The sequence below is a fragment of the Papio anubis genome, chromosome 3, assembly GCF_008728515.1.
Source record: "Papio anubis isolate 15944 chromosome 3, Panubis1.0, whole genome shotgun sequence".
Taxonomy (NCBI): Eukaryota; Metazoa; Chordata; class Mammalia; order Primates; family Cercopithecidae; genus Papio; species Papio anubis.
This window is the reverse complement of record NC_044978.1, coordinates 37,425,773-37,569,951: the sequence shown is the minus strand read 5'-3', so window position 1 is coordinate 37,569,951 and position 144,179 is coordinate 37,425,773. Positions and strand designations below refer to the sequence as shown.

Here is a 144,179-nt window from a genome sequence, read left to right as displayed (position 1 = left end):
ATGAATAAATGGCTTTTGTATTTATAATATTTATAAATATTTATAAATGTATAAGTAAACTGGGAAACTAAAGTTTAGCCATTAAAGTTCCTATCTTAGGAGAACATTTGATGGCATGGTAAAATGCTCCCAATCTATTGATACATTTAAAAGTAGGTGATAAGAGATAGTGAGTTTAATCTAAAGTTTGTAAAATCTGTACAATATGCATGGAAGAAAGACTGGAAAGACACACACCAAAATGTTGACAGTGGTTACCTCTGAGTGCTTAAATGAGTGATTTTACATTTCTTCTTTATATTTCATATTGTCAATGAGAATTATTGCTTTTATAATCAGAAAAAGATGATTAAAAATAGAAAACTCATTTGTTCAAAAATTCAAGACAAAAAAGTTACCAAGGTGGCATGTAACAAATAGGAAGGGTTGGCCAACTATGGCAAGCCTAGCAAAGATCCTTGGGACAGCTTAGGAAAAGAGTTACGGTTTTGGATCAGAGGAAAACTGGGTTGAAATCCCAGTTCTGCCACTTGCTAGTGGCATATTATTTAATCTAAGCTTTAATTTTCACTTCTGGATGATTGGGGACAATAAAATCCACCTCCTGGAGTTATCTAGAGGATCAATGGGGAACATTAAAAAATAATAGTGGTTATTTTTAGTGGCACAGTGTTCTGGTTCTTCCCAGTTACCTCTGCCTAGACCATCTTAGTTACCTATGAGAGTCACACTGGCTATGGATTTGCCCACTCAATTATACTCAAAGGTTATTGTTTTAAAATGTAGATTCTATTATAATTCAGGAATGACAAGGCTAACAGATGAGGGAACAACTGGCCATTGAAAAGATAGTTTGTTACACTTACAGATCCCAAGGGGAGGGGCACACCACACCATGGAGGGCCACCTGGAGTAGCACTGGGATCAGTCAGGAGGCAGAGGGAGGGGGGAAGATGTGGGCGAGAGCCTTTATTGTGGTTTCTATGAAGGAACAGGCATGCAGGGTAAGCAGGCTTAGGACTAGCTGGTTTGAACCATTTTAGTGGCTCCGGGGCACAGGGGCTGTCTCTAGTTGCCTTGGCTCCTGGCCCTGGGGTGATTAGGTGGACAGTGACCCAGAGTGTGAGAGCCTAATAAAAGGGGTGTTTGGGGGTATAGGTTCCGGATTGGTTGATCTGCATTTGAAAAGGAAGTACCCATGTTTACTATCTTTAGGCATGGCTGTCCCTGGGAGGAGCAGTCCCTTCAGGATCAGCAAGGCCCCAAGATATCAAAACATCAAAAATACAGCATAAAAAGATGATTAATACAGTTATAGGTTGGGAGTAAATTAGCTATACCACCTTTTATCATCCCCACAAGGAAAAGGGTCAGACCTTTGACATATAATACAATCCTTGCAACCTCTGTTTTATAGAATCATACTTGTCTTTCCTTTTTGGCTGTCTATTTTCTGTGTAACAAATCATCCCAAAACTTAGTGACCTAAAACAATAACCAGTCTATTTGCTCACGATTCCGCAATTAGAGCTGAGCTCAACTGGGTGGTTCTTTTGCTGGCCTTGCCAATGGTCACTCATATGACTGCATTTAGCTAGCTGGACAGCTGTGGCCTAGGCTCAGTGCGAGTGCTGGCATGGCTGGACCTCACTCTCGCTCTCTCTCTTTCTCTCTCTCCCTTCTCTTGTCTTGAGAAGTCAGGGGCCTGGCTTTCTCCAAATGATCGCTCCAGCAGAGAGGCTGGACATCTTCTATAGCACCTCAGGGTTTCTAAGAATGCAGAAGTAGAAGTTGCCAGGTCTTATTAAGGCTGAGTCCTGAAACAGGTGCAGCATCACTTCCACTGCACTCTCTTGGTTAAAGCAAGTCACAGCTCCAAGCCAGAGGGGAGTACATGAGGTCCTGACTTCCAGGAGTTGTGTACACCAGGAGGGGTGTTTCACTGGGGGCCATCAATGTAATGAACTGTCATAGCAAGTGAGGCAGAGCATTGATTCTAGCAATTCTTTTAGAGACTCTGAGACCCGTGGAGACAGAACCGTGGAGATCATCTAGCCCAGCTCATTGAGGAAATGGAGGTCCTGATGACTACTGTCCACAGGGGCTGTGTGCATGCTCTGGGTTTTCTCTTAAAAATGTGACAAGTTAAGGAACCATATATATTTTGTAGAGAAAAAGGTCTTGAAATGGTAGCGGCCAATTTTCAATAATCAGGCCCCAGAGAATGAGGATATGCTATGTTTTCAAACAAAGTATACTAGGTCACCACTGATCACACAATCACTGGAATGACTTGACAAGAGGACCAGAGTGCCACTTACCTGAATTCTCAGTCAGCCAAATGGGAGGATGTTTCTTTTCCTTTATAGGCTTATTGGTAAAAGGTGTTCTGTACCACCAAATAATTTCCCTCTAAAGAAATAAAAGAAATCCTGGGAACCAGTAAGATTCGTGACTTCTGCAAAATCCTACATTTCCTTCAACAATTTCCCTTTTCTAAAAAGAAAAAAAGTCGCTGGATGACCAAGATGGTTATAAATTCCTGGGTTGGTATTTAGGCTCACGGGGTAGTTTCTTCAGCTGAGGTTTCTGAGCATCTTCTCAGGGAGATGGCGCTGCCTCAGACTTTCCCAGCACAGTGCCCCTAGTGGCAGAAGAGAAGGATGCGTGCTGCTGGGCTCTAGTTCTAAATGTACCTGAAAATACTTTTTCTTGAATTCTCTTAGTCTTTAAAATTTATGTTAACCTTTCATTCTGCTCTGTGATATATTCATAATTGTTTTAAAATAAAATATAATGTTTTAGATTATTCATCACTTACCCAAGGGATAGTCAAGGCTATCCCTGTCTCCCCCTCCCCTCCCCTCCCCTCCCTCTAATTACTGGACATCTTTGAAACACTTGACAAAACCAATAATTTTTTAAATTTTAGATTATATTATTTTCGGCAAATATTTTAAATCCCTCCCGTTTGACCTCCGTGGGACGAATATACAATCATATACTCCATAACAACGTTTCTGTCAACAACAGACCACATACAGAATGGTAGTACCATAAGATTATAATGAAGCTAAAACGTTCCCATCACCTAGAGAGGTTGTAACTGTGGGAAAGTCGTCGCACAACGCATTACTCATGTGTTTGTGGAGATGCTGGTGTAAACAAACCTACTGTGCTGCCAGCCACATGAAAGTCTAGCATATGCAATTATATACAGTATGTAATACTTGATCATGATAATAAAGTGTGTTACTGGTTTATATATTTACTACACTATACTTTTAATCGTTATTTTAGGGTGTACTCCTTCTACTTAGAAAAAAGTTAGCTGCAAAATAGCCTCAGGCAGTTATTTCAGGAGCTATTCTAGAAGAAGGCATCGTTAGCATAGGCGATGACAGTTCCATGCTGCCCCGAAGACCTTCCAGTGGGACAAGATGTGGAGGTGGAAGACAGTGAGAGTCATTGTCCTTACTCTGTGTAGGCCTAAGCTAGTCTGTGTTTGTATCTTAGTTTTTAACAAAAAAGTTTAAAATGTAAAAAAAAAATACATAATTTTAAAAATAGAAAAATACTTTAAAAATAGGATATAAAGAAAAAATATTTCTTGCTCATTGGTACAATGTGTTTGTGTTTTAAGTGTTATTACAAAAGAGTCAAAAAGTTTTTAACAATTTAAAAATGTATAAAGTAAAAAAGTTACAGTAAGCTGAGGTTAATTTATTATTGAAGGCTGTAAGTTAATTTATTATTTTCTAGATAAATGTAATGTAGCTTACACCTACAGAGTTTATAAAGATTAAGGTAGTGTGCAGTGATGTCCCAGGCCTTCACATTCACTCACCACTCACTCACTGACTCACAGAGCAACTTCCAGTCCTGCAAGCTCCATTCATGGTATAAGTGCCCTATAGAGGTGCACTGTTTTAAATTTTTTATAGTGTATCCTTACTGTAGCTTTTCCACATTTAGGTATATGTAGACACCCAATGCTTAGCATGGTGTTGCCACTGCCTACAGTACTCAGTACAGTATCATGCTGTATAGGTTTGAAGCCTAGAGCAATGGGCTATTTCATATAGCCTCGGAGTGTAATGGACTATACCATCTAGCTTTGTGTAAGTACACTTGTGCTAGGCCGTTCTTGTGTTGCTATAAAGAAATACCTGAGACCGGGTGATTTAATAAGAAAAGAGGTTTAATTGCTCATAGTTTTGCAGGCTGTACAAGAAGAATGTGCCGGCATCTGCTCAGCTTCTGGGGAGGCCTTGGGGAGCTTTTACTCATCCATTTTTATCACCTGACTGAACACCTCTAAGCAAATACTTGGCGGCACCTCAAAGTTAAGTGTCCAAAACTGAACTCATTACGTTCTCCACAAAATCTGCTTCTCCTCCTGTATTCCCAATCTCAACACAACCATCTTCCCAGTCACCCATGTTAACAACTTTGAAGATATATTTGACCTCTCCTCCTCATTTCCCAAGCCTACTCACCAAAATCCTGCTGAATCTAGTTCTAAAACATACAGAAAAACCTTTTCTCTAGTCCAGGACCACACCATCTCTTGCTTGGGCTTTGCTTAGCTCAGGTCACTATAACAATATACCATAGAATGGGAGCTTTAAATAATAGACATTTATTTCTACAGTTCTGGAGACTGGGCAGTCCAAGACGAAGATGAAGAAAGACTTGGTTCTTGGTAAGGGCCTTCTTCCCGGCTTGCAGACAACTGCTTTCTTCCTGTGTCCTCACATGGAGGAGACGGGATGTTCTGGTACCTCTTCCTCTTCTTATAGGGGTAATAATCCTATCATGAGTGCCCCATCCACCCTCTTGACCCCTGCTAAACCTAGTTATCTTCCAAAGTTCTGCCTCCTAGTCCCATCACACTGGGGGCTGGGGCTTCAGCATGTGAGTTTGGGGAAGATACAAACATTCATTCCGTAACAGGCTTTTACACTGATGTCCTAATTTTCCCTCTCACTTTCAATCTTTTCTCCCCTCAACTACACAGCTTTCAGATTTTTTTTCCCTAAAATACAGTAATGGCACATTGCTCCCTTGGGTAACTTTTCAGTAGCTCCCTGTATTATTTAGCCATGACATTTGCAGCAAGGCAGAATCAGGCCCAAACCATCCATTTCATCTCCAGTTATTCCTTCCTTTGCCCCCACCCTCTCTTCTTTGTTTCTCTTGCTAATACCCTTTCCTCTGCCTCTATCTGTTTGGCAAGGCAGACGATACTCATTTTTTTTCTGGCCCACCTCAAACGTGATGGCTTTCGTGAAGTCACCACCGCAGACAGAATTAATCATTCTCTTATCGGTGATTTATGGGTCAGTGGTTCTTAACACTGGTTGCATATTAGAACCACCTGGTGTATTCATTAGAGTTCTCCAGAGAAACAGAATCAACAGAATGTAGATATGAGAGAATATATAGGATAGATATTTATAATAAGGAATTGACTCATGTAGTTACAGAGGCTGAAAAATCCCAAATCTGCGGTAGGCAAGCTGGAGACACAATGGAGCTGATGGTGTGGTTCCAACCCAAAGGCCAGAAGGATCAAGACCCAAAGAGAGCCAATGTTTCAATTCAAGTCCAAAGGCAGGAAAAAAAAAAAGAACAAAATTCAGCATCTCAGCTCGACGATAGTCAGCCAGGAGGAATTCCCTTTTATTCAGGGGAGGATCAGGCTTTTTGTTCTATTCAGGCTTTTCAGTAACTGGAAGAAATCCACTCACATTGGAGAGAGCAATCTGCTTCACTCAGTGTATCGATTTGAGTGTTAATCTCACCCCTAAACACCCACACAGACACACTCAGAATAATATGTGACCAAGTATCTGAGTACCCTGTGGCCCACTCAAGTTGACATACAATTCATCATTACACCAGGGAAACTGTTAAAATACACGCTGATTCTGCTGGGATCCAGCCCAGCAGAATGTGGTTTCATTGGTCTGGGGATTTTTCCTGGAGCCAGGGGAAAACTGCCAACTAAATTTTCATATATATATATAAATAAATAAAATATGAGATAACATTACATATATTACACTACATATGTAATTACATTACATGTATTACATTATGTGTAATATAATTATATGTATATATGTATGTGTGTGTGTGTGTGTGTGTATATATACATACATATCTTTCCATAGAGTGTGGGATCCTTAACGGCAGGGTCTGGCCTTAGCCATGGTTGTCTCGACACCGGCCTGCAAATTGAACCACACTGTGGCATAACTGTTACGGTTATGGTTATGTTATGGGTTGAATTATGTCCCCCAAAAGGTTGAAGTCCTAACCCCCATTGCCTCAGAACGTGACCTTGTTTGGAAATAAGGTTGTTGCAGATGTAGTTAGTTAAGGTGAGGATAACGGATGCAGATAAAAGATGAGATAATGGAGTAGGATAGACTTCTAGTGTCCTTACAAGAGGAGAAGAGACACTGAGACACACAGGGAGAATGCCATGTGACAATGAAGGCAGAGATTGGAGTTGGTAGCTATAAGCCAAGGAAAGCCAAAGGTTGACAGCAAGCCAGCAGAAGCTAGGAAGAGGCGAGAGTGGACTCCCCTATGGGTTTCAGAGGGAGCACGGCCCTGCTGGCACCTTGACCTAGGACTTCTGACCTCCAGACTATGAGAAAAGAATACACCTCTGGTTTTAAGCCACTGAATCGTAGTACCTTGTTAAGGTAGCCCTAGGAAACCAATCAAATAACCAGGTAGAGTGAAGCTGTGCTTGCAGGAGAGTGGGGTGCACGAAATGTATGGGAAGGTAGAGTGGGATAAACAAGAATTGGTCATTCTTTCACTATGATGTGAGGAAGGAGTGTTTTGAGAATTACTTTCTTGTTTTTCTGTTTGAGCTTTAAGGTTTGGGATCTTCCACGTGCTGGTGATCTTCAGATATCTAATTGAGTCCCTTGAGTTGAACACCTTTCCAGAAATGATCACCCAAACTGATAACTGTTCTTGTTTCTCAAGCTACCCATAGATCTACTAGAAATTAACAGGCAGGCCCCTGGCTTATCCATTTCTTCTTTTTTCACTAAAGCTTGATCAACTCAGGGCTCATTCATCAGAGCACATTTCTGGATCTGTAAGATTTGGGATGAGTCAGGGGCTCACCAAGGTCATTGGGAGGCACTGCCTGCCCAGCCATCTGCCCCTCACCCTTTGACGTCTCTTTAAATTAAACACCACGTCTCGTGGTAAAATTGTTCTTGCTCTATTAATAACCAGCTTGGCTTGCGTTGCACTGAAAATCCACAGAGGAAGGGTGTCAGAGAGAAGAATGAGGCTACAGACCCAAGGGCATATTTCTTGGTCAGATGACTCCAGTCTCTGAGGAATCCCAAGAATTCTCTGTGTAAAATTCCTGGGCCTTCTCCTCCGCTTCTCCTGTGAGTTCTTTTTCTAAGATCTCATCCACCAAAGTGAATGTTCCCCTTTTCCTTTCCCAATATTTTCATGTTTGAATTTATGTTTGATCAGGAAATGCTACAAGGTTACTTTAAGAAAAGTATCCAAACCCCTTTCTGTGGACTCATGAGACATTTCTAACTTCATCCCTGTCATTACTGAATTAAAACGGAAACCTTCCACTCCTGATTGTTACTGATGCTTTCTGCAGGCACATCTTTATAACACTGTGATATAATTTTACAACTGATTGGCCTACAATTTTATAGGGCTGTCACAACCTCACATCTGCTCCCCGAGATGGGCCCTGGTAGCTTCCTCACTTCTCTCTGTACTATTTTCTCTAGATTCCCCATCCTGGCCCGGACCGAGTGCTCTTTCCTTCTGCTGGCTGCCACACTCGGGTCACCCCTCACAGCTGTCACCACTCCACAGTCAGGAAGTCCTTGCCAAAGCTTCTCGGGCTATTTTTCCAATGTTTGACCTTTGCCCATTCCTGACGCACCCACTACTCACATTCTTCCTGCCTCCTCTCTCTACACACTGATTTCTTGGCCTTTGTAGTCCCCAACTTCCTACCCCGGCCCTCCTTACTGGCCGTGTGTCAGCCTTTAAATCCAGTTTCATCATTGTGCCCCGTGGTGTAAAGACAGAGAAGTGTCTCTCTGCCTAGGGACACGGGTCCTTGGTGCCACTAAAGAGGCTGTCTGCTGGTCCCCACCCTTCCATCTTGGAAAAAGCTCCAACTCCAAGACCTTCATAATGGTGGGGTATGGCTTGCTCTAGAAAAACCCCAGGTGATTTCTCTAAAAGACAGGTGCAAAACACAGAGGGACTGAGGGTGGAGCTATTCCTGGACTCCTGTTTTTCTCTGAAGCTGGTTTTGATCAGCTTTGACGTTAACCCTAGCATCTGCACAAGGTCCTGCTTGCTTGGTTCTCTTCACTGGTAGTTCCTAGGGGATAAGAAAAGCAGGCTGGAAAGGCCAGCACATTAGTAATGTCCTGGATGTTTAGAGTTGCTCTCCTGTACCCAACCCAGGCCACCTCCTCGCCTTACTCCCTGGGTCTGTGTCCGGGGCTTGTGCAATGTTACTTCTCAAAGTGTGGTCTGGGGATGAGCAGCGTCAGCCTCATCAAGGAGCTTGTTAGAAATGCAGAATCCCAGGTGCCATCTGTGACCTCCTGAATCAGAATCTCATTTTAGCACGATCCCCAGGTAGTTCTTACACACACACATTGCAGCAGGCGCAGTGGTGTTCCACTTGTGTGTGCAGCCGCCCAGGGCAGCAGGAGCCTGCCCAGTGCCCCTGGAGCAGCTGAAGGAACACCCTCAAGAATGCAGCAGGCTAAGTGCATTTAGAGGTTATCAATGTGTCAGCGAGGCAACCTCTTTATGGGGATCGTTTAATTAATGTTAATTGCTCTTGGCCTGTTGTGTGACTCTGGCAGGATTTACGGAAAATCACCATAATCTAAAACCCTATAAAAGAGTCATTGCTTTTAGAGGCCTTGTGACTCATGCCGGGAGACACCTTCTGATACTTGATGCATCACACAGATGTATAAATAATGCCTACATCTGCATAATCCTCAGAGGCATCAAGGCACTTCATTTTTGGTGGGGGCAGGTGCGTCCAGGTGAAGAGCAGTGCTCCTCATATGTTATGATCTGGGTGGCAGTTGGTGAGAATTTGCTTTACAAAGAGAAATGATTTATCCAGTTTTATTACCCCATTCTGTGCTTTCATGGATTACATAAATTTTGTTGTTGCCATCAGCCCAGTGGATGTTTAAAATGGTTTCCATATTGCATGACACCCCATCCCTCCTCCTCTTAGCATCTCACAGGTCAGGGAGAGGAAGAGGTAGGCTTGAAATACAAGTAGTGACAGGTGACGGCTCTTGAGGCGCAATCCCAGGAAAGCTCACAGAGCGTTTTCCAACGGCAGGAGCCTGTGCAAATACAGTGACTAGGTTCGAAGGGGAATTACGGGGCTGGGGCACACCTGTCCGCGCTAATCCCACGTCTGAGGTCACACTCATTTGAAGAAAAGAGCATGTTTACCTTTTTAACATTGATCTTTACCTCCTTGCCCCTTCCCTCTTTTCTTAAGCTCTCTGTTCCCTTCCATTTGAAAGGGATGTAGGTGCATTTTGGACTCATTCACCCTCTGTTTCAATTAATTACCCTCAAGAGTAACTTCTTTTCCATACTTATCCTCCTAAGGGGAGCTGGGCCTCTGAAACTTTCACTCTTCAAGCTTCAAACAACCATTTCTCACAGTTATTTTTTTCCTAATATGAAGGATGTCTTACTTTCAACTTTGAAAACCATCTCTTTCATGATCCTGAAGGTTTCTTTATCCTCACGCATTCCATCCATTCTCCAAACCCCGAGCATCATTGACTTGCTTGAGATGAGACCAAATCCTACTCATCTTCCCTGAGTCATCCTTATTTTGGTTGAGGACTGACAGTTTTTGGTTTGTTTCTGCACTTGCTGGTTCTCTCAGTCCTCACTAAAATCCTGTAACCTAAAAAGTAAGTATCTCAGTACCCATTTCATAGATAGAGAAACTAAGGTCAGGAAGCCTTTTTCAGGGAGCAGAGTGGGGGCCAGAATGAAGATGTCCAGCTTCCTGTACAGAGCAATTGTGGTCACCCCAGGGCCACGTCAGCACACTGGGTTTTCCACAGACTCTAGCTTTCTGGCACCATGATGGCAGCAGCACTGTGCTCACAGGCCAGCCTTGACAAATGTCCTCTGCTGTGCGGAGGGGCTGCCCTCATTTCATCCAGGGAAGGCCATGGCCACAGACTGCACTGGGCGTGGCACTCTCTCTTGAGCTTGGTTTATCATCCTGTGTGGGCACGAGCCACGTGGGTGCTGTCGTAACAATGTTGGAGTCCCTACAAATCTCCCCTAATTCTTCCCTAACCAGCCTGCAGCACAAATGCTCTGCTCTTCTCACAGGTCTTTTAGGCTATGGTAATTGCTCTGGGAGCAATGACCCATTTTTCCACACCGAACAGCATGTGCCATCTGTGGGCTCTCTCGTCCAAATGATTCAAATTCTCTTAAATCCAGTTTCACTGTCATTTGTCATTTGCTCTGCGTCCCAGTCTTGCATTGTCTGCTAATCTGGAGATCTGAATTTCTGTCATTTTCCTTCTTTCCACCAGTAGACAAGTTGACAGGATTCAGTGATTCCTAAAAAAGAGAGATTTAAAAAATGCTTCATTCACTCACTCATTCATTTGTTATTTGAGCACTTACCTTGCCCAAAGCCCAGTTTGAATACTGGAAGACAGAAAGCTGGTCAAGGCCAGATGATTCCTTCTGGCCAGCCACAAATATGCCAACAACTAACCCCCACAGTGAACCAGAGCCAAATGAGCAAGAAGGGGTAGCATGGAATATTAAACCCCCTCCACATCCCGTTAGAATTAAGCTCCTATGGCAAGGATGATAAGCAGTCTTGCTTGCTGACAAATCCCCAGGACCTAGAAGAATGCTTGGCTGGTGTGGTGCTCAGTAAGTATTGAATTGAGTTTAAATTTACATTATTGACCCAGGTTTTCCACCCTCCCTTATTCACATCTTTGTCGTATGACCAGGCAGCTCCTCTACTGAAGGAGAATACCTCCCCACTGCTCCACTTTGGGATCCCATATGTGGCTTGCTTTGACTAGTGGCATCCAGGGGAAGTACGTGACAAGGTGTTAGTTCCAAGTCTAGGCCCCTAACAGCTGTCACATATTTCCACTCTTTTTTGGCCTCTGTCACTGCCACAAGAAGAGCATGTCTTGGCTAGCCCACTGGTCCAAAGTCAAGGATGAGGCAGTAAAGGGGATCCAGACCCACAAACTTGCAGTGTAGAGCCAACTTCCCCAGCCTAGCGCAGCCTGTGTTGACTCCCTCATCCAACCCACAGATGCAGGAGCGAGTCAGCCAAGATCAGCAGAGCCTCTTCAGCTGAGCCCAGCTAACCTGCAGATGTATGAACATTGTTATTTTAAGACGTGGAGAATTGGGATGGTTTATTATGCAGCACTGTTGTGAAAATAGCTCATTGATACTATCTCAGTTTGCTACCTGATTTCTTTCAGGGACTGGATCTCTAAGGCATTATTTGCCCTCATGGTTGCTCCAAAACCAAGGGTTGGCAAAGGCTCAGACAGCAAATATTCTAGGTTTTGTGGGCCATATACAGTTTCTGTTGCATTCTCTCTCACTCGCGCTCTCTCTTTTCTCCCCAGGCTTTGGTTTGGATTTGGCTCATGAATTATAATTTATCTACTCCCATTATAAACCACCAGAAACATACTTGTTGGTAAAGGTTTTTGTCTAGACTTCAGCTTCAAATCAGAATTCCATCCATTTATTGAGGGCTTACTATAAGCCAGGACTCTTCCAGGCACTTTAAAATTCATTGTCTTATTTTGTTGTGTGAAGATTACTTTCCCATCAAGGAAATAAGCACAAGGGACTTCAATAAAATTATGGCAGACACAAGCTAATTCTTCTCTCTCATCAAAGAACCTATAGCCTGTGCTTCAGTATTGCCTGTGTCTCACTTTTATAGGTGAGATTGACCCTGGAAATCAGAGGCAGATTTGAGGTTCTGTTGACTTTCAATTTAGACTATAAAGCTGGTCACATTGTGATTTTTAAGCTGGGATACTCAATAGGGTGTTGGCAGCACTTGAAAAGAAAGGGTAACAGGATGTGCCTTCCTGGGTCACCACTTTTAATGAAAGGTTTTTGGCAAAAAGTTTAATTAACATAAGTGATAAGTTAATTTCAAATGTTTTAAAATATGAAAGGACATTATTAAAAGAATGGGAGAAAATCACATGAAGTTTCCAGATAATATAAGACTTAAAGACATTTTGAATTTTTAGCTTTGGACTCATGCCCAAGCCTCTATTACTATCTCTTCAACCCTTTTTTGTTATTAAGGGACTTTGTCAGGAAATTGTTAGAAAAGTTAGAGAAATATCTCCCTCCCTCCCTCCCTCCCTTCCTTCCTTCCCTCCTTCCTTCCTTTTTTCTTTTTTTTTTTTTTTGCAAGAGCACAGGTGCTAGAGTTTTTTTTTAAAGAGCTCAATAATAAATTTTTTATTTGATTACATGTTGAACTAATATTTTAGATATACTGGGTGAAATAAAATGCATTATTAAAGTTAATTTTACTTATCTCTCTTTACTTCTTTTTCATGTGGCCACTAGCAAATTTAAAATTATACGCATGGCTTGCATTTGTGGTGCGTATTATATTTCTGTTGTCCGGTGCTGATCTATAATATAGTATCCAAGTTTATTGTCTACAGAGTTCTTTTTTCATGGAGCCTCTTGAATAAACCTAGCTCGTTTTTCCTTCTTCTTCTTCGTCTTCCCCTTTTTTTAAAATGGAGTCTTGCGCTGTCGCGCAGGCTGGAGTGCAGTGGTGCAATCTTGGCGCTCTGCAACCTCTGCCTCCCAGGTTCAAGTGATTCTCCTGCCTCAGTCTCCCGAGTAGCTGGGATTACAGGCACCATGCCAGGCTAATTTTTGTATTTTTAGTAGAGATGGGGTTTTGCCATGTTGGCTCAGCTGGTCTCGAACTCCTGGCCTCAAGTGATCCGCCTGCCTCAGCCTCCCGAAGTGCTGGGATTACAGGCATGAGCCACTGCACAGGTGCTAGAGTTTTATGTAGTCTTTTTGGCCTCCTGTCTTGCTAGCAGCAGTTTCGTTATAAGAAGTGGTACAATCCACAGGGTCCTCTTATTTAGAGAAAACTGTCCCACCAAAGATAATCGCCCAACTGGAGTCCAGTGTCTCTCCTTATAGACCAAGCTCCAAATTCTTGGGCTTTGAGCATCCAGAATTTGTTGTCCCGAACTTCACCTAGTGTGCATATCCCAGCCTTATGAGGTGGCCTGGGGCAGCTCTTTGTACAGGATGGTAATAGGGCGGACAGAGTTTGGACACCCAGGCTGTGGTGTCCACATGCAGGCATGCCAGCTCTCCTGGTGCTGCAGGGAGTGGGAGTAGGAAGAGAAGTGTGTGAGCCATCAGCTGAGGCCTCTATTTGCACCCTTGCTGGGTCCCACAGATGTTTAGGATGACCCCAGTTCTAAGTGCACCCAGGGGGTGCTACGCTCTGCTGATCTGGAGGTTCTTGGGTATAGAAACACTGATTAATGACAAAATTGAGGAAGTGTCACTGGGCCTGCTTTCATGTGTTCACCTGTTTATTTTCCCTTTTGAAAAATCTTTAGGTTGTGAGGCGATTTTAAAAATTTAAGGCAAAAGTTGTAAAAAGATCAAAATTTCCTCTGTATTTAAGGAGGTTTCTTGTCCATATACCCCTGCACTTATGAAGATGCTCACCTTTTTAGTCCAGGCTGTTATTCTGCTGTTGGTACAAGCTCTTTTCATCAGCTAGAGGTCATCTGATAAAATATGCTCAGAACCGGCAATTCTTTTAATTTGGAGAATATTAAGCACTGATTTCAGGACTGCTCTAGTCATTTCTTTCAGCATTTAAACATTAAAAATGAATATATTATATAAAAAATAGCTTCATTTAAGTGTTGCAGTAGTCTAAAGGTACAAAATAGTATATGGTGAAAAGTAAGTCACTTGCCCACTCTTGTCCTCTAATTGCCCCCTTGGATGCAACTACTGTTACACATTTCTGATATAGAGGCGTATATGTATATAAAGTTTTCCTTTATAAACACAAAGAAAGGTCTACTGCACACGTGTAACTTGGGAACAATGTCAGTACATTCCCAGCCACATCTTTCTTTTTAATGAGTACACGGCATAAATGGAAGAAATTTGGGCTTGAATTATGGAAGATACGGTAAAGTTTGGAATTCAGTACTGTGGTGTTAATACATATATTATATATTACATATATATCTTCTATCTATCTATCTATCTATCTATCTATCTATCTATCTATCTATTTTTGTCCCTGGTTTCTGGCTCATGACTCCCATAAACCCTGTTACAGGCTTTTGTTATAATGATGGGTGTGTTAAGCCTCAGAAGACAGAATCTATCTGAACTTCTCCTGCTCTCCTTTCGCTTTCCCCAAGGCAGGACTCTAATCTTCCCTGCCTTTATGATTGCCAGTTATAACCCCCTCATTCTAGAGAGGGTCCAGCCCTATACCCTGGGGAAGCAATGCTGACATCATGAAGCTTCCATAAAAATCCACGAGGACTGGGTTTGGAGAGCTTCCGGATAGCCAAACACATTGAGGTTCCTGGAGGGTGGTGCGCGCAGGGAGGGCACGGGAGCTCCGCCCACTTTCCTCATACCTGTCCTGTGCAGCTCTTCATCTGTATCCTTTGTAATATCCCTTTTATAGTACATTGGTAAACGTGTTTCCCTGAGTTCTGTGAGCCCCTCCAGCAAATTAATCTAAGAAGGGGTCATGGGAGCCCGAAGTTGAAGCCAGTGGGTCAGAAGTTCTACTGGTGTCTGAAAGGTGGGGGCCAGTTTTAGTGACTGAGCCTTCAATGTGTGGAATCTGAAGCTATCTCCAGGTAGTGTCAGAGATGACTTGGAGGACACCCAGCTGGTGTCCGCTGCTTGGTGGTGGGGAAAAAAAACCCATGCATTTGGTCACAGAAGTCTTCTGTGTTGATTGGTTTTTGTGGTGTGAGAGCAGAGAAAAAGCATAATTAAGTTTTTCTGAAATAAATGTTATATGCTAGTTAGTGAAAACTTTTCAAGAAGCCCATCCCCAGTTCACCTAAAGCAGGGATCAGCAAACTGTCACCCCCGTCTAAATCTGGCCCACTGCCTATTTTTATATGACCCACAGACTATGTCATTTACACCTTAAAAGGCAAAAGAAGAATAGTATATCATGTCATGTAAAAATTAGATGAAATACCAATTTCAGTGTTTATAAATAAAGTTTTATTGGAACACAGTCACACTTGATCACTTGTGTATTATCAACGGCTGCTTTTGCATGATCATGACAGAGTTGAGGTGTTGGGACAGAGACTGTATGGCTGCAAAGCTGGAAATATTTACCCTCTGCCTTTTTAGGGGAAAAGTTTGCTGACCCTTGACCTAATTGTAAATATAGTTTAACACTTTGATCACTTAAAGTCTGGTAATGGGAGTATATGGTCAGCACGCATGTGGGGAATTAAAAAATTCCCCAAAGTGTTTGTCTTGCTGGGAGAAATTCTGGAATCTTTTGACTGGGCTAAATCTGGCATAATTTTAAATCAAAAAGAAAACTGATTCTTTTATCTTATTTGAAATCCAAAAGACAAGATGTACTAATTATCAAAAGTTATTTAAAAGTTCAATCAAAAACAGACTTACTAATGGATTGAAGTGAATAACTTCCTAACCCTTTTTGTAAGCATGGTCTTAATTTAGAAATTAGCTGTGCATTAGAAAATAAAATATGAAAGAGAGTTTGTACCAAAGGGAACTGACTTTTGGTCCTTTTCATTCTCGGGGATGAATCAGAGAGGCCAGACAAATGGCCTTTTTCAGATCTGGAGCTGAGTAGAATTTTTCAGACACAGTGAACCCTTACTCCTGTGTTATTTAGGGGTATATCATGGCTAATGGTTTTTTTCTTTTTTCTCTCTAAACATTTAAAAATAAAAATACTGTATCTATAAGAAATGAAGTTTTTCCTTTTTGGCAATAGAAACAATAATAATATACACACTCACAGTTATTTGCATCCAAGAGACACAAAGTGCTCCCTCAACTTTAAATAAATAATATTAGGATCTTTTAGATGGACAAAAAGAAAGCAAGAAGCGCCTAAGTCATGAGGAAATTGATGTTTCAGATCACATATCTATTCTAACAATAGAGAAAAGCAATAAATTAAGAGGAAAAACGTAACCGCCAAGAAACATAACTGGAAAAGAAAAATTTTTGGCCAGCCTCACTCATCCTTGACTAGCATTTCAGAACTGTACATGAGAGTAGCAGATGGAAATTGGCAACAGTAAAGATTATAGATAAGAGAAGAGAAAGAGTAGTATACCTTCTGGAAAGCTGTCCATCTATGATCTTAAGAGCCATCACCTATGAATTGTTTCATCAAGCACAAAATGATCAATATTTGTTATGTGAAGTTTTGGGGGAGTAAAGGCAATGTAAGTGTTCTTCTTGCTCTAAAGAAAAGGAAATTGAGGATCCGAGAGGTTAGTACTTCATCTTAGTGCTCAAAACTGAAACCATTACCAGACATTTTGAAACAGCTAACCAGCAATTCCTTTTTCTTCCTTAATCATGGATTGAGCACCTCCTATGTTGAAAGCCTTGTACCAGGCATAATAGCAAAAAAAAAAAAAAAAAAAAAAAAAAGATATGTAAAACAAGCTCCTTGCCTTTGAAACCCACAGTTTAGTGGAGTCGTAGAATCCAAGCCATCAAGCACTCTTGGTAACATTATCCACAATGCTGGTTGAATGATCCTAAGAAAGACTTGTAGAAGTCAAGCATGTGATAAACTATTTTAACATTTTATTTTCAGTAAATAGAAGAGAAGGGTTTCAACTGGAGGTCAGATGCAAAATTAAGAGTGGGGCATGTGAATCTGTTTTAAGTGATGAGCTGTAGACCTCTCCTGTGTTTCCAGAACTGGAAGAGACACCATTGGAAAACACACTGAGCTTAAATTAACATCCTTTCCTGGTGGATCTGGGGGCTGAATTGATGGGCACAGTGGGTCAAGTTATTTTTTACAGATTTACATCTTTGATTAAAAAGTCTCCTTTTAATCTTTGACCCAGTTGGATTTATTTTGGTGAATTGTAGATTTTTTTTTGTTCCAAATAACAAATAGTCTCAGCACTGTTTGTTGAATAGTGAATTGTTCCTTTCCCCCGCTGATTTGTGAAAATATCAATTGTCACCATTTCCTGAATGTCTGTTATGTATCAGGTGCTTTGATATGTTTTATAATGGAGTTGCGCCTTTTCTAGGTGACCCAGAATCTGAAATTCCATCCTGCATTTGATAAATTATCTATCTTATGCATCTTGCTAGGGAAGGAGAGGTTGCCTTCACTATAAAACTCGAAAATGCCAAGAACTTATTTTCCCAGACTCCTTTGCACTTAGGTTAGGAGCAACCAATCAACAGACCCTCTCTGGAATTTACAACTGGATCTATTGATTCGAAGAGGGTGGACCAAGCCAACGCCATTCTGATGAGTGATCCAGCAACAACTACTGTCTAGGAGCATATGTGGCCATGCCAGCAGTGACATCCAGGATTCCATGGTAGGGCTGGCAGTCCTCACATGTTCTTTGGGGGCCTGAATTTCTGTGGTCCTGGTTGCTGCCTAGTCTTCCTTGTTCTTCCCTTTTCCGAAGACTGTTTCTCTCCCCTTCTCAGAAATTTTGTAAGCAACACAAGAGCCTTGAATAAATTCCTCATCTGCCCAGATTAGCCAGAGTATGTCTCTGCCACTTATAACTAAAAACCTTGACTAATACAGGTAGGATATCATTTGATTTTCAAATCCCCACACCTTAAAGATACATATCACCATCCTCATTCCATTTTAGGTAATTAATATTCAGTAAGAGTATTAACTTGCTCAAGAGTGCATAGCTAGGAAGTAATAGGACTGGAATTCAAATCCAGGTTTGAATTTGTCTGATTCTGAAGTTCATACTCTTTCTACTCTATCACACAATTCCAACATTATCATAAACTATCTCTCTCTCTCTCACACACACACACACATATGAGTGCTCTTTCTCTCTCAAGGCAGAAACTATGTGTAATTTTTTGGTGTGTGCTTTCATTATGCTCCATTGGTATAGCCTGGTGCTGCCATCACACTGTTTGATTTATTGCACCTTTATAATAAGTTTTAAAGTTGAGTATAGCAAGTTCTCCTTTATTCTTTTAAATCATTTTCTTGCCTCTTCCTGAATGTTTCTTTTTCTAGATGAACAATTGGATAATTTTGCAAAGTTTTCCCCAAATCATGGGGGAACAAATTAGCAGCTTGAATTTGAGGTGCTTAATGTTATTTTCACTTAACAGGGTTACATGAAGTAACCTTCATTGCTCCCACATGTGTATGTGTGCACACATTCATGCACACACTCACAAACATGTACCTATATAAAGACTTTTGGTTCTTTTATAAAGACTCCTTGTTTGTTAGCTTCAGCATATTTTCAAATTCTGTAGAGGCAGAAAGTATGGCAGTATTGGTCCAAGAAACCATTGGACATTGAGACTGGCCAAAAAATGGAAAGAAGATGCCTTGATAAGAGAGTAGCAGTGGGGAGTAAAATAGTTCTTCGCAGGCTTTATTTTTTATATTGCTTTGTTCCTGCAAAAAGCAGCGTGGTTCACTTTGATTCTTCCATTATTTTTCTCCAAGCATAATTTTTATGCTGTGGGAATTCTCTCCAAGCAACACTCGACAAATAAATCCCAGGAAGATGTCTGATTTGCATGTGCACATAATTTTCCTGGTGTGAATTCTAGGTAATAGAAAGCCTAAATAATGTCCTTGGTCCTGGAAGAATTTCTGTAATTATGGCTTTGTTGAGGCTCTATTAAGAACCAATAAGACCCACAATCCTTGCCTGGTCCAATAAACCAAGAGAGTAATTTCCACCTTTTTAAGTGGATGTGGATTTGAAACATAGGTGTTCATCACGAATTAATGAAAAGCCCTTACTTTTGATCCAGGAGGACACCAGGCTCTTCCTTCTCTCTTGCAGAAAAACATTCAAGTACAAACATCCTTGTGAGAATCCCCCATAGGAAATTCTATGCATCTGCTCAGATTAAAAAGGCATCAACTTATTTATTTCCTCTAATAGAGAGGGACTTCTCTGAACAGTGAGTTCTCTCCTGAAAGGCCAGTGGCTTGGTTCTGGGAATTGAGAGATGCTGGTAATTGGCGTGATGCTCTTCATAGGAGATTCTGAGGGTGTACAAATGCTGATACCCACATGTAAACTGTGCTGTGGAATCCAGCTGTCTTTCTTGCAGCACAGACTCAACAATGCCAGGAAATTTCTGAGACTACACTTTTATTCCAGATCCAGGGTTATTCTTTTCTACCGTAGTCTACACAGGTATTTCTAGTCTGTCTCAGAATTGTGGATAACATCAGAAATGGAATGCAGCTTGTAGCAAGCCAGAGAGCTAACTTCTAAAATTAAATTAAAATTAGACATGGAACCTCATATCTTTGAAGATGTGCTGCATAATAAGGTGGAACTGAATGTTGTGCCCAGGAAATTTATGCCATATTTGCAGCAACACTTATGATAAAAAATTGAATTGATGAGCAGAGAGTTAATCATGTTGTAACAGCATATACAGTAATCTCATGAACCACTCTCCACTAGAGTTAATAATTAACTATTGCTGTGCACTGGGCTACCCAGTAATGTGGCCTGGCTTGGCTTTCCATCAGCAAAGACCCGGCAACCAGGGGCAATGGCTTCTGAGGAGAGTCAGTCAAAAATTGCATTTGCCTATATAAAATCTATGCTTTTACTTTCTCCTGATTTGGAACAGAGCTGGTTTGCTAGCTAAAGTTGTGGTGATAATGACTAGAAATGAATTTCTCATCTAGGCACGTTCTGAAAGGCCAGTTCTGGGCATCTATAAAGAAGAAAACTCGTAAGGTAACCTAAAAGGGACAAAATGATAGCTGCTGTAATTCAACTGTCTTTAACAGCAGTCTGCCAGCCTGCCCAATTAGGTATTATTGGTCCTTTTGCACATAGTGTAGTGAAAAAAGAACTTGCTTTATCTTTAGAGGAACTTAGTTTTACTGCTGATTCAAACAAATTAAAAATACAGATTTGGTCTCCTTTCAGTTTTTTGAAATTTCCAATACTGAGTATTTGGTAACCAGTAGTACGCATTTGATTCCTCTAGTGATCATGAGCGCTGATATTACTATGTATACAAAATGCTTTAGAAATCAGCTCACAGTGCAATTTCCTACTGTGGTTTGAGTGAATGATTCATGACTACAAATTTAAATGGTAGGTAGATACAGAGAAAAGTCATCTGAGTTTTTAAATGATGACCCCTTTCCAGGTAAAGTGTCAAAAATAATTATTTCTCTTCAGTTTTTCTAGACTCCAGTGAAAATCTACCATGCCATTTTTCTCCCTCCTTAAGGGAACAGTTATCCATTGCTCAAAGACTAATGCGAGAGTCTGAAATCTTAATTGAACAAAACATATTTATCTCCCCCCAAATTTAAATTTAAATCCAAAATTTAAAAAGGTTGACCAACATTGCTTAAAATATTGTTCACCAAAGCTAGGAAAAAGTCCAAGCAACTATGAGTTACTTATGTCATAAGTAAAAAAGCATTTGGTGGCTTCACAATTTTTAATGTAGCCAAGTAGTGTTATAAAATTATGGTTCTTCTGACAAGGCGAAGGTTCCCCAGAGGTCTGTCTCTTGTGAGTGAAAAGGCAAAGGCATTTCATATCAGATGTATGCTATTTAGAGAACTGTTCTGGGTGCTAAGAAAGTTAACAATCATCCAAATGGTGATAACTTACTAAAATAATGCACACTGGTCAGCCCCAGAATACATGATTCACAAAAGGAACTGAAATATACTCATTAATCCTAGAGGCTGAAGATCCAAGAACAATTACTGAAAGTTCTACATAACTTGCCATTTCTGTAATTTCCCAATTTGAGCCTTTTAAAACCTATGGAGTCCCTTAGACCTATGCTGTCTGAAATAGTAGCCACTAAGCAACATGTGACTATTTAAATTTAGGTTAATTAAAACTATATAAAACAAAAAATAATTCAGTTTCTCGGTTGGCAATAGTCCCATTTCAAGTGCTCAATATCCATGTGTGGCTGTTGGCTGCCATATTGTACAGTTCAGACACTGAATATTTTTGTCATTGCAGCAAGTTGTACAGACACACCTTGAAGATACTGTGGATTTGGTTCCAAACCACTGTAATAAGGCAAAGATCACAATAAAATGAGTCACACAAATTTTTTGCTTCCCAGTGTATATACGAAATGTATGTACCTTAATTAAAAATACTTTATTGCTCAAATATGTTAATGATCGTCTGTTTTTGCTGATGGAGGGTCTTGCCTCGATGTTGGCGGCTGCTGACTGACTAGGGGGTGGTTGCTGAAGGTTTGGGTGGCTGTGGTAGTTTCTTAAATTAAGACAACAAGTAAGTTTGCTGCATTGATTGACTCTTTCATTCAGGAAAGATTTCTGTATAGCATGCAATGCTGTTTGATAGCATTTTACCCACTGTAGAAATTCTTACAAAATTGGAGTCAATCCTCTCAAACTTTGCCACTGCTTTATCAATCCAGTTTATGTAATATTCTAAATCCTCTGTTGTCATTTCAGCAATGCTTAGAGCATCTTCACTTTCTTTGCTCATCCTGAAGAAGCACCTCCTCATTTGTTCCAGTTTTATTATGAGATTGCAACAATTCAGTTGCGTCTTCAGGTTCCACTTCTAAATCTAGTTCTCTTGCTATTTCCATTGCATCTGCAGTTGCTTCCTCCACTGAAGTCTGGAACCCCTCAAAGTCATCCATGAGAGTTGGAATCAACTTTTCCCAACTCCTGTTAACGTTGGTATGTTGACCTCCTCCCGTGAATCATGAATGTTTTTAAAGACATCTACAATGGTGAATCTTTTCCAAAGGCTTTTAATTTACTTTGCCCAGATCCATCAGAGGAATAACTGTCTGTGGTAGCTGCAGCCTTATGAAATATATTTCTTAAATAATAAGACTTGAAAGTGAAAATTACTTCTTGATCCATGGGCTGTAGAATGGATGTCATGTTAGCAGGCATGAAAACAACATAAACCTCCTTTTACATCTCCATCAGAGCTCTTGGTTGATGAGTTACATTGTCAATGAGCAGCAATATTTTGAAAGATATATATATTTTTTCTGAGCAGTAGGTCTCAACAGTTGCTTAAAATATTCAATAAACCTTGGTGTAAATAGACATACTCTTGTGTTGTTCTTTTGAGAGAGCACAGGCAGAGTAGATTTAGCATAATTCTTAAGGGCCCTAGGACTTTCAGAATGGTAAGTGAGCACTGTTCTACTTCAAGTCACCAGCTGCATTAGCCCCTAACAAGAGAGTCAACCTGTCCTTTGAAGCTTTGAAATCATACATTGATTTCTCCTCTCTAGCTAGGAAAGTCCTAGATGACATCTTCTTGCAATAAAAGGCTACTTCCTCTACACTGAAGATCTGTTATTTAGTGTAGCCACCTTCATCAATTATCTTACCTAGATCTTCTGGATAACTTGCTGCAGCTTGTATATCAGCACTTGCTGCTTCACCTTGCACTTTTATGTTATAGAGACAGTTTCTTTTCTTAAACCTCATGAACCAACCTCTGCTAGCTTCCCACTTTTCTTCTGCAGCTTCCTAACCTCTCTCAGCCTTCATAGAGTCAAAGAGAGTTAGGGCCTTGATCTGGATTAGGCTTTGGCTCAAAAGAATGTTGTAAGGTTTGCTCTTCTCTCCAGACCACTGAAACTTTCTCCATATTGGCAATGAGGCTATTTCACCTTCTTATCATTCATGTATTCGCTGGAGTAGCACTTTTAATTTCCTTTGCATTCACAACTTGGCTAACTGTTTGGCACAAAAGGCCTAGTTTTGGCCTGTCTCAGCTTTCAATATGTCTTCCTCCCTAAACTTAATCATTTCTAGATTTTGATTTGAGGTGAGAGACATGCAACTGTTCTTTTCACTTGAACACTTAGAGGCTGTTGTAGGGTTGTTAATTGACCTAATTTCAATATTGTTGTGTCTCAGGGAATAGAGAGGCCTGAGGCGAGGGAGTGAGATGGGAAATAGTCAGTTGGAGCAGTCAGAGCCACACATTTGTGAATTTTTACCATCTTATATGAGCATGTTTCATGGCACCCCAAGACAATTACAATAGTAACATCAAAGGCTGATCATAGATCATTATAACCAATTTAATAATAATGAAAAAATTTGAAATATTATGAGAATTACTAAAATGTGACACAGAGACATGAGGAGAGTACATGTTGCTGGAAAAATGCTTGAAAGATGCTTGACGTGGTGTTGCCATAAACATACAATTCGTTTTAAAAAAAGAGCAATATCTGCAACATGCAATAAAGGGAAGTGCAATACAATGAAATATTCCTGTACTGGATAGTGCTGCCTTAATTAAAGAAGAAAATAGCTGGGCGTGGTGGCTCACGCCTGTAATCCCAGCACTTTAGGCGGTCGAGACGGGCGGATCATGAGGTCAGGAAATCGAGACCATGCTGGTTAACACGGTGAAACCCCGTCTCTACTAAAATATACAAAAAATTAGCCAAGCGTGGTGGTGGGCGCCTGTAGTACCAGCTACTCAGGAGGCTGAGGCAGGAGAACGGCATGAACCTGGGAGGCGGATCTTGCAGTGAGCCAAGATTGCGCCATTGCACTCCAGCCTGGGCAACAGAGCGAGACTCCGTTTCAAAAAAACAAGAAAAAAAAAAAAAAAAGAAGAAGAAAATAAATATTTATTGAGAAATTACAATGTGACAGATATCATATTTTTCTTTTTCTTATTTCACTGTGAAGAAAAGCTTAAGTCACTTGTCCAAGTCATATAACTGATACGGGGCAGAGCTACAACTCAATCTAGTTTCTTTTGATAAAAGCCCAGTGTCATTTCCAAGCATGGCCAAGTGTTGGCTCATCCATTCATCCATCTAACACATACTTACTGAGAGAGTGACTGTATATTTTAATCATGATGTCAGGACAACATGTGAAAACTGTTATTGAACAAACTGGACCCTCTGCTTACTGAGCACCTTGCTAGCAACTGGAGCTGTATGGTTAGAAATGCCTAATGTAATTCTACCTTCATAGAACTTATAGGCTCATGGGGGAGTCAAACTAAATATATAATCCCCAAATTATTTAGCAGCCACAATTGTGAAAGTATCAAACATGAAAGCCCATCCGTTTTGGGAGAGGCTTCCGAATCCCATTAAATAATGACAACAATCATAATTAACAATCAGGATTTAGCTTCCAATGCCTGGGAAGTTCAAATGAGTAAGGTAAATCTATGACACTGGTGGCCTCCTGATTGATGAGTCCACTGTAATCTCTTTTGCCTGGTAAACAGAGAGATCTATTTCCTTCAAGGTCATCCTGGGTTGGCATGACCAACTTCAATTTCATCTGATTCTCCTTGGGTAGAAGTATTTTTGAGACGAAGAGCTGAGATCGGCTGATTTGTCAACATTACAAAGCAGGAGACTTATCCTCGTAACTCTTTTCCCTCATTGAACCTTCCCAGCAGCAGCTGCTGACATATGAACCTCGCAGATGAAGATGCCATAGCATGGCTATTTCTTGACTGCACTGCTGAGGGTAAGATAGTGAGAAAATGTTTTTTCCTAGCAATTTCTTTGTCATTTTTAACAGGATCAAACTCAAATACTCATAAAAGGAGATTGAGAGCCAATATGCTATACCATCAAATTTAAAAAGTAAAAAAACAAAGCCATAAACTGTTATCATTTCCGGTATTTTATTCCTTCTAATGCTAGCCCATTAGTTTCAATAAAAGAACAACAGAATGTCCATTTCACCGTAACTTGACATGCTTATTATGCCAATATGATTAGTTTTTGCAGAACACTCATGTACTGGTTATAGTTTGTAGAAAAATTGATTTCACAGAACCAGATAAATTAGAATTGGAAACATTCTATTAGGTCACAAGGGGCATCCCCTGGGGCTAGTATAGAATTAATCCCCAGTTCCCAGTGTATTATCTAATGGAGTTTTCTATCAGGTTTTGATGGGCTTACATATTTATTATAGGCTGGCAATACATACCACTAAAAATTATACCAATCCATCTGAGAAATAAAATTCTAGAAAAATAAGAGTCTGCTGAGCACTAATTTTACTTTGGTGAATACATTTTTAATATACTGGTGTTTATAGCCTCTCATCTTATAAGAGGCAGGGTAGTAGCACTGGATCATGGGTTGGCATTACAATCAAATAGTGAATTTACATATCTTAAGTTGCAAGAATTTCCCCAGACAAAATTTCCCATCAGATTTACACAAAATGTGGTATGAATTTTTGATTCCCAAGAATGGCTTATTTTGCGTAAAGGAAATTGAATCCTGTACCTCAAGCAAGTGGCTGCAATCAAGCACTTGACTAGCCTGACATTTTCGTCTTCTTAGGCACTGTGTAGTGAGCTATGACTCCGGGACAGATATTTGCGAGAGGATGGTGCGTGCAGCTCTATAACTAGAGGGCTGGGAGTGCGGTGCGGTGAGGGAGTTGGCTGGTGGTGCCCAAACTCCACATGTCCCGCTTTCTTCCTCAGCATGGCTGCTTCTTGGGCAGTGACTCAGAGAGGGAGAAAAGCAGAGAAGAAGGAGATGGTTTCTCCAAATAAAATTTACATACACTCTTCTACACACAGTCTACCCAAAAACTCCTGAGATCTCCCAGGTCAGGGTAGGATTGCCTCTCTGCTTCCACATGTAGCATTCGAGAATTCTCTTCCCCTATTAAGACCATCCTTGAAGTTCATTGTCACTCGCCTATTGAAGATGTTGGAGAAAAGTACATGATGTGATTTTCCTCAGTCCTACTAGGTGGTTTCTTCACCCTTTGCTCCTTCACAGAGATAACAAGCAGAAAGTTGGATGTGGGCTCAGTTGTGGGGGGGTGGTGGGGAAGGAAGTCAGGTTTTGTTTGTAAAAAAGCAGCGAGGGAGGCACAGAAGTGTAACGTTCAGCCAAATAATGCTTTGTTCCACTTGTTCACGTTCTCATGTCCCTGTGTGAAAGCCTAGATGAAATTCTCGTTGTTCAGGATGCGGCTGATGGGTATTATGTCTGGAGAGCATCCCAGTGAAGGTCTTATACATCTTTTATACACCTGCATGCTAAATGAGCAGGAACATCCAGATGCTGAGGAAGACTTATGAATTTGGTGTGAATTATGCAAAAAGTAATTTTTTATGTCCAGAAAGTAGCACTATCAGTAGTACAGTTTTTCTAAACTCTCCATAATTTAGGAGAATACAAACCGAAAGGCTGTCAAACAGCCACGAGGCCTAACTGCTCAGCACAGTGTATCAGCTTCAACAGGTGCCAGTCACAGAGAAGGCCTTGCCCACTAGGGATTCTTTTATACCCAAAGCAGAAGCCAGTAAAACTGCTCCAGGAGGTTAAAAAAGGCAGGGACCTTAGCCACGTTAACTCTCAGATGGTGGCAGTAAAGATAGCTTTATCCATGGGCTCTGGAAAAGTGAAGATGGTGAAACAATTCTGAAGAAAGGAAGCCAGGGAGCTGTGCTCTTGGAGTCAGACAGAATTTCAGTAGTGATCAAGGTCCACCTTTGCCACTCAAAGTGTGGCCCATGAACAAGAAGAATCAGCATGACCTGGAAACTTACGCTACCTACAGAATCTTGAGCCCTACCTCAAACTTACTGAATCAGAAATACGCATTTTTCGAAACTCCAGGTGATTTGTTTGCACATGAAGATTTGAGAAGCACTGGTATAGACCATTTCCCTAGTGGTTTTCCCACTAGTAGAAGCCTGAACTTACTAAGAAAGGACACAGATTTTCTAGCCCAGTGAAAAGTTAATCTCATTCTAATTTCAGTAAAAGCCAATGAATGACTGACTATGCTTTCCTTCATTACTTATTTTTAATTTTTTGACCACTCCCATTGTTTCCTTTTGGGAACAATTCCTCACTGCATGTGATTCTGGCAAGGCTGTCAGTCATATAGGCTGGGCACTTGATTGAGGTTGGCTAGAAACAATTTGTTTTTCTCCTGGGAATCGATCTAGAGAAGGGTGTCTTTATTCTTCTGCAATCCTAAGGTGCAGGAAAAATATAGGCTTGGGACTGGGACTGGCAGGAATATCTTAGCTACCATATGTAGAGAAAATCTGCTTGAGAATGAAGCCAGAGGAGCCAGGCAGAGCAGAAAGGTAGAGACAGAGAAATCATTTGAGCACCTGAGACCGGTTGTGCCCAAAGGCAGACAACCCTGAGACTTTCGAGTTGAGCGAGCCAATAAATTCAGTTTAGCTTAAAGCAGGTTTAAGTTAGTTTTTTTGTCATTTGTAGCTTTAAAAAAAAGTGGTTCTGACCAATATATTCCTGAAATTGGATCATCAGATCTTCCAAACCAGAAACTTTGACATCTGGAAACCTGGAAATAAATGAAGAGAATAAGTTCATTATAAAGTTCACAACCTGTAATTTGACCACTGTGCGAGTGAGTTTGTGTGAATATCTGTAAGAATAATCTGAGTATAAATGTAGAAGGTTTAAAACTTTTAGGCACTCATGAGCCCTAAATACCAGTTATCTGGATAATTGCAGCAGGCTGTGTTTATTTTCTGGATTTAGAGACAATGCCTATTGAAATTAATATTCAAATTTATGCCAACTAATATGCAAATCAGGTTGGCTTTGGTGCTTTAAAAACAAGAGAATAGGATTGCAACACTGGCATTTCAATGGTGCTGATGCTTTGATGAAAGAAGACAAAGAGGGCTAGAATGCAGATGAAACATGTTTCCTTGGACTACCCAATGCAAATGGGAAATTTATAGCTCTGTAAACTGTTTTAAAACATAAAACAATACCTCAATTTAATATAGCAGCTTAACCATTCATTAATTTACTCAGTGCAAACACTGCAACTTTCAGAAATGACGCTACCCATAAATACAATCTACAACCACAAAAAATTGAAAAAAACACAAAAGAAAAGATGTGCTTTTACTCCTGCCAAATTTCAAAATCTAAATCTACAATTGTTTGTTCCACTTGAAACACTGAAGCCTGCTTCTCTTCTATGATCAATTGATATCCACTCTTGGACATCTATTTCACCCTTATGTGTCTAGTTCAATATGATGCATGGTATGTATACATATTTTTAAATTATTCATTAAAATTAGGTTAAGTTATAACAGAAACTTGAAAAGTAGTAGCTTAAATAAGGTAGAAATACTTTTATTTCTTAATAAAAAAAAGTGCATGGAGTTGGACAGCCCCGGGCCAGCAGAGTGCCTCCACGGTTACTGAGAACTAAAGATTCTTCCAGATTCTCAAACAGAGAGTATAGAATGTGGTGCTCATCTTCTATGTTCAAGGCAACTGCTGGGTCACTCTAGCCATAAAATCCAGTTTCCCAGCAGCAGGATGGAAAAAAAGAAGAGTTTGCCACCTTTTTTTTTTTTTAGAAAAAACTTGCCGGAGGAAGTTCCAAAAGGTTATACTTTTACAAAGTATATCTGCTTACATCTCATTAATCAGAATTTATTTCTATGCCATGCGTAGCTATGGGAGAAGCTGGAAAATGTGGTCTTTTAGCTGGGAGGCCATGTGCCCTGATAAAAAAATCATTATTCTGTTAATTTGGAAGAGAAACAGAGAACAAGAATGTCATTCGATAACTCTGCTCCAAATATTAAATATGCATGTGTTTATCAATTTATTTTGTGTTTCCCCCACTGGAAACTAGCTCCACATGGGCAAAGACTTTGTTTTCTTCATGGTTGTAGCCTTAATATTATTTTATATTTCTCTTCTCTGAGTTTTTTCCAGTAGTTTAAGAACGTTGATCAACCAGACTGCTGTGTTGAGAAGAATACAGACACCGCATTCAGATTCAGTGAGAAAAGGTGCTTTGATCAACTAATATTGTCTGCAGTGGACCATCCATGTGTGTCAGGTTTTACTATTCCTGGCTTAAGCATTCTCTGTAACCACGAGCTTGCAACTAAAATGCTTAGAAATGTATGGCTACCGTAAAGCCAGTTTAAATCTATATGCCAAAAGGCCTTATTTAAATTTGTTGTGTCCAGTGTTTTATTCTAAGTAAAGATAGTATTCTCTGCAAGTTTGTTTGTTTGTTTGTTTGTTTTTTTCGTATGTGGAACTCTCTTGTGTAGTTGTAAATTTCACAGGGATCCAGAGTGTTGCTAAAGGAATTATATGCAAATTCCAGGTTACACTTAGTTGGCAAATTCTTACTAGAAAGTTGCTGGGAAAAGAGAGTTTTGCTTTTCTTTAAAAGACAAAATGGAAAAACAGGTCATGAGTCTTATGCTCTCAGAGCAGAGATGCAATTCTATGACATGTGTATCTTCTGATTCATTTAGAAAGCAAGAGGGGGCCTGGAGGAGTGATAAGGACTTTTCAAGTGCAACACAAATGCTGGAAAGAAAAGCTTAGCTTTCTCTTTATTTAGCTCCAACAAGCCAAGCATGGGGACAAAAAGGGCAGAGTTAAATTAAACCACAATTAAAAATAGCTAAGACTATTGAGTAAAGCACCAAATTGCATCTAAAAAATGATGTCTTTAAAAAGCTGTCATTGCAGCAACCTTCTTTTTGTGCCCCACACAACACATTTCATCAGCATTGGTGACAAGACAGTGACTTGGTGAGGCCGTGATTCTTTCAGAGGGAGGGAATTCTGCAACCCCCTACAAAGATAAACTGGAATTTTCAGAGTATGGTTTGAAAAGGCCCCTTAAAGACTCTTATACACATCCCTTGGGGCACGTGTCCCTCTCTCTGATGACTTACCCACTTGTGAATCAGGAATTACTGCCTTATTGGAATGATCTGCATTGCTATTTAATTTTTGTCTTGTTTAGCTGCATCCATGGAGAATGGCCCATTTGTATATAATATCTGGTAATTCCAGGTCTTAGTTTGGATTCTTTCAAAAACAAAGTTTAAGGGTCTTGGAAGCAGATTGTTTATCTGGTAGGTGGTCTCAGAAGGAGTGAGAAAACAGATTAAGACAGGGAAGGAGGAAAATATATGAGTGTGTTATTGAGGTCACACTATGGGCAACAGGGTCTTCATTATACCAGGACACAGAAAAGTATACAAATACATCCCAGAATTGTCCCTCTGAAGTATGGAAGTTTGGTGCATTTCTGCACTGACACCCTTCCTATTGGTTGTGTGTTGCCCCAGGGACGTTAGCATATAGCAGCCCCCGACTTTGGGGCTGTGCACTTGTGTGGACAGAGTACTCCCTGGCATCAGAGAATCTTGCTCATTACTGGCTTGCAGAAAGGCTCATGAGACCTTGATTTGAGATGGACAATGACAGAACAAGGTGAGTCTGGCATTTACTTGGGGCTGTCTGCTGCAGCTACAGCTAAAGTCAGAGGTGGATTGAGGGGGAATGATGGGGAGGGAGAAGGTGGGTACCAGAGGTGTCTGCTGCAGTCTCTGTCTGTGAACTGGAACTCAGTTAATGCTCAGCAGTTTGATTTAGGCCTCACGGCTATCATCAATGCATTTTCTTTTTGAGATGGAGTCTCGCTCTGTTGCCAGGCAGGAGTGCAGTGACACGATCTCAGCTCATTGAAACCTCCACCTCCCAGGTTCAAGCGATTCTCCTGCCTCAGCCTCCTGAGTAGCTGGGACTATAGGCTTTTATTAGAGATGGAGTTTCACCATGTTGGCCAGGATAGTCTCAATCTCTTGACCTCATGATCCACCCACCTCGGCCTCCCAAAGTGCTGGGGTTACAGGCATAAGCCACTGTGCCCTGCCCATCAATGCATTTGATTATACATTTTTAACTAAGGAGACAATTTAAAATTGGTGCTAACCTAAAGTTAACAAAGTGAGGACTAACATCACAGTAGCCATCTTACATCTTATACAGATGTAATTTAAATCCTTGGAGTCTCCTCTCTCTTTCTTCCTGCTGTTTAACTTTCAAATATCCCGTCTGCAAGCTACTCTCTACCCAAGGTAGGGATGGAAAAGCAAGGTGGTGAAAATAGAATCTGTCAAATACTGTCACTTGTTAGAAACTCTTTTAAAAGTCCTTATGGAATAGGAAGCTGAGATTGTTGGCCAAAATGAGATTTGGGGATTACATGCAATTTGAATTTCTCCATGCTATTCAATTTCTATAGTTAATTGGGACATGATTCATAAGTCTAAATAATTGGCATAGAACGCCAAAAAGAAAGATGCATGAACTGCTTATTATTGATGCATCTGCATTTCCTGTGTGTGGTGGCCATGGTGGGCAAAGGATGCAGGGGAAGCAGAGCCTGGTGGAGCCTGCAAGGCTTTGGGTCTGAGCCTGCCCTTGGCTAGCCATGAGACACAGGGCAAGATAACCATCCTCACTGAGCCTCTGTTTCCTCAGCTATAAAACAGAAGCAGTAATAGCTTCCTTGCAGGGTTATTGAGAGGATTAAGTATAATTATGCAAAATGTCTGGCATATTGAAACTGTAGTGTTAACAAGCCAATGGATAAATAAATGAAAAATCTCATTTCTATTTTGTATCCTACTTTGACTTAGTTTCTGGGTAAAGTTTTCATTTACTGAAACCAACTGCTTTGACTCATTTTGACTTAGTCATTGAATGTAAAATTAGCAAGTCCCTTGGGTTGATATTGAGCTGAAAATACAGATGCCAGGAGGTCAGCACTTTCCCCATTTTACCCATTCCAAGAAGATGGAGCCATCTCAGTGAACAGAACGACTGCTCCTAAACCCAGAGTATCCAGCAGTAACTGGTCCCACAGCGGTCCCCCTCCTGTGGCCACTGCTCGTGTTCTGGACATGGTGAGAAGAAAGGCAGGTCCAGAGCAGGATGGATGGGGGCAACTTTGGTGGTTCCTCATCATCCCAAGCTGTCTGGATCTATTGTAGGGGAGGATTTTGGCTCAGTCTGCAGCTCAAGGTAGACCACTGTGGAAAGCAACAGGGCCCTAGGCTTCAAATCTGGAGGTCCATGAAGACTTTCCAAGAGATACACAGGCGTGCTTAGATTTAAGGGACTCTATTTCCAGTTCATCAACTTTCATATGTACTCCTTCTAAACTGAGTAGAGGTGACCTGAAAACAAGACTGTTTCTCTCTTCCATATTCCCTTTAATAGTCTCCCTTCTACTTCACTAGAGAAAAGCAAGTGTCTCTCACCTATCTCAAAGCATACCACAGTACATGCCCAGGATGTCAAAAAGTCTGTGACTCCAAACAAAGGGACAAGTAGAAATACACTACTCTTTGTTTGTTTGTTTGTTTTGACAGAGTCTTACTCTGTTGCTCAGGTTGGAGTGCAGTGGTGCGATCTCAGCTCACAGCAGCCTCAATCTCTCAGGCTCAAGTAATTCTCCCACCTCAGCCTTCTGAGTAGCTGGGATTACAGGTGTGCACCACCATGCCTGGCTAAATTTTGTATTTTTTGTAGAGATGGGGTTTCTCCATGTTGCCCAGACTGGTCTCTAACTCCAGGGCTCACGTGATCTGTCCGCCTCAGCCCGGCCTTTTTTTTTTTTTAACTTTTAAGTTCGGGGACTCGTACAGGTTTGTTACATGGGTTAACTCATGTTATAGGGGCTTGTTGTACAGATTATTTCATCACCCAGGTACTAAGCCTAGTACCCATTAGTTATTTTTTTCTGATCCTCTCCCTCCTCCTGTGAAAAGCCCCAGTGTCTGTTGTTCCCCTCTTTGTGTCCATGTGTTCTCATCATTAGCTCCCACTTATAAGTGAGAACAGGCAGTGTTTGGTTTTCTGTTCCTGCATTAGTTTGCTAAGGGTAATGGCCTCCAGTTCCATCCATGCCCCTGTAAAGCACATAATCTCATTCCTTTTTTTATGGCTGCATAGAGTACACTATTTTTTTCAAAAAGACCTTGAATTTTCCATAATCCACATATTGCTGAAGAAACATTTCCTGCTGAGGGAGATCCCTGTGACTCCGAAAAGGAATAACGGGGGCAGGATGTTTTTCAATGGTAAGGCTGGGAGTGTTACCTGTCTATCTGTAGAGGTGACTGTTACAGAGGTATGTCTCAACACATTTATTTGGGTTAATAAACGAAGCCAGATATGTGTGACAAAAAGTAAGCCTGATTTGACCAACTGGTTTGACAAAGGGGACCTTTTATATGGCAGACATTTTCCATTAATCAATGAGGTAAACGTGTATCTCGTAAGTTGAATTAAAAATATTTAAAACATGTGATAATACTAAGGCATTTAATAAGAAATATAAATATTAGAAAAGGCCTAGTGAAATAAGCAATAATTTGGTTTTCCCAATCCTTTGAGTGTGTATCAGGTTAAACAAGGTACCCCTCAGTGAATGACTAGACTGTACGAATGACAGTCATTTCATACATGTGGCAAACATCATATGAATAAAAGCTCAATGTCACTGATCATTAGAGAAATGGAAGTCAAAATGACAATGAGATACCATCTCACACCAGTGAGAATGACTATTATGAAAAAGTCAAAAAATAACAGGTGCTGGTGAGGTTGTGGAGAAAAAGGAATGCTTATACACTGTTGGTGGGAATGTAAATTAGTTCAACCATTGTGGAAGTCAGTGTGGAGATTCCTGAAAGACCTAAAGACAGAAATACCATTTGACCCAGCAATCCCATTACTGGGTATATACCCAAATGAATACAAATCGTTCTATTATAAAGACTCATGCACACGTGTGTTCATTGCAGCACTGTTAACAATAGCAAAATCCTGGAATCAACCTAATGATAGATTCCATCAATGATAGACTGGATAAAGAAACTGCGGTACATATACACCACAGAATACTATGCAATCGTAAAAGAGAATGAGATCATGTCCTTTGCAGGGACATGAATGAGCTGGAGGCCATTATCCATAGCAAACTAATGCAGGAACAGAAAACCAAATACCCTATGTTCTCACTTATAAGTGGGAGCTAAATGATGGGACCACATGGACACAAAGAGGGGAACGTACTATGTCTCATAAGTGAGAACACACTGAGGCTTATCAGAGGGTAGAGGGTAGGAGGAGGGAGAGGATTGAAAAAAACAACTAACACCTGGGCTTAACACCTGGGTGACAAAATAATCTGTACAACAAACTCCCGTGACACACGTTTACCTATGTAACAGACCTGCACATGTACTTCTGAACTTGAAATAAAAGCTTTAAAAAGTGCACAGATTGCAAGCATACAGCGCAATGAATTCCCACAACCTGAACACACCTGTGTAACAATACCCAGGTCAGAAAACAGAACAAGGTCAACAATTCTGAAGCCTTTCTGGTGATACCTTCTAATCACTACCCACCCTCCAAGGTGAACCACCATCCTCATCAGTACCAGTACGGATTAGTTCTCTCTTCTTTTTTGTTATTTATGTAAATGGAATTATACAGTTTTTAAAAAAGATAGTAATTTGATAAATTTTGGTAGAAACTTTCAAGTGTATGTCTCAGCATTTAAGAAAGCAGATTATTCTAGTAAGTGGGTACCAAATTCTTTGATTAGTTGGGTGGGTTTCAATTCTTTGCTTTCAATAACATTAAAGGAGGATTTAATGGAGTTGTCAGCTCTCAGACATTAAAATAATTTATGATGAAAGAATAACTTTGTTATTTGTGGAATGAAAATCAGAAAGAGTTTAAAGAATTGAGTAGTATCTCTAAAACATGCATATTTGCCTTCCATACATACCTTCCATAAATATATAAATATCTATATTTATGTGAGGAAAGTATCTCAGCAATTATATTTTAAAACACAGTAAGTAGAAGTAAAATTGTTTCTGAAACTGTCCTATTCTAGCAAAAAGTAATGTTAATCCATAGATTCATCAATAATTAAAAAAGAAGCCTCATTTATCTCATTGCAAGCTATATTATGGATAAAATTTGCCTCTTAACAACTACTTATCAAGATTTATAACATATTGATATTTTATTGCCAAGAAGTTTATACTAGTATAAAATTCTGTGGGGAAAATATAATAAAAATACGAGTTCAAAGAGAAATAAGAATGATGTAAAACTTGGAACTGTAAGGGAAGATCACATCTATACGCTTTAAAGAATGATGGGCACCAAAATAGTATTTTAGTTCAATTAGATAAATGTAAGAGTGATGTGACTTTTTAAGTCAGCATTTAAAGTAATAATACAAAAAATTACATCCTTTGCAAATATTTGAACTTCTAAATGAAGAATTTAAATACTAAGTTATAAATGTGCTGCGGGGTGTTATGGTCTGAATGTGCCCCCACAATTCATGTGTTGGAAACTTACTCCTCAGTGCAGCAGTGTTGGGAGGTGTTGCCTTTTGGGAGATGTTCAGGTCCTGAGGGCTCTGACTTCATAGATAGATTATGGCTTCTATAAAAAAAGCTTTTGGGAAGCGTTTACTCTCTTTCACTCTTCTACCATGTGAGGACACAACATTCATCCTTCTATTCATCAGATGTTAGTGCCTTGATCTCGGGCTTCCCAGCCTCCAGAGCTGTGAGAGAATACATTTCTGTTCCCATAAATTACCCAGTCTAGGGTATTCTGTTACAGCAGCACAGAGTGAACTAAGATAAGGGATATATTAGTTTTTCAAAATTCTATTAGAGGATATTTGAGAACAAAAGAAGAAAACCACTGCAATAGGGCAGGGGAACCCAACCCCATGGACTAGTACTGGTCCATGGCCTGTTAGGAACCAGGCTGCACAGCAGTAGGTGAGCAGCGGGCAAATGAGCGAAGCTTTATCTGTATTTATAGCCACTCCCCATTGCTCGCATTACTGCCTGAGCTCTGCCTCCTGTCAGATTGGTGGTGGCATTAGATTTTCATAGGAGCATGAATCCTATTGTGAACTGCACATGTGAGGGATCTAGGTTGCACACTCCTTATGAGAATCTAATGCCTGATGATCTGTCACTATCTCCCATCACCCCCAGATGGGACCGTCTAGTTGTAGGAAAACAAGTTCAGGGTTCCCACTGATTCTACATTATGGCAAATTGTACAATTATTTCTATTACAAATGTAATATTATATCTATTACCATGTAATAATAATAGAAATAATGTGCACAATAAATGTAATATGCTTGAATCATCCCTAAACCATCCTCCCCACCCCCAGTCTGTGGAAAAATTGTCTTCCAGGAAACTGGAACACAACTAGTGACATGAGAGGACAATAGAAAAAAACAAGGGCCCAAACAGGAGTCATGTCAGGGAGCTCAGATTTCATTTTAGATGCCATGGAAGTCCATGGAAAGATTTGTATGTACCAACTAATGTACAACAGGAGGCCATATTGTAACTCAAATAAGAGATAATGGTGGCTTTGACGGAGATGATATCAGTAAAGACTGACAGAAATGGAGAGATTTGAAGAGTTTTTTTTTGCTTTTTTTTTTTTTTTTGCTACTTTTGGGATGTTCACAATTCGATGGGGGTGACTGAACAAAAATCCCTCATATCCAATCCATCATCACGTCATCACGTCATATCTCCAGGGCCAAATATAAAAGTGTTTACTGCATAAATGAGTGGGATCCCACAAATCTAGACTTTGCCTCTTGGATACATATATGGCTGGGATTTCCCACAAATGGGCTGAATGTGTTACATTAAGGAAATGGAGAAGATTAAAATAAAACACTTTTTTAACCCATAAGAGACCCTCGCTCGTCAGGTTTTCTGCAGGATTGTGAGGGGAATGGATTTGAGAAATCCTTCTCTCTGCCAAGGAGCGGCACCAGTAGCGGGAATGATCTGACTCAGGGAGAACCTGGCTGTCCTGTGTCATTCCGCTTAGTTTTCTCTTAGGTTTTAAATTTCTTCCATTTCCTTGACCGTTTCAGATCTCTTTACACCCCAGGATAGAATGTAAGAGTGGGAATCTGCCATAACACCTTTGGAGAAAATAGATTCTAGATATAGCCAATAAATCCAGCCCAGAAAGTAACTCCCTTTAACAAACAGAATGGCTGATAGAGGGGGAAGAATCATGTAGAAAACAAACCACCAAAACCACCCCGAGGAAGTCAGCGCTTTGCTCCTGACAGCCCGTGGGAGGACACTGCCTGCCCCTTCCCCTCAGCTCCTCCTCCAGCTCCAGCCCCAGTGGGATGCTGGGTGAGGAAAATGACCTGCCGTTTCTGTAACAAGCTGGGTACAGACACAGCAAGTGGGCTTCTGGAGGATAAAGGCAGATGGCCTCAGGTCCTCCTCCTTGCTCTGCATGCGGCCATGTTCAGAGAGTTCCGCGTGGCCGCACTGCCTCCCGGGATTGCCCACGGTTCCCTCTCCAGTCAAAGCGGATCTCCTAGAGGGGGTCTATGTTACAAGGGAGGAAGGGGAGGGGGCAGATTCAGCTTTAAAAGCAGCTCAGGAGACCCCCTCCTCCTTTTGGGTTTATCTTTGATTATCCACTTACTAAGTGGGTTTATCTTTGATTATCCACTTACCATCTGGGCCGGTGGGCAAGGGTAGGGGATGAGTGGAGTTTATTGATCACCATTTCCATCGCCTTTCTTTCTCCTGCCACAGCCTTCTGCACAGCATCCCTGTGTCACTCCCTCTCCGCACTGCAGCCCGACATGAGCAAGGAGCCAGGTTTGCAGTGGCCAGGGCAGAAGGCAAACATACTCCTACACTCCTCTCAGAGGGAACCAGTGGAGGAGAATGTCTGGGAAAGAAAAGGGGGCAAAGGTCCACAAGGACACCTGCCCTCCAAGCCCTCCGCCAGTCACTGCAATCCAGGTTCAGCCTCAGAGCGTAAAGAGCCTGGGCTTCATTCCCAGTTTTTCAAGCCCACTTTGCAGATGAACCAGTACAGGCTTATGTGCAGAGAAGGAGGATCTGTCTCTGTGGTTTGATTTAAGGTATGGCAGCTCCAATCTGAAAGTAATTTCTCTTTGGCCCGTCTCTGGAGACTGAAATGTCACTGATTTTGGTTTATTCCTCAGAGGTAAGCGGTGCCCTTCTTCCTGGGTCTCTTTTCAAATGTAAATCTTCCTCAGATGAAGAACATCTCAAATCACCCAAACCTCCCAGGAAATGACTGAGTCCTCCAGCAAAAGCCTCACCCGTGGGGCAGAAAAAGAAGAGAATGAAAAGAGAATCATGGGTATCTGAGGGCGGAGGGAGACCCGAAACAAGGGGAAAAAAAGAAGAGAGAGGGAAGTTAACAGTCTTGGGTGATAATAACAGGTAGAGGATTAATCAGACCTACAGTGGAGCTTTACATCGTAGACCAGAGAGCTGCCTCTGCCTGGTCCCCAAGGAGCAGAAAGGAACCAGGCCCTAGAAGTGAGGACTGAAAGTGTTTCTCAACAAACATACCAGCAAGCTTCAGATGTACCCTGTGTCAGTTTCTCAAATCCACTGAATCCCTGACCTTCATGGGTAATTCTAGCACAGATCCCAGGAATGGATTTTAGCAAGAAAAGTCTAGTACCAGGAGCCAGCAGTGCTGTCCATCTACCTGGGAAATCAGAACGTGGGAAAGATGAGAGTAGGTGAGGCAGCAGCCGGGGCTCCCAGCAAGGGCCATGGCAGGCAACTCTTCTGCTCAGTAGGTTCTCACTCCCCAAAGCACGTCCAGGTCCCCATTTGCCAGCCATCATAAGGTTCAGAGCCAAGAGAGCCATGTGCCTCAAAACTCAGCCTGTCTCACCTGCCATCTGCTTCTCTGAATGGGCAAATCTCACAGGGAGGTCTGTTGGCCAGATGTGGCTGAAACTAGTGCCCGATTGTCCCTCTGCAGCTGTGGAGCGGGTGCAGAGGGCGCTGGTGTTGTCCATGAATCATGTTCTGGGGCGGCTGATGTCCTCTGCCCATGCTAGGCAGGCACAGACAGTGCCAAGGAGGCCACAACCCAGCCACCCCCCAGCTTGCTGAGAGGCCCTGAGCTTGCTGCCAGGTGCATGACCAATTGGGTCTGATGGTTAGTGCTGCCACCCCTGAGTGAAGCCCACTGCTTTAGGTAGAGGAAATTATAATGAGATGCTTTTCTATATTCAGATGGTCAGTTTAAAATCAGTATTCTGATTTAAAAACAAACAAAACCTGATTCCAGAATAATCCCCTGCCCCTTACCGTCAATATTATAGCTTAATTATTTGTGATACATCAAAAAGGGGTGGGAATCAACTTACATGCCAATCAACAACTCCTTCCATCATTATCAGACCTAGGGGGACAGCAGCTACTATTATTCTGTAATATCTACATAGCTACTCAGTACCCCAAGCCAATAAATGCAAAACCTCTGCTCCTTCTCCTCTCCCAAGCACAGTGTTCAATGCATAACAAGTACTGAATTAATGAGCTCGTCACTGGGGGCAACTCTGAGCTGGGATGACTTCTCAACAACAGTCCCAGAAAAAGCAAGGAGTTGTCCACTCACTGACCTCAGATAAACATTTGATAAACTGTTGATTCCTTTGGTTATTTATGAGTTATAACATGCATATAAATGAATATGTATTAGTTGGTACAAATTTTAAACTTTATGTAAAACATACATTTCATTCTACAGGCAGCTGACTTGGGTTAAAAATGAGGGTCTGGAATGCTATTAGAATTTGTGCTCCTGAATGCATATCTGCCCTCCACAGGGTGCTCCTTAGAATCACAGGATCTGGCATTGCAGAGTTAATCAAACCCATTTCCTTTCCTTTCATAAGTGAAGAAATAGAGGCCCAGAATGGCAAAGCAACCCCTGAACCAATTACTCAGCATGAGATGACAGAAGCAGAATTAGAATCCAGCATCCAGTGCTCCTTCTCTCTGCCATGCTCCATAGGATCAGAGTTCCGTAGGATCAGAGCCTTCCGTGCCAGGGAATTCGACTCTTTGTCACTGTTTAAGGCATGCTGTAACAAATAATCTGCAGTGACCCACTCTTCTCTATAATTCCACATGGTGATTACAAGCCATTCCATGATCCACTCTTCTCTGTAATTCCACGTGGTGATTATAAGCCATTCTATGTTACTCTGTAGTTGCAGCATAGTAGCTTCTTATTATATTGAAATGTTTCCTTTAAATGCATTGGAGTCATATAGTATTTATTTTAAATAGAGGGAAACTAGCCTTTAGGAGATGAGGTAGTTCCTGGATTAGGTAGTCAGGCATTTTAAATTAGGACAAAAGACCCTAGGTAAAACTGCAAAGTAGGCCAGGAAGCTTGTTGTGCCCATGAGGGAACTTACTGCAAGGTGTCAATGGATTCATGTGTACACTAAGCACTGATTATAGACTAAACAAATAACACGTCTTACTCATATACCTCCTACAGGTCCACAAGTATTTATTTCAAACCTTGGGGACCAAATGTGTTTTGGAAGTCAGACAGTTCAAGTTTTAGAAAGGTAATAGGATATATATATATACACACACACACACACACCATATATTATATATACCATATATTAATAACATTCCCAGCAGAGTCTGAGCAGTACCCTATAATCCAACACATGACTAGTTCTGCAGTTAAATATGGGAATGTTCACTACTAATGGGATAAAGAAAGACTATAAATAGCTTCATGTTAGTTCAGGTCAGGTTTTGTCCCAAAAAATTAGTCTGTGACAAAGTTACCAAAAAAAAAATCCTGTTTTCAGTGCTTTGCAAAGTTTGAGATTGTGGATAAGAGATTGTAGACCTATCTTCTCTTATTTTAAAAGTATGAATATGCTGATCAATAGGAGATACATTAATAAATGAGTGTCAACATTTAATGTGCCTTTTTGCCAGTATATATTTTCTCAATCAATGGCTAGACATAAAGACAACAAATATGTCAGAATTCACAAACATTTAAGGGCTCCTGGCTGTCCTTGGTGGGAGCTCCAAGCCTAGCTGGGCTCTGGAGCCTAGCTCATGGGACCACCTCCCTCACTGTTGCACAGCCACAGCTGAGGGAGTGGGCGGGCCAGCCAGGACCTAAGGTGGGAGCCTGATTAGGAAAGACTCCATGCTGTGGGACAAAGGTTATTAGGTAGAGGACCTCTTTTCAGTTGCACAGGCTCTGGAGCTAGATTGCTGGGTTAAAATTCTTGCTCTGCTATCGACCAGTTGTGGGGCCTCACACAAGTCATTTTACCTCTTTGTACTTCAGTGTCCTCCTCAGTTATGAATCCAAGTAGTAATAGTTTCTATTTCATAGAAATATTGTAGGGACTAAATGAGTTAATTCAGGAAAAACTTTTAGAGGGGCATCAGGCATACAGTAATCTTTTAATAAATGTCAGCTGTTTTTATTGTTAATATTTGTTTACATGTCTATGGTAGGCAGAATAATGCCCCACAAGGATGTACACACCCTAGTCCCTAATTGCTGGAACCTGTCATAGAATATTCTGAAACAAACTCCAGAATGTATTAGCATACATGGCAAAAGGGACTTTTTAAAAAAACTATACTTTAAGATCCGGGATACATGTGCAGAATGTGCAGGTTTGTTACATGGGTATACACATGTCATGGTGGTTTGCTGCACCCATCAACCCATCATCTGCATTAGATATTTCTTCTAATGCTATCCCTCCCCTATCCTCCCACCCCATAACAGGCCCCAGTGTGTGATATTCCCTTTTCTGTGTCCATGTGTTCTCATTGTTCAACTCCCACTCATGAGTGAGAATATACGGTATTTGGTTTTCTGTTCCTGTGCTAGTTTGCTGAGAATGGTGGTTTCCAGCTTCATCCATGTCCCTGCAAAGGACATGAACTCATCCTTTTTTATGGCTGCATAGTATTCCATGGTGTATATGTGCCACACTTGCTGATGGGCATTTGGGTTGGTTCCAAGTCTTTGCTATTGTGAACAGAGCTGCAATAAACATACTTGTGTATGTTTCTTTATAGTAGGATGATTTATAATCCTTTGGTTATATACTCAGTACTGGAATTGCTGGGTCAAATGGTATTTCTGGTTCTAGATTCTTAAGGAATTGCCACACTGTCTTCCACAATGGTTGAGCTAATTTACACTCCCACCAACAGTGTAAAAGTGTTCCTATTTCTCCACATCCTCTCTAGCATCTGTTGTTTCCTGACTTTTTAATGATCACCATTCTAACTGGTGTAAGATGGTATCTCATTGTGGTTTTGATTTGCATTTATCTAATGACCAGTGATGATGAGCTTGTTTTCCATGTGTTTGTTGGCCACATAAATGTCTTCTTTTGAGAAGTGTCTGTTCATATCCTTTGCCCGCTTTTTGATGGGGTTGGTTTTTTTCTTGTAAATTTGTTTAAGTTCTTTGTAGATTCTGGATATTAGTCCTTTGTCAGATGGATAGATTGCAAAAATTTTCTCCCATTCTGTAGGCTGCCTGTTCACTCTGATGATAGTTTCTTTTACTGTGCACAAGCTTGTTAGTTTAATTAGATCTCATTTGTCAATGTTGGCTTTTGTTGCCATTGCTTTTGGTGTTTTAGTCATGAAGTCTTTGCCCATGCCTATGTCCTGAATGGTATTGCCTAGGTTTTCCTTCTAGGGTTTTTATGGTTTTAGGTCTTACATTTAAGTCTTTAATCCATCTTGGGTTAATTTTTGTATAAGGTATAAGGAAGGAGTCCAGTTTCAGTTTTCTGCATATGGCTAGCCAGTTTTCCCAACACTATTTATTAAATAGGGAATCCAGCAAAAGGGATTTTTAAAGGCCTTTAGAAGGGGAGAGTATCCCAGATTTTCCAGATAGTCTTAACCTAATCACATGAATCCTGGAAAGGGGAGAACTTTCCTTAGCTGTGGTAAGGGAAAGAGACATGACTTTGAAAGAGACATGCTGACTTTGCAGGTGAAGAAAGGGCCCATGAGTCGAGGGAAGTAGGCAACCTCTGGAAGCCGGAAAAGCCAGGGAAACAGATTCTTTCCCAAGGTGTCTGGAAAGGAAAACAGCCCTGCCGACATGCTGATTTTTAGCCCCTTGAGACCCATGTTGGACTTCTAATCTAGAGAACTTCAAGATCATACATTTGTGTTGTTTTAAGTCACTAGGTTTGTGGTAATTTGTTATGGCAGTGACAGGAAACTAATAAATGTCTGTCTTTTCTGTTCTCTAATGAGCAACTTGAAGGTGACCCTGCATCCCTCACTCCTTATCCCCAGTGTCTAGTTAGAATCTGGCATGCAGTAGGTACTCAATAAATATTTAGTGATTTAGTCAACAAATGTCTGTGCAAGGCATGACAAATGGCTTTGCTCAGGCTAACCAAGGGACCAATATGGGAAATACTGAGGTAAATAGGGGATCAAGGTTTGATAAATCCTTACCAGGATGTTAGTCTAATAATATTAAAAACAAAATTATTAAAAAGTGTGCTGGATAATATAATAATATAATATAATAATATAATATTTATTATATATAATAATATAATAATAAAGGAAAATAACAAATGCTGACAAAGATGTAGAGAAATTGGATCCCTTGTACATTACTGGTAGAAATGTAAAATGGTGCCAATGCCATGGAAAAATACTTGGTAGTTTCTCAAAAAGTTAAACAGAGAATTACCACACGCAATTTTGTATACCCACTAATTCTACTCCTGGGTATATATCCAAAAGAACTGAAAACAAGTATTCAAACAAAAAGTTGTACACGCATGTTTATAGCAGCACTGTTCAAAATAACCAAGAGATGAAAACAATACAAATGTCCATCAGTGGATGTCTAAATAAACAAAATGTGTTATATTCATATAATTAGTTTTTATTGTTGGGCCACAGAAGGAATGAAGTTTTGAGACATGCTACAATATTGACAACCTTGAAAACATTATGCTAAACAGAAGAAGCCAGACCACAAAAAAAAAAAAAAAAAGAAAAAAAAAAAAGGTCACATACTGCATGGTTCCATTTGTATGAAATAGCCAGAATAGTCAAATCAATAGAAATGGGAAGCAGATTGGTGGGGAGGCAGGGAATGGGGAGTGACTGCTCAGTGAGGTACAGGGCTTTCTCTCGGTTGATGAAACCTCTTTGGAACTAGATAGAGGTGATGGTCACACAACAATGTGAATGTACTAAATGCCGCCAGATGGACACTTGAAAATGGTTAAAATGATGACTACTATGTGAATTTTACCCCACTTTTAAGAAATAAAGCAAACTGGGCAGAAAATTTCTTCTGTTTCAAAAATCGGAACAAGGATGACAAAATGTAGTAGTATCATAGAATCTCTTTTCCCTACCATCTAATAAAATGCTCAGAAAGTAGCATGAGTGAGTGAGAGATTAATTGATTGATTCCCCAGCACCAAACAAACAAGGAAGGAGGAACGACTTTATGCCGTAAGTGTCAAGAAGTAGCAGCTGCAAAAAGAAACAGAAGATGCTGTTGAAGCTGAACAGGGCTCCTGACCTCACAGCCCCTTTCCCTCCCTTTCCCCAAAGCCAAGCCCTTTAGAGGAAGGAAGGCCAGTTAATGGAACCCAGATGACTCTCACCAATGCTCTCCAGCTTCAAGAGAAACACATTGAAGGAGTGAGTAAAGAATTCTGGGAAAATTCCAGGAAAAGTCCTTGAGAAAAGAACTCTCCGTGATTGACCCTGGGAGATTTGTTGGAGGCAGGAAGGGCTATCAGGTCAATATGTTGAGCTACAGGAACAAGCTGAGATCTAGAGGCGTGGACCGTACTCTTAGCTAGATTGATTGGGCACCAGTAAAAAGTTAGATTCATCTCAAAAAAGAGTGGAACTGGGCTCTAAGCGAGGACTGTACTCAGGCCCAGCTGAACTATTCTTGCTTATGCCCACCTTTTCAGGCTACAGAGAAGGGGATTGGAAATAAGACCCAATAGAAATGGAAAGCAGGTTGGTGGGGAGGCAGGGAATGGGGAGTGACTACTCAGTGGGTACAGGGCTTTCTCTTGGTTGATGAAAACACTTTGGAACTGAATAGAGGTGATGGTCACACAACAATGTGAATGTACTAAATGCTGCCAGATGGACACTTGAAAATGGAGTCAGGGTGGGGAAGATAAAGGGTCTATATAAGGCAGGAGGAAGACAAGGGAAATTCACCCACACAGTATTCCATCGAAGCGATACACAGTCACTCAGAATTGTCCATATTAGACATAAGTAAGATGAAAATAAATCACACAATCTCAATAAAATATTCTAAGAAAATAATGTATGTTAAAAACATATGAAAAATCCTGTCTGGGAGGAACCCAAAACCAAAACAGCAAGAAGATTCCTTGTAAGTGCATTGTGCTATATAAGAACTTAATAAGAACACAAGTTAAATAAAACAAAAGATCAACATAAGATGATAAAACAACAAAATGAGATGGAACAGGATACCAAAGAACTAAAGGAACAAAATAAAATTCTGAGTAACTTAGAAAAAGAGATAGTAGATACAACTAAAAATCATATTAATTACAGCACTTGGGATCACAGCAAATACAGGGGAAAAAAGAATTAACTGCTGATTAAGAAGCTCAAAGATAATTCAATATACAGATATTTGATATTCATGATAAGAACCCAACAAATAAAACAGTAAACATATTGAAACACATAATACAGGAAACTTTTCCTGAAGTGATGGCAGGACTGAATCACCACTTTGATATGGTTTGGATCTGTGTCCCCGCCCAAATCTCATATTGAAATGTAATCTCCAATGCTGGAGGTGGGGCCTGGTGGGAGGTGATTGGATCACAGAGGAGGTTTCTAATGGTTTAGCACCATCCCCTAGTGCTGTTCTCATGATAAGTGATAGAGTTCTCATGAGATTTGGTTGTTTAAAAGTGTGTAGCACCTTCCCTCTCTCTTTCTCCTGCTCTGGCATTGTAAGATGTACCTGCTTCCCCTTTGCCTTCTGCCATGATTGTAAGTTTCCTGAGGCTGCCCCAGTCATGCTTCCTGTACAGCCTGCAGAACTGTGAGCCAATTAAACCTCTTTTCTTTACCAATTATAAATTACCTAGTCTCAGATAGTTCTTTATAGCAATGTAAGAACAGACTAATACACACTTGAAAGATGAAACTGTATCCTAGGCACAATTGATGCAGAATGAACAACATTGAGCCATATAGTGATTAAGCTAGTCAGCCTCTAAGATAAAGAGTTCTTTGGCCATCCAACAGAAAAAGCAAAAGGGGAAAAATATTAAGGGGGCTGCAAATTCCTCCCCATCACCTCCCAGTGCCAGAGAACACTAGGGAAATAGCTAACACAGGAAAAGAACTGTGACCTGGAATATTTTTATTTGGTCAAATTTTTATTCATGTTTAAAGGCAACAAGGAGAGCATTTGCAAATGTAACAGTGCTCAGGGAATATAGAACCCAAGAACCTTCTTGAAGAAAGCCTTCAAAGCCACAGACTCTAAAGTCAGGCTGCCTGAATTTGAATCCTGGCTTTGCCACTTACTAGCTCTGTAATTTAAGCAAGTTACTTAAGTAACCTTTTTTGTGCCTCAGTCTCCTCATCTGTAAAATGGGGATAATAATAGTCAATATTTCATTGGGGGTTTTTGTGTGTGTGTGGATTCAATGAATTAATATGAATTAATTCTATGAATTTTAGCATTTCCTTTATTTTCATTTTAGTTTCTTTCATCTCCTAATAAGTTTATGCAAAACTAAATTTAGTATTTTTATTTTGAAGAGAAATATAACATGATGACATTCTTATAAAATTATTTTTGTCCATTCATCCATTCCTTCACCCAACTACAGACAGAAAGATGTCTGAATTGGTGCTCATCATATATTAACACTAGTAATTGTAGGTAGTGGGGTTTGAGTAATGCATTGCTTTTTTGTATATATCTTGAGTTTTTATAATATGTATGCAAAAAAAATAAAGTTGTTATTTTAAAACTAACCAATTAAATAACTATCTAAATATATATATAAATCATTTCACAGTCCTGTAAGGAATGATTCATGCTTGCTCAAGTACATTTTGTTCTTAAAAGAAGAGATTGTATGTATAATCAAAATCAACCTTTTCATATTTTGTCAACTATTTTCCACTCTATTACTTAAGCATTAGGGAACAGTTTTGTCTTGTCAACACCCAGCTGGAAATAATAGCTCATATGTGATGAAAAATAGTGGCTGTGGGGTGTGGAGTGATTCACAGGAACATGATTTCCCATGTCAGGGAGAAATGATCTCCACCAAGTAGGCTGTAATTTTCCATAATGTTGAGCAAAGAGGTAGGGCTTACAGGAGCAACAGGCAACTCTTTCTTCCCCTGCCATTCAAATAACTATGCTCAGGATGCTCTCCTTTGACTACAAAGTAACCCTACTGACCTGCCATGGATCTGAGTCTGGAGTCTGTGTTCAGTAGTTGGCTGATCCTCTGAGCTGCCTCAGGCAAGTTGGGTGTTCCTTTCCTTCAGTCCTATCACATCTTGATCACCCTCTACTCACACTTCACTATGATAGTTGGCCTATCTCCCCCTTAGCCTGTGAGCTTCTTGAGGGCAGAAATATACCTTGTTCATCACTGCCTTGTGCAGAGCCTGTCTTACAATAGAGTGAATATTTGTTGAATGAGTGAATGAGTTATTGAACACTGAATAAGTTATCCATCCTTCTCTCCTGGTCCCTTTTGTCATCAGATAAATACATGTGGTGAGAACAAATGCCTGAGATAAATGGATCTGCCTCCTTCTCACAAGCTCTTGTGAGATGGAAAACTTTGGCATAATTAGCTGTGTTACACAGCTCATCACAGATGTAGACATGGCTCCCCTATGACCTAACCACATTCAGGTTTTCTTTTTTAGAGGCAACAAAGGAGAGCTGATTAAGGAGCAATTGTTCTGGAGTCACCCAAAAAGAAGACTTTATGAACCAGTAGAGTGATATTGCTCAAGGATCAACGTGGGGTACTCTTCATGCTGTTCTGCATCTTAGAATCCCCAAGATAATCCTCATCTTCCCTCACAATGTTATTCTTAGACAGCCGTTAGGAAATAACATAAAGGTTAATTATTTGCAGAGCTACCCTGGCAAAGAGCAACAGGTCTATCAGTAAATAAAGTATTTTTATTTTTATTTTTATTTTTATGTATGTTAATTGTAGATTTGATCCTTTCAAAAAAAGTAGGGCCCTTAATTCCTGGTGCCTCTGATCACAAAGACCCTCTTGTATTGAATGTGATTCATTTCATTGGACAAGGACAGTTCAATCGAGATCTGGAAGAGAAAACTCCTTGTTCCTTATAAGTTAGAAGCAAGAGATCAGCAAACAGGGATCAAGGTTGAGGAGATACACAGAAACTGGGGGTGCACAGGCGTGCTAGTTTGAAATGGCCTCAGACAGCATTTGCTTCCTAATATTTAGACCATGGTGCACATTTTTTGATGAATGGAAATAAAGAAAAAAATAAGGAAGGAAAGAAGAAAAAGGAACTCCACAAAATGCCAGAATTATTGTGCTTCCTGACTGGTACCCAAATGTAAGTCAGGAGGTCTCCTGGCACTTTGCCTTTCGATAAGGAACAGTCAGGGGTACTTTGTAACCTATTATGCACTTAAAACTTTTACACTGATCTTTTGGAGGGGGATTCACTTTTACTCAGTCCTCAGCCTTGTTTCTCTTATTGATAAGAATTTGCTGATCTAGTATAAACCTTGAAATTTGCTAAGGAGAAAGTAGTTTTTAATTTAAAAAATTTCCAAAATGTTATGAAATTTTGACAGTACATTCAGATCTGGGGTGGGCTCCTGGCTGTTTGGACACATTTTCTAGGGAGGAGAGCATCTTTCTTGGGAATGTGAGGGTGGTTAACACTCCAACCAGCAACCAGGGACTAGGGCCTGGGGGACCTCCTCCAGCCATCAGAAGATAATCCTCACCAGCTAAAAGCACCATGCCCCGCCCCTGCCCCCACTTCTCTGATTCTGTCTTTAGAAAAAAATCACTAATTAATTAAAAACCCCATTGCATATAGCTCAGAAGTCCTCAAGCTTTCCCATGTGATACTCGCCCACAGTGTTTGTCAAATGGCAGAGTCCTGGATCCCACATTCTTGAGACCCGGGTCGGGAGCCCGGATTCTGCAGTCTCACAAGCCTAACAGATGTCAGAGCTGTGAGCACCACGATCAGACAGACTCAGCTATAGATGTGAGTGCAATATCCCTCTGAGACAAGGACTCATGGGCATTATTAATATGCAACAGAAAATTTTAAGAAACGCAGAGATGCAGATCTTTAAGATTTTCTGAAAATCTGATGTATTGTGCTATTTCAACTGTGTTCTCAACTATAAATGTGATTTATTTGAGATGCTACTTTGTGCTGGGCCTAGTATCAGGTCTTCACGTGATATCTCATTTAATCCTCACACTAATCCTATTTCACAGAATAGGAAGCAGAAATCCACAGAAATTATGAAATTTTCCCCAGGACTTGCAAGTGCTAGGAGTTAGAGCCAGAGTGCAAGTCCCGGTGCCTGCAACCTCAAAACCAAGCATATTCCTGAGCTGCAAGAGAATCAACAGATGTTTCAAAAAAAGCAAGGCCAGACAGGACTTCCTCTTTCTTTTACCTGCATTTCAGGCCTCCAACATCTCTCAGAGTCAATGGCATTAACTTCAAAAGTGTTTCCTATTCTATCCCATCGGAAGTCACAGGGAGATTTACTCCTGATTTTAATTAGGCTATTTAGATCTGATAAGCTTCTATAAATGTTAAAATAAAAAGTCTTAGAGGGGTCTATCTAGAAAGAGATTAAGCCACCTTTACAGAATGTCTTCTCTGGAACAGCTATTTCCATGTGGTCCAGGGAACTCATGGGCGATGATGCTCCTGGCTACTAAAAAAGCTCCAGACCCTGGTACAGGCATCAGAGCACTGTTGCCAAGGAACCTTTCTTGAGAGGCAGAATTGTGATGCAAGCAGATATCACTGATGGACACATAAAGTAAACCATCAATGAAATTAAAAGCAAGAAAGCCATTTGTCCATTGATAGCCTAGGGACAATATACACATCATCTTTTTCCTTCTCAAAGGAAGAGACTTAAGGAGGTGTGGGCAGAGTTAGGGAAACCAGCAAAAAACACTGAGAACTCAGAGACTAGTGACAGGTGTGCTCTTACTCATCCCGGACCTGATGGGGCCGGGGGAGGGGCTGGGGTTCAGGAGCTCAGTGGGGAAGGACACCTGCCCAGTGGTAGCTGCATTAGAGGAGGGGCACAGAGACTGCCTGCAGATCATCTTCAAAGCAGCCCTTGCAGAAGGGGATGAGCAATCTATAAATAGTCTTTTATAGCCAAAGATAAGATACGCTAAAAGTGGCTGATCTGAAACATCCTTTTTTTCTTATGTTCAGTCCGTTACAGGCCTTTGGTGTTTGAGGGAAACTGGTTGAATATTTATCAAACCAAACATTTGAGCACTGCAAGCCCTCTATTCACCAGTCACCTTTCCTTCAATTGTCTGTGCAGCATCCAGGATGCCTTAATTCAGGTCAATCTCTCAATCACCCCTAGTTATAAGCCCGTAGTTTGATGGAACCAGTTGAGGTGGGCCAGAATTTTGAAGAGTTAGCATCTCCCTATCCTTACTTCTTCACTGATTCTGGCTCAAGTTCTGTGCTTACCCAAACAAAACTTGACTTCAGTTATCATAATGAACTTTCTGTATTTCTGTCACGTTCACCCTCCAACTCACAGCCTTGCTCCTGTCTCCATCTATATTTTTGTTAGGACCAGCCACTTTCCACAGTGTGACTCACTCCCCCACCCATACAGTAGGATGTGAGGCATGGTGGTGGTGGTGGGGGCCAGGGAGGGGGTCATATCACTCAGCTGAGCTAATCAGGGTCTCTTCCCTGGAAACCTGAAATGTAGATGACTGAATTTCCTCATGGATGGTGTGAATTTAGGAGTTCTCTGTAGCTACATTTTTCTATGAACCAGAAAAACAGAGGATGAAAAGTTGCAGAGAGGAAGAGAAGAATGAAGCAGAAACAAAGAGAGGACCTATGGATAGGAAACGGAGATGGAGAGAGGCTTAGGATGTTCAATCCCTAGTTCATTTGCTTCTAAGGCTCAGCAAAATTTCCCAACTTAGCTAGTCCCAGTGGGTCTCTGTAGCTTGCATGTAAAAGAGTTCTGTATATATGACTCACCTTCTTTTCCTTCAAGCATTAGAGCAGGGGAATTGTCATGATGGATTAGATTCCCCGTGTGGTTTTCCCAGCATTGTTTCAAAGACAGCCATGTGGGGAAAGCCATGGCATTTTCTTATAACATTCTCATTTGCCTTAGAGCTCGTATAACAACAACAATAAATATTTATGAAGTATCTACTTACAACATTGACCTGATTTACTGACGGTAAGACAGGCTTAGTGAGAGGCAAGTGGCCTCAGGTCACACAGCTAGTGGGTAAGTGACTGCACCAGGATTCCAGAACGCTTTCTGATTCTCCTCTGTGCAGATCTAGCCTAATGGAAGGGTCATCCAGCTAGTGGTTTGCAAACTAATTTGGTAACCACAATCACTCAGTTCCCACCTCCAGAACTGCTTAATCAGAGATTTGGAGTGGGGAATGTAATAATGTATGTTTTTAAAAAAAGTTTTTAAGAGTTTAAAAGAAAAAACACTGCTGGGTACTGTGGCTCATGCATGTAATCCCAGCACTTTGCGAGGCTGAGGCAGGTGGATCACCTGAGGTCAGGAGTTCGAGACCAGACTGGCCAACGTGGTAAAACCCTGTCTCTACAAAAAATACAAAAAATTACCTGGGCGTTGTGGCGGGCACCTATAATCCCAGCTACTCCAGAGGCTGAGGCAGGAGAATTGCTTGAACCCGGGAGGTGGAGGTTACATGCAGTGGGCCGAGGTTGTACCACTGCACTCCAGCCTGGGCAACAAGAACTAAACTCCAAAAAAAAGAAAAAAAGAAAAAACACATTCATTTATCCTACAAATATTTACTAAGCATTCTTACATCAGAATTAGGTTTGGCTACATATAACAATTAACACTAATCATGTGATTTAAACAGGTAGAGGTTTATTTTTCCATGGGAAAGAAGTCAAGAAGTATACAGCCTAGGCCTGGTACGGTCATGGAAGACTCGTACCCCTCCTAGAATGGCTCCTATTAAGTAAGCTTGCCTCATGGTCACAACTATGGCTGCTGCAGCTCTAGCCATTACATTCATGTTTCAGGCAGTAGGAAGAAGAAAGGAGCAAGGGGGAAAGGGCATACTTTCTTTAAAGAGTAAGCCTCCTTCTAAGTGTTTTCCAAGAAGCTCCACTCCATGTCTTCTGTTTTGAACATTTCTATGGACAAGAGAGGCTGTAGATAGATGTAGTTGTATAGCTGGGTGCAACTGCTGAACCTTACAATACAGGGACTCCATTATTAAGGAAGAAAGGGAGCATAGACGTTAGGTGGGAAAATGGCAGCCTTTGCCACAGCCCACTAGGTGCCAGTCACTGCTCTGGGGATACAGTAATGAAAAGGTGAGGCTGCTGCCCTCTTGGCTTTTATGTTCCAGCAAGGAGACAGACAACAAAGAAGCAAAAATAAATAATAGAATTTCAGGTGGTGATGGGTAATGGTAGCAATTGTAAATAGGTTGAAAAAGGTGAGGGTCCCTCTGAGCAGGTGACATTTGAGCAGAGAAGTGATTGATGCACAGGGTTGGGAACAAGCATTCTAGGAAAAGAGGATGCACCCACCAGGACCTTGGGGCGTAATCATGCAATGTGCACTCTGGTGGAGAACCACTGATTCCAAACCTTTTAAAAGAAAATACTTTTAAGTATTCTGTAGCCTATTCAGATGGGGTGAAAAATAATCTGGGTCACATCGATAAAAGGAACAACATTAGTGACATTCCATTGGTGGTTTTATGTATTTATGAAATAAATTTTCTTATCAATATGGTAGTTATTGATACTTCAGGTTATTACTATGAACCTTGTTGGTGTGGTTATAACTCATAGATACTTCTTGTTCCATAAAAGTGTTGCATAGTATATATGTTTAAAATTAATGCTAATTATTAAAGTACATTAAATATGAGTATAGTATGGATACTTCTAGTTGCATTTCAGTACTTTTCATCTTGTTTATATAATTTTGGATTCTTCCTTCTCTCTAAAAGTATTTTATGAAATATATTTATTTTTCAAGTTCAACTGAATTTAAATTTAAAGGTATCCATTTGTGTGTTTAGCCTATATCATTTCTTGAGAAGCAAGGTTTTCCCCAATAATATTTGTCCTTGCTGGGTCTTTCTCTTACCTTAAGTGATGCCCTCCTGTTACTGTATTCTGGGGTCTGGCAAAGATTTTTATTGACCTTATTCATATCATTTATGATTGTATTGATTTCAATAAAATTTCCATTTTAACCTTTGGCTTTATGTTGAAGTCATCATTTTTAAAACTTTTCATGTATGCCAGACCTCCTTCCCCCCACGTTATGAATTTTTTCATTGCCCCCTCCAGTTCTGTGATATCTTTCTTGATGAAATAGGAATGCACACAGACCTCAGTACACACACTATGCAACAATCACATTGAACAAGCAAGACTGTGGCATATAACCAAGAACCAACATTTTACCTCCCACTGCCCCTTTAAATCTGCTGTGTGCGCCTAGTTCTTCTCTTGTGTCTGGGTAAAAACTCAGGCAGGTTTTTCTAGTCACAGCGTTCTCCAATCAATAATTTAAAAATCCAGTCTCATGTAACAGATAATACTTTGGACTTGGTTCAATATTGTTTTCCCTTCCTTTCCTGATCATGACCTGCTGTGAGTAGAGTCTGGCAGCTGGGAGAGGGAATACATCCTCACCTTTTTCCACTTTGTGCTTCCCATCTCCCCCCTCCATCTAATTAACTGTGATTTTTGGTCCCTATTCAGTGGATCGTGGGAAGGGAGAAAAGATAACATCGGCCAGAAAAGTTTTATCTTGCCTGGTACTATTGTGAGCTTGGTGTTGCCCTCTCTGGGCTTGGGAAATGTTTTAAGCTGACTCGTTCTCATCTGTATCCTGTGGGGTTTTAAGACATTCCCATTACCAGAGACCTTCCTCTCACCTGCAGTCCATTGACATGGGCAAGACACTCTTCTCCAGCTCATTGCACACTCTATCCCTGCTTCCTGGCATTTGGTATTATCTCTGTCTTATCTCTGCTGGTCTCTCTTCATCTCTCAGGCAGCCCTCTTGGATAAGACTATGGTCCACATCTGGCTCATGGAAAGCAAGTGTATTTATTACACTGACAGACCCTGTGAGAGCAGGCCCCTAACACAGCCCCTTCTCCTTGGCTTGTGTGTCGGCAGATGGCCAGACCAACTCTTGCTCTTGAAATTTCTCACCTAGGGGTTAGGCCCAGTTTAATGTGTCCATCAACTGCAGGGGACACAGACCATGCTTTCAGAGTGTTCCTATTGAGGGCTTTTCACTAATTTTAACACGAGGGACCAGCACTCTATTCCTTACTGCAAGGAGAGAGTCAGAATCATAATATACATAGAGCATTCTCTAAAAATGTTCTCTCAACCTCCACTTTCTCCTTTCTTGACTTCTCTAATCTTTTATATGGGCTAGAGGTGGGTGGTCAGCTTAGGGTTGAAACTGGTTTTTCACGTCCCACCTCTTTTTAAAAAACGTTGTATTTTAACATAATTATGGGCTTATAGGAAGCTGAATTGCAAAGAAACATCGAGGGACATCCCAAGCAATTTTCACCTCCAATGTTAACATCTTGCATCACTGTAAAGCAATATCAGAACCAGGAAATTGACATTGGTACAATCCACAGAGCTTATTCACATTCCACAAGTTATACATGCTCTCAATTGTGTGTGGTTTGCAAATCTGTGCAATTATTTCACATGTGTAGTTTCATGGTAACACCACCACATTCAAGATACATAACTGTACCATCACCACAAGGTCCTCACGCTACCTCTTTATAGCGTACTCCCTTCTCTCATCCCTAACCTGGCAAGCACTGATCTGTTCTCCATCTCTATAACTGTTATTTTATGGAATCATTTAGTATGTATCTTTTTGGGATCATCAGTCATCTCCTTTTTCCAAGTCCCATAAAAAATAATGGTCTCACTTTGGAAGGTAACATCTATTGTCTTCGTGCGTCAGCCGAAGGGGAGGCAAGAAAAGTTCCATTTTAACATTCTGTTACAAATACTTTTGTTCAAGTTTGGGACATATTTTCTATTGTATCATTCTGATGGCTCAGCATTTCATTCATTTAACAAATATTTATGGAGTGCCTGGCATTTTATTGTTTTGGATGCTACTGTCCTGTGTTAGGCTTAATGTTCTCAGGAAAGCAAATAATTCCCAGGGTCTTCTCCTGGCATTATAGGTTATTTCTAGGCTATTGTTCTACAACTGCTTATTCTTAAAGTGTTTTAACTTGAACTTGCCCTGACGTTGAAATTTCTGTACCGTTTTCTGTTTAGCCTCAAAAAGTCTCTCTCCTATTGACTTACCATTTCACTTAGAGTATCTCGGGGTCATCTACCACTCTGAGAGTTTCACTGCGCACCTAGTTCTTCAAATCTCTTAATAAAATTATTCACCAAGATTTGCACCTCTTGACCTCTGAGAGCTCTTACCTTTTACAAAGAAATGAGTCTTTTTTATTACCCAGTTTTCCTTGCTGAAATTTAATTATTTGTCCACTTCGAATAGTCTGTGACTCCTATGGTGATCCATTCATTCTCTACTCACCCATAATCGGGTTTTAGTGTAGACAGTTGTCAAAGACATTTCCAAAGTCTGCCAAATGACTCACTCCCCTTACCCTGTGTACCCCCAAGGAGCTCTGAAAATCAGAGCTGATTCCTTAAAGATAAATTTGTACTTTCTTCCAGCAGCCTGGCTGGTATGGAAGGGAGAAACTAACAGTTGGTGGTTTCCCAGGGTCCCCTCTGGAAACGCAGGCTGAGACTGACATTGGCAATCCGACTGTCCTGCAGAACCACAGCTGTTGCAGCAACTGGTCTCACATCACAGTCGACAGCTCCACAGTTCTGCCCATGAACTCATTTGAAATTCCTAGGTGGATCACATCCTGTCTGAGTGATTTATTGATATCTGTTTTGTCAGAGAAGACTAGAACATTCTGTGCATTTACTACGATTTTATTGAATGCTCCAACCTGCCCATTTCAAGGGCATGCATCTTCCTTGGTAAAGGGCAAGGCAGAGCATTGATGCATTGTCGCTTCTGTCTTTCTTTTCATTCCTTTGTGCATTCCATGAATGCCCTCAGTTTCTTGTTTTTGTTTTTGACATTCTTTGGAGTCTCTTATAAGGTGCCCTTTAATAGATCATAGAATTTCAGAAGTAAAAGAAATGTTAAAAGGTAGTTTGGTCCAAACACCCCATTCTAAAGATGAAAAAAGCTGAAGTTGAAAGAAGTTCTGTGACTTGATCTGACACATTGAATGGCTTCTGTTTCCATTTTGGTTGTGTGTGCTTATTTTTTTGGTATTTCTGCTAATTTGAAATTTTGAATAACATGGCTTTCCTTTTGGACCTTAAAACACTGTCCTTCTTTTGTAAGTCTCTGTGGTGCTACAAAGGGGCTATCTCATCAGCGCTGTTGCCTGTCCACCTGGCCACTGACGAGCTTGATTCTACTATCCAGGACACAGAGGAGCCTAAGGTAGCAACCCCCTCTGCTCAACCCTGCCCAGTTCAGGAATCTCTCTGCCTTGACATTTGCTGCAGCTTCGGCTTGTCACCACCCTCTCACAGAGAACTTGTTTACTTCTCCACAGATAAAAATTCCTAGTTACAGTGTGTTCCTTTTATAAAAACGGTCTGCTTTCCAAAAGGCTGCTTTCTCAGAGCATTTCACTTTGCCATCTCTATCGGGAGATCTGAGCCATGACATACGCAGGGTTGAAGTGGGATGGGATGAGATGGGAAGCCCTTGCATATCTTCCTGGAGGGTGTGAAGCCAGCCGGCTTCTTTTGACTCACCATCCTGCTGTCTTATTTTTACAGCAAAAGGGAGGTACACGCCATCCTCCTTGTTTTCAGCCTTCGTTTTGAGCACTGCACACCCATGAGTACTGCCAGGGGTCTTTCTGTTCCCATCCAGACCACGTGGCTATTTCCACTCCCATGATGTCCACAGCAGCCTCTATCAGCCACCTCGGCACTGGAGCAGGGGCCTCCTGCTTTCTTGTTCGGTCTCCCATCTAGTCGGTCCGTGCTAGGGCTACGAGTACCATGGGAATAAAAATCGTACATGCCGTCCCCTTCCTCAAGGCTGTGGTCCCTGGCACCCCCCTAGTTTCATGCAGAGTATCTGAGGCAAGGTCAACATCCTCTTGGCACATAGCAAGACCTCAGTGAGCCTGTGTTTGGTGCTCATCATTGGATGTATTCCAGCAGGGTCTCTGCCTCCACGGTGGCCCCCTGGAATGGGTTTATTGTTCATGTAACAGCCAGAGAGGATGCCAAAATTGCACATCCAGTCATGCCACTGCTCTGTCCAATGCCTTTCTCCCACACACAATGGCTCCCCCATCACATTACCCTGCAATAGAATGAATTCCTCGATAACTGGTACTCTGCACAGCCTCACCGTGGCCCTGGTGTATTTCCCGCCCCTTGATTTGACTTAGTCATGTCATGTGCTTTGTCCTTGGGCGGCAGTGGCCCTGACTCCAGCAGGTGCTCGTCATGAGCCTGTGCGGTTGGACTTACGCTCCTCATGTCTGCTATTGCCAGGACAAGAACAAGAGCAGTTGCCCCTGCCTTTTGCAGCTTGGGTCCCAGAATGAAACACGTGGAGGAGGCCTGTCCGGGCTGAGCTGCTGATGTGCAGTGAGACGCTTGCTGCTATGTGCCACTGAACATCTGTCGTTGCCACGCAGCGAGAGCTGATTGACGCAGAATCCAAAGCCCTACCTCGTGGTCCTGGGTGTCCTCTCTGATGACATTTTCGTACACTCTCGCCCTCATGGATTGCGCTCCAGCAGTGTGTTCCTGCCCCAGGGTTTTGTCCTTGCTGTGTCCTCCACTTATAATTCTATGATCTCCACTTATAATTTTATTTTCTTCAACTACCTGATCAGAGCTCTGGTAGTGATAACTGTGGTGAAGCAGGGTAAGGGGCTAGTGAGTCCCAGCAGGGGCAGGAGGAGGCTGTTTTAGATGGAGGGGTCCGAGGAGGGGACATCTGAGCAGAGAACTCAAAGGGTGAGGGAGCGAGGGAGCAAACCACATGTATCAGTGGGGGCAGGGCTCTCAGGCGTGTTCCATGCAAACAGTGTCTTCCAAGTACTCTACGGTTTTCTTCCTGCATTTGTGGCTTTATACAAGCTCCTCTTGGAGCTTGTATGTAAAGGACCTGGAAAGTCCTTTCCTAACCACATCCTTCTCATTCTGAATTGAAGCCAATCCCTTCCAGGTCCCTTGGCTTCCTAGGAGATTGATGTCTGCCCCTGGCCTATGTTCCTAGGGTGCCCTGGTAGCTCTCCGGTTATTTGTTGGGGACGACCATCTTGAGTTCATAGCCAGATAAGAATAAAGAAGTTAGACTGGGAAAAATGATATTTAGGAAGAGTTTTAAAACTTATTCACTCTACCATTTTTCTAAATATTCTGAACCTTCTTCTGGGTGCAACCAGGTTGGTAGGGAGCTGATTACCTGGGTGTCATAGTGGTCTCCAATGTATTGCTGGAGTTGAGTGCCAATGCCCCGTATTATTATTATTCAGAGACAGAGTCTTGCTCTGTCACCCAGGCTGCAGTGCAGTGGCTTGCTCATAGCTCACTGCAGCCTTGAACTCCTGGGTTCAATTGATCCTTTCCTCTCAGTCTCCCAAGTATCTAGGACTACAGGCAGGCACCACCACACCCAGATAATTTTTATTTTTATTTTGTGGAGATGGAGTCTCACTACGTTGTCCAGCTGATCTCGAACTTCTGACCTCAAGCAATCCTCCTGACTCAACTTCTGAAAGTGCTGGGATTATAGGTGTGAGCTACCTTGGCCAGCCTTCCCAGTATAATTACACCTCTGGCCAGTACTGAGAGTTTGTATAAGACAGCCTAGTGAAATATCACATGGTCTAGAGCCTGGCTATCCAAGTGTGGTCTGACAACCAGTAGCATCGCAGCATCACCAACACCGAGGAGCTTGTGAAACATGCAAAATTGACTGGGCGCAGTGGCTCATCCCTGTAATCTCAGCACTTTGGGGGGCCAAGGCAAGTGGATCACCTGAGCTCAGGAGTTTGAGATTAGCCTGGCCAACATGATGAAACCCCATCTCTAATAAAAATACAAAAAAATTAGCTGGGCATGGTGGCAGGCACCTGTAGTTCCAGCTACTTTGGAGGCTGAGGCAGGAGAATCACCTGAACCTGGGAGGTGGAGGTTGTGGTGAGCCAAGATTGTACCACTGCACTCCAGCCTGAGCAACGAGAATGAAACTCAGTCTCAAAAAGAAAGAAAATGAAAAGAAAGAAACATGCAAAATCTCAAGCCCTATTTCAGACTTTTAGAACCAGATTCTCCAGTGTTCACAGCAAAATCTGAGAACTGATCAGTTCCTCATTTATGACATTGCTTGGTGTCCTCTTGGTTAGAACTTCATAGGTAAATTTTTGTTTTGTTAGTCTCAAGACAAATTGCTCTTCAGAGCATTTTATTTGCTTTGTTGCTCTTATGGACATTGCAAATTGTGTAGTTTCTCTTTTCCAGTTGACTGCTAAATTTACACTATCTTCTACACTTCTTAGTGTAGTGTTTTGTATGGAGCAGAAGAAAAATATTTGATGCATAAACAAAAAGAATCCATGCCCTATGTTATTAAATATAGAAGACTCCTAAAGTCCTCAAATGGGGTGGTATAGTTGTTTCAGTGGCATCAGGTACCAGAGAAATTGAGAAGGCTTTTGCTTACCAGCAGGCCTGAGGACACAGCCCCCAGGCAGCACTGGTGCTGACTGAGAAAGAGGAGCAATGGCTTCAGTTCTTGGGGACTGAGGAAGGAGCCCAAAGCTCTCAGTGACTGGCTCTCACACACCTAGAAGCTCTGCACATTATACACTGACCCTGTGAACTGCTCCCACATGCCAGGTGGGACTTCTGTACAATCAGCTGGATAATGATGGCATAGAGCCATGCGCAATGGGTGGGTCAAATGGACCTGCCCAGTTCCTGGAGCTGGGGCTGTGGCCATGTCTCCCTTTCTCCTCTATGCCATGAGGGGCCTTTGGACTGCCAGGCACTGGAACGCCTTTGCTACTTTCTAGAAGGGAGAATATTCCAGACCCCACTTCTCCTCCCAATCCATGGCCTCCCTCAGTGCTATCACAGCTTTTCTGTGCATGGTTCCTGTGGGAGAAGCGAGGTAAGGTGAGCCAAGCTGACTTGAGACTCTATTCAGCTCCTGTTGCTGCAGCAAGAGGGAAGTGACAGGCCGTTGCTCCCCGTCCTGTTTGCAGGTATCAGCACCTTTCTGAGGAGGCTGAAGATGTGCGGCTGGTGGCCTTCTGCCCCTATCTCTCCGAGGTTTGGAGGAGAGAGGTTTGGCTGAACAAGGCATGATTGGCAGGCCTGTGCCAGCTTCCTCCTGCCCTTCAAACAGTGGTACCTCTAAAGTGCCGGTAAAGTCACTTACCTGTCTACTGGGTTTCTTGGACCAGGCAGAGTCACACCCATAGAAATCACAATTAGCAAATATATATGTGTGTTTGTGTGCAGACACGCAGATATGTGTATATTGATTATGTGTGTTTATATGTATGTGTGTATATATTCCCCCAGTCCAAGAACTAAACTCCCTGTATAGCACACCAAAACACTGCTTTTCAGTAATTTTTATGTAACAAATTAGAGAGTTGTCTGAAGTCAGGGAGTGCTGTAATTTGGAAGCTAGCCCTTCATCTCAACATGGCCCTGGGGGTTAATCAGCAGGTGCAGATAACTCGGCCCCTTCCAGGGTTTGGCAATCAATGGTAAAAACAGACAAACACAGACACGTACTTCAACTTACCCCATCAGGAACACCGCATAGCCTCCTGGCCTCAGAGGCGAGCACCTGGAAGCCACTTCTTGTTGTCTTCCCACATCTGAAAGCTAAGAGTGACACTATGGAATCTGTAGCAGAACCAAGCCACACGGTCCAGTTTGGGCCACTGATGGAGTCTGTACAAAATGAGATCCGATATTCCTTGTCAAGGAGTAGTTACTCTGGGACAGCCTTGGCTGCTCTGCCCACTTCATCCATTACGAGCTATTCCCAGATTTCCTTCCTCAGAGGCGGCTGCAAATTTGGAGTGCACAGATGTACACTCACATCTTAGATTACTTTTGCCAGTGCACATTACCTTATGTTTATTTGAGTTAAGTTTCATCTGCCTTCAGGCTGCTCAATCCCCCCAAGTGTTTGAATGAATCTGGAGTTTCCTGCAAATCTCCTTAGTTTTTATTAGCAAAAACAATTTGGAGCCAGTTGAAATCTCTGGGAAGACATTAAAGGACAATTATGTGACAATTGTTCGTGTAATCTGTGACCAGGTAGCCCAGGGAGGGACTGTGGGTTGTAAGCAGGATAGCAGTTCTTTCAGCGTGTGCCTCTCCTGATCTCACAGCCCTGGAGAGGTGCCAGGGAGTCCCACATGGTGTTTGTTTCTGCAAGTGGAAATGCAGATGTCTGTGCTTCAACCAGAGCTTGGAAGCCACCTTTTGGGGGCGTGACGGGGAGGCATGTTACATAAGATCCATTCTGTCTGAGTGAATTGGTTATGGGAGAGAGAAGAGGAAGCAGAACAAGAGCGGGTGGGAAGCAAGTGAGTGAGAAGGAAGCTTGTGCAGCAGCCTGTTCAGATGTGTGGAAATACAAGTTTAATCAAGGAGAGGAGGGAGAATAGGAGTGTGGCACTATGGACTAGCCTAGGAAGGCATAGTGGTCAATTTTGGCATATCCTGGAAGCTGGAAGAAAGGGGCTTGGACAGGAATGGAAGGAGTTGCCCTCAAGACCCAGAAAAAGACGTCAAGGAGCAGCCCAAACTGACAGAAGGAGAGAAAGCAAAAGGAGTTGTTTGCAAGAACCAGATCTCTTGGAGCCTGGTTAGTGCTTGGCTCTTGTGTGTGGGCAGTGTCTGAGCGGATCCGAGTGTTTCAACGAGCTAAACTAGTCAGCTTCAAGCTGTTCTATAGACAGTGGGTGTGAATCCAAAATCATTTCAGACATTCAGCTTTATAATGTTTCTTTTAAGGAAAAAAAAACAAAAAAAAAAACATGCAAGAAGCACCAGACCCAAATGATTCCTTTTTCTCTTGGCCAGTTACCTGTGCAAGTATCAGGTCAGTTGTAAAACACAAATCTGGGTAGGTTAGAAAGGCAAGTTGCAGATGCCTCTTCCCTTACAGCAGCATTCATGGGAGAGCTTCTTTCTCTCTCTCTGCCTCAAGGATACTCACCATTCTTCGATTCCATTTTTAGAAACAGGCTGGCAGCACACAATCTCCAGTCTCCACACAACTCTCCTCTCCTCAGTGGTCCGTTTGTCTCTAAGTCTCGTTGGTTGTTTGCATCTGCCTGAGTAGTTCATGCATGGGAGTCAGACTCGGATGAACGTTCAACAGTCATTGAAGGGAGAGATTGTGACCACTTCCACTGCCTTGCTAATACCCACCACCTCACCCTCCAATCTGCTGCACTTCGGTCTTGCTTCAAATTCCTGTGGCTGCAAGGAAGACCTACTGTTAAAAATGAGGAGCTAAGACTATGAGTGTTTGGGGGAATCGAGTGTAGAGCTGCAGCCTGGGATAACCTTGGCAAGCACTGTGACCACCCAGATGGGGAAGCAGTGGACCAGAAGAGAGCCTCAGGCCCCAAGCATGCCTGATTCATGGAGTTCTTTCTCCCCCACCGAGTGGTTGTGTTAGTTTGATAAAGCTGTTGTAACAAAATACCACAGATTGGGTGGTTTAAATAACAGGAATTTGTTTTCTCACAGTTCTGAAGACTAGAGCCTGAGATCAAAGCGTTGGCAGGGTTGGTTTCTTCTGGGGGCTGTGAGGGAAGCGTCTGTTCCAGGGCTCTCTCCTTGGCTTCTGGGTGACCATCGTCCCTCTGCTTCTTCTCATGGTCACTCTTCTGCACCTCTTTGTGTCCAAACTCCCTCTTCTTAAAGGAACACCAGATGTATTGGATGAGGGCCCAGCCCAGTGACCTCATTTAATATTAATTACCTCTTTAAAGACCCTGTCCCCAAATATGGTCATGTTCAGATGTACTGAGGGTTGAGACTTCACATATGAATTTTGTGAGTGGACACAATTCAGCCTCTAACAGTGGTCAAAAAAGGTTTTCTTTCCTAAGTCTAGCTATAAAGAACACCCACTTGGAGAAGCAAAACAGCCTAAGATAGTTCAAAAGGACACACTCTGACTCCTCATCCTCTCATAGTTCATTGTTGGCTGAGCCAGAGTCCAATTTCCTTTGCTTCAGTGAGTGGATGCACAGTGTGAGGAGAAATGGGGGCCCTCTAATGCCCTAAGGCTTTGCTGGATTCCTGATCAAGCCACCAGGGATGCCCCAGGAGTGTTGGCAATGGAACCACCCAGGGGCTTGGCATTGTGGGCATCAACCTGATTAAACCTGGCCTAAGTGCTGCACCCAAGTCATGTCAGAGGTGGATCAGGTTTTTGTTCATTCAGGTAAAGTAACAGGCAGTGTGCAATAGGGGATTATTTCAGAGAATAGGGTCCTTTTCAAATGTTGCACAGATTGAGCTGGGTAATGCATTCCACATAAGTGAGGGGATGTGGATGAATAACCTGGACTCAGGCAGTTGGCCTAGATTGGGGAAGGAAATGATGCTTGAGCCCCTCTGGCTTAGTCACCTGGCACCATGAGGTATCCTCAGGGAATGATAGTGAATGTCACTCGGAAGAGGGAATGCTCAGAACTGTGCCCCTGGAGCCCAGGCCATTTTGGTGGGAGCACTGCCCCCTTGCTGATACAGGTTGAAGGAAGCAGAATCTGTGTGGATTACCTGTGCTCCAGCAAAGCCCTCAGCAGCACTTCACTTGGCCATAGGGCCCAGGGGCTGACCATAACCTATGGTGGCAGAGTCTAGCCTGGAGGGTGTCTGAGCTCCTAGAGGGTGACAGTAGGTAAGTGGCAAGGGGAACTGATTTATGAGTTAGTGAAGGTGATCCTTTGGGATCCCTGGGAGGGAAAATCTATGCAAAGACAGATCTTACACCCTACCTGGTGAGGTAGGGATTTTGGCCAACTCAATTTGGATTTAAAAAGGAAATATGGCCTCATTTTGAAGTGTCAGGCTGGGGAGGTTTGGACAATACAGATTATATAGATAAAGAGGATGAGAGCTTAACAGTTAGACAGGGGGCAAGCATTGTATAAAGAGGGTACAACATGTGTAAAAGCACAGAAGAGCGAAAATGTTGGCCATATTTGGGGAATCTCAAGTTCAAACTTAATTTTAACTACAAACTATATAACATTTTATATCACTTAACAGTTTACCAAAGTTTTTTACATAGTTTTCTTATTATGTCTTCACAATGACCCTGTGAGATATTTTATTAACATTTGATGGTAGAAGACACTGAGGCTCAGAGATGTTAAGTAACTTGTCAAACTCAAAGAGTTAATAAGTGAGAGGCTTAGGTTTCTAACCAGGGTGTCTAACTTCAGACCTCACGTTTTGTTTGTTTGTTTGTTTGTTTGTTTGAGACGGAGTCTTGCTCTGTCACCCAGGTTGGAGTGCAGTAGCATGATCATGGCTCACTGTAACCTCGACCTCTCAGGTTCAAGCGATTCTCCTGCCTCAGCCTCCCAAATAGCTGGGACTACAGGTGTGTTCTACCATGCCCAGCTAATTTTTGTATTTTTAATAGAGATGGGGTTTCACCATGTTGGCCAGGCTGGGCTCAAACTCCTGATCTCAAGTGATCCACCCCTCTTGGCCTCCCAAGGTGCTGGGATTACAGGCATGAGCCACCGTGTCCATCCCATACCTCACATTCTTGACCTGACTATGCTACGAGGCTCCTGGGCATTGCTGAACCGGGAAGGGATGGGACTTGACAGTGACCCACCTAAACAGGGATGAGTATTTTTTTTCTTTGAAATTGCTTGGAATTGCCAGTTGCATGATTATAATACAAAGCAGACCAATTTGTAGTTGGTTCTATCATTGTTTGTCAAATCTCCATAAATAATTCATCCCTAATTCAGGCTGTGATTGCCTGCAGCCAGGGCAAACCTCTCCCTCCACCTTCCTGGGTATCTCATTGCAATGATTCTTACTGTTGGGTTCCTGACTGCCCTGGGCAAGGTTCTGTCAATAGACACTCATGTTTCCAGGCAGTGGCTACCCAGAGCCCCAAGGAGAAACAATAGGTAGCTTCTATACGGTTGTCAGGAAGGAAGCCTAGACCTTTTTAGAAATTATGGCACATTGGGGTTGAGCAGACTGACCCTATTGTAGCCTGGAGAGCCATGTGTTCTCTCCTCTTAGAAGGAAAGCTGGAAGCAGAGAGATCATGGGTATCAACCTGATTAAGCCTGGCAAGAGAAAGGAAACAGGAGATTCTGGCCCTGCCACAGCTTAGGCCAAATATCATCCCAGACAAGCAGACACCTGGAGACTCAGCATGGACAAGCCATCACAGGAAGAGCTAGAGATGGAGGTCCACTCCCTCACTTGAGGGCCATCAACCAGAATTTTAACTTGCATTCAATGTAAGGAAGAAATAGATACACACACCCCACAGTTGGCATTTTCTGCACATATTTGATTAAAACCTGACAGCATTTTCCTAGTGAAGGTACAGTTTCTGTGATTACCCTCCTCCCAGCTCCTTGAAAAAATAATCTTAAAGCAAGATAATTAGTCAGGTAACTGTGTATGTGTGTTTAGCCAGGTGCCACAGAAAGATGTGCAAAATATTTTCCTTGATTCTCAACATGAATTCTATTAGGAAGAATGGTTAGGGCCTGGCATTCCAGTCAGATACAGTACAAGCAAGTTCTTGGTGTCATCTGGAATTTTCTATCCAGACTCCAAATTTGCAGGTCTTCTGGGCACAATGAAGGTGTACAGGTTCCAAGTAAGTGCTCAGCTCACTGGAGCCATGAGACCAGCTTCGGGGCCATTCACATGGCTGTCATAAATGCCTGACACTGGGGGACCAGTTTTTAAATTTCTTTTGGTGTGGAAATATCTTGTTGTTTTTGTAAAAAAAATACAAAATCAATGCATGTTCCTTACAAGCCCAAATTCAAACAATACAACAGTATATAGAATAAACAATAAAAATTCCCTTCAATCCTTACTGCTATAATCTCATTATCCTCCCTATCCATGACCATTGATGATAGTTTGGGGTGAATCCATCCTGACCTATTTTATGTATTATCACATATGTAACATACAGACATGGTTTGTGTGTGTGTGTGTGTGTGAATGAGATCCTAGTATACTAGATACATTATTCAGTCACTTGCTTTTTTATTGGGGAATTCTCCATGTCAGTACATATAGATCTACCTTATTCCTTTAGTGGATGCATATTATTTAATCATTGTCTTAACATGGATGTTCAGATTATGGAAATTTCATACCAAAGTAGGCCATGCTCCTTTCACCCTTTTATTGATCCCAATCATTAAAAATATTCAAAGAAAAGTCAAAAGACACGGAGATACTGTCTTCTGGCAACTTGAGGAGTGACAAAAGCTACCTGACCCTTCTCTAGGCTCTACCCAAAATCACTACTCTCCTGAAGCTATGAGATTTTAACCTTCATTTCTTTATGCCTTTGTTTCTTCATTCTTTACCACAAGGATCCCCTTCTAAAATGCAGAGCAACTGGGGGTATAAAGGAGTGGGGATAAAACATTAATAATAGTTCCTACACCACCATGACAAGAAGGCTTTGCAAAGTGTAAAAACAGCTCACAGAGAAGGCATTATTATTATTCGTGTCTAGCACTTTACAAATCATTTTGTACCTGGGTTATGCTCCTTAGCTACTTCACCTTCATGTGGACACTGTACAGGCCCCTTTCTCCAAGACACGGGAAAGATCTGGAAGGATAATAGGGTGGAGAGATTGGGCTGAAGAGGCATTGAAAGGGGAAGGCGAGGAAAAAGAGGAAAGACAAGAGACCTGGGATGCTGACAGCTCACATTACCCTGCTCACGATGCTGCCTAGGGCTGACCCTGCCATACGCCGGCATGTTTGCCTGCTGACTGGGCTCGAAAGTTAAAATTGAGTTCTGTGGATGCTGGCCAATGACTTCCTTGTCATGGGAGCGATTGCTTTTTGCTGTGTTTGCAAGATGTGAATTCATTCTTTTTTAATATCAGTAATACACAGTAAAGAGCTTAATTCAATTTACAAAGAAATAGGATCAGGCAAGCCTTGAAAATATCGTGTGCCTTTATGGCTCTAAGACGTTAGTGTTGGAGTGGAGTGAGTGTCTCAGCAGCACGGAAACTCTCTCCATCGCCATCATCCTTCATCATCAGAACCCTGGCACAGAAGCAATAGGAGCCAGAGGGGCTTGGAGCTTTAGGGGTGCCTTGGAGCTCTCGTTCCCGTGATGTAAGAAAACTGGGCCGTACTGACCCAACAGTTACCACATCGATGTGCTATTACTCATGTAGAAAATGGAAGCTCTTGGTCTCCACTCAGGAGATAATCCATTTAAAAATTATTCATGTAGAGAGTGTGCTGAGCCACAAGCCCTGGCTTCCTGGTGCTTTGTGAGGAGTGATGTTTATTTGTTAGATGTGTGACCTGGGTTAGAGGTGGCCTCTGCCCTGGTCTGTGTGAAGGATGGAGCTCATAGTTATGCTGGGCTTGGTTTGAGGGCAGGAATTAACATGGAGGAAAGGCTGGGAGTGGACAGGACCCTCTGACTACAAAGCTGCCACACAGCAAAAGCCTAAGGTCTGTGTCTCCTTGTGCAAAAAGTTGCACCAGCTCCAGATTTTCTTTGACACCCTGAGGTACTGATCTAGTGGGCAGGTGGTCAGAAGTCTCCAGAAAGCTAGAATGGTGGTCAGGCATGTAGGAGGGAGGGCTGAGCTCTCTGGTGGTGGTGGGGTTTCCACTAGACTTCAATGTAATTAGATTTACACACATTTTTTGGATATCAGTTATGTGCGAGGCACGATGTTAGGTTTAGCAATGAATTAAATTTGATCCTTCCCTTGAGGAACTTACAAGATTACTTTAACATAACCTGCTAAGGTTGCTATGAGTGCATGCAAGAGAGATAGCCAAGCCTGGATGGGAATGCAGGAAAGGCTTTCTGGAGATGACACTTGAGCTGAAGTTTAGAAGAGGAGTCAAACAGAGTTATAATTGTACAACAGTAGGGAAGACATCCTAGGCAGAGGAAAGAGCAAGGACATCAAAGATATATGGAAACACCATGGCTTGCAAGAAATGAAGCCAGAGAAGCAGGAGCCGGATCACAAAAGGACGGATGTGCCCTGCTAAGGAGCTGGGACAATACTCTGTAAGTGAAGACAGCCCTTCAAAGATCTTAAACAAGGCAGTACCAAGGCTTAAAGTGTACTTTAATAAGTCAGACTGGGAGAGTCTGGAGGGTGGAACAATTCTCGAAGCCAGGAGACCAATAAGGAGTCTGAGACAATGTGCCAAAGGAAGCCCAAGGAGGTCTTGAACATGAGTAGAATCTGACCAAGAGGAGGTACAGAGAGAGGTGCAGAGCTGGAGAGCCTGGGAAGGGACTTAACAAGGACCAGACAGATTGTCAAGGTGACCAACTAGAGATGAAAATTCCAAGAAGGGACCCAGGAGAAGTTGTATTTTACAGACAGGTCCCTTTTGGCAGGGAGTGGGAAGAAAGCAGACAAGATGGGGATTGTCCAGCTCTGTGAACATGTTGGATGGGTGGGGCTATCCTGAGTACAACAGAATCTGAACTCACGGCAGTGTGATGTACTCCAGAATCTACCTTCTGATGGTCATGGGCTTGGGATGGGCCTTGGAGAAGGTGAGTGGACTGAACCTGCAGGGTGGATGTCTTCAGCTACTACAGCAGGTGGGCCTGGGAGAGGCAATAACTGGGACAGTTTGAACCCACTGTGACCTGCCCACCTGGCCACCATGGGGTATGCAATAGGCAACAGCTTTGAAGTTAAACAAACCCAAGTTCCAATCTTTTCTCTGTCACTTCCAGGGTAATTGAGCAACTGACTTAACTTGTTGGAATATTAATATGTGTGTCTGTCAGATAGCATCTACCTTACCTGATTTTGTAAGGTGTAAGTTAAATGATTACTATATATAAAGTGATTGGCATAGAGTAGGTTCATTTATCTAACCGATTTTTTTTTTTTTGAGATGCAATCTCGTTCTGTTGCCCAGGCTGGAGTGCAGTGGTGCTATCTCGGCTCATTGCAACCTCTGCCTCCTGGGTCCAAGCAATTCTCCTGCATCAGCCTCCTGAGTAGCTGAGATTACAGGCATGCACCACCACACCCGACTAATTTTTGTATTTTTAGTAGACACAGGGCTTCGCCATGTTGGCCAGGCTGGTCTCGAACTCCTGACCTCAGGTGATCTGCCCACCTTGGCCTCCCAAAGTGCTAGGATTACAGGTGTGAGTCACCTCGCCCGGCCTATCCAACTGACTTTTATTACACCTACTGTGTTCTCAGTACTATGCAAAGTACTGGAGATAATTTTATGAATAGGACTAGCAAAGTTCTTACTCTCCTGGAGTACAAGCACTCTATGCTCAGCTTTTTGGATGTGAATCCACTGAGCTGGTGCACACCTTAATAAACATCCTCCTTTATTCACCCATATTGGTCTCTCTGGTCCTCTGATTCCCACAACACTGGAACTTCCATGTTGAATGCTCCATAACTCTCAGGAATGCTTGCTTCTTTCTACCCGAGTCAGTGCATGTTTTGGAGTGAATACTGTCTTGTGCAAAGTGCCTTGCTCGGTCTCTTCTGGAGTAAGTCACTAATGGACCAGTTCTCACATCCAGTTTCCACCAGCAACACCCAGGAAGCTTTCCAGGGAGCAGATTCCAGGGCCCCATCACTTGCATATTGGATCAGAGCCTCCAGAGACTCCTTGTTCATGGGAAACTTCCAAGGTTTTGATGGTGACCTTGGCAATCACTGCCCTAGCATACTAGAGTGAAAAAGACAACATTGAACTTCACATAAATACGTTACAGTAGGACAGTGACCAGACTAGGCCAATGTCAAGAATTGAGAGGAAATTATGTTAACCATGCTTTTGGGTGTAATTATTTCCTTGAGGGGAATTTTATGATTATTTAATTAAGAATTCCACTTTGATCAAAGGTGTTGCTTTGACTTCTCAAGTATGAAATACAAGACTTGGAAGAATCGAACAACTTGTTAAATGCAAACAGTTTACCAAGGGCCCTAAACAAGACAAAATATCATAAATAATAAGCTTTAGAAATTAAGTGTAAATGTCTGTGGAGAAACTAATTATTCCTCTTGTTATGAACATTAACCCACATTCAGTTTTTAAGCCTGTGTTATTCTAACGATGTTCACCATTAGCCATTTCTGACTGCAATAAAAACAATTGCAGGGGGGATTTTGTTCATTAATGCACACTGGGATTTGCATGGTTTTGTCTTCACTTGATTGGAGTTTCAGATGCCTCAAGTCTTCATTCATTGCGGAATGGAGAGAACTAAGAGCTGCCCTTGTGTGAGAGCGAAATGCTTTGCATTTATAACAGAACTGGAGGGCTGAGATAGCTCACTGAGACACATACATAACAGGAAGTTTCCTCCCAGAGAGAAGAAGTTAAGCAGAGAAGCAGAGGAGTCGACAATGTACCAGCATCTTGCCCTAGAAGTGAACATTAGGGATGATGGATTTGCAGCTGTGCCCAGTCAGACCCAGGGAGAGGTGAACGTAAAGACTTTGGGATTCTGTCAGCTTTGTATCCACTTTATCCCTTCAACCAATGGTTAGCAAACACCTACCAAGTGTCAGGCTCTGTTCTAGGCACGTAGGATATATTGGTGACCAAAACAAAGATTTTTGTTCTTTATGGAGCATTCATTCTAGTGGAGGGAGGCAGACGTACATCACAAACACAGTAAATAAGTAAGATACAAGATAATAAGTGAGAAAGAAGAAGTGGAGCAGGGGAAGTGGAAATGGAAATGTATTAGGAAAGGTAGGCAGGGGAGGCCTCGGGGAGAGGGTGACATGTGAGCAAAGACTGGAGGAGGTGAAGGAATTGGCCAACTTGATATGTAGGGGTAGGGGCACTCAGGGCAAAGGCTCAAAGGTGGGAAAGTGCTGAGAAGCATTGAGGAGGCCTGTGTGGCTGGAGTAGAGAGAGCAAGGGAGAGAGAGACAACAGAGAGAGAAGCAGAGCTGCTCCACCTAAGGCCTTGTAGATCAGGTCAGAGACTTTGCTTGACTCTGTATGAACAGGGGAGCCATGGCAGTGTTGGGAGCACAGTGTGGCATATCTGACTTACGTTTCAAATCCATCTGTAGCTGCACTGGGGCCAGGGGTCCTATGGCAGGAATTCAGGAGAGTGAGGCTGGTTGCTTGGACCAAGGTGGTAGCAGTAGAAAGTGAACTTCTAGATAAATCATTGAGACTGGCCCCAACATGATTTCCTGGTGGATTGTATGTGGGGTATGAGAGAAAGAAAAAACAGAGTGGAATAATTGGAAGAGTGGAAAAAGAAAATCTGAAATAAACCAAATACACTCACAATCTAATATTAAGCCACATGTGTGAATGCCAGTGGAGTTCGGTGACACTCACAGGTTATAAACTTGGGTAGCTCTGGGTAATTTTGTAGGGCATCGGGGTGCTGGGGAAGAGCCTGGAATTTGGTGTCAGATGGTCTTGGGTTTTAAAGGCATTTACTCGCTCTGTGATTTTGAGGAAGCCGCTTGATCTCCCAGCACCTCAGTTTCCTTGTCTGTCATATGGGTTAATAATGTAATAATGCTTCTCTTACAGGGTCTGTGAAAATTAAATGAGGTAATGCATGTAAAATACCAGGCACCCAGCCCTAGAACGGTTGATTGTCCTCTCCCCTTCCTGTAAGGGGTTGTATAAATCATCCAGACCTGCGTTGGTGATGGAAAATGAAGAGAAGGCCGGGAAACTCTTTCTGGCACAGGCTTAGTTTCAGAGACTCTCATCTCCAGGACATTCTGTCCCCCTGCCCCTTTCCCCCACCTCCCACTGAGATGATGGGACAGGGTGCAGGAGACAGAGGACCTGGCTGGAGGCCAAGCTACTTTCTGGCAGCTGTGACCTGTTGGAAGGCCATGACCACCAGACAGGCCTGATGACCTATAAAAACAGGGTGACATGGAGGTAACCATGGCAGAGTAGGAATTTGTTTATGTGGGATTAGGAAGACATTACAGGCTACAGGGCTAACGTGGTCCTGTAGCTGGCCATATGCTTTAAAGGCAAGGAGCCTGTGCAGTGAGCTCCTCTGACCCAGTGAGACCATCGAACCCTGAGGAACCAGAGTTCAGCCCCATCACATGTATTTATGACTGGGGTAGCCTTTGCACTCATTGCTTGCTGGTTCTGAACTAAAGAAGCAAAAGCAACTTTAAAGCATAGTCTGAATTTTTATCCCCACTGAGCTTCAGTGATCTGGCTTAGCTTATCCTTCTTTCATTCATCCCTCGTTCCCCTTCTAGGCTTTTTTTTTTTTTCTTTCTGCCATGTCCTGTCCTGGGCTCCAGACCTCTGGAATGTTCTCTGTTTCTGTCTCCTTCATCCACTTTCTTGCTTCTGTTTCAATCCTGCCCTAGAGAAAATAGATCATCAGAGGAGCCAAGAGGGACTAAAGACGCATCTTGCCTGAAGACCTGGAACCTGGCTCCTCGGCCCTTCCCAATGCCCTGTCCTGTGATTGAGAGCGTCCTGGAGGCTGTGCCCACACTCAGAGGTCTGAGGCACATGGGCCAGGTGCCCTCCAGGGGCCATTCTACCATATTTCCTCCAGAAACTCTGACTCAGATTTCTCCTGTCATATGCCAATCATAAGTTTCAATATCCAAATTAAAGTTTCACATTTACTGGATTCCTAACTAACTTCCAGACATTGTACTAGCTGCCCCCACAAATATGAACCACAGTAACCTATTCAATTGTGATTTAATTCAGGAAGGCTGGCAGGACCTGTACCTGCACATTTTAAAAGTATAAACCTTGATATGATTCTCAAACATCTTCCATGGTTCTAATAAAACGTATATCAGCAAATGGGCTAGGCGCGGTGGCTCCCACCTGAAATCCCAGCACTTTGTGAGGCCAAGGTGGGCAGATCATCTGAGGTCAGGAGTTCAAGACCAGCCTGGCCAACATGGTGAAACCCCATCTCTACTAAAAATACAAAAATTAACTGGGCGTGGTGGCAAGCGCCTGTAATCCCAGTTACTCAGGAGGCTGAGGCAGGAGAATCACTTGAACCCAGGGAGGCAGAGGTTGCAGTGAGCTGAGATCATGCCACTGCACTCCAGCCTGGGCAACAGGAGTAAAACTCCATCTCAAAAAAAAAAAATGTATATCAGCAAATGAAATGCAGACATTACAAATTGTTTGTTTCCATGATTGCTAGTATTTGCTGGGTTCTTTTACGTGACAGTGCTTGTTTTATCTTTAATAATGAGGGCTGATGGTAAGGATTCATGAAAAAATAAGGAATTCTGAAACTTCCAAGGGCCTTGAGGATGACTAGGAAGCACCAATAACTTAACTGTAGGCACATTCAGGAAGTTCATCCCACGGCCGCCAGGTGTATCAGGGGATGCAGCAGCAGCAGGCCGGGTCGCGCAGTGGCACTCTGCTTTATGAAGGCTTAGCGCTTAGTTCCTCTGTCCCTGCTTCCGCAGTCTCTGCAGCTCCTGAAGAAAACTGATGCTACCTTTGTATATTCTTTTTTTTTTTTTTGGCGACAGAGTTTCGCTCTGTCGCCCAGGCTGGAGTGCAGTGGCGCGATCTTGGCTCACTGCAACCTCCGCCTCCTGGGTTCAAGCAATTCTCCTGCCTCAGCCTCCTGAGTAACTGGGACTATAGGCGTGCACCACCATGTCCAGCTAATTTTCGTATTTTTAGTAGAGACAGGGTTTCACCATGTTGGCCAGGATGGTCTGTATATTCTTTACTCTCTGTCTCTCTCTTTTTTTAAGAGACAGAGTCTAGCTCTGTCACCCAGGCTGGAGCAGAGTGGCTTGATCGTAGCTCACTGCAGCCTTGAACTCCTGGCCTCAAGTAATCCTCCTGCCTCAGCCTCTCAAAGCACTGGGGTTTCAGGTGTGAGCTACTGCACCTGGCCCCTTTGTATATTCTGAGTTCAAGCTCCTTGTCCTTACTTGGCAAAATTTTCACTCCAGGCCACTGCATCGCTTACTGGCCAGCTTTGAAGGCAGGGAACAGGTCCCCCTGGCTGCATGATGGTGAGGTCATACAATGCTCTGAGAGGTCTCTGCAAGGGGCAGGGAAATTGGCTTGTTTAGTGTAATTGACTAAAGTACCCTGATGGCAGAGGACTGTGGGTAAAGTGCTCTGGTGAACCTTGGAAGGTCATTGGCTCAATTCTGCCATGGGCTTTTTACATGAAATGCCTTGGTTTCTTCATTCCAAACAGAGGAGTGGGTGGAAATGTCCTACCTTGCCTTAAGAAGCTATGTTATGATTAGGTAAGAAGACAGAAAAAGCAGCGGGTATTCTATAATTGCAGATCGGCCAGGGTATTAGAAACCCAGCCAACAGACCTAATCAATTCAACAGAAGACACCATTAGCACTTAGTTACAAGGCGACTGGTGAGAAAACAAGCTGGTGGTTTTTATTGTATTGTGTCTGAACTGCTGATGTTCTTCCTGCTGGTGGGAGCTGTTCAGAATTACTTTGTCAAGCCTGGCTCTTCGGGGGATAGGAGAGAAAACAGAGCTGGGAGCACTCTCTGCTGTGAACAACCATAAAATCCACCTTGAAAAGCAGTGCAGAGTTGCAACAGAGATATGGTGGTTGGGAACTGGCTCTGGCTTGCTCAGAAAAAAAAATTAAGAGAAGGATGCTGTCCTGGGAGGCTAAGTAGCAGAAACATCTCTTCAGGAAGAGCTGTTCCTAGCAGGTGCCAACCCAGGAGACCCAGTGGCCAGGCAGGTCCAAGAAGACAATAGGTGCCAGGCTTTACAGCTCAGTGTTTCTTTCTGCCATGGCCAGGGGAAGGGGGCTGAAAGCAGAAGCACAGTTGGAGAACGTACCCCAAGTGTGGCTGCTGCAGATTGACCAAGGGCAAGGGCTGTGATGAGGCCAATTGCTTCAGGGAGGCCAGAATCACAGTGTTTTGTGGTTAAGGACAGAATCTGGTTCATGAGAAAGGAAATTGACCAGCACCTGGAAGGTATCAAGGCCTTAGGCATGTAGTTCTAGAAGAGTAGGGACAGAGAAGAAATCAAGAAATCAAGAGTCCATCCTAGGATTGGGGCTCAGAGGGACTCAGGCCTGCACTAGGGATATTTGGCTGTGGCTGCAGTGAAGGCATCTGAGAGGGGCGAGAGCAGCCAGCCTAACTGGTCCCCAGGACCTGGGTTGAACATGGACTGATGTCCAGGCCCTGTTACATTTTGATGACTTAAGAAAAGCAATGACCGGTGCAGGCTATATAGTCTTCTTCCTCAGAAAACAATACAGGGCTCCTGAGGAGGGGAGCTGGGCAGGGCAGGGAGAGAAAGAGCATTATGAGAATGACCGGGCATTTGTGAGCACCTTGGAGATCCTGGAGCAGAAGCCGCCCCGGATGAGCTCATTGGAGTAGGGCACCGGGAAACAGTAGAATAAATTTGATTAAAGCAGTTTGTTCTTCTGATCGGCCCCAAATTAGAAAGCAGATCCAAGCTGGGCAGCACAAAATGGTATGAAAGGAGCCGAGCCCTGGGAAGTGTTTTCCCTTCTGTCCTTTGTCACTCACTTTCCAAACATCTGTACCTTTATCAGTACGGAAGTCTCTGGGGCCCTGTGGCATCTGCAAGAACAGGCTCCCCAGCTGAGGCAGCCAAGTGCAAATCCAGCACAGCACGGGGGTGCTATCTATCACTCAGGGCTTTCCAGGAAGATCCTATTCAGAAGCCCGGGTGCTTAACAGGCAAGGAACAGTGTTAATAAAAGTTCTTTTGACTTGAAAGGGCACAGAAAAAAACCAATAAAGCTGAGCCCAGCTCTTAAAAAAAAAAAAAAAAAAAGGTTGATAAAACCGACAAAAAATAAAGAAGTAGTTTATCGTGGTTCTAAAAGAAAGGCGAGGGTTTTTCTTTCTCTTTTTTAAAGGCAGAATTAATTAATCCACCACCAGCTTGAGCTCTGAATGGAATGTTAGCTGTGACTCTGGGGGGCTGGCTAAGTCCTGTGGACCCTGGATAAGCTTTCATTAAAGCAACGGTACTTAAAATAGTGAATTTAAATTCATCGAACAGAATAGAGCACCAGGAAGGGAGAAGGAAAGCTAAATGACGAGAGTGCTGTTAGGAAGCAACTCTTGAGAGCAGAAGTGCAATTCCTTAAGCCCCGCTTAGGGACAAGATGATAATAATATTAGAACAACCATAGTGGTATCAGCAGCCCTGGTTCCTTGCCTTTCCTCTGCCTTTCCCAGCTTCTCACAGCCAAATCCATGGGCTGTCTGCACCCCCAGGCTCAGATCTATTTTACTTCCTGAGCAAGCAAGACCCAAGGAAGTAGCCACTTCTCATTCTCAGGCCAATGGGCCAGAGGGCCAGTTAAGGGGCTCCTCCTGTCCTTACCCCATCCCTGGTTGCCCTCCCCACAGGTGACATGCTCTATCCTAGGTCCTGGGTGAACTTCTTTGGAGTCTCTTAATTTCTTCACTGTCTATATTCTTCTAGGCCTGTATGTCTAAGGCTTTGATACCATCCATCGTTCGGGCCAATTTCCTCCCCTAAGGGCTGAATTCTGCCCTTGAGCCCCAGGCTAGAGTCCTGTCCAATACGGACAGATTTTCTGGAAGTAAGCCCATAGCTTGCCTGAGTATTTGATTGGCATCTAACTTCCTTGCTGCTGTGCAAGGAATCCTTTTGGGATGCACAGGATAACTGGGAGTGCGATGCCACCTGAGACGCCTGCTGTCCTCTCTGGAGCTGATCTTTGTGGCCCCATCATTTCCCCACACTCTTTCTTGCCCACGCCTGTCTTCCTCTTGTGCCCTCTTGCCCTGTTGTTGAGAGTCTAGCCTACCTCTCACCTGGCCCATTCAACCAGCAACTTGGGACAGTCTGTGGAACCCTGTGCAAGATCTCAATGGAAGAACAATTACTTTGCAAGCACAATGGAGGCTACACAAAGTGTACAGATAAATCTAGACCTTAGATTTAGTGTTTAGGATGGATTAGATTCATTATTCAATAAAAAAGATTATTGAGGGCTTATGTACCAGGCACTGTTCTAAGTGCTAGGGTTATAGCAGTAAACACAAAAATACTTGTTCTTATGAATATTATGATCTGGTAGGGAGAAGATAGACAATAAAAAAGATGAAGTGAGAAAAAGATGTAAATGTTATGGAAATAAATAAAGCAGAGGAGAGGGCAGGCAATGTGAGGTAACTGTTGTGATTTTAAACAAAGTGAGGGAAACTTTTACAGAGAAGGTGACATTGAGGAAAGACCAGGGGGATGTTAAGGGGTGAGCCAGGTCATATGAGTACCTGGAAGAGAGCATTCTAGGTGAAGGGGCAGTCAGTGCAAAGGCCCTGAAGTAGGCATATGCCTGGTCAGTAGGCTAGAACAGAGAAAATGAGGGGGAGGTGAAGTAGGGAGAGAATTCAGAACCTGTAGGTGGGTTTAGGCTTCCGGAATGGCGGAATGAAATAGGGACTATTTTAGTCAGCTCAAGCTGCCGTGACAAAATGCCATAGTCTGGGTGGCTTAAACAACAGGCATTTTTTTTTCTAGTTCTGGAGGCCAGGAAGTCTGAGATCAGGGTGACCACATGGTCAGGTGCTGGTGAGGAGCCTCTTCCTGGCTTTGTAGTCAGCTGCCCTCTTGCTGTGTCCTCACATGGCAAAGAGAAGCAGCTCTGGTGTCTCCTCTTCTTCCAAGGGCGCTAACTCCATCACTAGGGCCTCACCCTCCTGACCTCATCTAAGTCTAATCACCTCCCAAAGTCCCCAGCTCCTAATACCATCCCCTTGGGGGTTAGGGTTTCAACATACAAATTTTGGGGACACAGACATTCCATTCACAACGGGGAGCTAGTGCAGGATTTTAAGCACTGAGAAAATCAATTCCAAAGTCTTTTACCCTCCATCGAATCAACAATTATCTGCCTCAGTTTTCCCAAATTCCATCCTGGGCTCTAACTCTAGAAGCTTTTTAGGAAATCAGAATGAGTCTTGCTTAGGAAAACTCGGGGTTTCTCTGCATGCTGCTTTGGTAGTTCATGAAAATCTTCATTTTCTCCATTCAGCAGAGACAGGTGATTTTCAGTTTATAAAGTTCAATGATATCAGCTTTAAAGTTTTCCTTTGGTCCTCCTTGTGCGATTTTTAAAAACTAAGCAGTGATCCACATGAAAGATGTTTGGTTACCCCTATGACTATAGATTAGACCAAGACGCTATGGCTTCAGACAATGTTAATCTTAACCTAGGCCTGGATTTATTAGGCTGCCCGGGATCCGAGATCTCAGATAAGCACATTTTCTACTCTAGCCTTTGCTGTATTAAGCCTCACATGGAAAATTTTCTAAGGGTTCAGAAAAGAAATACTTCAAACTGTAAACCACATAAGCCTTTCTTTTCAGTCTTGTCTTTTTTCCCCCACCTTCTCTTTCTTTATGTATAATAGTGAAACTATCTTCAGTGCTTAACTGAATCATCTGGAAGCCTGATCAGTGAGTTGAATTATCCTCACTTTTTTAGAAGAAGATGAATTATTTGCCTAGAACAAGAAACTGTGCACTGAGATGACTTGGTATAATGCCCTGAGAGGCAATAACAGCACAGTGACCCAGCCACGCTGGGCTGGTGAATGTTGTGGGATTGAGGGGAATGGCCTTCACTCTTCACTCAGCGTCTCCACTCCATCCCAGGCCACAGGCTGCAGAGATGAAAAGTAATGAGGGCATTACCCAGCTCCACGGTTTCTGTAGGATTCTGGACATGCCTCTGGTGCATACACCCGAATGGGACCCATCAGATCTGAACTTGCTCCAGTTGATCCGCTTGTGATCAGGATCCAGGCCTAAGCCCCAAGTCAGCTGCAGAACTTCATTTCCCCACACTCCTTTTTGCCCAGGCCTGGCTTCCTCTTGTGCCCTCTTGCCCTGTTGTTGAGAGTCTAGCCTGCCTCTCACCTGGCCCATTCAACCAGCAACTTGGGACAGTCTGTGGAACCCCGTGCAAGATCTCAATGGAAGAGAACAATTACTTTGCAGGCACAATGGAGACTACACAAAGTGTACAGATAAATCTAGACCTTAGATTTGTCATTCATCTGACAAATATTCATGTGCTTTTGTGTGACAGCATTGTTCCAGGCACTGGGGCTACAGTAGGGAATTAAACAGACAAGATTCCCTGCTTGCATGGAGCTTACATTCTAGGAGGTAACAGACAAGATATAAGTTTTGATCCCGGAGTCTCCAGGGCTGCGGTGGATCAGGGAAGAGAGCAGAACATTTCTCCAGACCTACCTCCTCAGGGTGGAGCTGGACTGGGCCAGGATCCAGGGCCCAGGAACAGGGGTGGGTCAGCCAGGCCTGGCCTCTGCTGGAACTCCTTATGTGGTCTCCAAAGGGCCTTTGCCTCCGTGAAGGCCTCTGGCCAAGCATGCTTTGTAGAATCAGTCCCTCCTGGTACTACCCAGGCCTCCTAGGCAAGGCTGCAAATGTTGCTCACTTGTGGAACTCAGGATGAAAACAAGCCAAATTGCCATGGTAGTTGAAGAATAAAAGTCTGAGCTTAAGGGAATGATCTGTCCCTGGAGGAAGTTGGGGGAAGTAACAGCAAATAGGATGAAAGAGGAAGCCTGCAGATGCAGGAGTTTTGATGATGAGAAGACTCCTTGAGATTCTTCTATCTTTTCTCTTAGCTTCACCCAGCACTTACACATACACCCCAGTTCCCTCTCGAAGCTCCCAAAGCCCCTATGCATTAAATAAAATTCAGAATGTAAGAAAAAATAAACTAGGCATTTTATCTGTGACATGGATTACAGCATCTCCTCGGGTATGACTTACTACCCCAAAGCTTTTTAAAAGGATAGAAGCAATGAGGCTCGAAGCCCAACAACTGTTTCAAACCCATTAACTGGACTTGAGCTTCGCCACGCAGCTTCCCTCTGGTTTGAGGTAACTGGGATGTACGTTTATGGCTGATGCATCTGTAGTTATAAATACTGGTGAAAAAAATAATGGGGCTTGAAGGTCGGAACAGTCCATTAACCCTAAAACTGCACCATCAGGGAGGTGAGGGAGCATCTTTTGTGGGGAGCAGACGGGTGTGAAAAAGTCCACACGGAGTATAATAGGGCATGTTTGGGAGACAAGGGGAATTTTCTGGTCACTCCAGAGTTTCATCTAAAGCCTAAGACTAGGAATAAAAGGCTCTAAATTGATGCCAAACTAAGTTCAGGAAACCACCCGCGACTGTAACTGGTTGTAGTCACAGTCCTACCATCCAGCCCTCTGGTAATCTGTGAGAACTTGGGTTGAAGGTAGGTTCCTTGATGGGGAAGTGCAGTGCTGGTGAGAGGAGAGTGATTCCTGAATGGGCCCCTCATAAAGATCGGGCTACCCCAATTATCCCGCTTCATGAAGTTGTTTGCAAACCGCCGACCTCCAGAAGGGCCGGGTACCTGGCACTGCAGGGAGACTTGGAGGAAGAGGCAGGCAAGAGAGGGCTGGAATTGCACGATGGCCAGGCAGACAGGGGGCGAGGGCACGCTCTGTGGTTTCTGGTGTCCGAGGAGGACTAAGGGTAGATCCCGCACATACCACACACACCAGTAGATTCTGGAGGTGGGGGTGGAAGAGGGTGGATGAACTTGATGGTTACAATTTTGCAAGAGGCATGGCCAGCAGAGTGTGTGAGGTCACGTGCTGGTGGTTCACTGGATAATGTGACTGAATCTTGCAAGGAACCATATGGCAAAGATGGTGTGTTATGTACTGAACAGCCACTCTCACCTTCTACTTTATGAAGAGATGTCGAATTCTATTGGAGAAAACATTGCTGGCTAAAATGCCTGGCTAAAAATCACATTGCCTAGTTGCAGCTCAGGTTGTTCGAGTAAAATAGGTCAACGAGGGGAGGCCTGCTGGGGATATCTCAGAAGGTTTGTTTTCCTGTGATGGACAATATTCTTTCCTCCTTTAGCTCTTTTTGCTCTTCCTTATTTCCTTATTTCTTGTAACTTGGATGCGATAGCTGGAGCTCTGGCAGCTATTTTGTGAGAATGAGGATGAGAGGGCTACCCTAGGATGACAGAGCAATAAGCTAGAATGAGCTTAAGTCAGTGACAACATTGTGAAGGCACGGTATAGCTCCAGACTCCTCATTACCTCTTTCTTACTTAAGCCATGATTGTTTAGATTTTCTGCTACTTATAACAGCATTTTATCCCTAATCATACATACCACCACTGCCTGTAAGAGCTAGAGCCACCACCACCTATCTCCGTGAAGCCCACAGGCAGTGAGCCAGATGAGCAGCTAGTGACTTGCCCCAAAGGAGGGCCACAGCTTCTCCATAGCAACAACAGAAGGAGAAAGTCCCCCCTCCCTGTCCCCGTTCTTACCCCAACACTGAAGGGAAAGGCGGAGAGTGTGAGTACAGACACCCCACCCTTGCCACCCAATGACTGCTCCATGCCAGGCCTCAAGAGACTTAAATCCGGCCCGTGGGACAGTGTGTGGAATAAGTGTTTAAACCACTTTTCAATAACTGAAAATGACCGTTTTAATAAACAGAAATAATTGCCAAGTTTTGGAGTCAGGTTGAAATGGTAAGGGAGCCACTACCCAGTGCAAAAAAGGGCTTGGATTCAGCAGAATTAGAGACAGTTTGGAAAACAACATTATTTCAATTCTGTACCCCTATAGAGTTAAAATATCTCAATAAACTGCTTATAACATACATCTGCTTAATTTCAGTTCTCTTAGATCCACCCCCACATCTCCATGTACTGATACGGAAAGATTTCTAGATACAAGTTAAAGATCCTAATTTAGATTCTTAGATCCTAAGTTAAAGGAAAAAGGAGGAAAGTACAACACAGCATGCACAACAGGCTACCTTTGGAAAATAAAAGGGGGCAAACAGGAACTGCCCTGGAAACACGTACCGGGTTATCTACAGGGTGGATGGCAATGGAGGAAGAGCAAGATTTCTTAGGAGATATTTCCTTATGTGGATTTGATTCTTGAATCGCGAATGTGTTCCCTACTAAAAATTTAAAATTCAAAATGTTAGTGTCACAGAGTATTCAACTTTCTTACAGAAAATACATGTAGTTCAACAGATGACAAAAAATAGCAGACTGCAAAATTCTCCCTTCCATCCACTTCCAATAATGAAATCAGTGTTTGTTTGCTGCTTTTTTTAGACAAATCTCCCAGTTTTGTAAAACAAGGGAGTATTTTTTGTTTTACGAAACTGAGAGATTTAGGTGAGCTGTGAGTTAGTAGAAACATCCGGAACCATGTAAGGGAGCTTTAGGTTTTGTGTGAAGGAAAGAAAATAGTTTGTGACTTTAGCTGAAACAAATTATAATTAATATATTACTGTATATAATTTATTACTATAGTGTATATTAATATAAAATATATTAGCATATTTATATATTAATTTAATTTGTTAGTATAGCCATATATTAATTTAATACATGTAATATAATATATTAATACATATATCACATGTTATATATTAATATAAAATAGTATATTATGATAACATATACTAATATGTTACATATACATATGACTGTATATAATTTTATGTTAGTTTATTTTTCAAACTTCTTGTGACCAGATTTTCTGTACCTAAGAGAAATTTTCTGTAACTAAGAGAACTTTAGCTGCAGAAATATAACACTAGTGAGAAATCTAACAAGTTTGTTTATTTGAGGCAAGGGTTGGCAAACTATAGCCCATGGGCCCAATCCAGCCAGCTGCCTACTTTTTTACAGCCAGTAAGCTAAGAATGGTTTTGACATTTTTGAGTGGTTATGTTTTAAATGGTTATATAAATATCTACATAATGTCCTTGCTATGGCCTCTTGGCCTCCAAGTCTGAAGATGGGAAAACACTGCTCTGGGTTGGGTGTTTCTATTGTGCTAATGCCTCATTTGGTACCCAAAGCCCTGAAGCAACAAGATTGAGTTGGGTCTCGTTCCAGCTGCCAGACGCAGAGAAGGCCTAGCATGCATAGCTCAGTATGTCACCGGCCCATGAATGTGACTCTTAAATACAGAAAAAGTGACACGTCAGCTCATTGCAGTGGGGTTCTGTGGCTTGAAAAAGACCTCTGTATTGTATATGTATCTTAGTAATTGGAACTTGGACTCATTACGTCTTTTTTAGCAATGACATTGTAACAGCATGGACCCATCCATCATTGTGTCATCCTTATGAAAATGGTCTCCACTGGTCAGCTTGTCATAGTTAATTAGTCTTCCAGTGTATGAATAGTCAGAAGCAAAGCAACTTTGAGGTTTTTTTTGACAATTTTAACAGTGAACTCCAGAGATATCTGATCTTTCCTGCCTTTTAATTAGAGCCTTTTCATTTGAGAAGGAGAGTGTCCTTGTGGTTAGAAGTACAGCCAGTCTAGTTCTGCTTCCCATTTTCAGTTCTGTAGGCGACTCATAGCAACCACAGGCAAGTCGGTGACTCTCTGAGTCCTCAAATATGTGCAGTCCAGGAAGTTCTAGAATAAAATGCGGTTAACTGATTGCTACTCAAATGTAGATATTGTTGAGATCTTAGTGAGACAGGGATAGTGTGTTAGATACCACTATGAAATCTCTAAACTTAGTAGTTTAAAAAAGATGAACAACCATTTGTTTAGCTCAAGATTCTGTAAGTCATCAATTTAGTGTGGGCACAGCTTGCTCCGTCAGGCACCCGCAGTCAGTGGTGTTGGTGTGTTGGGTGGGTGGGTGGTTGTGTTCATCTTGGCTGGGCTCTCTTATGTCTCGGGCCTTGGTTGGGACAATAGGCTATGCCTCTCTGGTCCATATAGCTTCTTCTCCTCCAGCAGGCTAGCCCAAGCAGAGACAGGGGTCTCGAAAGAGAGTGAATGTGTGTAAGAACTCTTAAAGCCTAGGTTTGGAACTGGCAAAATATCACTCCACCATATTTTAGTGGTCAAAGCAGGTCACAAGGCCAGCCTGGAACCAAAGGGGAGGGAAACAGAGTCTACCTCTTGATGGAAGGGGCTTCAGAGTCATGTTTCAAGGGCATGATTGCAGGAAGAAGAAGGGTTGTGGTTATTTTGCCATCTACCTCTGGGAGCTAATATATGAAGGAACACATGCAAGGTGTGAACTGGCCCTGCTACCATACCAGGTGGGGGGAAGAGGCCATGACCATGAAGTCTAGATGCTAAGCTGTGAGAGAGGGACTGATCAGGGGAATTCAGTGACCTCAACTACAGCAGAGATATCGATGATGCTGCTGTTTGTCCCTGGGTCTCCTCTGTGGCAGAAGAGAGTGAGGGAGCCTCCAGGAGAGAAGTTAGACCTGCAGAGGATGAGTAGGTCTGTGAGCAGCACCATGGCAGGTTTTGGTTAATGCAGTGAAGAAAGAGGGTATTTTTCCACATACGTTGGGAAACCAAGAGCGAACACAGGCTCTGAGTTCGACAGGCTAGTGGAGAGGAAAGAAAACTTCTGCACGCAGGAAGGAAATCCCCTGAACCAACAGGCTGAGGTTTGATGCTGTGAGCACAGCCTTCCAAGGCAGACACACTTGACTTCTAGTTGTGGTGTGACACCTTATTAACTGTGTGACTTTGGGCAAATCACTTAACCTCTCTAAGGCTCAATCTCCATATCTGTAAGATAAGGATAATAATATGTGCCTCAGAGGACTGTAGGGGTGACTAAAGGAGATAATCCATGTAACTTGTCTAAAGAGATACCTGGCGGGTAACAGCTATCCATGAGTGTCCATTGTTATTAACCTTCTTACCTTTTGTTGCTATTGATTTTTCATGCATGGCCCACAATTCTACTTTGCAGTACTGGCCACACTGATGAGCTCTCCTAGTATTTTAGATGAACAGTTTCATGTGGATGTACCACTATCAATTCAAAACTAACACACATTAAGATAAATGAATTGTCCCTTCATACCATGTTCCTTTCCCAAATGTTTGTATCTGTTCATTCAGCACCACCATTTAGCCACCCAAAGAATCTGTGTTTCTTTCCTTCCTTCAGACCTCATATCCGGTCATCAAACTATGAAATATCTCTCACCCTGTAATTCCCATATCATTCCCCCACTACCTGCAGAATCTGAGTTCTCACTTGACGCTCTGAGTACCACTTCAGAGTTCTTACAAGTTTCCCTGCCTCTGGGCTCTCTATGCTTTCATCCATTCTGCATCTTGTTGCAAAATTGATCTTCCAAAAAACAATCCCTTGCTCAAAGCCATCAATGGTGCCTCAGTGCTTACCAGCTGACATCCAAACATGAAGTCTGACATTCAAAGCTCTCCACAACCTGACCCAGGCCTTATTACTAGACCAATCTTCCAAGACTCCAGGCAAAGTCATTTGGCTTTACAAATTTTTCATATCTCTATTTTGTGTTCCCAATAACAGTGTGAGCCTGTAGAGCAGAGGTTGGCAAACCGTAGCCTGAGGACCAATTCTGTATGATCCACAAAGCCTAAAATGTTTGCTACCTGACACTTCATGGAAAAGTTTATTGACTCTTGCTCTTGGGGATAGAAGCATGTCATAAATGACTTTGTTCTTCCTACAGAATCCTGTACCCTTCAATGAACATTTATCGACCTCTAACTATCCTATTACTCATTCCTGTACATTTGTTTCCTTCATAAAGGGCCTTCGTCTCTTCTGCCTACCTGGGTGAACCTTTTCAATCTTCTGGGGCCCACATCAAATCCTCTGGAAATTCTGACTCTTGCTCAATTCTGAATCCCAACAGCACTAAACCACACATCCTTTGCTCATCTTCTGCTTCCAGTTAGTTCTTTGCATCAGAGTAGGTCATGAACCTAATTGATACCTGTTGCTTAGCTACCAACTGGTTATCATCCACCCTTCAGTACTCGGTAGATATTGTCTAGCCTGGGAAGTGTTCTCTGATTCTGTCATTCTTCTCCCCTACAACTGAGTTAGGAACCCTTCTTTGTACTCCTCCAGCTGCCTGGACTTTCCATCATGGCCCTTGTCTTTGTGTACTGTGATTGCTGATTTACTTCTAGGATTCTCCAATTGGATTGTGACCTCCTTGAGGACAGGCTGGTGTCTAATTCACCAATATATTCCCAGCACCTGGCATGGTGCTAAAGACACTCAGTTCACATTTTTGAAAAAAATAATGGATCGATGTAATCAATAGTTGCTGATTAACTACATGCCTGATTAAAATATTGGTACTATTCCTCATGGCACCCTATTTACATGCTTCAGTTCTCTAACTAGTCTATTATGTATAGTCTAGTTATACACAGTAACTAGACTTAGTTATAATAACAACCTTTCCTTAGTTATATATCTATGGCTAGTTTGTATCTCTCAGTATTAGTCAATGCCTATCAACTTTTATATGACTGAGGTTATCCGGCAAAACTGGGGGCAACCTGGGAGAAACCAAGCTAGGAGATCCAGGTCTCTGGCAAGAGAGACATGTACCTTTTTTCAATCCCAATTTCTCTCCTGGACTGTGGGCTACTAAAACAAATAGCAGCTCTCCCTCTTTATGAATTAAGCATTTCAAGGACAGCCTGGCTGTGAAATAAAACGATCCAGACAAATTATTGCACACTCATAGCCAGATTTCTGAATCAAGCCTGAGCCTGCCTAGAGCTCCACGTTCACCTAGCATAAAATAATACCAAATGTTTGGACTTGGAAACCATTTGCCAAATGTTGGGATAATATAACAAAACACACACACACATTATCAGAGACAGAAAATGGCATCCTGGAAACAGTTTAACTCACTGCAAATGAGAAGTAAGAGCCTTATTGAGCAGAAAAGTTCTTTCCCACTCTCGGGTTTGCCCTGGAGCTGTTTGCTGCTTGAACCTCTCTCATCTACTCGCGGTTTTTCCTGGGAGCACATCATATGTTGCAATTGCATGTCACTTAGCTGTCCATGATCAGTTTCTCAAACGCGAATATATTAGAGACAGGTTGTGAATTAGCCAGCCACGTTAGTCCCGATCTCCTTGCAGTAAAATGGATGCAGAATGACCACATTTTTCCCTTCTCTCTATGTACTGGTGGCTTCCACAGGAACCCTCTGGAAATGAAGCATAGAAAGAAGTTCACCTGACCAGACAGAGAATAGACATTTGGCATTTTAAAAAGCCTCTTAAATGTCTAGGTAGATGGTATACTACCCCTTAGCCTTTTCAAAATCTGTAAGACATGCTGTGAATGCCGTTGTCTAAAAGCACCAGCCCTGGAAAACCCTCTGGGTGTCCGGGTGAGGAAGGCAGCAACCTCACCACTTCTGGAAAGAAAAGGTTCCCACTTGCTTCAGGAAAAATCTCTTTTTACCAGATGACAGGACAAGGAAAAGCTAGCAGAATGTTTTGCTCATAATTTTTATCTGATCAATCGTGTGTAATAAGCAATGCAGTTTGGCCACAAAAACAATATGCAAGATGGGAGATTGACTGCTTCAAGGGCTGGCAGGAAAGGGCACATTTCTTCAGGACGACATCAAAAGTCACTTGTTGCCTTGAGTGAGTGGTCAGAATTTCAAGTTCAGTGCCAATGGATGCTTTCATGTAAAGCCCCATGGCCTGAAGACAGCTCTCAAATTGATGCTCAATTGCCATGTGCACCTGAGACATCCCAAGGGGCCCAGCAAAGCAGGAGAGCAGTCCAGTATTCTCTGGGGCTGTGGCACCTAAGTCCAGAGGAGAAGGGTCGCAAGGAATGTGGTGGTTGGGCACATAGAGATCTGAAAAGTTTGCTTTTGCTTTCCCTTCCCAAAGTTTATACCCAAGTTGCACTTGTTACCACTCTCTTTTGAGGAAAGGCAATCCAGAGCCCACAAGCCACGGAGAAGAGTCAGAGAAAAAAAAGAATGTGCCCACCCAAGCTGGCAGGCACCTGGGCCTCTTCAGCAACTTGAGGTCTGACCTCCCCTCTCAGCTGGGGAAAGCAGGGGAGATAAGATAGGGCTGACCCTAAGGCCTCATCAGCTTCCTTGACCTTGGCAGAGGGCAGACATGCAGACGTGGTCTTTGTCTGCATGGGGGTGAGGGGTGGGAGGAGCAGGGGGAGTGGAGGAGAGCAGCCTTGCTTTGCTGCTAGAGACCAGCAAGGGCCATTCAGTAAACAAAGCAAAGTAAAGCAAATGACAACAGCAAAGCAAGGTGTGAAAGGGAGAAGGGCGGATTTCTGTGGAGTCTCTGGCAGGTTGAGGTACTGCCTTGCCCAGAGAAAGGCTGTAAGGTGCTGGTGTTTCCATGATGCCAAACAGGTGGGGACTGTCACAGGAGAGGCTGCAGACTGCCCTGAGCCATGGGCGATTGGCCCTGCTCATCACGGTCCTCTTCAGTCATTACCATTGCCTCGTTAGCTTCAGCAGACCTCTGGCTTCAAAAGTGGGAGTTAGCTTGAATCACGGATGTTGGAGAGAACAGAAGATGGGCAGTGTGGAGAAACACCTAGGGAAATGCACCTGAGAATCCCACTGCCATCCTCCCCAAGCCTGAATCTGTCTCCTTGCTCAATCATGTAAGGGAATGTTCCACCTACTTCATCGTTTGGCTTTGAGAACTTCCTGTCCTGCTTTCTTTGAGAACACTCCAGGCTTCCTCTTGTTCTTTTGTTCTTCGTATCTCCCCTAATTTCCCAGGCATTCCCATACCTCAGTGCTTCTCAGAACATGGTTCCCCAGCCCTAAGCTGCCCTGAGAATCCTGACTGGAAGCTTCCTGCTCATCCATTTGAGGACCTGTTACTTCAGTGGACTGTTCTGAAGAAAAAAGAGAAAGCAACAGGGTTTACTGCCCATCAGTGTAGAGTTACAGAGCAATTCCAATCAGCCTGTGGTGTGGCACAGTTCTTCCTATGGGTGGCTGTGCAGCAAAGCAAGACTCTCCATGGAGACAACTGCAAGGGATGAGGAGGAGGCCAAGGGAATCCAAGACCTTCCTGACTTCCTTTGCCTTTTTTTAGCTTCTCAGAGGCTTTTAGGGAGAAGTCCTGTCCCTGCTTTTCAGATAATTCAGTAGCTGTTCTTAGATGGCCACCTTAAAATAAAAAAGAAAGGTGATGGTTCTCCACATTTATGTAGTGTTTTGCAGTTCTGAGAGCACTTTTTATCTCCCTACCTAAACTGTATCACTTTAGGCCTAGGATGGAAATTAACAGGAGGAATCACAAAACTTAGTTATTCCAATCACAAATTTCAGGTGAGAATGTTTGTCTTGTCCTGGTCGGAGCTAATGTTGACCTCTCTGTTAGCATATTTTGGATCAGATTCCAGTGCACCTTTTTGCCTGTAGAACTGAATGAATTCTGTGCTATTAGCCTGATGCAACCATTGGCTTGCTCCCCACACCAACCCTAACCCCTGTCAGTTCCCATTGAAGCTGGTGATTTCACGGAATTCTGCACCCAAATGTGACATGCACTTCTTTCTTCTCTCTCTCTCCTGTTGCCCCCTTAGCTCTCTTCTCTTTCTTTCCCTCCTTTTTCTTCTCTTCCCTTTCCTTTCCATTTCCTTCCCTTTCTCTCTCTGTTTCTGTTTGTCTTCCTCTCTGCTAGATATTGTTTCCTGTCAATCAGCATTCATCAGCAATTGCACGTATACCCTTCTTCGTATCTCAGGGGCTGGAAACCTGGAGTTCATATTTCTCAGGCTTCCTTGATTCCAGGAAGGTAGAGAATAGGATCTTCTTCCTCTGGCAGGAAGAGGTATGGCAAAGATATGGGCTGCACTGGATATGAGTTTTTGTAGCAGACTCCATATTCTACTGTCAGTCACAACTTCAGGGCTAAGAGGCAGCTATGAAGCCAGCAGTTTTCCTGCAGTTTTCTGACCCTGAGATATTAGTATATCCCAACTTCATAATCTCTGGATCATGAGATTACAGGTAACAGGTTTCAGGTTACAGTGGTATAACCTGAAAACTAGTGGCACCTCCTCTAAATTACTTTCCTATAGCACAGCCAATAATTTTGCTGACATTTTATCCTCTTCCTGCATTGCTTAAAAGTCAGCCTTTATGCATAAAATACTTAGAGTAATGGTTCTCAAAGACTGGCCCTGGACCAGCATTATCATCATCATCATCATCATCATCCAAGAACCTGTTAGAAATGCACATTCTTGGGCCCCATACCAGACCTACTGAATCAAAAGCCCTAGGGATGGTGCCAAGCAATCCAGGTTAACAAACCCTACAGGCGATTCTGATGTAAACTAGAGTTTGAGAACCACTGACCTATTGAGATGTTTATTTTCTTATCATAAACCGTGACTGATATACACACACCTTCTCAATGTGTGCTGCTTTTTGTGTAATTATAAAATACTATGTTTCATGTAGAAAATTTAGAAAACTACAAAAAGTGTGAACAAGAAACCAACCCCCACAAAATCTCACACTGAAAGTTAACTGGGCCAGGCATGATGGCTCGCGCCTGTAATCCCAGCACTTTGGGAGGCCGAGGCAGGTGGATCACGAGGTCAGGAGTTCAAGACCAGCCTGGTCAAGATGGTGAAACCCCATCTCTACTAAAACTACAAAAATGAGCCTGGTGCAGTGGCAGGTGTCTGTATTCCCAGCTACTTGGGAGGCTGAGGCAAGAGAATTGCTTGAACCTGGGCAACAGAGGTTGCAGTGAGCCAAGATTGCACCACTGCACTCCAGCCTGGGCAACAGAGTAAGACTCTGTCTCAAAAAAAAGAAAGTTAATTATTATTACCCTTATTTTGCTTCTAGCCATTTCTCCATGTATACACATTTATACATATAGTTACATAACTGGTTCATCAGTTTTTATCTGATTTTTTCCCCCACATAACATTATATTAGGAGCATTTCTCTGTGCCATTATATACTCTTATTTAAAATTTACTTAATGTTCCATGTTATGTAAGTACCATAATTAATTACCTACTTTTCCAATGATAAATATTCATGTTATTTCTGGGGTTTGCTGGTATAAGTGAATGCTACACTAGATATCCTTATATAAAATATTTCTCCAATCCTGATTGTTCCATTAGCATCAAAGGATAAATGAGGATATGGAAGAGAAGAGAGATTTAGGCAGGACAGTGCTGGACCCTTTCAGAGCAGTGGCTCCTTGTGTGTAGGGGTAAGCAGAGAACTCATGAAACTTACCAGTTAGGAATCAAGGTGGGAAAGAAGAGAGGAACTTAAGAAAGGTGCTTTCTATTTCTGAGCTTAAATAACAGTTGTGAGAGTAGAGGCATCTCAGAAGGAAGGACAAACAAAATGAAGCAAAGCAAGTGATTCTTCTTTTGACACCCTAGATATTCACCCAAAAGGTAGTAGCATTTGAGGCCAGTGCACACTTGTTGTTTACGAAGACACAAAGACTTCAGTTTTTTCCCCCCAATTCAAGACATCAGCCTGGGGAGGCTGAGTCCATTCTCATGTTATGGTGGCATTTCCATCTATGATAGATGGGCTGAGGCCACCCCAAAAAGTCCAGGCCTTGTTGTGCTAAATCCCTATCAACCTCAATGGGGACGGCACCAGGATTAAGAAGCCAAAGAAGGGACCCAGAGCCAGCAAATGAGACATGCCGTTTTATTGGGAGCTTACATACAGGGGAGAGAGTGCAGCGGTGGAGATCTGTGCAGAAGAACCACATCCACTTGCAAAAAGCATGCAGTTTATACAGTATTTTCACTTTAGACCCTCCCCCTAAAAACCTCCACCTGGCAATTTTCATTTAATCCCAAACTCAGGGCCTGAATCCCCTGTAAGGCCAGTGTTTCACAGGCTGGGCTGGGGGCTCAGATGTTTTTCATAGATAAGGAATTAATTTCTTAACACACATTCAGGTGCATCTGCCATACAGGGTCACTCTCAGAGTATGCTGAAGTCACTGCTGTCAGGTGAATTTATTGTACGCTCCACCCCAAAATGCCCTTGAATGGCCCTCATGTTCTTATCATCTATTTTTCTGCAATTTCCCTGGGGCCAGGCATGCAGGGGAACATTGCGTCCAGATGCCACGCTGCAATACAAACTACAGAAACAAAAAGTCCTTCCGTGTGCTGAGAGTTGATCCTGGATGCCCATACAGTCCCACTGTGGAGGAGAGGGGCTGGCTCTCCACAGACCCAACAATCTGTTTTGTTCTGGAGAGAGGCCACTATCTGTGCCCAGTTGGTGAAGAGGTTTGCTGCACATCATCTATAGGCAGAAGATGAGATGTTTAGTGGGTACAAAAAAGGGCAAGTCATAACCATTTAACAAGACACAGGAAGTCGTGTCATTGAAAGAGCACTGCCTTGGCAAGGACCTGGTACCTGGTTTACAATATCAATGGATTGGCTCCCCTCTGCGACATGTGGTGGGAGGCCGGAGCAAGACACCAGGGCACCCAATGTTTCACAGTAAGAGGGTAATCGTCCCCTTGCCCAAGGAAGGACCAGGACCCACCATTCTAGAAGTACAAGAGGGAATAGGGTGCAAAATAGGTGTGACCTGTGTATCCTGTTCCAGTTCCTTCCCCCATGGAGTGGGAAAAGTGAACCATCATGGGCTAATTTGTCATTTCTAGAGCCACATAATGATGTGCTCCCTAGACGGTAAGTCCTGAGGCAAGGGCAATAGCAGGTTGTCTCCAATTCCAGGCTAATGCAAAGTCATGTTAGGAATGGGGTCCTGTCCCTCCTGTATGAGGGAATCCATGGAGGTCCAGCAGCCTCTGTCAAAGAGTGCTTCAGCTCAGGTGACAGGGCCAAGCACTGAATGGAGCTCAGTGCTCAAGGGGCTACCAGTCAATGTGCTCCCCTCTTGGAGGCATGCATGCCATGTGGCCACAGTCTGCATCCAGGGATTCCCAGACCTCAGTCTCTGGAAGGTATCCTGTAGCCAACCTGCCACGGGATACTGGGCAAGCACCAGCACTGGGACCCCCTCTGCAATGTCCTCCACCTGTTGCAAGGCACAATATGCAGTGCAGAGCCACTGCTCCATGACGCTATCATCCACCTTCAGCCTCCTGCCATAATTGGGACCCGAATCCTAAAGGCACATATTCATTTCCTTGCCCTTGCCACAGGCCCTACATAAACCCCTCAGGGTAACCAGCTATATCCAATTCACAAGGCTGTACCTGCACAAGAGTCCCCGCATCCTGTGTTTCACTGCAACTTTAGTTTATTCAAAGGCCTCATCCTTCCTTGTGGACCCATCCCAGTGGGCCCCCTTTTTGACTAAGTGGTATGGGGGCCTAAGACATTGGGCCAAATGGGGAATAAAAGACCATAGAAGGCCTAGGAAGGTTTGCAGCTGCTTTGGTGTGCTACGACATGGGTAGACCTGCACCCTATCCATAACGGCAGATGGAATGACTTTAGTCTTACCCAACAAGATGACATCCAAGTATTTGACTGCCAAGCCTAGACCCTGGACTTTGTCTGTACCAACCCGATTGAGACAGCAGAGTGTGGGCTGTAGTTTGTAAATTGGAAAAAGACTCAGAAGTTAACTATCTCTGGGGCAGATGGTAAAGGTCCATTATTCTCTTTCCCAGGTGAATGCAAATTGGCCTTGATGCTCTGGGGCAATGGGAATGCTTAAGAAGGCACTGGCTAAATCGATAACAAAATGGTACATGCCAAGTACCTCTCCTACCCTCATCTGTAGGGAGATGATACTCAGAGGAGGAACAGCTGCATACGCTCTGGGAAGGCCACCTTATTTAGTTTCCAGTAATCCACTGCCATTCTCCGTGTCCATCAGGCTTCCACACAAGCCATACAGTGATACTGTATGGGCTGTGCACTGGCCTTATAATGCCTACCCAGGCCAACTCCTCAACAGTTCTGTGATTATATCACATCCCTCTGCCCCAAGGCAGGTGGTATTGCTTCAGGACTACTTTTTGCTGCAGGGCTGGCAACTGTGCTGGTGCCCATTTCACGTTCCCCTGATCACATGCTTCACTGCCCCAACTCTCAGTCAGAATTCCCTGGCAGTTGTTTGGGGGCTCATAAGATATCCATTCCCAAGATGCATTCTGGGATTGGAGCTATGTATATTAGTAGGGTTTTGGTGGCAGTCTCTCAACTGGTAATACTAGTTTAACCTGTTTGACTTTCATGGCCCCCTGGCCCCATAACCATCTATTGTTATCACAGGCCCTTGGAACACATGAATGTTACCATATGTATTAGTCCATTCTCACATTGCTATAAAGAAATACCTGAGACTGGGTAATTTATGAGGAAAGAGGTTTAACTGGCTCATGGTTCTGCAAGCAGTATAGGGAGCATAGAAGCTTCTGCTTCTGAGGAGGCCTCAGGAAACTTCCAGTCATGGCAGAAGGCAAACGGGGAGGGAGATGTCTCACATGGCAGGAGCAGGAGCAAGAGGAGAGGGGCAGGTGCCATACACTTTTAAACAACAAGATCCCATGAGAACTCAACGATGGCAAGGACAGTACCAAGAGGATGGTGCTAAACCATTCATGAGAAATCCACTTCCATGATCCAATAACCTCCCCCCAGGCCCCACCTACAACATTGAGGATTATATTTCAACATGAGATTTGGTGGGGACATAGATCCAAACTATATCACCATATATGAGAGTGCATTGGCACCAGTATCCATGAGGCATGCACAGTTTGTTATTTTTAGGTGACCCAAATATAGCTCTACATGTGGCCTCTGGTCCCTGGACAGCCTGGTCATTATTGCTGTTATTGGGATCCTGGGGCTTTGGCCTGCATCCTAGTTAAAGAGGTTGGTGCTTGCCTTCTCTCTGTGGGAGGGGCAGTGGGATGCACCTGAGGCTCCTTAGTGGAGCTGTTCCAACTTGAGCTTCTGCCCCAGTCTGACCAGAACAGCATTAGACTTTTTGTCTGTTTTCACAGCAGATGTCCCTGTCACTAAGAGATTGCGCCACATTTGATGGTGGGTCACTGTGATGGGCCCCATTGCTGTTTCCTTTCCTTTCATTCCAGCAGTGTGTACCCTTCACCCATGTAGCACCCCACCCCTGCCACCATTTCCTCCAAGTCAGTGTCTGCTTGGGCCACAAGAGACACTGGCTGTCCTATGAAGAGGCTCAGGATAGACACTAGTGTGCCATACCATTGGCTGGTGCCAACTATAAGATGGTGTCTTTCATGCCAGCACTGAAAAGCTCATCGTTGGTACCTCCGTAATGCCCAGCATAGACAGTATGCTTCATCCCTAATTCCTAGAGAATGTCCTGCAATTCTTCCACAGTCTGTCATTGCAAAGGAGATGTGGGGACATCTCCCATACTTGGCAAAGCTGCCTTGCAGCCTACAAAAGCACCCAGCCAACGGCACAGCCTGATCTGCATTACCAGCACCACAGAGGTGCTGCCTCGAGACCCAGTGGTCTATAATGGATGCCAATTCACTCACGGAGTATACAACACCCTCTGCCCCCATGTCCCAGAGACAGAGAAGCCACTCCACAGTCACCTCTCTCCCTTTCTGCCTGAATCTATTTTCCAGCTCCACCAATTCCACAGCTGTGTGGTCCCACATGGTGGTGCACTGTGGTCTTCCAGGCAGAGGCAAGTCCTGCCGGGCTACCTGCTATGGGCACACTTGGTTTGCTTTTATCTTGGTGGTGACCATCAGATGCACAGAGGGGATGGGAACCTCTAAAAGTTCATCCCAGTCTTCACTCTCCTCCTCACTAGAGTTCTCCACAGGGTCTCAGGCCTTAGGGTCTCAGGAGGATTTAGTCATGATAGCTCAGACTCATTGATGTGGCAGCTGGTGACTGTTCAAGTGGGCTACCTGACAATCCAGGGTCTCCATCTTGTCATCCTGTGCCTGCAGGCAGGACAGTAAGATCCCCAATGTTTCAGCCTGAGCTAACCTGGCATCTCTTTCCAATTGCGGTTCATCCTGTAACTGACAAACACTTGCCTGCAATGTGAACTGAGCTTCAGTGGCTACTCTGCAGAGCAACCAGCCAATTGCAGCTGCCACCACTTGGGCATCTAACCCTTGTTTAGTCAGATCCATCTCTTGCAACAACTCTTCCAGAATTTTGGGGGCATCCCTGTGCTCACACGCTGGACCACATCCATCATGGATAGTGGCTTTCAGGTCCCACATAGATGTGGACAGCCAGCTCAGAATTTCTGCTGTGGATTCCCCTTCCCTGATCTCATCATGTTGGTGCTCACAGGATTTTCTCCAGCCTTCTGGATAGCTCACCAATTGTGCTGAATCCCTATCAACTCCAATGAGGATGGCACCAGGTTCAAGACGCCAAATTAGACACCCAGAGACAGCAACTGAGATATGGGGTTATTGGGGGTTTACATGTAGGGGAGAGAGTCCAGTGGTGGCAGGCTGGCAGGAGAACTGCTGGTCCAGTGGTGGTGGGCTGGACTGAAGAACCACACAGCCCAGTGGCAGCAGCCTGGACAGGAGAACTGCATGGCCCAGTGACAGAAAGCTGGGCAGAAGAACCACAACCACTTGCAAAAAGCATGCAGTTTATATAGCATTTTCACTAAGCACCCTTCCCCTGACATTCTCTACCTGGCAATCTTCATCCAACCCAAAACTCAGAGCCTTGATTCTCTGTACAGTCCATGTTCCGCAGGATGGGCTGGGGGCTCAGCTGTTCCTCATAGATAAGGAATGAATCCCCTCCAAACACACATTCAGGTGTGTTAGCCATACGGGGTCATTCTCAGGGTATGCGCAAGTCATTGCTGTCAGAGGTGTTTACCATATATGTCTGGGCACATTATAAGTGTTTCGGCAATACTTGCTGACTGAATAAAAATAAATTTAAAAAAATAGATGGATAGATTATTTCTGAAAACCCAGGCATATATAATATTATCTCAAATGCCCCAGATTTAGTGATTCCCTATAAAATCCCATGCCTAGAAATGGATCCACTTCCCAGCCTGCATGGCACAAATAGGCATTCTTCCCTCTTCTGCTCTTGCCAATTAATCAACAAATATTTATTAAGGATCTGCCACATGTCTAGCACTATTCTTGTGCAGGAAATAACAAAGTTCTCCCTGCCTTCAAGGAGCTTATAGTTTATTTTTTACTTTTTATTTTTAATTGACAAAAAGTTGTGCATATTTAAGGGATAAAATGTGATGATGTAATGTTTTGATCAATGTATACACTGTATGAGAAAGACTCAGTCAAGCCAATTAATATATCCATTTTCTCACCAACTTATTTTTTGTGGTGAGAATGTTAAAAATCTATTCTTTTAGCAGTTTTGAAACATGTAATACATTATTATTAATTGTGGTCACCATGCAGTGCAATAGATCACTAAAACTTGTTACTCCAGCCTGAGACTTTGTACCCTTTGATCAACATCTTTTTCCATCTCTATTCCTCTCCCCTAGCCTCTGGTAACCACCTTTCTACTCTATTTCTTCATGGAATATCTTTTTCTATCCTTTCACTTTCAGTCTATTCGTATCCCTAGAGGTGAGATGAGTTTTTCTGGGCAGCATAGAGTTGGACCTTGTATTCTGATACATTCAGCCACTCAATATCTTTTGATTGGATAATTTAATCCACTTACAGTCAAAGTAGTTATTGACATGTAAGAGCTTATGATTGCCATTTTGTTAAATTTTTTTCTGGTTAATTTGTAGATCTTTTGTTTTTCTCTTCCCTTGTGGTTTGACGATTTTCTGTAGTGGTATGCCTTAAGTTCTTTTTAACTTTTGTGTATTTACTAAAGGTTTTGCTTTGTGGTTACCATGAGACTAACATAAAACATCTTATACTAATAACAGGTTATTTTAAGCTGATAATAATTTTGATCACTTGCACAAATTTTGCACTTTTACTCCCTCCTAATTTGTTTTTGGTCACAAATTTTGTGTCTTTTATAATTTGTATCCCTGAACAAATTACTGTAGCTATAGTTGTTTTTAATAGTTGTCTTTTAACCTTCATCCTAGAGACATAATTGATTTTCAGATGACCATTATAGCATGAGTGTTCTGAGTTTGACCATATATTTACTTTTACCAATGAGTTTTATATTTTTATATATTTTTATGTTGCTACTTAGCAACTCCCCCCCTTTTTAAGTCTGAGAAAGTGATTATCTCCTTTTTATTTTTGAAGAGTGAGATTTCCAAGTATAGTATTCTTGGTTGGCAGGCTTTTTCATTTTCTAATCTTTCAGCTTTTTGAATATAGCAATCCCATTCCTTTCTGGCCTGCAGGATTTCTGCTGAAAACCCTCAGAGAGTCTTGTTAGAGTCTCCTTATATGTAACTGTCGTGTGTGTCCGTGTGAAGAGACCACCAAACAGGCTTTGTGTGCGCAACAAGGCTGTGTATTTCACCTGGGTGCAGGTGGGCTGAGTCCGAAAAAGGAGTCAGGGAAGGGAGATAGGGGTGGGGCCATTTTATAGGATTTGTGTAGGTGTGGAAAATTACAGTCAAAGGGGGTTGTTCTCTGGTGGTTAGGGTGGGGGCGGGTCACAAGGTGCTCAGTGGGGGAGCTTCTGAGCCAGGAGGAATTTCACAAGGTAATGTCATCAGTTAAGGCAGGAATTGGCCATTTTCACTTTCTTTTGTGATTCTTCAGTTACTTCAGGCCATCTGGATGTATACATGCAGGCTTGGGCTCAGAAGCCTGATAGTAACGGTCACTTTTCCCTTGCAGCTTTCAATATTCTCTCTTTGTCTTTATGTGTCTTGATGTGAGTCTCTTTGGACTCATTCTCTTAAGTGTATGTTGAGTTTACTGGATTTAGGTTTTTATTTCCTTCCCCAGAAGTATGAAGTTTTTGCCATTATTTTTTTGAATATGTGCTCTGTCCGTTTCTCTTTCTCCTCATCTTTTGATACTCTGATAATGCACATGTCATTCCACCTGATGATGTCCCATAGTCCCTTAGGTTGTCTTCACTTGTTTTCGTTCTTTTTTCTTCTCATATTGTACGATTTTCTATAACCCATCTTTATGTTCACTACTTCTTTATTCTGCTTGATCTACTCATTGTTAAAGCCTTCCATTGAATTTTTGAATTCAGTTATTCTTCAGCTAGATGATTTCGGTTTGTTTGCTGCTTCTGCTTCTGCTTCTTCTTCTTCTTCTTCTTCTTCTTCTTCTTCTTCTTCTTCTTCTTCTTCTTCTTTAACATTTTTCTAACTCTGTTGAAGTTGTCAGGTTTTTCACACATTGTTCTTACCCTGGTGAACATCTTTATGACTGTCCTTTTGAATTCCCTGTCAGGTAAATCACATATTTCCATTCCATTGAGTCAGTTTCTGGAGATTTATCTTGTTCTTTTATTCATAACATGTTTTCTTCATTTTCCTGTTTTTTCATTTTCCTTCACTCTCTGCATTGGTCTCTGCACATTAGATTTAAAAAAACACCTTCCCTAATCTTGTTATACTGCTCTCTTGTGGGAGCTGCTCCTGCCCCACTTGCCTGGCCAGACATTTCAGGTGCCTCTAAACTGTTTGTGCATGTCCCCAACCTGATGTTTTTGTTCTTAGTGGCTTCCAAGAAATTAAAGTGTCAGGTGGGCATGGTGGCACACACCTGTAGTCCTAGCTACTTGCAGGGCTGAGGCGGGAGGATCACCTGAGCCCGGGAGGTTGAGGTTGCAGTGGGCGATGATCATGATCATGCCACTGCATTCCAGCTTGGGTGACAGCATGAGACCCTGTTTTTTTTTTTTTTTTTTTAAAAAGGGGGAATTAATGTGTCAAGTTGTGCTATTGTCTTAAGAGAGGTGGGATAGAAGCCAGTCCTTTGAGATGCAGATGGAGACATTTGGGTGTTAGATGTGTGTTCTAGTTCCTTATTCCTTTGCAGAGAAACTGAGAGCTAGAGTTTATCTCCACTCATTCTACTCTACATCAGGGAAAGAGTCTGAAGCAGATGCTTGTACTCTTGATCAGACTACTCACTTTGAGATGACTGCTGAACATTTATAAGTTTAAAAGTCACCTTTTTGTTCTCAGTGGTCTAGGAGACTCGGGAGTGCAGAGTCTGTCAACTCCCATAGTGAGGTGATTTAGGAGCTAGTCCTTCAGGTGAAAGCTGTAAAAGTTGAGGCATGCAGAAATTGCTTCCAGGGAGTCTGCAGATTTGAATTCATTTCTGGAGCAAGCCAGGGAAGAAGGTGTGGGGAGTTTCCACTCTCCTGTTTGAGCAAGCAGAAGTTTCACACCTTCGTAGCAAGGGGAGACTTCTGGTCTTATCACTGAAACAAGCCAGAGAGGTGCAGGGAGTACTCACACCCTCTTTCAGGCATGGAGAGGTCCCCCAACATCCTCCCAATGACAGATTCCAAGACTTCAACTTTAGAGTAAGCCAGGGAAGATGGCACAGGGAGTGCTGTCATTCTTGCCAGTACAGTTCTCCAAACTCTTCCTACAGAGAGATAGCAGGGCTGGGATTTTCACTGGAGCAAGCTGGGGAAGCAAGTGCAGAAAGTGCTCACTCTCCTGTTCAAGGAAGAAGAAGTCTCAGACCCTCCTTGCAGAGGGAGCATCCTGGCCTGGAGTTATATGCAGCAAGCCAGGGAAGAAGCCACCGGGGAATGCTCACTTTCCCTTTCGGGCATGGAGAGGTCCACCAGCCTCCCTTTAACAGAGATTGTAGAGATTTGCAGCTTATTTTTTTGAAGACAGACAATAGATATCTATAGTTCTATGAGAAAATTAAAAGAGTTTAGCTTGACACGCAATGACCAGGTTTAACCAAACTCAGATCTGGCTGCTTGCTGCTTGGAAGCCAAAACACAAGAAGCAAGATGGAATGGAGGAAAGCAGTTTTATTCAAATGCTAGCCATTGAAAAGAATGGCTGGACTTAGGTCTCAAAGAACCATCTCAAATTTTTAGACTGAGTGAAGGGGGTTGAGAAGGGAAACTTGGTATGCAAAGCGTGTGGGAGTGTGCAGGATGGAGGCTGGCATATCTTGCTCCAATGGCTATCTTGAGTTGTTGTCCACCTGAAGTGTGGACTGGAACCATTTTGGCAATGGTTGGGTTGTAGATTAACCACCTTGGGGCAATTTCTAGGTGAGGGAGACTTCCGCAACTGGATCTCTATGCCTGCTTTATTTCAAGATTAGCCCCTGGAACTTCTAAGCAAGTGCATCATTAGACAAGCAAATATGGTGCCAGGGAGTGTCTGGAATAGAAAGAGGAAGAAGGGTTTTCTTGAGATTAAGAAGAGAGAAAATGAAACTTCAAAATACATTTTGAGGTTAAGATACTGGGTTACATAGAGTGTGAAGAGTGTATGCTACTTTCGTCATTTTATAGTTCCAGCTATAGCAGTGGAGGCTTAGCAGCGGATGGTAGATGGCCTATCTTAGATTCATTTGCAAACCAATAGTCCAGGCTCAGCATAGATTTCTAATCACACCCAGCAGAGGGTGTGGCAGGTCTGGATAGGGTTTATTTTTTAATTAAAAAAAATTTTTTTTGAGACAGGGCTTTACTCTGGAGTGCAGTGGTGCAGTCATGGTTCACCGCAGCCTTGACCTCCTGGGCTCAAGTGATCCTCAGCCTCCCAAGTAGTTAGGACTACACACATGAACCACCACACCTGGTTAATTTTTTATTTTTATTTTTTGTAGAGACGAGATCTTGCTATGTTGCTAAGGCTAGTCTCAAACTCCTGGCCTCAAGCAATCCTCCCACCTTGGCCTCCCAAAGTGCTGGGATAACAGGTATGAACCACTGAGCTCGGCCAGTTTTATGCCCTGAGAGGCTTCACGTGTTAGTGTCCTGATTCTAGTGATGAGGAGTAGGGGTTAGCACTTGTCATGACTTGATTAGGAATGAAATAATATAGTGACTATATAGTAACCAATGTAATCAAAAACAGTTTCCTCAAAAATACCTGGCTGGGGTGGAAGCTAGGTTCTTCTCTCATGCTGATTCTGGTGTAGGAAAGTTTAAATTTCTCCCCTGAAGTTTCGATAATTTGAATCTATAAAACAAATTGATAATAGATGAAAGAAAAAAGGCATACACATTTATTGACATGCATATGGGCATGAGAATCATACACAAAATATGAGGCTTAAAGGTGGGGGGTTGATGATTGAAGTTTTTATACCATCCTGAGATTACGGAAAAAATGGAGGCTTGGAGCATGGCAAGACAGGTTACAAGAGGGAGAGAAGAGAAAAAGGCTAGTATAAGACCACTAGCCTGGCTAGTGAGGATGGTCTTGTCATGCTGATAAACCTCACAGGTAGCAACCCTTAAAGAATAGATAGATAGTAACCTGTAATAACAGCTTCTCTGTCAGACCTTCAAAGGTGTCAGACTCTGAGTCTGACTCTCTCTCTTTCTCTCTCTCCCCATCAGTTAATCTTTCCTAGATCTGGACAAGGGGTTACCTCAGAAAAGGCCTATTTACATGTCCTAGTTACTTCACTTTATTTCCTCCACAGATGCAAATCTCCTTTTCCCCCAAAAGGGAGGAAATTGCAAGGCTATTCTTGTGCTTGCAGCCTCTCTGAATAGCCATATCAAATTATGCCAAAGAAGTATATTTGGCTGGGCTCAGTGGCTCATGCCTGTAATTCCAGAACTTTGGGAGGTCAAGGTGGGTAGATCACTTGAGGTCAGGAGTTCGAGACCAGCCTGACCAATATGGTGAAACCCCTTGTCTACTAAAAATACAAAAATTAGGAGGGCGTGGTGGCGGGCACCTGTAATCCCAGCTACTCGGGAGGCTGAGGCAGAAGAATCGCTTGAACCCAGGAGGTGGAGGTTGCAGTGAGTCAAGATCACACCATTGCATTCCAGCCTGGGAGATAGAGCAAGAGTGAGACTCTGTCTTAAAAAAATAAAAAATAGAAATATAAAATCTAAAAAAGTATATTTTAGGGTAAAATATTTTTTGTTTCCTTCACTGGTCAATTAGTAGAGGCTGTTTAAATCACTGTCTTGAGAAGAATTCTTCAATGGGAGTTCCAATTTCAGAAGGAGTTAGAAGCAAGCTAAAGCAAAGCGAGTGATTCTTCTTTTTTTTTTTTTTTTTTTTAAGATGGAGTTTCACTCTTGTTGCCCAGGCTGGAGTGCAATGGTGCAATCTCAGCTCACTGCAACCTCTGCCTCCCAGGTTCAAGCGATTCTCCTGCCTCAGCTTCCCAAGTAGCTGGGATTACAGGCACATGCCACCACGCCTGGCTAATTTTTGTATTTTTAGTAGAGACGGTGTGTCATCATATTGGTCAGGCTGGTCTTGAACTCCTGACCTCAGGTGATCCGCCCGCCTCAGCCTCCTAAAGTGCTGGGATTACAGGCGTGAGCCACCGCGCCCGGCCGCAAGTGATTATTCTTTTGGCACCCTTGGAATCAAAGAACAGTATGTTCTGAAGAAAATCGTGCTTGTGTTTTCTGAGGACACAAGGACTTCACCTAACTTCTTTTTTGATCTGATCTGAGCCATTTGCCAATGAGAAAGGCAACTGAATGGTGATGTCTTCCATGAGTCCAGTAATAAGTATGCTTGCGTCCATCTGTGATGGTGCTTAGTCCTATCCAGGCCCAAATCCACAATGGGGCATAACTTTTCAGTAACTGCCTGAGGCTTAGGAAATTAAGTATTATACTAAAATGTCCAAAACACAGGAGCATGAACCTGTAGTGGATGGTAAGCCTTAGTGGCTTCCAAATGCAGCGTAGATTAGAAAGACTGCTGGACTACTGGATAGCATAATCCTCAGAGTCTAGGTTTGTTTGTTTGTTTGTTTGTTTTTTGGAACACTCACAAACTGCATGAACTTGAGAAGGTCAGTTTCTTTCCTAAGCATCAGTTTCTCCATTTATTTAAAAAAAAAAAAAAAGCCCAATAATTTCTGTTCTTCCTACTTCACAGGGATTTTATGACAATCAAATGAGCTCATACTTGGGAGAGCACTTCACTCGGTGCTAGACAAGAACAAGCTATCGTCGTTAGTTCGCTGGTGACAGGGAAAGCTGCTACTTCCTTTCCCTACCTTCTTTTTTCTTTTTCTTTCTTTCTTTTTTTTTTTTTTTTTAACAGAGGTAGTCATTTATGCACCAGAAAGAACAGTTAAATTCCTATGCTGTGTGCTTCTCTTAGTGAAATGATTTAGAGCCATGTGTAAATAGCACATAAATTTATTATGACTCAGGTCCAAACTGGGGAATGTGTCTGTATATACACACACATGCAATGACCTCTCAACATCTAACCATGAAAAATATTGCAGCCTTGTAAAAAACAAAGCCACCTTCTTGCTGACTCCTGACAGCTAAAATGTCCTTAAAATAAATGGGAAAGAAAGTTTCCTCCACACACCTGTGCAATGGAGTTTTTATGAATCAGACAAATTTTGAGTCTCGCAGGTAACGTCAGACCTGAGAGTGATGTTTACACTCCTGGTATTTCAAGCCTAACTACTTGCTGCTGATTCGCCCAGATGGCTCTCCAGGCACAAGGATGTGGAACCTCTATTTATTTACTCCGAAGAAACAAACAAAAGGTTGACCGTTGGACCAAGATAATCAAAAAGTTTTTAATAGAGTCGTTGAAGGACCAAGGCAAATGCTTGGAGCCATAAACAGGTGGCACAAATCATTTTTAGTCTTGTTAGAGAATGCGGAGCGGGCTGCTGCAGGGAGACGATTTCCTGCCTAATTAATCTGCATGTTGCCACCCTGGAACTTATTCATTTGGGGGCATGAATCCCATCTGTAAGGCCAGTTGTTAGAATTGGTGAGAAAAGACTTTCTTTTTTCCTTATCTATTAGAGGAGAGAGGAAGAGAGAGAGAGAGCTCATGTAGTTATATTTCAGCTTGAAGCAAATCAAATACTCTGAGTCTTCAATATTTGAAAGCAGCCAAATGGCTGATGCAGGATGGCCTATTCCTTTCGTATTTATGAAGGAATTTATATGTGTGTGTGTATATATATCACCTTTCCTTCATAAATGTATATATTACAAAAACCATGTATATACTATAAAAACCATGTATATACTACATTATATATATGTGTGTGTGTATATATACACATATATATACACATTTTTATATATACATATATATACATTTATATATAATATATATATAAAACTTTTTTGTTTTTAGTGGCAACATCTTAATCGGACAGAGCTGCCAGTCACTAAGGGTGAAGTGAGATGTTTTGATTAGCCAATCAAGCAATGCTGCACTAGTCTCAATAATGTCTTTGTGAAAGTTAGAAAAGGCACCCTTGCTCAAGACATTTTACTTCTATTTTCTGGGAAATTGTCATACTACATTGAATATGTTAGAGTAAGACACTTTACTCCCACCTGCCAGAAAGCTGTCATTATACAAACTGAAACCTACAGTGTCTTCAATGCGAAGACTATCTCTTTAGATGCATTGCTCTTGCGTACCACATGGCCTAAACAATTGTACACCCGGCACCACCACTGATGCAGCATTTAGCAAGCTGCTGGGCAAGGCTGGCTGGCTGGCTTATAAGGTCCCTGCCCTCAGGCAGCTCAGTCTAGCTGGGAAGACAGACATGAGTCAAAATAATCATCCAAATACATGTACGATGACAAAATGGGGAAGTGCTTTGAAGCAAACCTTCGGGATGCTAGAAGTGTTCTTAAATGCGACGATAAATGTGTATCTAGTGTTTAAAATAGTTCTTGGCGACATGGTGAGTGCTCAACTGATGTTTATAGGAGGAAAATTTCACAAATTACAACCATCCACAAAATGGAGGTGTGTGGAAATAGAGCTTTCTTTGTACAACTGATTTTAATATTTGATTCCGAGATCCACCAAGCGGACAGTATCAAACAGTGATGATTGGGTAAATCAGTTCAATCTGGTGACTTCTGGTCAAATTCAATCCCCATGCTTTTCCAAGCTCTTAAAAACCCCATGCTTTTTAAGTCTTCAGAGAGAGACAGATGATTCCCTGACTCTTTGTCGTTGGGTCACAGGCGGCCCGTGGCTGCTCCTTCCCTCACCCCTCCAGGCAGCCTATTCAAACTGGGATGCCAATGTCCCTGCTTATATGTGGGCCTGTTTCTGAATGCTGAAAGCCTTGTTGGTCCCCTCCAAGCCATTTTTAAGGTAGGGCCCATCACGACCAAGGGCCGCCCGCTGCGGCTCCTCTGCAGTGGCCAGGCCTCAGCTCAGCGCACGCTCTGCCTCCCGGGTTTACGCCATTCTCCTGCCTCAGCCTCCCGAGCAGCTGGGACTACAGGCGCCCACCACATCGCCCGGCTAGTTTTTTGTATTTTTTAGTAGAGACGGGGTTTCACTGTGTTAGCCAGGATGGTCTCGATCTCCTGACCTCGTGATTCGCCCGTCTCGGCCTCCCAAAGTGCTGGGATTACAGGCTTGAGCCACCGCGCCCGGCCCAAAATGGGAGGACGTGCTGCATGGGCCGGGAATCGAACCCGGGCCTCCCGCGTGGCAGGCGAGAATTCTACCACTGAACCACCCATGCACCGATCCTCCAAGCCATTTTTAAGGTAGGGCCCATCACGACCAAGGGCAGCCAGCTGCTGTTCCTCCAGCTTGTCCTGTGCCTGTGTGTAGGGTGGGTCTTTGGTGCTTCCCCTCTCAAGCTGCAGCCGGGGGACAGATTGGTTAATGCTCTACTGTCACCATCTTGAAATTCATAATCATTTTATCTTTGAATTTGTCTTTCGTGAAGTAGTGCACGCACCTGAGCAGAGGAGAGGTGTGCATAATGCATGTTGCCATTTCTTCCTGTCCCATTTGCACATAGCATTTGTGTTAATTCCTTGTATTGACCAACCACTTAAGTGAAAATGGTGACAAAGAAGGAAAGAGAAAGAGAGAGACTTTTGTTTTTAGTCCTTCCTTAACTCATCAGTTAGTCAAAGGTAGAGAATGTCAGTAGAATGTGTATATGTCACAAAGGGAAATAAAGACAACATCTCCCCTGTTCTGGAAAGGACAAAATACATATGCACACTCAAGCTATGAAATACAAATTGTGCAATGTCAGGGCTTCTGCATATGAGTTAAATGCTCTTAAATTTGCATTGAAAGCTGGCATTGCACAATATAAATAGAATGGTAAAATTCAGGCTAATAATTTTAAATTCTAATTTTTCTTTACTTAGAACAACATTAAATAGCAAATTAAAAGCTCCATGAGAAGTTGAGCGAGAGAGAAAGACTGCAGAAGAAAGTGAAAAGCTTTCAATTTTATGCTTTGTCCTGCTTTTTGAACAAGGAGCCTTACGTTTTCATTGCACTATGTCCTGCAAATGATGTAGCTGGCCTTGCTCAAGCACACACGTTGGGTAGAGCTCCTTCCCTGCTTTTCCCACACCCAGCAAAATGCAAGGAGGTGGGGAGGGAGGGCAAAAGTTACACAGCTTTGTGCACTTTATTTTACTTTTTTCCTAAAACTACAACCCTTTGTGTCTTCCCAGCATGTGTTTCTAGCTCCTCCAAAGGCAAATCATTGACAGCCGGGTTTAGTTGTCTCTTTACACTTCTGGGAAAATGGCTGTGGCCTCTAGCTGGGAGCCGTGTCTTCTGAACGTAGTAAGAGTCTGTTCTTAGCTTTCGGGCTGGCCTGCCTCCACAGCTATTTATTACAGTTCACACTTAGTTGGCGCTTTTGGGAAAGAGGGAGAAGCTGGAGCCAACAAGAATGCAGAAGGGAGAATGCAGGAAGACAGGGCACAGTGCTTCTGCATCTCTCCTGATGTGGACAGTAGAAACTTCCTGAGCACCTTCTGCGTAGGGCATGGCTCTGTTGGGGCTCAGAAAACAGTACCCCAAAAGGAAGGCCTCAGCAGCAGCCTCAGAAGCAAACGTTTCTCTCTGACCTTCTCCTGCCCTCCTCTCAGTCCCGTTTTCTCCCAAGGTCAGCCACTGAAACTAGAATCCCTCTTTCTTGAGGCAGGTTATAGAAACCAGAACCCCTTTTCCCCAAAGCCAGCCATAAAATCTGAAAATATTATCTGTGAAAACTGACCATGAAGAACGTATGTGACCTACCTGGTTTGACTGTGGGTCACAAGACCCCCATTCCAGAGAGGCCCTGCCCCACACCCAGAAGGCAGGAATGCTTTAGAGAGGCCGAGAAGAATCTAGACAGGTCTTGCTGGGTTTTCTGACTCAGTCTATTAACATTAGACCGTCCCCACTTTTGGCAAATCAGACCTCTACCTGGCTGTCCACACTCTGTTAAGCCTAAACATAAAAACAGACAATCTCCCCCGTGTCTTGGGGTCTTCATTCTGAAGCCTCCGTGGACACACATTGAATGAATTAGTATGCTTTCTCTCCTATTACTTGGTTGGCCTCATGTCAGTGAGTTTTCAGTGAACGCAGTCCCCTCGTTAGTGGGCTGCCGTGTCAGGCAGGCAAGCGCATTGGACTCTAGGAAGGAGGAGGCAAGGACCTTTGGGGAAGGAGCATCACTCAGCGGCAGAGACAGGAAGCCGCAGAGCGGGGTTTTTCAGTCCTCTGCTCCACAGTGCACAGGTTTCAGAATCCTTCCTGAGAATTCTCCATTACCACCACACTTTTTAATTTTAGGAAATCAGCATGTTTTATTCATTAAAAAGATAAAATATCTTTGTGCAAGGGAGGCCCCAGAGGAGAGCAGTGCTCAGAGTGGCTAATGGATTTCTTTATAATGCGGTTTAATGCAACAAGGCAACTCATGTCTTTATGGTTGGGAGAGTTTTCTCCTTGGATGGGGAACGAGGGGCTGAGAACCTGAGACTGGGCATACTCCAGAATCCACACCCAGTTCCTGGCTGGAGGCAGCCGCTCTTTGCCTGAGCTACAGCCCTGAGGCTGAGCCATTACCCTGAGTGACCCATCCCTGAGAGACCAAGAGGCAGTGGGGCTGAGCCATGCTTTAGATGTCACCCCTCAGTCCCAGAAGGGATACCCTGCAGGTCACCAAACAAGAGTCGAATTGTTCTCTGTGAAAAAGTCAACCTCTTGAGCATGAAAAAGCCCTAGCACTGGCGGTAGAAACCAGCTGAAGCAGGGGGTGGCTAAGCCTTCTGTGAGGAGGAAATTCTTTTTATTTTCTAGAATCTGCGATTCCCGAGGAGACTGTGGAGGGAAGGCCTCCTCTTCTGAGAGTAGGGTGGTGAAATAAGGAGCCTGTGAAGCCGAAGCTCTTCTCACTGGGAGCGCTGACTAATCAAGAACAGCCAGGGCAACAGCTCCGTCTGTGGCCAGCAGAAATCTTTCTGATGCCCCCTGGCTTAGAGGAAAGAGAAACTGTGGGATTACAGCTATCCCATAAAAAAAGCAAAATTCATCTTTTTCACTTTCATCTGTGGGTCAGAAAATAGACAGTGAGGGCTGAACGTCCTTCCACAATGGGTTGGCCAGGATAGCATCTGGTGTCTAAGGGCCAGAGGCAGGTGAGGGGAGTGGAGGCTGAGAGCGGCTCTGAGGGAGGAGGGCCCCACTGTTGGCGGCTGCTTCCCCTCCTCGTATTTTCTCCCTCTTCTCTCTGTTTTGATCTACTAATACTTCCGCGTTTCTGTTTCTCCTCCTAGCCTGGCTTTTCTACTCTTGGAGAGGCACTCAAAGAAGGCTCACAGCAGGTGAGCAGAAGGCAAGAGATACGAAAGGAAGCCAGGCGGTGGGGTAATCAGGAGGTCATGTTGTGGAGCCAGAGGTCAGAGCACGTTGAGGTCAGTGTTTCTGGTATGGGGGATCCTATCTCTGCTAGAGCATAAAGACACAGAAGATGTTTTCTGAAATCGTTCTTTCCTCCAGAGCTTTCTAGTCTGGTTGAAAACAAAGCGATGAACAAGCTCCTAGAGGAGAAAATAATTTCACCTTCCACTTTACAAAGTAATTTCAGCTTTTATTTTAGATTCAGGGGGTACATGTGCACATTTGTGACATGGGTATACTGCGTGATGCCGAGGTTTGGGATATGATTGATCTGTGATATCATCACCCAGGTAGTGAATATAGTACCCAATAGTTTGTTTTCAAACCCTTTCTCCCCTCCCTCCCTCCCACCTGTACTAGTTCCCAGTATCTATCATTGCCATCTTTATGTCCATGAGTACACAATGTTTAGCTCCTACTTATAAGTAAGAACACGCAGTATTTGGATTTCTGTTCCTGAGTTAATTCGCTGAGGTTGATAGCCTTCAGCTGCATCCATTGGATTTCCTAGGTTTTCTTCTAGGATTCATATAGGACATGATTTTCTTCTTTTTATGGCTGCATAGTTTCCATGGTGTATATGTACCAGTTCTTTATCCAGTTCACCATTAATGGACACCTAGGTTAATTCCATGGCCTTGCTATTGTGAATAGCGCTGCAATGAACTTGCGAAGTGCATGTGCATTTTTGGAAGAACGATTTATTTTCTTTTGGATATATACCTAGTAATGGGATTTCTGGGTCAAATGGTAGTTCTGTTTTATGTTTTCTGAGAAATCTTCAAACTGCTTTCCACAGTGGCTGAACTAATTTACCTTCCCACCAGCAGTGTATGTGGTTCCTTTTCTCTGCAGCCTCACCAGCATCTGTTGTCTTTTTGACTTTTTAATAACAGCCATTCTGACTGGTGTGAAATGATATGTCATTGTGGTTTTGATTCACACTTCTCTGATTGTTAGTGATACTGAACATTTTTTTCATATATTTGTTGGCTGCTTGTATGTCTTCTTTTGAGAAGAGTCTGCTCATGTCTTTTGCCCTTTAATGGGGTTGTTTGGTTTTTGTTTGTTCAATTGTTTAAGTTTCTTATAGATTCTGAATATCAGATCTTTGTGGGATGCATAGTTTGCAAATATTTTCTACCATTCTGTGGGTTGTCTGTTTACTCTGTTGATGGTATTGTTTTGTTTTGTTTTGTTTGTTTGTTTTGCTGTGCAGAAGCTCTTTAGTTTAATTAGGTCTCACTTGTTAATTTTGTCTTTGTTGCAATGGCTTTTGAGGACTTAGTCATAAATTTTTTCCCAAGGCCAATGTCCAAAATGGTGTTTCCCAGGTTTTCTTCTAGGATTCTTATAGTTTGAGGTCTTACCTTTAAATCTTTAGTCCATCTTGAGTTAATTTTTGTATACAGTGCAAGGTAGAGGTCCAGTTTCATTCTTTTGCCTGTGGCTAATCAGCTATACCAGCACCATTTATTGAATAGGGAGTCCTTTCCACATTCCTTATTTCTATCAACTTTGTCAAAGGTCACATGGCTATAGGTGTGCAGCTTTATTTCTGGGTTCTCTGTTCTGTTTCACTGGGTTTTGTAGCAGTGCAATGCTGTTTTGGTTACCGTAGCCTTATAATATAGTTGGAAGTTGGGTAATGTGAAGCCTCCAGCTTTTTTCTTTTTTCTTAGAATTCTTTGGCTATTGAGGCTCTTTTTTTGTTCCATATGAAGGGATAGTTTTTTCTAGTTCTGTGAAAAATGATATTGATAGTTTGATAGGAATAACATTGAATCTGTGATTGCTTTGGGCAGTATGGCCATTTTAACAATATGAATTCTTCCAACCCATGAGCATGGAACATTTTTCCATTTGTTTGTGTCATCTCTGATTTCTTTCAGCAGTGTTTTGTAGCTCTTCTCACAGAGATCTTTAATCTCCTTGGTTAGATGTATTCCTGGGCAGTTTTTTATGTGTATGGTTATGGAAATGGAATTGCATTCTTGATCTGGTTCTCAGCTTAAACATTATAGGTGTATAGAAATGCTACTGATTTTTTTACGTTGATTTTGTATCCTGAACTTTACTGAATTTGTTCATCAGTTCCAGGAGGCTTTTGACGGGGTCTTTAAAGTTTTCTAGTTATAGAGTCATATCATCAAACTTATTTCTTTCTCTTGAGTGATTGCTCTAGCTAGGACTTCCTATCTTTGCTTTACCCTTTGCACAGTTTTTTGCTTTCTGTTCTATACCTTGTCTTCTTTTTTAAGCGTAGATAGTTGTTGGGGATGGAAAACTAGACTTGGGAGCCAAGGCAGTGGCTAAGTTGCATAAAGAAAAGACACAGATCTCTAATGAAGTAAATCTATAAAGACAATAGGAAAAAAACTGAGGATGATAATAATGGTTGTTATAGATTCAGAATCCAATATATTCAAAGAACTTTCTATATATCACCTCATTTAATCATCTCAATAATTTTTGACCCCATTAGGGGCCAAGAAGAAATCATGTGCCCAAGTAGAGAAAGAATAAAAGGAGAAACCAAGGAGAATAAGAGAAATCAAGATGTGGGGTATAAGAAGGTGAATGCCTAGAATATGTGCCACTTCTCTCTTTTTCAGGCCTGTGACAGGCATGTTAATCAGTCACAGCGTCCTAGATGTAACTTGAATTTTCTTCTCCACACAACACTCCAAGCAACCATTACTAACTGGTAGAAGCAAGCACTCAATTTTAAATGTATTTGCTATGCTTAGTGTTCTAAGAAAATCAGACAAAGTTCTAAAAGGGGAAGGGTTGGGAGATGCCAGCTGCTTCAGAGGGCCATGCTGAATAGCCCTGATTGTCCGGGTAGTACCTGGTAGTACCTGCAGTGAGGGTGTTTTCTGTCAAGGGGCGGGAGGGTGGTGGGATCCGTGCTGCGAGAGGTTAAGAAGGTAATGGAAAGAGAAGTAGAGGCTGCGGGTGCTGGCCACCTGTTCCTTGAATTTGCAAGCAAAATAGGTTCAAAAGTTGCTCTGACAGGTAGTAGGGTCCAGCAAGAGAGAGGAACTGGGTATTCATGACAGAGGCCATAAGGAGAGAGAAGCTGAGAAGCCTAGAGACCACAAATGTGAAAATGCTTCAAAGACTATGAAGTGCTTTACAAACATGCAGAAAAGAACATAAAATAGTAAAACATTTGACTCTTACCTTTTCCTAATTAAAAATAATAGGTGGATAAACCATTTTCTCCCAATGTCATACACATCAGGTACTTAGTCTCCATTGAACTGGTAGGATCAATGGCATTAAGCAGCCAGGATGTGGGATGTGTGTTCCAAAGGCCTGTTTCTTATTGTCTCAGTTGTCATTTTTATATTTTAAGGACAGATCTTGCTGTGAGTAATTGGAAAGCGTGGGCTCGCTCATAACCACGGTTCCATCACTGCCTCTCAACTTGACCACGAAGTCCATACAGACCCCGCTCCACCTTGGCTCCTTCAGAGCTCAGCTTCGATGTACTCCCCAAATTGCTGCAACCACCTCCTCCCTGTCCTGCTGGTAAATAACACCCACCCCCCACCCACCCGAGGCATTTTTTCACAAACACTATCACTACAAAATATTTCTACTAAATGCTCACAAAACAAACAAAATCCATCTGCTATTACTTTCAGAAAATCGTGCCACAAACAGGCTTCCCACATCACACTCTACGGCTGTGTTATCTTGTAGTTAAGGTGAGTTTTAGCATCATTCAGCCACAGACAGGAGGGGAGAAATTGTTTTAAGGTCCTACTAACATGGATGATATTTTCCTCGAGACACATCCTCCAGGAGTTACCACGACATTTTTCCTACCCATGCTCTGTGTTGAATAACAAAAGCTACAATTTATTGTGCAGCTAATTTGTGCCAAATACTTACAAAAGTTATTTCGAATCCTTCTAAGTTGAGCAGGGGAGGATCCTGTGGTAGACATAGAGAGATGTCACTCAGGATTTGTTCACCAGCAGGGGGGTGCGGCCAGCAAATGACCTCAAGCTGTCAGCAACTTTTGGGTCTTCCTCAGTTGCAGAGGACTGCCTGTCTTTCTCAGGGCAGCCTGCATCCTTGTAACTGCCCAGCCATTTTGGCCCGAAATGGAACATTCCATCAGGCAATTCTCACGCCCCAAAGCTCTGGGGTCAAGGCTTTGTTTGGTCTTCATCAAAGTTCAGCTTCTTCCTCTGCCCAATCTTGTGTCTTCCTGCTTTTTTTCAAAAGTTCCAATCCCTAGTAAACATCTTGTACTGCAAACTCAGTGTTTGCTTTGAATTCTGTTCCCAGTCTATAAAAGGAGATAGCACCTCCTATGGTTATTATAAAGACAAAACAAGATCATGCATAGTAGAGTGCTTTTCATCATGTCTGGGATATAGAACACACTCAGTAAATACTTGGCCATGTCCAAAGTCACACAGCTAGAAATTGTCAGATCCAGGACTCCAACCCCTCTGCCTAACCCCTTGGCCCCAAGGTTGGTTTGGAACTCTCTCGTGATACTTCTCTTCTGCTGCTTTGTTTCATGGTTATTTGCCTGTTATTATATCCCTGCCATCTAGCTGCTAAGTTCTTGGAACAGAGATTATGCTGTATCCACCTGCGACCCCAAGGCCTAGCAGGGGCCTTACACAGTGGGTGATGCTCCATTGTTGTTTAATGAGTGAATGACTGTATGCCTGACTAAATTGCCAACTCTTTTAAACTTCCTGTGGGGCCTGGAAAAAAAAATTAGATCATTTAAGATGCCCAGGTTTTACTTGGTGTTTCTGGGTTTCCCAGTCTTCCCTACGCCTATTTTATGGGAACCTCTAAACTAATAAACCTAAACACCAACCTGAACAGGACAAGGGAGTGACTGTGTTGGACCAGGTTGCAGGGTTTTGAGTGAGAGGCTAGAGCTGGAATCACACTGCGGAACTGCCATGTGCACAGCCCAGACCCCTCTGGGGCTGTTGGCCGGGCAGGGGACACTGAGCTGGCCCTGCCGCTGCTCTCAGCATGGGCCCCTGTTCTGGGGTGAGGGATAGGCAGAGAAACCTCCCTACCCTAGCAACTTCTGTCTATCAAAACAGGCTTCCTGATGGGTTTTCTCACTCACTTTCATGAGCCAAGTACTTGGATGTAAGACTAAAAGGATTTGTCCAAATTCTGAAAACTTGGATGTAATAGTTTCTACAGAAGACTCTGGCAGAATAATCTGAAAAAGTCTTTCTTAGTAGAAAGTAACACCAGCATATCATGAAACAAGTCCGCTTGGGTGAGCCAATCTCCTTTCTGATCTTCCCAGGATTCTTCCTTGCCACGAGAAGAGCTGGGAATTCACTGCAAGGTGGGCCTAGTCCCAGAGTACGTAAAACTGTTTTTCCTTTGTCTACTTCCTCCACTCCTTTTCACTGTGAGGGAGATTTTAAACAGAATTCTTTGCTGTTTAATTACCTTCCAGCAGAATTAAATCTTTAAAGAGGAACCCGGAGAGGAAAATGCTTAACCTAAAGGTTTTAATGGTGGAATTGGAGACCATATGACACTGTCCCATCCCAGCAACTGCCTCCACTGTGTGTTAAAGGCAGGTCTTGCTCACAATGTCTCTGCCATGCTCTCTGCCAAGGACCGTGGCAGTGTGGGATGCCACATGTTTAAGTAAAGGTGATAATCTAGGTTCTATTGGGCCAAAACACCACATGATTGCATGAGATAGGTAGAGGAAACAGAGCAGGAGAAATTAAGACATACACTACGAAGAAATGGAGGAAAAATTTTTTTTTCCGATGAGAATTGAAGTAAGATGGAACTAATGGGGCAGAAAGCAGTTTGGATTGGCAAGAACTCTCAAGGTAGTTAGAATGCCTCCTCAAGGAGGTGGGAGGTAAGGTAGAGATGCTGGATGGGTCTGGGTTTCTTTTTGTTTGTTTGTTTAAAACATTTCTCCCCTCAATTATAAGTAGTACATGCCTATTGTAGAAATTTTGTAAAACAGATAATTATCGAGATGAAAGTTAAAAGCCATATATGAAGATTCTACTGCCTAGAGTCAGCCATTCTTGACATTTTGGAATGTTCCCGAATGGTGTTTAGAAATTATACACACGTGTATTAATTTTTTTCCCAGAAATGTTTTGGTTTAATAGACAGTCCATGTTAGTATGTAAATCATAGTAAATTTCATATCTACTATCTTTTGATTTCCAGGCCTGCTCTAACAATGTGACATGATGTGTCCTTCTGGACATGGGCAATATTAATGATGACACGTGAGTTTGCATTTGTATGGTGGCTGTATTTAACATAGTTGCTGAAATCTTTCCTAATTCTGATAGTCCATATGGAAATTTTCAAGGATTTTCCACATCAAGAAATCACAGTACTTGTGAATAATGCCAGTGCTGTCTCTTCTTTTTTAGTCCATTTACCTCTGAATTTTTTTTTCTTGATGTACTCTGTTGGGTAAGATCTCCTGTAGAACAATGTTGAATAAAACTTGGGACAAAGGACCAGGTATCCTGTAAAGCTTCTAATGTTTTAAAAGTGTAAAATTGAAGACTTGTTCATAATAAAAACTGTTCACCAACTATAAATGAAAAATATTTTTCAAAACTTGATGACAAACATCTACCAAAAATCTAATGAGAATATTCTACTTTTGACACATATTGCCCATGTCTAGGAGGATAAATGCATATTAATAATTGAATATGCATGTGAATGCATATTAGTTAGGAAACCTAGAAATCAAAAGGTAATGAATATGATATCAATATTATGCACATATTAAAATGGGCATCCTTCTAAATCAAAGCCTTTCTGGAAAAAATGTAACATGTTTATGTAATTTCTTTAAGGCCAGTAGGGAACATTCTAACATGTTAAAAATGGTTGACTCAAGATACTGAAATTTATATTTATAAAAGACAAACAAGTTTTAAGACAAAAATAATTTATAGGGAAAAAGATAAAGCATGAAATAATGATAAAATGAAAAATTCACTAGGAAGATAAGGCATATATATATATATATATATATATATATTTTTTTTTGAGACAGAGTCTTGCTCTGTCACCCAGGCTGGAGTGCAGTGGCGCAATCTTGGCTCACTGTAAGCTCCACCTCCCGGGTTCATACCATTCTCCTGCCTCAGCCTCCCGAGTAGCTGGGACTACAGGCACCCGCCACCACGCCCGGCTAATTTTTTTGTATTTTTAGTAGAGATAGGGTTTCACCATGTTAGCCAGGTTGGTCTCGATCTTCTGACCTTGTGATCCGCCCGCCTCGGTCTCTCAAAGTGCTGGGATTACAGGCATGAGCCACCGGCCAATAAGGCATATTTTTAAGAAACAATTTTATAAGCTCTGTCTTTTAGTGGGTAAACAATATAATTATATTTATTTTGAGTATTTATATTTTTAGAAGTACATATTCAATTTTTATTCTTTTAGCGGTTACCCTTGAATTTTTAGCCTACATACTTGATTTAAGAAATCTAACATTAAATCAACACATCCACCCTCCATGGAGCAATACCAGAGCCTTAGAATGTTTTAATTCTGGTGACTCTCACTTATGATCTACATCATTATCTAAAATTTTGGTTCTGTTTTGTTTTTAAATGCCCTAAAATTAGTCATTGTATTATGTATAGAGTTTTTGTTTTGTGTTTCTTTCTTTTCTACAGTTGGTACTTATTTGGACTTCCCTTTGTATTTACCAACTTATTTGCTCCACAATGTTTTATGTGTTCCTCTTCTACTTTACAGGTTCAATTTATTTCTAAATAAATAACTATCTTCAGTAGTTCTTTCGGCAATGACCTGTGAGTGATAAACTCTCTTTGCTTTGTTTTGCCCTCACTCTTGAGTGATGGTTTCTCTAGGTATACAATTCCTTGTTGATGATTATATTCCTGAGTACCTTGAGGATAGCATTCCACTGTATCTGGGCTCTATTTTTTCTGATGAAACATCAGTCCATTTATTGTTTCTTTTTTTTTTTTAGATATCTGTCTTCCCTATCCTCCAAATTCTTAAAATTTTTGTATCATTTTTCATCTCTTTATTTTTCAGTGCTGTAAACACAACTCTTAATGGCAATGTGTTTAATTTTATAAACATGCATAATTTACTCAATTGTCTCCTTAACTGAATATTTATATTTGTTTGCTTTTTAAAATTAACTGTTCACGCTGGGACTGACATTGAGTATACATATATTTTTCCATACATTGCATATTAAAAGTTACATGCAATACAAAGTAATGAATTGAGTTAGGAGGAAGGGAAATTATTCATAGGAAAACAATAAAACACAGTACAGGGTAAGCACAGAAAAATTAATTCTACTTTTTCCTTGAGGTAAGCAATGAACCTAAGGTGCTTAAGGGGAGATGGGAACATGGTTTAAATATGTTTTACATTGTCCATAAAATAAAAGTGAATGAATCACTCAGGAGAAGCAAACTATTTTCCTAACACTGTTATAGGTGAAGAAGAGACCCATGGCATGATACTGACATGCAATTCAGTCATGGTGATTCTAAGAGAGGTTGAAACAATGTGTTTCATATATACAACTTCCTGAGAGTCTGGCTTCCTCTATGGGTAATGTTCTAAATATTTCCTGCAGGGTCTTTTTTTTTTTTTTTTTGAGACAGAGTCTCGCTCTCACCCAGGCTGGAATGTAGTGGTGCCATCTCAGCTCACTGCATCTCCGCCTCCTGGGTTCACGCCATTCTCCCGCCTCAGCCTCCCAAGTAGCTGAGACCACAGGCACTCGCCACCCATGCCCGGCTAATTTTTTGTATTTTTAGTAGAGATGGGGTTTCACCGTGTTAGCCAGGATGGTCTCGATCTTCTGACCTCGTGATCCGCCTGCCTCGGGCTTCCAAAGTGCTGGGATTACAGGCGTGAGCCACCGCGCCCGGCTTCCTACAGGGTCTTAATCAGCAGACTGTGAAACTTCTGGAATTGTCTGCCAAGTTTGCATGTTGCATTTTGGGGTACAGGGATTTGAGGCTGTTGCTGTTAGTCCTGTCTGATTTTGTATAGGGATCCACTTCAGCATGAGACCTGAGTTGGCTCAATTATCATATGGTGAAGCTTGTATATTCTCTGTCTCTTTCTAGATCTGCACAGGAAGCACAAAGCTCTGGTTACCACTGGAAGCCATCTCACCCCCATAAACCAGCCTTAGGATGCCACTGATGCTGGATGGCAGAATGGAGTGACAGAGAGAAGTAAGTTGTTGATGACACCATTCACTGCTGATTGTACCATGTCTGGAATCTGCTCTACATCTTGATTTCAGCTATTTCCAGATATTTTAATCGAATGTAAGCCAATGTGAATCATGTTTTTATGACTTGCATCAGTAAGCATTGTAACTGAGATGCATAAGTTGCCATTGAAGAAACTATGACTAAACGGATGTAAGAATCAGTTAGCTATAAAAATGGATGACAGACTGGGTGTGGTGGGTCATGCCTGTAATCTTAATGCTTTTGGAGGCTGAGGTAGGAGGATCACTTGAGGCCCAGAATTTAAGGTTACAGTGAATTTCGATCGTGCCACTGTACTGCCGCCTGGGCCACAGAGCAAGACTCTGTCTCAAAAAGGAAAAAGAAAAGAAAGAAATAAAAAGGAAAAGAGAAAGAAATGGATGACAGGTCATAAGAGTTGTCACATAATGTTTTCTAAGCACTAGGCAGTGGTCTTCGTATTCTATATACGTTAATTTATTATCATAAGAACTCAGTAAGATTGGTATTATCATCCCCGTCATTATCTCATTACCGTTTCCATTTACAAAAGTAGAAAGTGAGTCACAAAGGTTAAATAACTTGGCTAAGTTCACTCAGCTGCTGAGCTCAAGCAGCCTGGCCCCAGACCCTGGGTGCTTAACCACAATACTGTACTGCCTCTCAGTGAAGTGCATGGACCACCTACAGAGGTCACATTTCTTCCAACCTGGGATTTTGTGTAAACATTGGACAACACAGAGGTCATGATTTTAATCCTTGGCAAGAACCTGGAGGACAGCTATTCTGAGTTGCCAAGGAATTGGCAGATATACAACTTTAGTAGTCAGTGGGGAAGGGAGGACAGCATACGGGTTAAGAGCAGGAATTGGTACTCAGCCTGAGTTGAATCTAGCTCTGCTGCTTACCAGCATTGTGATCTAATCTGTGGGAGTTTTATTTTCTGCAGCTAAAAGGTGGGGGATAGTAATCTCCAGCTTGCAAGGTTTTATAAGGTTTAAATAAGGTGATGTGTACAGAGGATGGACTTCCTGCGGAGAGACCAAAACTTAGAATGGACGGTCTCTGGCCTCTGTATGAGTGTGGGGAGGCCTGGTGGTCAGTCTCTATATAGCAGGGTATCAAGGCACAGTGCCTGATTTGGAGAGTAGAATAAAAAGCAGATGCTGCTGGGCGCGGTGACTCACGCCTGTCATCCCTGCACTTTGGGAGGCCGAGGCGGGTGGGTCATGACATCAGGAGATCAAGACCATCCTGGCCAACATGGTAAAACCCCGTCTCTACTAAAAATACAAAAAATTAGCTGGGCGTGGTGACGTGTGCCTGTAGTCCCAGCTATCTGGGAGGCTGAGGTAGAAGTATTGTTTGAACCTGGGAGGCGGAGGTTGCAGTAAGCCAAGATCACACCACTGCACTCCAGCCTGGCAACAGAACGAGACTCTGTCAAAAAAAAAAAAAGGATGCTTTATTGGTATGAGACACCTGGAATAGCAAATTCACACAGACACAAAGTAGAATAGGGGTTACCAGGGACTGGGGTAAGCGGGAAAAGGGAGTTTGTGTTTAATGGGCACAGTGTTTCTGTTTGGGGGGGGATGGATGGGGTGATGGTTGCACAACAATGTGAAGTATTTAATGCCACTGAAGTGTACACTTAAAAAATAAACTGACAAATTTTATGCTGTGTATATTTTACTACAATAAAAGAATGAGGAAAAAAAAAGCAAGAGCTCATGATAGTTATTGGTTGAGGGACAGTTGGGATGATGATCACCGGCTATGAACACCATGAACAGAAACTCTGGTATGAAAATTTAAAACCCATAAAAATAATGAGATTATATTTTTAGAGCACTTTTTATACATAATATCTATCTGATCACAATCATTAGTTTGCATAATAAAAAAAGTAAAAAAAATCATGAGGTAGCGAGGATAGCAAAAGGTCATTTTCCATTGCCTTGCTGTTTGGAAACATTATATTTCAACCCCCGCCATGGACTTGCTCTGTGGTGAAAGGGCTCTGACCCACACATATTACCAGGAGGCAAGAAGCTCATAACATGTGTCCCTCCAGCTCTACAGACGGAGGTGAGGCTTTCCTCGGAGGCCCCATTCAGTTCCCATAGTTCTCACTGAGCATACTGTGAAGCCTCAGCCTTAAAAATAAGAAGTGTCTAATAAAGAAAAGTGCATGACCTCCTGTGACTAACAGAAGGAAAAAAAATCCAGCTCTAAACTTTTAAAAGAAAGTGCATTTTTATAATAACAATAAAATCCTCCCAATCAAGCCTTTAAGAGGCAGACTGCATCCCCATCTTTGCCTGGGGCCCATAACTATCCTTAGCTAATCTTTCTCTGACAGATAAAGAGCTGCTATATCCGTTCTTATAGCTCAATTTTAAACTTTATTCAGAGAAGTGGGGAGAAGCAGCCCTGGATGAGAATAAAGAATGAGTGTTTGAGAGTGGGCAAGGGGAAGAGAAAGATGGGATTACTTATTTGCAGAATAGATGCTTGTAGAAAAAGCAAATCTAAGATCCAAAGCCCTGTGGTTTGTTCAGGGATACTTTAGACAAATCTTTGAGGCTGCAGGGTCATATCTAGGTCAGTTATCTACAGAATTCCATATTTACTCCAATCTAGCATTGCTGGAGGTGTACCATCAGGGAGGGTTATTCTGACAGATAGAATGGGTGCCCAAATGACTGCCTTCTGAATGAGGAGAGAACAAGAGGAGCTTTTCACAGGCTGTGACAAGTGCAAAGGTGAGAAACAAGCAGAAAGCATTTGTGAGAATTCTAAGTCCCCACCAATGGTCCCCAAGGAAAGCTATGAAATCTTCTGTGCAAGATATCTAGAAAAATAAGAAACATATTTATCAGCCCAAGATGGCTTCCATTTAACTCTGTACTAGAGGTAGATCATTCTAAAGGGCCATTCGAGTCCTACGGTGCTGTATCTCCATGAAATTGATATTCTTAGTCAATATGGACCTTGTTAGAAGGCTCTGGGAGGGTGTCCCCCCAGCTCACATAGACCCCTTTCTCTATGACCTGCCCTTTTCTCATGGATGGGCAGAGGCAGCCATGTTTGTACTCTTTGGTTTCATCCTCCTGGCTATAGCTGATTGGACCCTGACCCAGGAAAAGTTAGTTAAATTCTTACTCCCGGGGGGCTAAGGGTGTCTAGATTGGTATTGTTTGTTTGCTAGAAGTAAAATGAACTCAGAATCCTTGAAGATACCGTCATTTGTCATATCTATGGAAAAGTGAAAAAAGTGGTCTGTTCAGAGAAAAAGAGCTAAGAGTATTGGTGGTTCCTGTAATCTTTCTAGTCCTCAGTTCTAGTCCTTTTAAAAGATCTGCCTATACTTGGGTTCTATGAGCTGTGTCAATCCTTCCAGTAAATTATTATGTCTTAAACTAGTCAGAGTTGGTTTCTGTTACATGCAACTAAAATAATCTTAAGTTATTTTCAGCTCAAATGTGGGACATGAAATCTGTGTCTATACAGAAGACTATTAGACTGACATTTGTGGTATGCATCATCTCTGAGTTTGCTATCTCACGGGTAGTTTCTTATGTCAGGGATGTCCCAATCTCCTTCTATGGGGCCCACCTCCTGTTTCTTCAGATCCCATCTAGATATCTGGGGAAATCACCAAAGCATCCCAAACTAGGCGTTACCTTAATATTCTTTTCTCAACCTCTCTCCCAATCATCCAATCCCTCCTCAAATCTTTTGGGTTCTACTTCCAAAATCGATCCCAAATCTATTCACTTCTTTTTATTTGTAGAGTGGCTACCCTAAGCCATCAATGCCTTTAGTTTGGATTACTGCAATGGCTTCTGAGCTGGCCTCTGGCCTCCCTGTTTGTTCTCTCTCCTCTGCCAATACATTATCTACATGGCAGCTAGATTGATCTATTTGAAATGTAAATTAGATCATGTCACCTTCCTACCTGAAACGTCCTGTATTAGTTAGGATGCAGGCTGAGTTGATATAACAAAGAAACCAAAAATGCAATTGCTCAAGCAAAGGAAGGCAGATGATTCAGGGCAGGCAGGTGACCAAGTTGTGAACAGCCATGAAGGGAACCAGAGTCCTTCCATCTTGGTGCTCACCATGTCATAAGGTGCTACCCTACACTCTCCAAAGTCAAAGCTGGCTCTCTAGCTAGATGTATGCACCAACCACTGAGATGAGGAAAAGAGAAAGTGGAGGGCACATGCTCAAACATTTCAAGAACTAGGTCTGGAAGCAGCGTACATCACTTCTGCACACGTCTTGTTGACAGGAGCGTAATCCTATGGCCACACATATATGCAAAAAAGACTGGAAAATGGACTTTCTAATCGTGTGGGCATTTGCTGGCTAAAACTCAAGCATTCTAGGACTAAAAAAAAAGGAGAGACCAGATGGGTGGGGGCAGAGGGAGACAACTAATAGTCTTTTCCACACTCCCTAATGGCTGCCCATGCTTGCACAGTGAAGTCTAAACATTTCATGATGGCCGCCAAGGGCATCTGGCCTTCCCCTATGTCCTCTTGCCGCTCTTTCCTTTGCTCATGGGGTGACGCAAGGACCTCTCTTCTTTCTGCTCCTAGAACATGCCAAGCTTGCTCTTGCCCTGGAGTATTTGCACTTGCTGTTCCTTCTGCCTAGAAAGTTCTGAAATCATGTCACCCCACGCCTAGCTCCTTCTCATCCTTTGGATCTCAGCTCAAATGCACCTTCCTTGGTGAAGCCTTCCCTGCTCTTTCTGTCTGCATTGTCCAGGCTCCCGTGGCTTACCCTTCTCCATCACTTTCCATCATTGTTCTTTGTTTTGTTGACTTTGTATCATTTTAAAATTTATCTGAATTTATCTTGAGTGTTTGTTCATATGGTCACTTATTTGCTTATTTATCTGTTTCCCCCACTCCTCACCTTAGAATTTGAGCTTCCAGAGAGCAAGGACTTTGTCTGAACTCAGTACGGGGGACAGTACCTGGCTCACGGTACAGACTCAAGTATTGGCTAAGTGAATCAGTGGTTAGCTTGGATCTGGTGCCAGCATTCCTAAATAGAAGCTTTTCTCTTAAATTTTGGGAATAATCTCCCATCCCTATCTTCTGTCTCCAAAAAGTGTCTTACCTTGCTGGAGACATGGCCCCTCTTTGATGGGTCCTGGTTCCTTGCTGTGGGGCCAAGTCAGTGTCATTTGTTCTATAACCTCATCACCCACTGGGCCAATTCAATCTGCTTTCCATTCCTGAGATGTCTATGAAACCTGCCTGCCACCTACATCCCTGGAAACTTGGGGAATGAATCAGTTACCTGAAATAAGGGAATAATTTTTTATAACTGATTTAATCATGTGCAGGATGACTTTCAAACTGACTTTGCTTAATGGATCTTCCAAACACCATCTCCTAACCCCCACACAGCCCTCCACCACCTTGTCCCCTGTGCACTGGGAGGAAGTTGAAGGGTGTAGTATTTATAACAAGCAAGTTGAGTGCTAGAATTCCTGGAGAGTTACACAGGATGAGAACCTGGCCCAATAATAATAATCCTAAACGTTCTTTATATGTTATTTCTCTGCCAAAGTCATCTAGGTAGCTCCCAAAAGGACCATGCAGGAAAATTCCACTGTCAGCATGTGCCAAAAGTCTTAATGAGGAAGGTTCAGGGGTTTTAATTAAAAGGGGTTCATTCAGTGGCCTTTCTGCAGTCAGAATAAAGTCTTTTCCTAATGTGTGTGCCGTGGCAGTAGATCCTGGGAAGATGATCTTGCCATCTTTAGGCCCATTTATCTAAGGAAAGCAGACTCCCAAGCTTATCCTGAGGCAGTGCTCTGCCCAAAATGAAATTCCATCCTCAAGAGCCAGCTTGCTGGAGTATTGTCAGCTCCTGTGGAGGGAGGGTGGCAAAAGTCCTGAACACCTGGAGAAAGCCATCTGTGGGGTGTTCTTTCTCAATAGTGCTTAACACAGTATTAAGCAAAGATTTCTCTGGATCACGAATAAGTGTGGCTGTCAGTATAACTGCCACTGTTGAGTTAAATAAAAATTGAAACATCAGAAAGAGCATTTAAAAAAAACCCAGTAATCATTTTACCCATTACTTTACAAATAGGTTTCTACTTACTGATTCCTATGAGAATAAAAATGCCATAAGGGGGAGAAAAAAGCTCTTCTTTTTAAGTCAAGCTGGAGAATGAGTGTGTCAGAACACCCAGGAGAGATATTCAAGCTTCTAGCTCCATCTTAGATCTGTGGTCTGATGTCTGATGGGACCTGGGTCTCACTAGCAAGACATGGCAGGTACTTTTCAGCTGTTTTCTGATGGGAAGCTGAGCTGCGGAGTCGGGAGAGGAAGCTATGTGTACCTGCAAGCTCTGGTGGATGAGACCACAGGCGTTTGCAGATCCTGCATGTTAAGCTGTTGACCTAGAGACCTGCAAAGTTCCAAGGAGCTCGTTTCTGCTCAGAGAAAACAGCTCTGATTGGCAATAGCAGCTAATGAATTCCTACTTGGAGGCAAACATTGACTTCACCTTTGAACCACAAAGAGCCTTTGGGAAGCTCAGAGCATTTTAAGGAATTCTACTTTCAAGCTGAGGATTTAGGCCAGATAACGTCAGTGGGATGATGAAAGGTCAGCATCCTAGCATCCTACAGACAGAGGACTTGAGGAGTATTGGGTCAGCAACCTGCCCCTCAAATGGGTCAGTGCTCAAGCCAGCTGCTAATCCCATTTAAAGACATTGCTAGCACTGAAGGTTCATGTGACCTCATAGATGCCATCGATGTTAGAATCAGAGGGACTTGTGACCATTTCCTCCTTTTTTTTTTTTTTTTACTGAAGAAGAGGATGAGGATCAGGGAGGTGCCCATGGTCATGATCTTGTTTACAACACAGCTCAAATATTTCCTGATCAGAAATATCCAGGACCAGCTTTGGTGATGTGACAGATAAATAGAGATAAATATTTTGTAGTGAAAATGACCAGAAGCTCTGAAAACCAGAGGCAGATGCAAGTCCACAAGAAGCATGATTGGAATGCCCCTGGCACACCTGCTGCGGAACACAAGGTGGGAGAGACTCAGGTGGACGCATTCCCCACCTCCCACTAGGAGCATCTGTCCAAGGACTGATGCCTGCCTGGCCAGAATGTCTTGATATGAACTTCCAGGCATTGAAGGGAAGGCTGATGGCCATGCAAGAAACGGAAAGGAATGCCAGTTGTAGATTGCAGGCTCATCAGTGAGCGCAGGACTGTCGCCACTCAAGCACCACTACCACCATGGCCAGATGTTGAGAAGCAAGAAGACAGAAATAAAGAGGCAGAAAGAAGGACATGAAAACCTACCTGTTGCAGCAACAGTGAAAAGTCCAGAGAGGCTTGCTCAGAACTCTAGCCTTTGTCACTTTGTAGGTTTATAGTTATTCCTTTAGGATGGTTTTTATTGTGCGTGTGTATATTACCAATGAACATTCAGCAAGCATTTCCTGGGTATCAATTTTGTCTAAGGCACTATGCTGGAGCAGTGAATAGGACACAATCCCAGACTGGAGAATCTCTAGACAATGCCATGTGAAAAGTGCCATAGAAGGAGTCTGAGGTGCCATAGAATGAGAGTGGGAAGGGAGTACCAATGTCTAATTGCAAGAATAGAGCACTGCTTTACAGAGAGTGACATAGGTACTCAGTCTTCTACTTCATAGGGTGAAAGAATGGGGCTTTGTGTTCTAAGCCAGGAGTCAAAAGGCAGACTTTTTCTCTAAAGAGCCAGATGGTAAATATTTTAGGCTTTGCAGGTCATAAGATCTCTGTTTCAACTACTAGAGTAGTTGCAAAAGCCGCTACAGGCAATACATTAATGAACTGGTATGTCTGGGTTCCAATAAAACTTTATTTACAAAAACAGGCATCAGGTCAGAATAACCGAAAGTCACGTTTGTCAACTGGTATTCTAACCCTTTGATGAGCCAAATCCCGTTTAATGCTCACAACAACCCACTCGGGTAGGTACAGATGAAAGAGAACTTAGGCAACTTGCCCAGAGCAATACAGCTAGTAAAGGGCTGAGGCAGGATTTGAACTCAAACCATCTGCTTTCAGAGTCAAATCCCCAGCCCCTCATGCTTCCCTTATTTTTAAGATAAACTTACAAATCATCATCACAATTCCCTTATTTTTAAGATAAACTTACAAATCATCATCACAATTCCCTTACTTTTAAGATAAACTTACAAATCACATCCCCCAACCCCATTTCTTCCCTCCCTGTCCCTTCTGTCATTTCCTTGCTTCTGTGTCTTTTGTCTTTTATTTTTCAAAAACAAACAAACATATTTTTTGAACTCCTATAATTTGCCTAGCAGAGAGCCAGGCACTTTGGAGAAAACATCAACAGAAGATAACACAGAATCCCTGCATTCTGTTGGTTTATCATCCCATCAAGGACACAAGACACATAGAAAAGAATAAGAAAGTACTGGGGGAGGCAGGAAGCCTCCTTGCCGCTCTGGGGGGCTTGTCCCAGGTGGAGGGGGTTCACCTGTGCGACTCAGCTGGTCACTCTCCATCCAGTCGTCCCCAGAAAGGAGGAGGGTCATGTTTTAACCGGAGAGCCATGAAGAGGAACAGGGCTCACAGAGCCATGCTCCCTTCCTTCCCCTTCCTGTTAGGAGCCAGGCTGCCCACAAGAAGTGCTTGCTTTGCTCTCTCCTCTGTGATCATTGGCAAGGGCGGGATTTTGTGCCCCAGGGAAGAGCTGTCCCCAGGGATGCCTGTGACTGTGAATTCTGCTAGTCTAACAGCACATTTATCAACAATGAAGATGTTATTTTGGTGCCACATGCCCTATTCTTTTGTCTTATTTCTCAATTAGTTTGTGACTTGCTGGGGATGCCTGGCATTATTAACCAGGCCTATTGAATCCCCCAACAGCTGATGCCAGAGAGCATATGAGAAGTGCCCTCTACTTCCCCTTTCTCTGAAAAAAGGACACAGGTTGCTGGTCAGAGTTTGGAGGAGGGAGAAGAGGTCTCTGTGGCCTTGGAGGGAGGTTAGGAGGCTTGGATAGCTTCACTGAGGAAACAGACAAGTCTTCAGGGAGAAATATGGTTCAGAATGGCTAATCTTAGAGCCATTTTGTTGCTGTTTGGAATCAGGACCTTGAGGTCCCCAAGCTTTGAAGAATTTTCCTCAGGGCCTCTTCTCGGGGAAGAAGAAAGAGTGGCTCAGAAGCTTTATATGGACACAAAGGATGATTTCAAATGTCCAGTATGTGCATTGAATGATAGAAACTTAGAATTAGAAGGAACTGTAGAGATAATTCTATCTAATTCTACAGCAGTGAATCTCAAACATAGGCTGCCTCTGAATTACCTGGGGAGTTGAAAAAATATGGATATTCAGTTGCCACCCCTGGAGATTCTGATTCAGTTCTGGGGCAGCCGTGGCGATGGTGGTGGTGGTGATGGTGGAGTGGTATTTTAATAATAAACTTCCCAGGTGATCAGGCAATGAGGTTTGGCACACCTGGCAGGTGATCATCCAACATTCATTTCAACACTCCCAATGATTGGACTCACTGAAGTGGCATTGTCGTCTGGAAGAAATACCCGAGGTTCATTGTCTCTCACCAAGGAAATCAAGTACACGACACACAGGAAGTGGGTTTAGGAGTGGAGGTTTAATAGGCAAAAGAAAGAGAAAGGAGAATAGCTCTCTCTCCTGCGAGAGAGGGGCACCTGAGTGGGACTTCTGGCCCACTGCCAAGTGCACAGGATTTTATAGACAGGCTTGAGGAGGTGGTGTCTGATTTACAGAGGGCCCAAAGATTGGTTGGACCAGGTGGTTACATAGCATGCAAGGAAGCTGGCTGCCCCACCCTAATCTTCTGTTATGCAAATGAAGTCTTTGCCTGGCCCGTGCCATGTTGCCTGCTCCTTACTGTACACATGGTTGACAAAGAAAAAGGAAGATGTAGCTGCCGTTTTTAACATACCTAGTCCCCTTACTATATTGGCACAGCTGCTGGTATTCACTTGTGCAAGCTTCTAGCTTGCCTTTCTCTATCTGCAGCTTGATTTTACAGGCTGATCTTTGTTAGAAAAGAAAATGATTTGGGGGCTGCTTTGTATTAAAAGGAAAACCTTACCTTACCTTTTTGTTTTGTTTTGTTTTGCTTTCTTTCTTTTTTTTTTTTTTGAGACAGAGCCTCACTCTGTCTCCCAGGCTGGAGTGCAATGGTGCGATCTCAGCTCACTGCAACCTCTGCCTTCTGGGTTCAAGTGATTCTCCTGCCTCAGCCTGCCAAGTAGCTGGGATTGCAGACATGCACCACCACGCCCAGCTAATTTTTGTATTTTTAGTAGAGATGGGGTTTTGCCATGTTGGCCAGGCTGGCCTCGAACTCCTGACCTCAAGTGATCCGCCTGCCTCAGCCTCTCGACGTGCTGGGATTACAGGTGTGAGCTACCCACCGCATCCAGCCAATAATACATTTTTTAAAAGGCTGTTATTAGGAGATTCCACAAAGAGTCTCATAAACTGTTATATATGATACACAAAGCGGGCTTCGTGTCATGTTAGTTACACCAGTGATGCCAGTGCCCAGTCTGTGTGTGCATGTGGTCTCTCTCTCCTTAGACTCTTTCTTTTTTCATTCTTTCACTTTCTGTCTTTCTCTCTGCCCTTCTTCCTCTCTCCTTCCCTCCTTTCCTTTATTGTATCTCCTCTCTCTGTTGTCTCTTTTTCATTTCCTTTTTCTCTTTCCTTCTTTCTTCCTCCCTCCCTTTCTTTTTTCTTTATTCTTCTTTATTCTCTCTCTCTCCTGCCCTCCCTGCTGTTTCATGTGTGTGTGTGTGTGTGTGTGTGTGTGTGTGTGTGTGTGTTGTGTGTAGAAAGAAGAACCTAGGAGACAGAGTTTTGTTTTAAAGAGTATTACTCCTAGCATGTACATGTACTATGTTTTGGAGAGTCTTGCCTCTATCATGTATAATAGGTTGTCCAATGTAGCTTTTATTTTGTTCTTGTTGAGTTTTGAGTTTTGGCCAAGGACTCAAAGTCTGAGAACAGGAGATGTCCAATCATCCATAGAAGAAATGTCAAGGGATTGTGAAGCAGATTTTGCAGCCCTGAGCTTATGGCCCACCTTGGGGTGTATAAGAAATCCTTAAAGATACAAAAGTCAGAGGGAGACGATTTCTTTTGAGCGAGTTGTCAGGGTGTTGGGAACCTCCCTCAACTAAAGTCAAGGGAAGATGACCTCAGGTACCTCTCAGGGGTCTGACATGAGTCCCTGGACATTTGGAGTCTCCAGGCAGATTCTGGCTCCTCATGCGTGTCTGAAAATCAAAAGCTAGAGGCCGGCTGGGCAGTTGGCCAGCGGCAGAGTGGAAAGAAGGCTGCTTGGCGAAGAGCTCACCACTCAAGTTGTGCTTCCTGAGCAGCAGTGTTGACCACACTGAGGATATCTGACTGCCAGTCATCTTGAGGGACTCTGGTCAAGGTGACCCCTGGATGGCAGCGTGCCCCAGCAGAAGTGTGGGGGACAGAGTCGGGGACTGCCTGGTGCTGAGGATGTCGTAACAGGCAACAGTGCTCAAGTTAAGGGAAATAGAATCTCCTTGCTGTTGGCTCCAGAATCCATGTTCTGCCAGTTTCTTTTATTGCTTTTTTGTTTTGTTTTGTGTGAGATAGGGTCTCACTCTGCCATCCAGTCTGGAGTGCAGTGGCACCATCTAGGCTCGCTGCAACCTCCGCCTCCCAGGTTCAAGTGATTCTCGTGCCTCCGCCTCCAGAGTAGCGGATTTGCTGTCTTGCCCGGCTAATTTTTGAATTTTTAGTAGAGATGAGGTTTTGCCATGTTGGCCAGGCTGGTCTTGAACTCCTGGCCTTAAGTGACCCATCCGCCTCGGCCTCCCACAGTGCTGGGATTACAAGCATGAGCCACTGCGCCCGGCCATGCTCTGCCACTTTCTAACTGGGCAAGTTACATACCACCTTGTGCTTTAAAACCCCCACCTGCACTATACAAGTCTGTATAGTCTGTATCCAGAGAGCATCAGCACTAGATTACACCCATACGGGTCTTTCCAATTTTTCCCTCTAATCCTTTCTGCCCTGGGCTTAAGCCTGAGGGCCTTGAACTAGACCCTGTGAGTTGGAGGAGAAGTTAGCGAGAAAGGGGGCTTCCTCCTCACTGTGATGCTCCAGGCTCCTCCTTCTTCCCCCAGCCCTGCCCCAACAAGTTTCCCAAACTACAGCAGGCCCAAGCTGGGGGCAAGGGGGAAACATTAAATTAATACAATAGAAATCAAAAGTTGAAATACAGGCAAGAGATCGCATTGGTCTGGCCTGGAGTTGGTATCTGGGTGTGACTGGAGGAGTTGTAAGATTCTGCCTGGGTGTTACCAGAGTGGAGAGGACCAGGGCCACAGGGAGCTCAGGTCAGCAGATTTCTTCCTGCTTGCAACCAGTATATCCAATAAGCTCCTTCAATAAATGCAAGCGTAGAGACTGTTTTGAAACTGGCTTTTCTGGCAATTACTTTTAATTCTGCCCATAGGCCTTTGGAACAGAGAAATATCTTTTAACTCTTTCACTTCATGGATTGGGTAAGCAGTGATATTATTTCTGGGAGTAGTCACTTCCCCTCCATGACATGCGAATATTACTAGAAATACTGGAGTTTCTGATTTCTCTAGGAGAAACTGGGCATTTTCTGGAATGGGGAAAGATGAGACATGCTGGCCTCAATGCAAATTATCTATGAGGCAGATGTTTAGAACCGTTTTGGTAGCTCTGATTTTTGACAAAATCCATTCCCAGGTTATTCTGCAAGTTGCGGGAATCTTTCTGTTTTTTGTTTTTTTTCTTTAAGTGTTTGGGCAACTCCTTATTCTTGGGCAATTTTCTAATTTTATTTATTATTATTTTGTTGTTGTCATTCCTATTTTTTTTTAGGAGATCCTCCTGTGGCTTGAAACTTCTAGCTAATGTTTAAAGTTGCCCCTGAATCCCATGCCTTCCTTTTCTAACTGTTCAGGTATCTTTCATTTTGGCAAATGACAGTTACCAGCTGTGATTAAAATATGGAGCCAATGCTTTAGGACTGACACAGAGGATGGTCTTCCTGCAGGACAGATGGCACCTCCGGCATTACTCAGACCGACCATCTAAGCCCATGTTGCTTTGGACGTGTGCCTGAGGTCAAGGGTCCAACCAACTCGTGAGTAGGCCCCAGGCCAGTTTACCAGATGGATGAGGATGAAAACAGCCGACAGACCACGCAGGGCCTGGAGAGAGTCTGTGCAGAGGGAGAAGTTGCAGCATTTTACTATCTCCCTAAAGAGGCCCTCATACCTAATGCAAAAATTATGGTTTACCGCGAGACTTAGGCATTTAGAGAGAAATCTCTGCCCGTTCTGTCAAATGTCCTCAGACGCGGAATCAAATGAGAGAACTGAATCTTAGCCTTTATCCGAGTTGACCATAAAAGGCTCTTTGGAGACAGAAAACTGGAAGTTTGAATAGTCTGCTAACTATCCCTGTCATGGAAAATCCTGAGGGTAGAATGAGCACGCAGACTGCGTGGACCTGGCCACTGGGACACTGGAGTGATGGCCCCAGATGGCTCTGTGGACAGATTGGGGACTATAGGGAGGGCATCCCAGGGCAGAAGAAATGGGTCTTCAAGACTGTGTTTCTTCCTGTTTTAGGACATTTTTCGCCTCTGTCTTCTGCAAAGTGTTTATGCCAAAAAAAAACCCTGTCTTTTGCACAGCTGACATTGGAGTTGTCTCTCTATGTGGCAATTGGCTGGCCCTGGACCCTGCCAGCGAAGTATCATGGAGGCTCTTGCAGGGAGGCAGGGCTGGGATAATAAGAACATCACGTGCTGATCTGTGGATCTAAATTGATTTTTGTTGAACAGGCAACATGCTTACCTGGCCAGGAAAGTTGGAAACGCAAGGCTGATGATATGTGCATCCCAAACACCTAAATGAATTTCTGGGAAAAATTGCAGGCAGCCTTCAGGGTTTTATAGATGGAGAAGCGAAAGGGACCCTGTGCAGACAAGAGAGCTAGGGCAGGACCCTACTGACGGCAAAGGAAATGTAGCATGAAAGGCATGTATTCTTCCCCATTCCAGGTGACAGAAAAGAAGACAAGAAGGAGAGCTGAGGAAACTGATAACTATGCTTTTCAGAACTAGTTCTGCCTTAGGCTGCATATCTGAGTTTGAAAGACGTGATTTCCTCCACCCAGAGAAGGTGTCTTACAACAATGTGAACCATGCAATAGGATAATCAAAGAACCATTTGATAGAAAAGTCAGGAAGCTGGTAAGCCCCAGCATCACAAGTGTTCCCTAGCTGGGCATCACCTTTATAGAAGTACGGATGTGTGACAAGGTACTTACGCCACATTCAATGCTGCACTCCTAGCCCTGATTCTTTGGATCCTATGCAGAACTTATCAAACAAACCTCACTATTTGCTAGACATTATCCTCAGCACTTTACAATTGTCAACTCATTTGAACGTTCTCATAGCAACCCTATGACATAGGTACAATGATCATTCGTGTTTTACAAATGAGAGATTAAGTAACTTCCACAAGGTCCTGTTTTCCCAGAGCACATAGCTAGTGCGATGCAGACTGGGATTTGAACCTGGCTCCATAGTCCAAATTCTCAATAATTAGGCTTTGTTTTATACCCACTGACTATAGCTAATTAGCAATGCACATGTCTTTAGGCCTTTCTCCCCTATGAGATGAAGAGCTGCTTTGGACAAGAATCATGTCTGGTTTAACCTTTGTTCCTCCCAGTGAGTAATACCTGGTACCTATTTGGCAGTCAATGAATGCGTTTGCAAACCACAACCCTAGGCACCACTGGCCATGCCATTATCTCCTCCAGGGCACAGGTTGTAGAATGAACAGCTTCTGCTCTTATTTTGCACCCCAGCTACTGCTCAGATGGTTTGCCGCAGTGCTTGGGCTGTATACCCTTGACTTCTCCTGACTGTGTATTATTGCAGGAAGCAGCTTCGGGCAAACAGTTGGCTGCCAACTAGGTGACCCACCTCTCGGGTCTGTCTGTTCTGGCCACAGATAGCCGCCCATGGCAATCCACAGCGCTTCCAAAAGCACCTCCTCCCTCAGGATTTCTCTCTCCTGCCCCTGGGAAGTTGCCTAGCAACCTCCTTCTTCCCCACTCCCCATGTGCAGCTCCACTCTCCTTTTCCTCACCCCATCACCACTCCCCAAGCTCTCTTCAGTGTCATTAACTCCTGCATCTCTCTGCTTCATCATCCCATTATCAAACTTTGCAGGGACTCCATTTTCACAACAAGCTCAGCCTGACCCAGAAAGCATCCTGTCATTTTCTTGTCTTTTACAGTTTTGTAGGCTTCTTCATAGCATCCTTTTAATATTAACCTCAATATCAAACTGCCAAAGAAAGAGGCAAAGGTAACATGTAAACAAAAACAAAGAGAAAAAAAAAATCATGATTGGAATTTCCTAAGGGGTTTATTCAAGCTTCAGATAAATTTTTCCCCCTTAAAAGAGTATTATATCATCCTGTCACATGTACCATATGGTATGACATAAAGGTGAGATGGCATATGATATGATTAATTAACATAATATAAAACAGTATGACATAATATAGAATAGTATAGTACAAAAAAGTAACATGGAACATTTTTACTTATGCTGGCACCATAATATATGCTTCCCCTGTTGCCCTGCTTCAGAACCTGGAAGAAAGGAGAGCTCCTGATTTTCTTTCCCTCTTGAAGGCCATCCACCTACAAGTAGCATGGTGTTGCTGGCACATTTGCCACGGTTTTGCCTGCTGTTGGCCAAGGGCATAGTCATTCCAGGCAGGCAACAGGTGATGCATTGCCAACCCCACCTCCTCTATAGAGAAACACAAGTTATCTGAAAAATAGAGAGTCTCCCTTTTCTATATTAGGCCAGGACATCAACTTGACATCAGCCCTGAGATTTCAGTAGCAAGTGTGCATCTCTCATTTCTGGCTTTAGGCTGTATTCCATCTACTAAACAGAGAAAAATGCAGGGTACCACCACAGCCATGCTGTCAGGAGGAGTGAGCATGCAGGGCCCAGGGATTTGTTTCACCAAGAACACAACCCTCTGCCTTCTATGGCTTGTAACTGGCAGCCTCCAGAGTGCGAAGTTGCTGTAGAATAGGACACAAAGGAACAACGATACTATAATGGTCCCCAGTGCTGCCTGCTATCTAGAATGATCCTCAAACTTAGGAGTCCCTTTGAGTTTTCCAACCCCATGGGGCTTCAGGCTGGACCCTGTAACCTGAACAGAGCAGACTGGGAGGGAGGCATGGATACCTTTGAGATAGCACAACTAGGTGTGCTTTTGACATTTGTGGAAGTAAGCATATGAACGGGATTTTAGACCCATTCAGGATCATCATGTACAGTTGTTTAGGTTGCACACTGCACAGCCTCTACAATCAAACTGGGGTAGCTCTGGACCTTTAGAAGCTCACTCCTGTTCAGTTATAGGGAGTGTCTTTTACTCCTCCATTTCATCCTACCATTTTTTCTTTCAGATCTGTTCTACCTGAACAAATAGCCATTTGTATAACTACATTTGCATCACATTCGAATGTAAAATCAACTCAGAAACTTTTCAATCTGTATCTCTTATTTTTACTGAGGACTAGTAGAGAAGAGGTAATGCAGAATGCACTCAGACCTGAGTCCAGCCTCACCTTTCCCTGGCTAAATCTAGACTCCCAGTTCTCTTTCTCTCTGGGTGCATAGTCCCATGTCTAAATCCAGATCAGACAGCAGAAGTATAGGAGCGGGCAGCTGGGAGAACCTGACTCTCAGGTCCAAAGAGACCACCACAATTTACTAGTAAGAGTCTATCCAAATTCCCCCTCCTCATGGTAGTTCGTTTCAATGGACTGTTATTCTTTATCTCTCAGGCTCAGAAGACTGTACTCTGTTAAAATTGCTACCTTAATCCATGCCAGGAGAGTTGAAGGGCATGGATGTGGCAAGTAGTGATTTTTGCATACAAACTTTGTATCACATGTTATAGAATTAATTATTCACTTGGCTGGGCGCAGTGGCTCACGCCTGTAATCCCAGCACTTTGGGAGGCTGAGGCGGGCGGATCACAAGGTCAGGAGATCGAGACCATCCTGGCTAACATGATGAAACTCCATCTCTACTAAAAATACAAAAAAAAATTAGCCGGGTGTGGTGGTGGGCGCCGGTAGTCCCAGCTACTGGGGAGGCTGAGGCTGAAGAATGGCGTGAGCCCAGGAGGCAGAGCTTGCAATGATCTGAGATGACACCACTGCACTCCAGCCTGGGCAACGGAGCAAGACTCTGTCTCAAAAAAAAACAAAAACAAAAACAAAAAAAAACCACAAGAATTAATATTAATTATTCACTACAGTTGTTCATTCCTTCAGAATTTCTTTCAAGGTGTAAGTGTCAAGTTTTGGGAGAAACTTTGCTAAATGCCATAAGATAATGGGAAGAAATGTCTTATCACCCTTGGGGAAGGTGGGTTTAATATGTTTTATGTTGTTATTATTATTATTATTATTAGGTTAATAGTAATAACTACTACTTACTGGTGCCTGCTAAATGAAGGAGGCTTAGATAAATAGTTTATATTAATTTTCTTACTTAGTTTTCACAACAACCCTATGAAGTAGGTACTCCTTTTCCCATTACACAGATGAGAAAACCAGGGTTCACAGAGGCTAAGTAACCTCTGGTGGCTGCTAGTCATCCAGATGTCAGAGCCTAAATGCCTCTTTCCAGATGACTTAAAGTTAACTTTAATAATTCATTCTGCTCTGAAGCAATTATGTTCCTAAAGCAGAAAAATCCACATCCAATTTTATTTTCTAGATTAAGAAACTAGAAACACTGCTGATTATGAATATGGGCAGCAGCCGCTGGGAATTCTACTTCCCTCAACCTTTCAAGTTCTCTAGTTACTATATTGGAGTTTTTTTTTCTATAACATGATTTTTATTTTACTTTTGAAGTTGACAAATAATAGTTGTACATATTCATGGGGTACATAGTGATATTTTAATACATATAATATATTGATCAAAGTAATTGGCCTATCTATCATCTCAAACATTTATCATTTCTTTATGTTGGGAACATTCAATATCCATCTTGCTATTTGAAACAATGTATTATTGTTAACTAATAGTTTTTAACACTATCTCATCTCCTTTCTTCTCAGGCTCCACTTAATACACTGCCTTGGTGAACAAATACATGTTTGATTCATTTAAAGATGCACCAGTAAACCCATTTTCCCTCATTTCTCTTTGCAGTTTGCAGAATAAAGAAGGGACAATGCAGTCGCCAGGTCAGCATTAAGGGAAGGTTTGGCTGCATCGTCTGCCACTCTGCTGCTGCTGACTCTGCCAGTGGGGACAGCGCATGCTTCCTTCTACGCTTGCCTGAAGTTAGTAACTTCAGAGCCCCACAGCATTTCTGGAAGAAGTAAAATGAGCTACATGGTCCAGGTAACTACTCCTAGGTAGAGTTCTCAATCAAAGGAATAGAAGCTGGGGAAGACAATAAAGCAGTCTTCTTCTTGAGTCATCTGTGACAGGTTTTTTTATTTTTTATTTTTATTAGAATAGGGAGACAGAACCACCAAACTCCTATAGAAAATGAGTCTTCTGAGCACCAGTAGCTTCACTATAGACCAGTTGTGTTAAAACCTGCCTCAGAACCTACATGACCATTTGCTGTTCCCCCCGCCCCCGCCCCAGGACAACTGCACACAGTTGTAGGGGTTGAACACTGAACAACTTAAGGAGCACTACCATGTACATTATAGATAAAGATATAGATAAAGATACAGATGTAGATTATTGATATAGAAAAGTTGTGTGTTTGTTCCAACAAATTTCTGGTAGATATCATCAAAGTGTCTTGATGTAGGGGTCCTTGTTCTAATTCATACAAAGGTGCCATATGGGCTTGCAGTGACTGTGTTACTCCTGGTGAAGAAGGCAGATGGCTCAGTGGCAGTGAAACCTTGAAGTGTGGGACAGCAGTAGACGGGAAGTCTGTACAGAGAGATGAAAGAGCACCTGGGTCTGAGGCCTGCTTTACCACCTCCTGACACTGTATAATTCCTCAACTTCGGATCCTTGGTTCTTGTGATAGTAATACCAATATGATAATATGATAGTCATACCAATATCACAGGTTTTTTGTTGTTTGGATGAAAAATGTGTGTGTCTGTGTGTGTGTGTGTGTGTGTATGGTGTAGTCTGGCTGGCCTATTTTATGCATTTGATAAATGATAGGTATTATTATAAACCAGAAGGGTCCAAGTTGAAACTAGGGTGCTTGGCAACCTGCCACAGCAGTTCTTAGCCCCCAGATAGGAAAAAGACTTACAGGTGATGAAATTGGTCAAGAAATCTAATGTAATATCAAGGTGATCTATGATCAATAACCAGAACATTCAATGCTGACATTAAAGGTTTTAATGGAGCATTTATTGTTTGCTGTAATGAAATTCCATTGAGTTGCTAGAAGAAAGTGAATAGAATACAATAGGATGCTCAGACAGACAAATATCTACTGATTCATTCTTTGACTAGTTGCTTACTTTGTGATGAGCACTGGGCTGGGAAGTAGGGAAGTACAATTGAACATGTTAGTGCAGGTTAGGCTGAGGCCACAAATAGACCACACGGGCAATGCCTCAACACCATAGAAGACTGTATTTCTCATGTAGCTATTCTGAGAGGGAGCACAGGTTGAAGGATCAACTTTTCTCCCAGGTTCCCTCTGTCTGTGGCTTCTTCATCCCCAAAGACCTCACCAACATCTGCAGCTAGCCAAAGCAAGGGGAAAGAACATGAAAAAGCAAGTGTGGAGAGTTTTTATGGGCCAGAGCAGGAAGTGACCCATATTACCTCATCTCCATTGCAGAGAACCTAGCCATGTGGCCAAACCTCACTGCAAGAGAGGTTGGGGAATATACTTTAGCTTTGTGCCCAAGGAAGGAGAGAACAAATATTGTTGAGTGGCTAGTGATGACTTCAATGGAAGGATAATTCTAGGTGATGGGACCATGTCATAAGATGACTGACATAAGATTGCTGGACATGGAGAAAGATTCTCTGAACAAACTGTGATTGAAAATTGAGAAAGAGGGGAAGGTGGTGCTATATTCTGAATAAAGTCACTGGGAAGACTATTGATATGGTTTGGCTGTGTCCCCACCCAAATCTCATCTTGAATTTTAGCTCCCGTAATTCCCATGTGTCATGAGAGGGACCTGGTGGGAGATAATTGAATCATGGGGAAGAGTCTTTCCCATACTGTTCTCGTGATAGTAAGTCTCATGAGATCTGATGGTTTTACAAAGGAGAGTTCCCTTACACACGCTCTCTGGCCTGCCACCATGTAAGATGTGACTTTGCTCCTCATTTGCCTTCCGTCATGAATGTAAGGCCTCCCCAGCCATGTAGAACTGTGAGTCAATTAAACCTCTTTTCTTTATAAATTATCTGGTCTCAGGTATGTCTTTATGAGAACAAACTAATACAACTATGAAGTGAAAAAGCAAAGGATGGCAGCTCCTCAAAGGGAATCGGCAGCCACAAGCAGACTGGCCTGTCTATCTGTGTACTGGGTGAAAAAATGCTGTTGGCAACCCAGGGAGCGTGGCACCATCAGTGGTGCTGTTTTCTGGCACTCAGGATATCTTCCTGAGCCACCTCAGACTCGTCCAAACTAAGGTCAAGTCATCTGATCCAGGTCCTACTGAATATGCTTCAACTGTGTTTTCTACTGGGGGAACTGGGGACTCACTGATGTTGACAAGGAGCTCTACAGGGGAAATAGATGTGATAAAGGGTGGGTATATAGGTGCTCAAGGCCTCTTGATGACACATCTCTTAAACACCCATGGAAAACTGTTGGATCATCTAGACCTGCACTCTGATCCTTACAGTTTATTATCTGCAGATCTGTGAAGGGCAGGATTCTAAGATAGATCCCAAGATTCCTGCTCCCTGGTGTATACACTCTATATAGTCTCCTCCCCTTGAGAGTGTGTGGGGCTCATTAATATGGTGGGATAGTGGCTCCCTTGATTAGTTTCTGTTAAATGGCAAAGGTGCTGGGTTAGTCCCTCCCATTGCTTTATATTAAGTAAGACTCCATCATAGCTGACTGGAGAGTCTCCTGCTGGGTTTGAAGAAATAATCTACTGTGTTGTGAGATAGTCGTGTGACTAGGACTCAAGGACAGCCTCTAGGAGCTGAGATGATCCTAGCGGATAGCCAGCAAGAAAACTTGCAACTCAAGTTCTAAGACAAAACAGCAACTGCAAAGAACTGAATTCCTCCAGCAAGCACGTGAGCTTGGAAGAGAAATCAAAGCCTTACATGAAGTTGCAGCCCCTGCCTTGATTTTAGAGCAGAGGACCCAGTTAATTCATGCCTGAATTCCTGACTCACGGACACTATGGTATAATAAATTAGTGTTCTTTTAAGTTGCTAAGTGTCTTAGTCTGTTTCCTGTTGCTGTAACTAAATACCCAAGACTAGATAATTTAGTTTTGAAAAGAGGTTTATTTAGCAGTATTGGAGGCTAGGAAGTTCAAGATCAGGCAGCTGAATCTGGCAAGGGCCACATGCTGTATCATAACATGGTAAATGGCATCACATGGGGTGGAGGCAGCACACTGAGAGCCGACCTGGCTTTTGTAACAGAACCATTCTTGTGGTAACCCGTTAATCCATTAACTTATTAATCCACCCACGAAGGCAAAGTGGCATGACCCACACACTTCTTAAAGGCCCTACCTTTTACATTAGGGATTCCATTTCAGTGGAGGTTTTGGTGAGAACAGACATTCAAACCATAGAGCTAACTCTGAGGTCATTTTTTACACAGCCATGGCAAACGAATAGGGGCTGCTTGGATACGCTACTTAACTTTTCTAAGACTCCCATTTTTTGTTTTTTATTAATCTTTAAAAATGGGCATTCCTTCTACATTTTTTGTTAATTTCTAAAAATGGGCATTCCTTATAGATGTAGTGCGATAATGCCGCTAAAAGTATTTTATAAATTATCAAGTTGTTAACACTGATAAAACGGGTTTATTAATCACAGGCAGTAACATGATAAATTAACATTGACGGGAAAACAAGGAACTAAGCATTGTTTTAAAAAAGTGTATCTAATTAGTGTTTATTTTTAGAAATTGTTCTGGTCTTCCCTGCTATTTAAGGTTCTATATATTTTTTCCTCCTTAGCAGAGTTAGCCAGGCCCTCTGTCTTGTACGAGATTGAGTGTGATTCTGGGGATGCAAATCAGGATGTCTCTGGGAAGAATTGCATTGTGTAGGTTATTTCTATTTAAGAAGTAGCTGCAAGAACATTCCAAACGTATTTTGCCTCCAGTCACCTCAAGTCTCTAATCTTCCTGCTGGAGCTGCCTTTGCAGTGAATGTAAGAACTGGCCTAATGATGTGAAGACAAAACCAACAGAAATTACCGATGTTATCGGGACATATTAGCGGAATGGCCTTTTAATTTGTAAAATCCTCCAAAGCTATGTTTATTTGACTGGATATAAATGTAGACATGAAGTAGTTTGGAGAATTTGTTGGGGGAAGGATAGGAAGAAAATATTCTCACTGGGCAGTCTACAGTGCTTTTAAAAAATATCAAAAAAATTAAAATCCCCATCATTGCTGTTGAAGAATGTGCCATCTTTATTAAGAATTAAAAATGTCTCAAAAACCTTGGAAAATATTTACAAAACTACTAATCAATGATTGGGAAGTGTATGCAAGCTAAATCCACATGGCCTGAGATTTTTTTGGCATTCAAGTCACTTTTTTTTCTTTTTTTTTTTGAGACCGAGTTTTGCTCTTTTTGCCCAGGCTGGAGAGCAGTGGTTCAATCTTGGTTCACTGCAACCTCTGCCTCCTGGGTTCAAGCAATTCTTCTGCCTCAGCGTCCTGAGTAGCTGGGATTACAGGCACGCACCACTACACCCAGCTAATTTTGTATTTTTAGTAGAAAAGAGGTTTCAGCAAGTTGGCCAGGCTGGTCTCAAACTTCTGACCTCAGGTGATCCACACACCTCGGCCTCCCAGAGTGCTGGAATTACAGGCGAGAGTCACTGTGCCTGGCCTCAAATCACTTTAGCACATACTACACACCTAACAGAATGACTGAACTTTAAAAGACTGACCATACCAAGTGGTGGAGAGGGTGTGCAGAAACTGCAATACTCACACACTGCCAGTAGAAATGTAAAATAAGACAATCATTTTGGAAAAACAGTTTGGCAGTTTCTTAAAAAGCTAAACACATGCCTGTTATATGATCTAGCCATTCTACTCCTAAGTATTTACCCAAGTGAAATGAATAGATATGTTCACACAAAAATTTGTATGCCAATGTTGAAAGCAGCTTTATTTGTAATAACCAAAAGCTAAAAGCAACCGAAATGTCCCTCAACAGGTGAATAGATAAACAAACTATAGTATACCCATACACTGGAATACTTTTCAGGGATAAAATGGAATGAGCAACTGGTACACATGACAGCATGCATGAATCTCAAAATAATTATGTTGAGTGGAAAAAGCCAGTCAAAAAAAGAGTATCTACAATGTAATTTTATTTATATAAAATTCTAGAAAATGCAAAGTAATCTATGGTAACAGAAAGTAACTTGGTCGTTGCCTAGGGATCAGGGAGTGAACATAGGGGTAGGAGGAACAGGTTACAAAGGGACAAAAGGAAATGTCGGGCATGATGGATATGTTCATTGTGTTGACTGTGGTGATGATTACACAGGAGTATCTACGTGTCAAAACATCAAGGCATGCTTTAAATATGTGCCGTTTATTTTATGTCAATTGTACCCAATAAATACGTTAAGAAAAAATTATTCTCACACACATAATTGAAGTTTTATTCTCATAATAAAATTCTGAAGTGGTTAGGAAAGATATGATTTTCATCTTTCAGATAGGAGAACTGTGGTTCCAGTGGGAAAAAACATAAATTGCAAAGGATTTAAGTTAGGACTAGAACCTTGTCTATTCCGGGAATATGTTTGCTATCTGGAGCTGCTTCTGTGGTCTCTACCAGTTAAAAAGGATCTGGATCACCTCTACTTGAGTCCGTGTCTCTTGGGGTATTGGTTTCTCCATGGCAGCAGCTCTCAAAGTGTGATCTGTAAACCTCCTGGGGATTCCCAAGACCTTTCAGAGAGTCTGTTGAGGTCAAAACTATTTTCATAATAATACTAAGATGATATTTGCCTTATTCATGTGTTGACACTTGCCCCAGTGGTGCAAAGGCAATAGTAGGTAAGCCTACTGACTCCTTAGCACCCATC

The 144,179-nt window shown here is 42.7% G+C and overlaps 1 long non-coding RNA gene and 1 other non-coding gene across 2 annotated transcripts; both read right to left on the bottom strand.

The window, feature by feature from the left end:
* Window positions 1–25,410: 25,410 nt before the first annotated feature.
* Window positions 25,411–65,110, bottom strand: LOC108584078. Its single transcript, XR_001898971.3, has 2 exons — window positions 61,336–65,110; window positions 25,411–27,703 (listed from the first exon to the last, which is right to left on the bottom strand). It is a non-coding gene; the product is annotated as an uncharacterized LOC108584078 (long non-coding RNA).
* Window positions 65,111–107,204: 42,094 nt separating this feature from the next.
* On the bottom strand, window positions 107,205–107,275 carry TRNAG-GCC. Its single transcript has one exon. It is a non-coding gene; the product is annotated as a tRNA-Gly (tRNA).
* Between the last annotated feature and the right edge of the window lie 36,904 nt (window positions 107,276–144,179).